The sequence below is a fragment of the Pseudochaenichthys georgianus genome, chromosome 15, assembly GCF_902827115.2.
Source record: "Pseudochaenichthys georgianus chromosome 15, fPseGeo1.2, whole genome shotgun sequence".
NCBI lineage: Eukaryota > Metazoa > Chordata > Actinopteri > Perciformes > Channichthyidae > Pseudochaenichthys > Pseudochaenichthys georgianus.
Window position 1 is genome coordinate 28,354,034 of NC_047517.1, and position 144,179 is coordinate 28,498,212.

Sequence of the window (144,179 nt, forward strand, 5' to 3'; positions counted from 1 at the left end):
TGAAAAGAGCTTGTGCCTGTACAGTCCTTGCAGTATCAACACTAATTCGGCTGACTTTTATATTTGATCCAATTGGAAGACAGGCTGTATTTACACCACACAGCTGATAGAAAGGGACATCTAGTGGTTAAAGCACGTTATTGCATTTTATTATTTTATTATTTTTCACAAAAATGAAACCATCAATAGCAAAAACAGAATTAACTGTCATTAGTAAACCACTCAAATAAAAAGATCATAAGTGGTTTTATTTTACATATATTTTAAGGATAATAATAGCAATGTAATTATGTGTCTATGACACTTATAACACTGATTTGAAAAACATACAGAAACAATTAATTCACTGCCCTTAATAAAGTATTTAAATATACATTTCAGGTGTTCTGTTTTGTTAAGTAATGGATATTGAATATGGAATAAAGGTTTTGACAAGACCTGGTGTAACAATAATCAAAAAGGACATTAAAAGAGCTCCAGATGTTAATTATCTGTTTTTGCAAAAATAAAGTACACAAAGTTGATTCTAGACTCTTTAAACACTGAGGTGATTGAGCTTAATGTACACAACCGGCCCAGCTACCCGGGATATTAAGTGACCATTTCCCCGGCAGGATTAAGCTGATTTGGAAATCTACTCTGTGGAAGTATGCCTTGTTTTTAACTCTTTCATTTTATATTGAGTTGGTGAATGAGGCTGGCAACTAACATGTTATGTTGTTTCCTTTTCAAAAGGACCAGGCCAGCCACTGTCCTATAGTTTTCCTTGTGTATTTTCTTGTTCATTTTCTTCATGTGCAGTGTATGGCAGTATAATCATTTTATTATTTGTGTCGTAGGTTGCGCTCCTCTGCGGCGTAGGCCTGGGCCCGGGTGGAACGCTGCCTGCCACAGACAGTGGCAGAACTTCAGTGTTAGTATTATTAGATCTCAGTGCTGCGTTTGACACTGTTGACCACAGCATATTACTGGACCGACTGGAAAACTGGGTGGGACTTTCGGAAACAGTTCTAAATTGGTTTAAATCCTACTTAAAGGACAGAAACAACTTTGTTTCTATCGGTAAATACACATCTGAGTTGACAAATATGACATGTGGGGTTCCTCAAGGTTCCATCTTGGGGCCTCTTCTCTTTAACATCTACATGCTACCACTGGCTCAGATAATGAAGAACAACAAAATAAGTTACCATAGCTATGCAGATGACACACACATTTACGTAACAATTTCACCAGGAGACTATGCTCCAATTCAAACACTGAGTAAGTGCATTGAACAAATCAATGACTGGATGTGTCAGAACTTTCTCCAATTAAACAAAGATAAAACTGAGGTAATGGTTTTTGGAGCCAAGGCAGAACGTTTAAAAGTTAGCGCTGAGCTTCAGTGTGCAATGTTCAAACCAACAGATAAAGCCAGAAATCTAGGTGTAGTCATGGACTCTGACCTGAGTTTCAACAGTCACATTAAAACAGTTACTAAATCAGCCTACTATCACCTAAAGAACATATCTAGGATTAAAAGACTAATGTCACAGCAGGATTTGGAAAAACTTGTCCATGCCTTTATCTTCAGTAGACTCGACTACTGCAATGGTGTCTTCACAGGTCTCACTAAAAAATCTATTAGAAAGCTGCAGCTGATTCAGAACGCCGCTGCTCGAGTCCTCACTAACACTAAGAAAGTGGATCACATCACTCCTGTTCTGAAGTCTTTACACTGGCTTCCTGTGTGTCAAAGAATAGATTTCAAAATACTGCTGCTGGTTTATAAAGCACTGAATGGTTTAGGCCCAAAATACATTACTGACCTCCTGCTAAACTATGAACCATCCAGATCTCTCAGGTCTTCAGGGACTGGTCAGCTTTCTGTCCCCAGAGTCAGAACTAAACATGGTAAAGCAGCGTTCAGTTATTATGCTCCAAATATCTGGAACAAACTCCCAGAAACCTGCAGGTCCGCTGCAACTCTTACTACTTTTAAATCCAGGCTGAAGACTTTTCTTTTTGTCGCTGTTTTTTTTTGAACTATTCATATCTTAAACTGCACTGTAACTTTTATCCATGTACTTTTTCTTGTAATGTTTAATTGAACTATTTATATTTTAGACTGCACTGTAACTTTTATCCATGTATTTTTTTCTTAATGTTTATTTGATTAGCTTTTCTTTTTTAATGCTTAATGTCTTTCATTTTTATTTTATTTTGTAAAGCACTTTGAATTGCCTTGCGTTGAAAAGTGCTCTATAAATAAACTTGCCTTGCCTTGCCTTCAGTTTAGGGACTGCACGGCGTGACACTTTCTTTTCTGTATGCTAAATATCTCACTGTTATTATTTTATAGAGATTGTGGTTTAAATATTGCATGCTTATGTTGTTTTGGTGTGTGGCTTTTCTTGTTTTTGTCCCTCACGATTAGCAGGCACTGCAACCCAGCGGACCGGGCCTGCCCAACTGAGGAGGGTAACTTATATATGTATTGAATTATATTTGTCATTTTTATACTTTACATGAATCGATATTTTAAACGGTTTCCAAACACTTGTTAAATAAAGCTGTGTTATGTTTTTGGAATTCATGCCTCTGTTACAATTGAACCGATTAAGGGAAGCTTTAAAATCGTCAGTGACTAGCTTTACATATGGCAACCTCAGTCACGGTTACCACATTTTGGCGTTGTCGGCAGGATTTACTTAAAAGAGGCATGAATTCCTGTATTTTTGGTTTCTTTGGTTTGTTTTGTTTATTGAAATAGCGACAGTGGCTGGCGCTGGACAACGGGACGAAGGCCCTCGGACGTGGATGAGCCTGTAATGGAAACCAAAGGCCATTGACAACAAATGTGACCCTATTGCTGTTTAACTGTATTGCATATATCTCAAACACTTGTTTCTCTTTTTTTTTGCAAAGTGATTTACCAACCTACAAAAATGAGTGTTGATCAAGAGGTGGGGGAACTGTTTGCTCTGCGTGAAGAGGTACAGAGACTGCGTGTGGCTAATGAGCATCTACTCCAAGAAAGAGGTGCCAGTTCAGATGCAGCTCCTACCAGTGCAAATACAGGTGGCTTACCTCCGAGCAGTAATGTAGCATCACCCAACTTGTCTACACCCCAAGTTGAGCGTTTTGTGTACATACAAAGAGAGAGAAAATGTCCCTACTTTTCAGGCTCCAGCTCTAAGCTTGACATGTCCATATATGATTGGATAGAACAGTTGCAGTCATGTTTGAGAGACAGGCACATGACTGCTAGAGAGAAGGCCCTCTTTCTTTATGATCATTTGGAGGGGGAAGCAAAAACTGAAATCAGATTTCGTACTTTGGTGGAGAGGGAAAATCCTGATACAATTTTAGTCATTCTGAAAGAGCTGTATGGTTCCTCCTCCTTTGTAAGCCTGCAAAAACAGTTTTTTGATCGAAAACAAAGAGAGGGCGAGTCTTTAAAGGAATTCTCCCATTCTTTGTGGGAAATGATTGAGACTATCAAACGTGCATATCCAAATAGGTTGATGGATCCAGATATTCTCGCTAGGGACCAGTTTGTGGAGTATGTGCGGGATATGGCCGTGAGTTAAAGAGTCTCATAAGGCAACGTCCGGCAATTTCTTTTTTATCACTGCGTCAGGAGGGAATCAGGTGGGCTGAAGAGGGTGAGAGGCCTGCAGGACATGCTCGAGCTGGGCTACATCAATGTGGGGCAGATGTAAATTTAGGTGGAGCTTGCCATGCTGTTGGGGCTGGACCAGATCTAGTTTCTTTGCAAGAACTATTTAAGAAACAGCAGTTGCAAATTGAAAGCATTATAAAAGGTCTGTCTAAGATGGAAACTGTACTTGACCAATCTGTTTCTCGTGTCAATAAGCCCAACTACCAGTTTACTGCAGATGGCCAACCCATTTGCCTCCGCTGTCGGAAGCCTGGGCATGTCCTCCGCCAGTGTCGCCAGGGTCAGAGGCCACAAGCATCCAGCGTACCCAGTGACCGGCCAGAATGCAACCCGGCTCCAGCTGCTGTAATATCGTCAGGTATGGGTTTTGCAGAAGAATCAATTGCTAATGATCACATTGTTTATGATGGTGATCCTAAGCAGGCCCCTCCCCTTGCAAACAACCTGAGACCCCTCATAGGTAAATGTCCTGTGGTAGAGGTACAGATGGGTGGTGTAAAGGTAAAGTGTTTGCTGGACACAGGTTCCATGGTCACAACCATAACAGAGTCACTCTTTAAAAAGGTGTTTCAACACTGGGATGCCCCTAAACTTAAAACATGCGGGTGGTTAGCTTTGAAGGCTGCCAACGGCCTAGAGATTCCCTATGTTGGATATCTTGAGTTGGATATCCAGGTGTTGGGTAATAAGATTCCAAGTCGTGGGGTCTTGGTGTTAAAAGACACTGCTTCTGCCTTACAGCAACACAATGTGCCAGGGCTTTTGGGGATGAATGTAATCACAGAATGCTACAGAGAGCTATTTGCCCAACAAGGGTATGCATTGTTTTCCTCTTTGTCTGCCTCTTTGTCTGCCATCCAGGCAGAGACAGGCTGGGGGCCAGCTCTCCGCTACTGTCACAGACTCGAGGCCTGCCCACTAGTTCCGGGGGGTAGTGTTCGTGTCCTCAGCAGGACTGGGGAGTTTATACCAGCTGGATCAGTAAGGTTTGTGCAGGTGACCTGCCCAAAAATTCCATACACTCCGCCCACCACCATGCTTTTAGAGCCTGGGGGCTCAGATCTTGCTCCAGGCCTGCTTTTGTCCCCTTCCCTAGTGACAGTCGAAAACGGTGTTGCTTTTGTGCCGGTGGTTAATGTGGGAGCCACCGGAGCTACAGTCCACTTTAAACAGGTGTTGGGTACATTGCATTTTGTTGAGGGGATTGAGGGGTCAGAACTGAGTTTTGAGGAGGAACATGTGGAGGGTGAAGTGGAGGAAGTCGTGACGGTAGTCAGCGCACAGGTTGTTGCAGAGGCCCCAGTTACCATTTCTGAAACTATTTCAGCCTTGCGTTGGCCAGGGCTTTCACCCGCAGAAGAAATACAGGCAAGGGAGCTGATAGGGAAGTATAGTCAAGTCTTCGCTAAACATGAGGGAGACCTAGGGTGTACTGATGAGATTGTACATGAGATTCCACTTCTTGATGAGGTCCCTGTCCGCCAAAGATATAGACGAATTCCCCCTACGCAGTGGCAGGCAGTTAAGGATCACATTAAGCAGCTGCTTGATAGTAAAGTCATCCGGGAGAGCAGCAGTCCTTATGCTTCCCCCATTGTGTTGGTGCGCAAGAAGACTGGAGAGATTAGGATGTGTGTGGATTACCGGCAACTCAATGCTAAAACTCGGAAAGATGCCTACCCACTACCCCGCACCGAGGAAACTCTGGATGCTCTTGCTGGCGCTCAATGGTTCTCCACATTAGATCTGGCAAGCGGCTACAATCAGGTCCCTGTCGCTGAGAAGGATAAAGCCAAGACGGCCTTTTGTACGCCTTTTGGACTGTTTGAGTTTGAGAGAATGCCTTTTGGCTTGTGTAATGCTCCTGGGACTTTTCAGAGACTTATGGAAAGAATATTTGGTGACCATAGCCTTCAGTCAGTCCTTCTCTATCTGGATGATATCATTGTTTTCTCTACCTCCATAGAACAGCATCTGCAGCGGTTGGAGATGGTCCTCAGCAGATTCCAAATGAAAGGCCTGAAGGCCAAAATGAGCAAATGCCACTTCTTTCAGAAAGAGGTGCAGTACCTTGGACACCGGGTGTCCAGTGAAGGAGTGGCAACTGATCCAGACAAGATTTCTGCCGTGGAGAACTGGAGGGTACCCCGAGATGTGACTGAAGTAAGATCTTTCCTTGGGTTTTGCAGCTATTACCGTTGCTTTGTAAAGGGGTTTGCACAATTGGCTGCACCCCTACATCAACTGGTGGCAAATGTCATCAAAGTAGCCAAAGAAAGCAGAAAAAGGCCAGCAGCTGTACTGCCTACCATGTGGACGGAGGAATGCAATCACAGTTTCAGTGAATTGAAGAGGATGTTTACTAGTACACCCATCTTAGCCTTTGCCGACTTCACAAAACCTTTTGTCCTTGAGGTGGATGCTAGTCATCAGGGACTAGGAGCTGTACTGTCACAAGACCACCAGGGCAAATTAAGACCAGTGGCCTATGCAAGTCGTTCACTGAGGGGTTCAGAGCGCAACATGGAGAACTATAGCTCTATGAAACTAGAGTTCCTGGCACTGAAGTGGGCAATATCAGAGAGATTCAGGGAATATTTGTTGGGCAGTAAGTGCACAGTGTACACTGATAACAATCCCCTAAGCCATTTTCAGAACATTAAGCTGGGGGCCACTGAGCAAAGATGGGCAGCTCAATTAGCAGCTTTTGACTTCACTGTGCATTACAAATCTGGAAGAAACAATGGAAATGCTGACTCTCTCTCTCGCCAGTACAGTGACCAGGATGTGCCTCAAGAGCAGCCGAACCAACATGCCAACACCTCCTCAAATATTTCGCCTGACGTCGAGAAACCGGTGGTAGTGGCACAGCAGCAAATCGGAGTCTTCCCAAGCAGATCACCAGACGATCTGGCTACACTGCAAGGTGCTGACCTCACCATTGAAGTCTTTCTTTCATTCTGGAAAAGAGGAAAACCAGCAAATAAGGAAGAGAGGTTACTACTCTCAAAGGATGTCAAGCGTCTTGTCCAGCAATGGGATCGCATCCTGGAAAAAGAGGGTGTACTGTATAGGCAGGTCACAGCCCCTCATGGGGAAGTCTATGCACAACTGCTTCTGCCCATGTGCCTGCACGAAGAACTTTTAAATAACCTCCACGACAAACATGGACACCAGGGGGTGCGACGGACCACTGACCTGGCCAGGCAGCGATATTACTGGCCTGGTATGGGGGCTGATATAGAGAACCACTGTCGGAGTTGCCAACGCTGTCTATTGTCGAAAGCTGTCCAGCCTGGGGTGAAGACCTACCAGGGTACTCTGTTGGCCACCCAACCAATGGAGATACTGGCCATAGATTTCACCTTGCTGGAGCCTGCAACTGACGGTAAAGAGAATGTGCTTGTCATGACCGACGTGTTCTCGAAATACACGCAGGCGGTGCCAACTAAGGACCAGACTGCTCTTACGGTAGCGAAAGTCCTAGTCGACAGCTGGTTCAACCGGTTCGGTGTACCAAAGAGAATACGCTCTGATCAGGGGAGAAACTTTGAGAGTGCCCTCATCTGGCATGTTTGCCAGTTATATGGGATTGTGAAGTCCAGGACTGCGGCCATACCATCCACAGGGAAATGGCCAATGTGAGAGATTTAACCGGACACTTCACGACCTGCTCCGATCTTTTCCCCCGGAGAAGAAGCGTGTATGGCCAAAGTACATCTCCCAGCTAGTGTGGGCATACAACACCTCGGCACATCGCTCGACTGGGAATACCCCTTATAGCTTAATGTTTGGTGTTCCACCACGGGTCCCTGCAGATTTTCTCTTGGGAGAAGGTACCCCAGAAGACACAACCAGTTCCTGGGATGAGTGGGTCCAGCAGCATCGGGAACGGCTACAAGTAGCAAGAGACTTGACACGAAAGAACCTACAACAGGCAGCAGACTACCGACAGCAACATCACAACCAGCAGGCACGCGATGCAGGTTTTACAGAAGGACAGCTGGTCTACTTGAAGGATCATCAATGTAAAGGTCGTCGCAAGATCCAGGATGTCTGCTCACCAGTTCTTTATCTGGTGGTTAGAGTGCCCACTGAGTCTGGTGGGCCGTACACCATTACCAGAGCTGATGGCACTGCTGATGTTCGGCGGGTGCATAGGGCCGAGATGAGGGCAGCGCATCTTGAAATTCTACCATCTGCACCAATGACACCTAACCCATGTCTGTCGTCCAGCAACCAAGACATCCCTGCCAGTGACTCCGGCAGTAGTGAAGATGAAGAGATCCTGGGTTGGAGAAGTAAAAGAAGACTCCCTCAAAGCCCTGATTCAACTCCACAGGATGTCCCACAGCCCTTCCCCAACAGAACATCCAGCAACCCAGGTGCAGTCAATGGCGATTCAATCATACTCCCTGGTAGGCAGGAGGCACTACCATCCCAAAGAGAGGCATCAGCTCCCAGAAGAACAACCCGGTCTACTGCTGGAAGAAACCTAAACCCACATAACCTTCCAAGGTCCACAGTGACTAGCAACAACGCAATGGGTGTGGTAAGGGCGGCTGCTCCCCGGGTGCCTGAAATGGTTAATGCCCACTTGTTTAGACCCTGGTTGTGAGTAACTTGTCGTCGGGGCGACGACACTTTTTGATGGGGTGAATGTGGGAATCTGACGTCATTGTCACCTGACGGTGTCACCTGATGCGGTCACATGACCGGTGACCAGGTAAACAGGAAGCCATAAAAAGTTTGCCGTCAGTTCAAAAAAAAGTCTCTCTTGGCTGCTTGTCACTGGTCTTCTCCCTCTCACAAAGGTAGGAATAACAGTTTTAAGGTGGTTTTATGGTCTTTTAAATTAACTTATGCAAGTGGCTCATTTAGTTTGGTTTTATTAGGGCGAGTGCAAGACGAGAGTTTACCATTGACGGAGGGCAACTCTCACGACAGGCACAAGACCGGGTCTGTTATGAGTAATTTGCTTTTAAATGGTGTTTTTAAACCGACGTTTTTAATTGTGTTTTAAGCAACTTATTTATGTGTTTTACAGAGCTTAATGTACACAACCGGCCCAGCTACCCGGGATATTAAGTGACCATTTCCCCGGGAGGATTAAGCTGAGTTGGAAATCTACTCTGTGGAAGTATGCCTTGTTTTTAACTCTTTCATTTTATATTGAGTTGGTGAATGAGGCTGGCAACTAACATGTTATGTTGTTTCCTTTTCAAAAGGACCAGGCAAGCCACTGTCCTATAGTGTTCCTTGTGTATTTTCTTGTTCATTTTCTTCATGTGCAGTGTATGGCAGTATAATCATTTTATTATTTGTGTTGTAGGTTGCGCTCCTCTGCGGCGTAGGCCTGGGCCCGGGTGGAACGCTGCCTGCCTTCAGTTTAGGGACTGCACGGCGTGACACTTTCTTTTCTGTATGCTAAATATCTCACTGTTATTATTTTATAGAGATTGTGGTTTAAATATTGCATGCTTATGTTGTTTTGGTGTGTGGCTTTTCTTGTTTTTGTCCCTCACGATTAGCAGGCACTGCAACCCAGCGGACCGGGCCTGCCCAACTGAGGAGGGTAACTTATATATGTATTGAATTATATTTGTCATTTTTATACTTTACATGAATCGATATTTTAAACGGTTTCCAAACACTTGTTAAATAAAGCTGTGTTATGTTTTTGGAATTCATGCCTCTGTCACAATTGAACCGATTAAGGGAAGCTTTAAAATCAATCCACGACTTACATTTAGGGTCCACGGGTTCCTCCTGCCCCTTAGCAGGAGGTGGCGTTGTCAGTGACTAGCTTTACATATGGCAACCTCAGTCACGGTTACCACAATCCACTTCACGTTTTCTGTTTTGGCGGCAGTTCTCCCTGTTTGTCTAGAAGTCTTCTCATCAGGGCTATAGATAGAGAACTACGGCAGATATGTAATATTTAATGCAGCCGAACCGTGTATTACAATGCCGTTATGTGATGACTTTCAAAGAGAAAAGCAAGCACACTCTGTCTCACAGACCCCACGCAGCAACCAGGAAACAACACCAGTAATCCAGCTCACACTGTCTGCTCCTCGAGCCGAGCAGCGAGCCCCGCAACATCCCGCCAACACGGTACCCAGACCCCACGCAGCATTCTCATCAGTTTGTCATTACTGGTGTCATTTTCTGGTTGCTAACACCATTGTAACACATAATCACTGATGTTCACCACCGTTACAGCTGAACATCAGCGAGACACAGAGGAACTCAGCCTGAGCACACAGACACACACTCACAGCCACGGAGCCGCGGATGAGAAAAGATAAGGCTGAGTGAGAGTATGTGTGTTACGCCACTATGCCCGTTACGTTACTTTACTGAGGAAGACGTTCTGGGGCAGCATAGACATGTATTTTCTGTGTTAGAGTTTTACTCGCTACAGGGTGTACTTTGAGGGTTTGTGACTCTGCAGACCGTTTACATGCAGAAAAAGCTACATAACACACAAGGGGACGGGTAATAACCGGGAAAGGATGACATGGGACCTTTGAGTGGAGGAAGCTCCTTAGAGTCAATGATCTGGCCATCAACTGTAGTTCAAATTATATTTGCTCTGAAACTCCACATGACATAAAAACCTGGCAACGGCAAACGGGGTTGTCATACTCGGTGGAAAGGCAGTCTTAACTATAAACTCAGATCTATAAGACCCCAGTTCAACATGAAAGAAAACACCCCAACTTTAAACAATGTCCGTTTAACTATTTTTTCCTTGGTACCCCGCCATTCCTCTCTGGTGCGTAACGCAGCCACTTCTGCACTCCAACCCTGAATGTCAATTCCGTCAGCCTGCGGTCAAATTGACGAGCAGCAGCTGAAAAAAAGAAGTTACATTTTTTGTTTGTTTATTGAAATAATAATAAGAAAGCTGCAATGGATGCGTTCCAGTGTGTACTGTTTAGTGTACTAGGTTTTCAGGCAGCCTTAATTGAGCAATTCACCCATCAACCGCATCTTCATATAATTGATTCACACTATTACTCATTTCTGTCTACTCGCTCTGTGTCTCAGAGGACGGTAGTGGACAGTTCAGAAACGTGCCCATCAGTGACATCATCAATGGTCATTTCCAATTTCCATTAGCTAGGAATAATGTCACTGGTAGGCAGGTTTCTGAACTGTCCACAGCCCACCTTTGAGATGCAGAGCGAGTAGACATAAATGCTGCCATCCTATTATGAGCATTAATGAGGACCACTTAGGGGTGGGCGATATTGAAAAATATATTATCACGATATTTTTCAAGCAGTATCACGATAGACTATATCACGATATTTTTTCATGTCGGTTATTATGGTTATTTTTCAAGTTACTTAACAGTACAAGCACCTACAAGGTAACAGAAACTAAAACAAAAAGGAGTAACAGACCAAAATAGCATTTCAAGCTGGTTTTATTTCTGAAATGAATCCCTGAATGAACTTCTTATTATGGGATATACGAAAACGTCTTTTAAAACTACAACTCCCAGTAGAGACGTGCCATAGATAGAGAACATGTTGCGAAACACAATAGAGAACCGCAGTGACGCGTCCTAAAACCCGGATGTAAACTCCTTCCGGTTCCTTCGTCAAAAACGCAATGCAATTTCTCCATAGGATTTTGGAAAATAGCTCGAAATAAGGTCTGTGGTTGACACACATTTAAGAGAGGGATCACGTTTTGTTCAGCCGGATAATCTCCACATGTCTCCCCTACTTTTATAATTTTTGAATCATAAATCTAGTCGCCAAAAGCGAAATGCTAACGTTATGCTATAAACGAACTACAAGCCAGTACAGCAGCAGGGTCGCACGACTTCAACATCACGCCAACTTAAGATCGTTTCAACTGACTTGCACTGAAACTGCACTTTGAACACTTTAAATATATTAACATTTTAAACTGTATACCCCGTTTATCTAGGCCCTTTTTGTTTTGTTTTATGTATACCACGTTTATCTAGGCCCTTTTTGTTTTGTTTTATGTATGTCACACTGTGGGAAACGATATTTCTGGATGTATAACACATGTAGAATTTTTTTACAATAAAGCTGACTTTGACTTCCGCGTGCTTGCATATTTTAACAAAGCTTTTCATTTTAGCCACACTGAATTTAACTAGAAGTCATGGCTGTGTCAATTACCAGTCTGATATCGTTTTACAAAGATGACAAGAAGATTGGAGAGAGAGGAGAGAACCACTACAAGTCAGGACACGTAAAACAGTGCAGCCTAGATGAAGGTGTGCTTACCGGTGTTGTCAGGGCTAGCATGATGAGGGACAAGGTTTATAGAGTGTCGATGAGTAGTTATAGCAAGAGTTAATTTATTCACATTAATTCCCATCAACAAATCCATTTTATGTGTCACATGAAATCTTTATTAGGCAAGGCAAGTTTATTTATATAGCACTTTTCAACACAAGGCAATTCAAAGTGCTTTACAAAAAATGAAAGACATTAAGAAATGGCATTTAAAATTAGTCATTAAAAAGAAAAGCTAATAAAATAAACATTAAAAGAAAAAATACATGGATAAAAGTTACAGTGCAGTTTAAGATATGAATAGTTCAATTAAAAGCAGTGGCAAAAAGAAAAGTCTTCAGTCTGGATTTAAAAGTAGTCAGAGTTGCAGTAGACCTGCAGGTTTCTGGGAGTTTGTTCCAGATATTTGGAGCATAATAACTGAATGCTGCTTTTCCATGTTTAGTTCTGACTCTGGGGACAGAAAGCTGACCAGTCCCTGAAGACCTGAGAGATCTGGATGGTTCATAATTAAGCAGGAGGTCAGAAATGTATTTTGGGCCTAAACCATTCAAAGCTTTATAAACCAGCAGCAGTATTTTGAAATCTATTCTTTGACACACAGGAAGCCAGTGTAAAGACTTCAGAACTGGAGTGATGTGATCCACTTTCTTAGTGTTAGTGAGGACTCAAGCAGCGGCGTTCTGAATCAGCTGCAGCTTCCTAATAGATTTTTTAGTGAGGCCTGTGAAGACACCATTGCCGTAGTCGAGTCTACTGATGATGAAAGCATGGACAAGTTTTTCCAAATCCTGCTGTGACAGTCTTTTAATCCTAGATATGTTCTTTAGGTGATAGTAGGCTGATGTAGTAACTGTTTTAATGTGACTGTTGAAACTCAGGTCAGAGTCCATGACTACACCTAGATTTCTGGCTTTATCTGTTGGTTTGAACATTGCACACTGAAGCTCAGCACTAACTTTTATACGTTCTGACTTGGCTCCAAAAACCATTACCTCAGTTTTATCTTTGTTTAAGAGAAAGTTCTGACACATCCAGTCATTGATTTGTTCAATGCACTTACTCAGTGTTTGAATTGGAGCATAGTCTCCTGGTGAAATGGTTATGTAAATGTGTGTCATATGCATAGCTATGGTAACTTATTTTGTTGTTCTTCATTATCTGAGCCAGTGGTAGCATGTAGATGTTAAAGAGAAGAGGCCCCAAGATTACAAATATTACACACCAGAAAACACAGAAATATCCATGAAATAAACATACAGTAGGCTATAAACAATTAAAGGGATAATTAGGAAGGCATTACAAATGTAAATATATTTTAAATAATAAAACAATCCCACCACCACAGGTATCTACAGGAGAAGAGGGAATTCTCTCCACAAAATCTGAATGCCCATGTGGAGAATGGAAATACAGTCATGCGGCTGCATTAGCCATCTTTGCCATCCACAATTTCAGCTGCACTGACACCCCCTGTCAGTGGAAGAAGCCAAAGGCAGCTAAACGTACGCATTCAGTGGAGGAGCTATTTCCTCCAACCAATAACTCATTCAACCCGCTGACAAGAGAGCCCACCTCCGAAGATCGTGACTGGCTGAGGGACAGACTCGGGGGCAGGTTCTCAGGAATGTCTTGGCTTCTCTCCCCCGAGCCAGAAGAGGAACACTACAGCTTGGAAACACTTACTGTTCCTGAAATTCTCAAATCTGTTGGGCATCAGGGACCTGAGGCAATTGTGGAAAGCATGGCATAGTCTGAGGAGCAACAGAGGGAAATTCAGGTGGCTACCACTGGTCAGCGAACCAACCCAAACTGGCATTTGTTCAGGAAAAGAAGGTTGACTGCCAGCAACTTTGGAGCTGTCCTGAGGTCAAAGCGTGTGACTGCTTCCCTTAGTGCCAGGGTGCTAGGGCAACAACAGGCCCTTGATGGTGTTTTGTCTGTACAGTGCGGGACTATGAATGAATGTGAGGGCGTCGGTCGGGGCATTCACCACTGCAACCCAGATGCAGGTCCATGAGTCAGGTTTGTGGCTCTCCCAATCAGGAGTGTTGGGGGCATCTCCAGATGGTCTGGTAGGGTCTCCCGCTGTGCTGGAGGTAAAGTGTCCCTACGGAGCCAGGGAAATGACAATTAGTGAAGCATTGCAAATCAAGGGCTTCTGTGTCAGTAAGGAGGGAGAAACATTCAGCCTGCATGAGGAGCATCCTTACTGGCACCAAGTGCAAGGTCAGCTTCACCTCACTGCAAGAAAGAAGAAGAAATTAAGAAATTGTGAATCGTTTTTAATTTACATTTACTCACCTTTGCAATGTTGTGGTTGTTAGAGTGTTAGGCTTCCTGTCAGCTCGTCTGTTGGGAAGATATGAACTATTAGTTTCATGGAAGTCACACCGTCACATATAAGAGCATTAAGACATACAGTACATAGGCTAAAACAAAACATCTAAAGATATAACCTTGCACTTTGTCTTGTGAACATTTTCACTATTTTGACATTTTTATAGATGAAAATTGAACTAAAGAAATAAAGGTAGATTAATCCATATTGAAAATAGGTGTCAGCTGCTACACTAATTATAATAGTTATATTTCTTAATTAATTAAGATAAGATATTACTGTATTGATCCCAATTTGGGAAATGTTTGTGTTGCAGCAGCATAACAAGAAAAACAAAATATAAGTTATTATATATACAAAAGTATGTGAGGAATGGAATATTAAATTGAATATAAATGTAAAATGTACATGTGATTTTACGTCCAAGAGAAGCTATGGAGCAGAATTCTCTGCCAGCCAGAGGTGATTTGTTATTAGTTCAATATGTCAAACTGATTTCCCTGACTACAATCTTTCACATGGTGAAACGTTATGCTGCTTGTACTAATTAGACTTATCATATAAGCCACACAGGTTTTAATAGGATTTATTCATTATCTTTACTTATGTTGCGGTCTTTTCAGAAGCGCCATCTCTAAAACAGCGATACACTCCCCATCATTTACATTTCACCGTGAGATGGACACAAATGTAACGTCAGCTTACCTCATGGCACGAATCCAGACTCTCCTTTGGAAAACATTGGCCGGGAAACGATAGAACGAGCACGTTTCATGCAAAGACCTGTGGCTGCAACCCGGAGCAAAGCAACAAACCATTGCGTAGCTAACTAGTAGCGCTAGCTTTAGCTAACGAAACGAACTGCCGAGTAAAATTGGAAAACACTGGTAATTAATTATTCTATCATTTGTAAAACTATGGTGTTAAAAACGACAATTTCAAAAATACAGATTCTAATGGTCAGATATAGATATACAGATACTAAAGATAGGCAGGTATGCCTACTTGCTTTCAAGCAGAACACAGGGGAAAACAAATTTAGCGGGAGTGTTTACGTGTGTAGGCGTAATGACGTACAACGGCCTCGACAATTTCTGTAGTCCTATTCAGCCACTCGGTAACAACCATCGTTTTTCAGACACGTAAACTCTTCAAAAATCACCAGTGGGGTCACTGCTGATGTATCTACTGTCGTAGAACAAAACGTGATTTATCTCTTAAATTTGTGTCAACCACAGACCTTATTTCGAGCTATTTTCCAAAACCCTATGGAGAAAATGCATTGCTTTTTTGACGAAGGAACCGGAAGTGCTAAAAATGCTAACTTACTTCCGGGTTTTACGACGCGTCACTGCGGTTCTCTATAGCCAGCATGTGTAGTTCTGGGGACGGGTGGGGGAGGGGGGGACGCGGTGGACCCATTCAAATCCAGTTTTGGACAGTCTGCCGTGGTTCCATCCATGGGCGTCGCAGCCATTATATGAGGGTGGGACAAGTCCCCCCCACTTTTTCAAATAATTAGTTTAGACGCCCCCCCTTTTACCATGTGGAAAGTCCGTGAATTGGGCTGCAGTCGGATAGTTTAAAAATCAGCTCCTAAATTCTAACCCTATCGTCTATTCCTTGACCTCTGAGTGAAACGTCACAGGGTTAAGGGATAGTGGATAGGAGAATTCAAAAGGACTTAGGAGAAGAGACTGCGGTACTTTAGAGAATCCGAATGCACTTTCACTATCCGACGTGTTTATGATGCGCCAGCGGACGTCATTGTGTGCGTCTGCTGCTGTGGGGAAACTATGGAAACTACAGTTTTCTATACAGCGGACTACAACATGGATGTTTAATAAGAACGAGGGACTACTGTAAACTCATCTAGAGACTCTGCACCGTGCTCTGATGCTGCTGCTTTGCTTTATGAACGTAGACAACAGAGAAACATATTCTTCATGACCAAAGTTGGAATTGAAATAAAAAAGGAAAGTGAAACTTATGCTCGTCACCCTCTCCCTCTGGTCCACATGAATACAAATGATCCCAATACGACGTATGATTGTACTATGAACTAAAGATCTAAAAATCAATACAGATGTATTTATTATAAACGTTAGTCCTTAACATAGATCACTGTGTATATCACCATTCAAGCATCTTTTAAAAGTTGAACAAACCCCACACAGCTCAGTAAAGACTGAAATGTTGACTTTATTTGATAATTTCAGTGAAAACTAACGTTCATATTTCTCTTTTTGAGTATAATACTGATGAACGTTCAGAACAAAGCACTTTGGCAACTTACCACCTATGTTTTAAAATGCTTAATAAGCACCGTAACTTTCATGATATCATTTCTCCGTCATAATCGGTTGTTTCCGTGAACGGCCGACTGTTGAGTGACGGCAAATGCTGCGGCTGCAAGGCATTGTGGGGCAGCATTTTCGCTTCTCCTGTCGGTTAGGGAGGTCCAGTGGTTCCTAGGCTAAAGGAGGTTATAAAGGAAGTTTGAAACCTCCTTTCCTATCATTCTCATCATTCTAGAGAATTCGAACGGCACTTATCATGGCTGCCACTGAGGGACTTCTGGGTCATTTCACTCCTTTAGGAAGGTTCCTACGCTAAATGGACTATTCGACTTCAGCCAAGGTCTATCCACTCGCCGCACTCTGGAGAGCACTGTGTCAGTGCTTCACTATCAAATCCATTCCACTTGCTTATTGAGAGAATGCCCAAATCAATGAAACTCCGTTCCATGTTTTCACTGCTACTTTGTACCAAGGCAGATTCTCACATAGCGCGCGCATGTTCAAGGACTGTTGTCATAGTTGGACAGCTCAGACATGTTGTATGAAGCGATGCCGGTAGCGGAGGTAAGGCACACACACCAAATGTTCAGGAAATGGTTAATACAGCGAAAATCAAAGCTGACGATCTCTTGGTTTGATATGTGTTCTCCCCCAGACAACATGGACATAAGAACATTTTTGTCAAAGAAGAGGAAAGTAAATCATCAGCTGGTAGCCGTTAATCAGTTAACAGTGATGGCGGCGGAGGAGTTTCGTCTTTATGTCATGATAGAGAGATACAAATACTGAATAGTTTAGATGAGAAAAGGGATAGAAATGCCAGCTAGTATTTATCATGTAAACAGGGAACATGAATAACCCGATCTCTCTGTGCTCATGTAAACACCATGCATGGGTCCATGTAGAGACGCAGTCAGTGTGCTTTACTGGAGCCTCAGTTCGATAAGAGATTATTTTCTGAGTTCTTTAACTGTACTCTCTCTCAAAATGGTAATGTGCATTATGTTTTAATTATACTTCTTATCATTCAGAAGCTTTTTGTGTGTGTTTATGTTTTACTGAGTGCTTATAGGCAATTTCCATCCCAGTATTCAGTTAACTATTTATTTTCTGTGCACATTACATAGACTAGCTAAAATTCTACCTACTGCTTGGGACTTTGAGTCTTCAACATGTCCAATGTCACAGACTGGGACTTACTTTAGAGTCAGTTGTATTTACATTCAGTATGACTTGTTATGATTCAATGTGAAAGAGTAATACTGCTCAATAAATAATGATCACTTCACCACCTCTCTTGACATCTAGGCGCTTGAGAGTGAGTCAGAGGCAGAACACAGGGACAGTGGAGAGATGTCCATTGCTGAGGTGAGTGATGAAAGGGAAATAACAGTTTAGAGTAAATTGTGATGTGGACTCTCATCCCAGAATGTTAAGGAAATCAGTGGGGATATTGAACAGGAAACATTTCAGTCAAGGGGCATCATATGACCAATATAGACAGAAGAGCAACATTTATTTGAACATTTAAGTCAATGATACCATTCCTAGGTGAACTTAACATCTGTATGGAGTCAGATCAGTCTCAATTTTAATAAATGCTCACAGAAGGATTCACAAATGTATTTTGCGATTTATATATAAATGACTCTCCACAACAATATCTCTCAATGCACAATATTGTTATTGTTGTATATAAATGTACAACAAATGGGCATTTAAACTGCTTTTTATTAATTCAAATACGGCTCTGAATTAATAATCAAATATGTTTCCTTTCTTTACTACTGGATGAAATTACAAAATGTACCCATCATTTTCCTCATGCTAGTATAGCCACATAAAAGTATCAAACCACCTGTTAAAATGCACCAGAATACAGGAAATCTTTTTTTTTTCGTGGGGGACGACCCACACACCCCCCGTTAAAAATGGCCCCCCCACATTCAGGATGCTTCCCACGCCCATGGTTCCATCCCATTTCAAGTGCTGTTCGAGGCTCGGTGTAACCCTCAGAGCACACTCTCCAATCACAGAGCTTGGGGGTTTGTCAAACAGAGCACATGTGGTGTAGTCCAAACGATAGCTGGGGATTCTGGGTAGTGTAGGACTGTAGTGTGTTCTGCCATCCTTTAATCCGAAAAAATATTTGTTTCTCCGAATCGAAGGGGAAAAATACAAAAGCATTGCACACAATTTAAACCAATCAATGTTGTGTAATTAACAAGGATAATCTGGTGTTTTTTAGTCGATGAGTAGTGCAGATATCACTGTAAAATTAATCGACAGTAAGGGGAATACTTACTTCCGGGTGTACAATTATCCGTTATCCAATGGGAATGGACGCTCACATTGCCTTTAAAGGTGGGGTAGGTAAGTTTGAGAAACCGGCTCGAGATCGCTAGAATTTGGAAATACACAACCGGAGAAAATCTGCCACTTCCTTATAGAGCCCCTCCTCCAACACACACGAACGCGCACATGACCAATGAGGGCACGAGATAAATTTGTGCCCCGATGGAAGGCTGACAGGCAGGTAGGCCATCCAATCCGTTTAGCCGGCCCGGCCAAACGGATTGGTTGCACTTTTTACGGCTTCTACAGATGAAATTTTGTTATGGATTTTTTGTCAAAGCACTTAAGATATTCATTGCTATCGGGATGTTAAGAGCATTCCATGGAATATAACAAAAAGTGTATCTCGAGCCGGTTTCTGAAACTTACCTACCCCACCTTTAAGGGCAGCCTACACAAACGAATGCCGTGCTTCCATGAGCGTCAAATCCCGCCGCAGATGGGAATACATTGCAATCAGTTGAAAGCTATTTGCGTCCCTTTATGAAGCTGAAGGAGCCTAGGAGCGTCACAACTGCACGCCACGGGGACCCTGACCAAACGTCGCTCCTGGACGATTATGGAGTGAGAGTGTGTTGGCTAACCCTAACCCTAGCCGGACAGGGGATCGTGTCCGTCTCTGTGGCTTCAGGCTTGATCGCCATTCAAATGACAATATTTTTTTTATCACGATAGATACGATATCTCTGAAAAAGCATATCGTGGAGACCTAATATCGTCACGACGATATATATCGTCATATCGCCCACCCCTAGGACCACTTATATGAAGATAAGGATAAGAATGGATGCATTTTGCATCCATTCTTATCAAGAAAATTTAAAAAGAAATTTAAAAGTCTTATGAATTAAATTCAATATTTGCCAAATCTGTTGTAAAGTAGTAAACCAAGTATTTTGAGGTGCAGGCTCACCAAACATGCAGTCCTTTATCAGCGTGTCCTTGAAGGCCCTCTTCTCTCCCTTTCCCACCCAGTTGAAGATGCAGGCTAGACTGTTTGTCATGGCAGCGGATAGCATTCGCCGGATCATATTTTCCGAGTTGGTCCCTCCGACTAATGCCAGGCGGGTAATCTTAACAGACGAGAGAAAATGGTTAGTGTGCTACAGTGTACTATGTAAAGTAAGCGCAGCAGGGTGTGCTCTGTCAGCTACAGCCCAGATTTCTCCTCGGTCACAACCGGGTTAAAGGAGAATGTGGGGCAGCAGCTGCTGACCAGAAAAGCCGGTCAGGGGCAGTAGGGTGGAATGTTGTTGTTGGACAAAAGTGCGCGTATACATCGGGGCTCCACCCACTGTACCCATAGAGTCCAGTAGAGGGCGGAGCCTGTGAGAGATATAACGTTGGGTTACGTATTGTAACCCTTGTCATATTAGCACAGGCGGAGCCCTCTACTCAGGGCACTGTCTGTCCTATTCCGCTCGCTGAAGAGAGGTGTAGGATGATAGTCAGGAGGCGAGGCCTCCTTTTATACAGTGTGATGCGCGCGCATTCAGGTAGGCCCGCCCAAGGCCGGCTACGTCTATAGAAGTCTCAGTGGGAGAATGCTCGCAGGGTAAGGTAGTACCCATAGAGTCCAGTAGAGGGCTCCGCCTGTGCTAATATGACAAGGGTTACAATACGTAACCCAACGTTTCATACACCATGTGATGGCACTTATTACTCATCCTCACAATGCCCTTTTCTGTTCATATCCGTAGTCTGGATGATCTATCTGTGTGGCTTACAAGTGAAATTGCATGTGTGCAGTATGACACAAGGCATGCTTTTTCACCATTGCTGTGACAGAATTCTTTTATTTTTATCTTTTTTTGAAGCTGTCTATGCACGATTCCTCATTAACTGCTCTCTCAATACTGTTAAAATGATATGTTCTGTTTGTGCTCAATATCTTGTGAGCATGGTCCTGAACCAAATTAGATGAATTAGAAAAAATCAATTACTTACCAATTCCAGTAATAACACCGTGAACTAACAGATTATTAAAACAGTGAATTGTGAAACAAAATCATGATGCAGCACCAAAGTGAATTGAATTAATATTGCCTGTTTGTGCTTGCCTGTGTTTTGAGGAAAACTGCAGAATTAACTTTTTTAGTGATTACCCAAGAAAATTATGTCTGTTTTAAATAATCTAGTAAATTCCATGTAAACTATGATCTGCCAGGAAGGAGAACACAACCAGGAATAATAAGCCCCCTCATTTGCAGAAATAATTAGATTTTGCAAAAATAATCAGTCATGCTAATCTCCACGGGAGCAAACATAATTAAATTTGCCAGTCTCAAATTTGGAAATGCCTCTCTAAGAACTCAGCGACAATATTGTGTTTAACTTGTCAATAGTCAGTCGTTGTAAGTCACTTGGGGAATAGTTAATTAAAATAAGCCCTTAGACACTTAGTAATAGGTTTTCCTTGGTTAATTCTATGCTCCTCAGGGCAGGTTGCAAACACTCACTAAACCTGCAAGTGTTCATTGTGGTTGGCACACAGGACAGGAGCATAAGACAATGCAACAGAAAGTATATGTGTAATGTAGTATATTATTGACTACAGCACATATATATATGTTTGTAATTAAAGGTCAAATGTTTGCACCTTATGCAGTTTAATAGTTATATTTGTGTGGCCTTTATAACAACTTTATAACAACAACTGAGAGAGACTGGGAGTAATGAGCAATGACTGCCATCTACAGACAGCTGTGTGCAACTACTAAGAACTAAGGTTCAACCAACATGTGAAATGAGCTGACACGTTCTCTTTGGGCTGTAAACATATAAAACAGCTTATATGAAACTTGCTAATCATGTTGTTGAGGTTGTTCAGAGAGCGTGTCCGGGCATGCGCGCTCTTCAGGGTGGCACACTCTCTTTCTGCGTGCTCTGCGAGCCAATCACATTTCAGATAAACACAATATTGCGTCATTGTTATTGTGGTGGTTGGTGCTCCAGCTGCTTGCTTAGGCATTTCGCCATCATTTCGATTACACGTACATGCATTTAAAACGAACGGCTGGACCTTCAAGATCACACCAGTAAAATGTCGCAGCAAAAGGAGATTTCATCGGACGACAGTTTGCAAGGTAACTAATAACGGACGAAACATCTTGTAGCTAACCAGTGGTTATGCTAGCTGAACGTAGGGAATCACAGCGTTATATTACTATACTTAGCCCGGAGGTAAACACTCGATGTATCTGGATAACTTGCTATGTTAAAGCTCAACGCTACCTATGTTTTTTCGAGACGTGGAGAGCCCTACAAAGATTATAAACCCAGCGGCATAGTCAGTAAATAAGGTTTAACTGTATTGTTGTACCATCAAAATGACCTCAAGGAAGATTACAGGGTGCCTCTGTTTATTTTTCTAATTTAGCCCAGCCTGTGTGTTAGTCCCAGGCCCAGCCTATATAGAATCAGAAAACCTTTATCCACCCGACAAAGGGGACATTTACTTTGTGACAGCAGAGTAAAGGGCCAAAAATGGCTAAATATTAATAAAGAAAGCATAAAATACTATAGATACAAATAGAAATACGACAAATTACAATTTAATTTAGAATAATACACATCCAGGGGGACAAAACAACGTATAGACCAATGATGCCATTATGGATACCCTTCAAATGTAATGTGTTAAAACTATGTTTTTGGTTTAAGGTTCCTGGGTTGAGCTGAATTTCAGTGGCAATGGCTCTCAAAACACTAGTCATCATGGAAGCCAGGAACAAATCCCCATGTCCTTCCAGGAGTGTGACATGGAGAAAATGCTGGTAGATGCACAGCACGAGTCAGGCAAAAACAGCTCCAGAGGAAGTTCTCAGTGCAACAGGTTTGTAATGGGGGAAGGGAAGCACAGTTGTTTTACTTGTATGTTGTGTAATACTGATCATCTATGTGTCACACTTAACTGACCTTTTTGTGTTGTCTTCTTCACACTAGCCCTCTTAGAGCCCAGACCCCTCTTCTTCTGTGTAGAGGATCAGAGACAAACAGCTCACAGGTACCATTTTACTCAACATTTCATATGGTGTTTTACAGCATAATGTTGCTTTATTTAATATCAGTTATGGCCGAGTTGTTGCTTGATTTTCCACATTTACTGTTTTCAGTCAGATGAAGACTTTCAGGAAAGAAGATGGGAAGTGGAGAACATTATGAAGAAAAACGCTGACTGGATCTGGGACTGGTCCAGTCGACCTGAGAACAATCCACCAAAGTAAGTGCTCATGTGGTAACTCTTAGTATGATTATTTTATAACAAAAATGTGCTGTTAGGTATTTATAGATGCAAATCATTGATGACTATTAAACCGTCTGAATACAATTATGATCTAATCACCACATATGAGAAAATGGCAGTGATAACAATAATGGAACATGGTTAGCGAACAAATATAAAGCTCTAAAATCTCTTACACATATTAGTCTATGTATATATATATATATATATATCTATCTGAGACTGTGATTTCTTACTGTATTGTTTGTGTAAGTACAGGTGTTGATGTGATAATAAACTGGCACTCATTGATTTCTATGTATTCATAACAGTGAAACATTGATGTGCTTCTCTGTAGGGAGTTCCTGCTGAAGTACCCTAACCGCACGACCTCTCTCAGCATCAGGAACACCAGCGTCATGAAGAAGGGAGGTGTTCTCTCTGCTGACTTTCTGAAGCTTTTCCTTCCTTCATTAATCATTTCTCACATACTGGCTGTTGGCCTAGGGTAAGCCTCATAATTACATCTCTAGCTATGGCAATATTACAGTAACTCAGAACAACTAAAAACATTGCAGAACATTGCAAAAGGATTTATAAAAAAATGTTTAAAGCCCAGATTTGTATCACATTCAATTGATGTACTCGCCTATAAATAATCAAATAATTTGACATGATTTATTTGGTATTTTTCATATAATAATACATGAACATATAGACTAGTTTTCCATTTTGTTTTGAAACATCACTGATGCAAACAGACCTTTAACTGCACCCACACACCATGAATAATTTAGTGGTTCTCGAGTGTTAGTCTCTGCATTAAATGGCCTGACAATTACTTCAGAGTGATGGATTCCAGTGTAGTGTTTACATGTTTTTTTGCAGGACAACTGTTGTACCTCTAAACATATGTAGGATAGAAGATAACAGTATTGCAGTAACACAAAAAGCAGTTCCAAAACTCAAATACTCTGTAGAAAGTGGCAGCCCTATATTTTTTTCTCATGTTCAGTGTATCATATTTAGTGGGCAAACGGTAAAAATAACTCATAGTAGTGTACTATTTATACCTTTGTCATGTGCATTGTCAGAAGGTTATGTTAAGTTCCAGTAGTAATCAATGGTAAATATGTATGTTTATTAATTACTTAAGACAAACGTAACATGGAACAGATATTTTTGTATTGATAGTATTATTCTGATAAAGTAGAGCCTTCAAATGTGAACATCAGTGTTTCCCCTCTGTTTTTTTTTGGTATATTTTGTTCTCGGTACCATCTTTTTTGACATGTTTGTCTCTCTTCTTTTAGGATATACATTGGGAAGCGCCTTACCTCCCACAACACCTACTAAGTAGGACGGTGGTCTGTTGCGACACCATGTCACCTTGATGTGACCACCTCGGCATGCCTTAAAATGGGACCTTTTGACGATCAATGGGGGGTGGCCATGTGACACGGTCAAATTTCATTGAGGGCCCCTCTTAGCTCACACCTGTATTAGAGTTAAGGATCTGTCATTGCTGTCTCATGGTGTTTACTCCTGAACACAACAGTGACCTTTCCTCTGCTCTTTGCTGTAGTCCTAATTCTGGCCTGGACATGGCCGTTTTGCTGCTTCCTGCTCCTTAAATCTGCACGTTAGGGAACTATATATTGTACACCATTCCTTTTTCATTTTGCAATGAGATATCACTTTGATTTGAAAGGATACACTGAGTTTTGAAGATCAGCTTTGGAGAAAGGAAATTGTTTTGACATGTAACTTTTATTTGTTTTCTTATGGATCATAAGCCTCGTATTAACGTGACTGCATCTATTATTGCTTGCTCAATTATTTGCAATTGTGATAAGTATTAAAGAGGACTGTTATGGTCCATGATATTGATCATACTACACAATAAAAGTTGGAAATACACATATGGCCCTGATGGATTCTTAACCAGTATTCAAAAACATGGATTTATTAAGGAAAGGACCACATGCAGATGAACACAATTAAAATTTTATTGAACTTTGGTCAAAATAATAAACAAGTGAATACATTGCCACCATGTTAGGAATCAATGGACAAAGACAATGCATTAATATGTGTTGTTTTAATGTCATCAGTATATGTTTTGTGTAGTCAACCTTCATTTCTGCATTCACAACTACGGAGATAAGATCCACATTTGCAATACGGTTTAAGTTTGGGTGACATCCCTAATAAATGAGTAAGGGCACATGTACGAGGCCTGTCTGAATTTCTTACTTATTACATGATTAGGAGGCACTCTTATTACATAAACTGTAGGGTGTGCAATTTCCTCCTGTGTTTTCATAGACAGCCACATAGCAGCAGTATATGAGGACATAACTCTATAAAATAGGATTTACAAATAATGCACATGAGGTTTGTAAAACGTTTGGGGACATAACTTGTACAGTAGCTGTCACTGATAGAAGTAGGTATTAAGGCTGATTCCCTTTGTCCTGGGCCCCATCTTGTGCCATGTAGTTTCCAGCCTACACCCTAAACATGGTCAAAAACAAGAAATTAATCTCTTGACACCAACACATTATCAGTTGTCTCCCACAGTGGTTCTGAAACTGGTAGCCCCAAATGGTATTTCCATAACAAGTTTGCTTGATCTGCTCAAAGACAGTGGTGTGACTGGACATTTTCCACCTCTCTACAACATAAAAACATGCAAAGCAATAAACATGTTTTAATACATACTTCTAAATTTAAAAACACATCTGTAGTTTTAGTTTCTTTTTATTATGTGGATGACAAGGTGTACTTGAGTAGATACAGTCAGTGAAATTATGTCACCGTATTTACTGGGTAAAGTAAGAGGAAGGGGAAAGAAAAGAAACAAGTCCACTTTCCAAATTCATGGCCTCTTCCACCTGTAGTTTGGCCTGAATACATGGCCAATGGGGGGAATGTTACAGTTAGGCTTATTGGCCATTAATCCGTGCTTCAGAAAGCCCAAAATCTTTGAGATGATGTTACAACTTTGACAAGACGTCATTTTAAGGGCTTCCAAGAGTTCTGTCGTTAAATCATGAAATGAAGGCTTAAAATGTCAACACAAACACCAACGTTCAAGAGTTTGACCTGACCTCTAGGGAGTGCCATTCCGTCAATTAGACCCGAATTGGGTTTTCTGGGTCAGGTGGCATGTCGATTGCCCTGGTGCCAAAGGCAAAAACAACCTAAGCTCAGACTCAAAATAAAACAGGCCTATGGATCAACCTCCTGTGGCAAAAAAAGTAGACGCGTGCTTTCGAATTCTTCACCAGGAGAACAACGAGGCTGTTTCTTCTTATACAGATAGACAAGTAGTAGGCTTAACTACACAGGTACGGTAAAAGCCCTATCCTCTGGAGCCCCAAATCTTCTAGTTGATTTTGTCCTGGAAAATGTACAAGTTGTTGGTGGCTGCCACAGCTATCACGTTATCTTTGGGGTGCCAGGCAGTGTGGAGGATCTTCTTGTTGAAGTCCAGGCTGTCCACGCTGATCTCATCCTTCTTCCTCTTGCCACCAGTGGACACTTTGCGCGGTTTGAGTGTAGCCCGTGGTTTGCTGCTCTCCCGGGACGCCTCCAGTGTGATGTCCCGCCTGGTGTTGCGGTCAAACATTCGGAAGAAGTTGTTGTAGGAGCCGGTCATGATGGCACTGGTGAAGAGAGAAAATAAACAGTTGTCAAACATGAGAAAAACAAATACAAAGTCAAATAAGTTAGTAATATAGTAAAACCTATTATTTAGAAACACAATAAACAACTAAAAAGCAAAAGGCGTACAAGCGTTTGGACACATACCTGTCACTGCCATTCCAGCAGCACTCAAACTTGTCAAAGATACAGTCGTTTTCATACAAGGAGCAGAGCTTACTGCGAAGGTATTCATGGACCTGAAACAAAACGCAGAACTTTAAGCAAAAATATTCACTTGAGCCGTTGATATAGTTGAAGTGTAAATCGACTCAAGCAATACTTGGTCTTGAAAAAAAAATGGTAGAAAAAGTGTAAAGTAGCAGGGGAGAGGTACAGCACCACATGCTTGATGTTATATCACTTTGGGAAAGTCCTGACTTAATTGCCATGATCACAAAAATAGAACGTAGTGCTTTTCAGTCTATGTAAGAAATAGCAATTTATACAGTCCCTCAGAGATCATTTTTTAGGCACTGCACTGCTTATTATTGTTCTCACACACATGGTTACATGTTGTATTTGAAGTCACTAGAGAAGTATGTTTAAGCACCTGATACGTCTCCACTGGCCTGTTCTCCATGTTGAGGTCCCACACTTTGACGGAGAGGTAGTCACGTGTCATCATATAGCGTCCGCTGTGACTGAACTTCACGTCCGAGATGGAGGAGATGATCTCAGAAAAAAAGGATCGGCTGCTCGGATCCTCTGGCTCCTCAAAAACTAAAACAAAGATGGAAAAATCCCTGATTCTTAGTCCTAAATGTATACGCATTTTGTCTTTTTAATAATAGGTAACAGATATCAACACAATCTAGGCATGAAAAAGAAAACTACTAAAAATGAATATCTATCACAACCATATTAGTTTAGATAAATGTTTGACATCCAGTATTTTCTTCAAAAAAATACTGGATGTCAAACAATGGCAATATTACAGTAACAAATCTATCAAAAGTATTTATTAATGAATTGTTCTATTCAACACCTATCGATTGACTACACATTGCAGCATACAGTTGAAATACTTACACTTTGAGTGCCTGTCGCAGAGTGCGGCTGCTCGCATGTCACAAAGGCGGATGGTGCCTTTGCTACTGCTGTACACAAATACATTGCATTGGTGTGGATGGCACTCAGCAGCTGTGATTACTTCTGTCAGTTCCTCCATGTTGGCGGGCTTGATGTCTACAATATCTGGGAACACACTGTTAAGGAACAAGCAGTCTTATGTTTCATCATGATACAATGCAGAGACTATAAGCCACATATCGGACTACCTATGTTGCAAATGTATTATCTTTTCAATTTACACACGGCATCTATTGCACGTCTGTCCGTCCTGGGAGAGGGATCCCTCCTCTGTTGCTCTCCCTGAGGTTTCTCCCATTTTTCCCTTTAAACTGGGTTTTCTTCGGAAGTGTTTCCTTGTACGATGTGAGGGTCTAAGGACAGAGGGTGTCGTATTGTCATACTGATATTCTGTACTCACTGTGAAGACCACTGAGACAAATGTAACATTTGTGATATTGGGCTATATAAATAAACATTGATTGATTGATTGATATCGAATAGATGTATTTCTGATGACGAAAAAGGATACTAAAACTTCTGTCTGTGATTTCCATGTGCCATAGATTTATTCTTAGGTCATCTGCGGAGAGGTACGTTTCATGATCACTATTTACAGAAATGGAATTAATGTGATAGGTGTGTGCATTTGCAAAGATCCTCCGTGGGCTTGCTTCTACCATGAGATCCATTGGCATCAGTACTGGTACCTGAAACAAACAACATGCATCTTTAGACAATATATAGAAAAACCTGTTCAAAAATTAGACAGGTCTGTCGAATGATTAAACATACCCGTAAAGAGGTGATTCTAAAGGGGTCTCTAAGTCGTCCATCTTCATCTTTCAGGTTGTAACCTTCTGCTCTTTTATCTCTTTCACTTATTTTCCACAATTTGATAGTTTTATCTGACAAAAATAGATAAGAAGAGGACACAACAATTACCTGACAGGGATCAAGTTGCATCTTAGTTTCAAAAACTAACATTTCCAAATTATCAAAATAGATGGAAAACAAACTCTTACCATTTGTCGAAAGTAGAAAGTGAGCAGCATTTTGTTGGGGTAGCCATCTTATTTTATTAATTTTTTCCTCGATTTCTAAACTTTTCAAATAGTCAAATTCTGGCTCGTGACTCTGAAAAGTGCTATAGACGTTGTACTCCCCGCGCAAGTGTGGACGATTCTTTGACTGAAAACAAACACAAGTCATGTGGTTTAAACATTATTATTGCAGACAGTCAGGATATAACTTCAGACAAAATGCTGTTGATGAACACACTCACTCCATGTGAGCCTTACCTCTTGTTCATGTTGGAATATCACTACTCTTCCTCCTTTATCTCCAGTTGCAAGTAATTCTCCAGAATAGTTGAACTCAACTGTTGAGATTATGTCAGCTGAAAATGCACAGAAATCAGAGTGAGTCACTCTATAGCTCAGTTTTTACCATCATATTTCTGATGACAACAAGAATCATGCTACTGTGTTAGGCTACAGACTAGAGGCAATTCACTGGAATAAAGCATCACAGGCACACGGAGTCAAATTGAACAACATGTACACCAATTGAAGTATGAATGAATGAAAACAAGCATGATGTCACTAGACAATTTATGGACGCAGCCCATTGACGTCATGGACACGGTCGCTCCCCTTTAATAGCTTAGCCACCACCTAGCATACAGCTAGCGACACACAGTAATGCACAGGAAAGGGCGTTTGTGCAACTGATCCACCAACAGCATCGCAGCACCCACAATGGCCGTCCAATATTAAAACATGTGTAAACATCCAGCTATCGTGCATCTCATGTGAAGCCCACAGAGCATCCTCATCATCAGACCATCAAGCTAGCTTCCCATCGTTTTAGCCGAGCTAACGTTAGCTACATACCTTCCGCAACATCTTCATCTATCGCTCCTTTCACTTGAGAGAAACACCACTGAAAATCATTTCCTCCTGCAACTCCTGTAGAAAATAACAAAGCGTTAGTTTGTGTGTGACTCGGGTTTGGTCTGACAATAAAATGACCTGACAGTGACACAGTTTGACAACTAGCAACTTAGCTTGCCAGCGCTAACATTGGCTAGCTAACTTGCAGATTCAGGCCATCACACACACCAAGTGAGGTGGGTCCTTTGCCTCCCTTCAAAAGTAGCTTACCCGCCATTGCTTCATGTAGCAGCTCTTGCTGTACACGGCTTGCGAAACTTAATCAACCAATGAGGCTTGCTCGGAGAAATAGATAGCATCCACAATCAGTGTGAAGACTCGGGTCCAGATCTGTCAAGACCACGGAAATTATCCGAGATTTTTTTCTTCCAAAATGGCGCACAGTACATGGAGAAATGACGTCATGCACACATGCCACATCCTGGCTCTATCCATCCTCCTGAGCATCATATTGTTAAATGTGCATCCAGCATGGCTTTTCTATGCATTTAACTTTATGTGTTTACATTATATATCAATACCTGCCTATGCAGCCTGTTAAATCCAATTCAGATTATGATAGGTTGGTCAGATTGCATTCACACCGAGATGTTGAAGCCAACAAAACCAAATAAACAAAAAATAGCCTGCATAAACAGCATTAAAATGTTCTTATCTTTAAGTCTTTGGCCATCTACGTTTCATAAATGTACAGAATGTAAGTAATTGCTTAAGTCCTGGCAGGGATATAAGTAGGCCCAGGGCACACAACTCACACAAATATTAACAATTTATACTATCTATGATGACACTTTTTGTTGTTGTTGCTTGGTTGTTGTTAATGTTAGATAATCAATGGTCCTTCCTAACTCAAAATGATGTGACACCTTACAAGTACACCCGTTTGTATTCTATGGTCAGTGGGTGACATCTAGTGGTGAAATTATGAAAATCCAGTTTATATATGTTGGGTATATTCCACTTCTATAGGTATTACACTGAATGCAAACACATCCATTCTCTATTTCACAGACAACAACCTATGTTGTATTATCTATTCATCTATCTATCCATCCAACTATCTTTTCATATTCTGCTCAACCCACTGCTCAGATTCCGTAAAAAATATGCAATTTATATCTATATTATTTCTCTATTTCTGTGAGAACATTATGCTCAAATCGAAAAAAATATGTTGTAGCTTCGGTAGTTGTTTTTAGTTCAATGATTATTTTTCTTTAAACAGCATTCTCTTAAGGGTTTGTCAAGAATTGGGAGGAGGAGGATAGCCCATAGGGGAAAAAAGTCACATTCAGAAAAATACAAAAATTGTAAGTGCTGATGAAGTGTGAGAATATATCTGGGCCACATTTCTGTGGATAAAACAGAATACTTTTGTACTTTTCTGTTAACCAGTCTATATAAATACACTATTCAAATATAAACTATATTCAGCTGAAATAAGGAAGGGAATAAGAAAAAAACATCTCCTGTTTGCAGTTGCCAGTTTATTCTTGTATCCAAAAATAGCATAGTGGCCCAAAAGGCATCATTAACAAATGGTGCTCATTTTTAACCAAATATTACTGGTCCCTCGTGTAATTGAAGCTAGTTAATCACCTGTCCTCGTTTTAAGCCACTGTGATTATAGGCTTTGGATACACACAGTTGGTTTTGCCTCCATAGTGGTTTTAAACTTTTTGTTTGCTGCATCTGCAGATTGTCCTGGAGGTGCCAAGTGAACAAATAGAGATGCACCCAGAAAGACCTGGACCAAATCTCACCAAAACCTTCTCCCCAGCATCTCCCGAGCTGCACATTCCTCTCATCACTCACATAGTCCCATGGGGAGCAGCAGAACAGAGGCCTGGAGGTTAGGAAGACTATATCAATATCTATATATAAAGGTGGGCCAACTTGTACCTGCTGTATACATACAAGCTGGATGGTCTTTGGCTATTCATAGAAAACATTGTGACATTAAAAATGCTCACATATTTGAACTAGTGTAACAATTGTACATTATACATGTGTTCCCCAAAATGCTTGTCAAACTGCTGCAAAGTGTCTTTAAACATATACCCCATGTAAGCTTTAACACTTATAGAGTTTATAATCCAATTAGTAGTTTATAGATGTAGGGATTTGACCTTTACATTAAAAACAGATCCATCACCACTGTTGTAACACCATCGTTATTTTAAGAACCGCTTAAGTCTTTAAAACATCCTTGACTTCAACACAAGGAGCCCTGTATAATTCCACACTGCACCTAATGGGTTTGCAGTGGCTTTTACCTCCATCTGATGAGGCTGTGCAGATGTTACTTGTTGGATACAGTAAAAACAAACACTTGATTTGACATCATTATGAAGTGTGGTTAATATTCTATACGTAAGGACAGAATAAGGGATGCTTAATATAGCTCAGAAATAATTGAAACAAGTTGTTTTGAATTCTACAATGGTCTTTACTATGTATACAACTAATTAATTACAGTGTAAAAAATAGCTGCCTTGAGTAACAGCACACTATTAAAAACATAACAAACCGTTTGTATTCACCCTCGCAGTGTGAAGGAGAAACATTTGATCTGCGCCTAATTTGTGATTTAACAACCCGTACAGCTTAATTGTTGTGTACATTTGATGTTTCACATTTTTACAAGTTCATTGTTGTGGCTGTGTGACTGTATGTGTGTGTATGAGTGTGTTTCCTGCCTTGCCGTAGCTTCATCAGGTATAAGGAGAGGTGTTGACTTTATTCCGAGCCTCCAGTAACACCACTGACTCTGATAGTTCCCCATCCCGGTGGGAATTCATTATAAGACAGCTAGAGGCTGCTTGTGGATGGTTACTGTGCTGCCCGTATGTTAACTTGTCGCTATCGCGCAAGGCAAACATGTGGTGCAGCTGCTTTCTCTGGCTGTGGGCAACCTGGAGAGATTGATTGGTGAGCCTTCTGTTTTATCCAGGATCAGGGCCACATTCAGTAGACATGGTGCCTCCGGAGAAGCAGCCATTTTCCACAGAAAATATGGCTCATTACCAGCACAGACAAAATGAAGGTATATTGACTTTTTAACATCTTACAACATACCTATTTCTGAGCCGTTTAACAACAAGCATTTGTCTTCTGGAAATGTTTACTTTGTTTTATTCCCATGTAACTGAATGCGAAAACAGTCATGATTTTAACATGAGCTCATCGTGTCTCTTTTGACCAAATCAAACACGGCTACTGTCCTCATCTATTTCTGTTTCAATTTACACTCAAAGGCATGTGTGTAAATACCCTCACACATGCACCCGACACACATAAACACACCCTTCCCCCCACATTTGGTCCATCAGACAGTTTTGAACACAAACCATTGGCCAGTGGATGTGTCTGCTCTGCTCAGGGGCATAAGCTCTGTCCAGACCCTCAGTCTTAACTCTCTCTCTCTCTCACTCACACACACACACACACACACACACACACACACACACACACACACACACACACACACACACACACACACACACACACACACACACACACACACACACACACACACACACACGCACGCACGCACGCACGCACGCACACACACACACACACACACACACACACTCACACTCAAACACACAAACAGCAAAGACAAACACAATCAATTATTCAACACTCTTGTTTTGGCTCATGTGTTTTTTCTTATTATTTCTGTTCTGTTGTTTCTATAGCATCCTCTGGCAACCTAACAGCCAGGAGGCCCTATGAGTGAGATACGACGCCTGATGACTTGAGGTCTGTGTATGTCTTTGTAATTTAGATTGCAGAGTATAATTTGCATGCACAACCTTCAACATTGTCTCATTGTCTGAAGAAAATTATCCTTGCGGCTTTCCACAACTGAGGGTAGTCAGAGACCTGGCTTGGAAGGCAAACCTTTGTCTCCGAGTTTATTTCCCCCAAGAGTGGACATCTTCAGTGTGGTCATTCAGTGTAGTTAAACCTCACATTGATGCACACAAGCAATCATTGTAAATACTGCACTATCCTTTACTGTGTGCTATTTCTCTATCACTTGAACCTCTTTTGTAAGGCTCTATGCCTATATATGTTAGATATAGTTTATGTGCATGCAGGGTCTGTCATTGTTCAGTGTGCAAATGTGAGCACTAGATGGCACTATGGCACTTATTATTCAATGTCAATAGATAATTTCCATTTTGGAGGGTAAGTGTGTGCTGCTGAGTGATGATCACAAACTGCTTGTTTTCCCTGAGCTGATGTTGATATTATCATAAAGCACTCAGTGGCCACTGACATTTATTAATGAACAGTTTTGACCTTTTAATAACAAAGCAATTGTTTGGATTTTATTGCAGAAGTTTCCAGTGAAATATATATCAAGAATACTGAATTAGAGTGTAGAACACTGACGTTTTCAGTTTATCTGGAAGTCTAACTTGACATATTCAGAGATATATATATATATTTTTTAAAGGCTCAAGTGAACATCAAACAAAATACTCTCCCAAATCAATGAAAACAGAGAAGAATCACATTGAGGGGTTATATTAGATGTGAATCCTTGCAGCGATGATGTCCTTGTAAAAGATCATATTGTAAATAAGATGGGTTAAATTGCACTTGTAGCTTCCCTTCAAACAGTCAGGCTATTCTCTCGGGGGGGACAAGAGAGTGCTGCACACTCTTCCTCTAATAACGCAAGACAATGAGATCCCGGCTCATAACATAGGCCTCCACTATATAGAACAAGTATTGGGGGCTTAGCAGCTAATAAAGTGGCAAGTCTTCAAATCCATGTCAGAAGAGGAGAGTGCCACAGGGACCTTTCATAACACGTGTATGTGCAGGTTCAACTGCGGTGTAAAGGTTACGCATCCACATTGCACTGATCTAACCTGATGAGTTGCCTTAAGCCCCACACATTTCAAGGCTGTGTTTCTTATTTAAAGAAGTGGAACTGAATAATTCCCTCACCTTCTACAACAAGACAGGAGTGTGGAATGAATGTTTGACACGCAATACAAAATCTTCTGTGTGTCCTCTACTCAATTAAGTGCACATGAAGCGGTGACAATATTTAATTCCTATGTTGTTTCATATCTGATAAGCTTGTTTTACCACATATTTTGTATGTAGGGTAATTTAATTTCCCCAAATAAGCAAAAATTATAATTCACATCAATTTTGTTAATTGAATCATGCTGCCCTTTGAGTTCACCAAACACAGCCTCAGTAATTAGCCTTGATTGCCTGGTCTGCGTTTCATAAATGGTCTCTCCCGCTTTCTCTCTAGTGAACCTGTCCTTCATTGGAGCACAGACACTCCTCCAGCATTTCCACCCACTTTGTTTGTGAGTCTTTGATCCACAGTATTCCAGTTAAAGTTACACCCATGTGCTGCAAGTTGAAACTTTCAGCATTGTTGCTCAGGGGAACCTTATACCCGTGGCGCCTTCTGCTTTTGTCCTTCCCTTTAGCAACAGAACTCTCCTATGGTCCCGGACAAAAGACTACTCACGACACCATTTTATGATCTCTGTGATGATACCGTTTCCTTCTCCTGCTCGCATGTTACCTTCCTCTGCTCATCTAAGCCAACATGATAATGTATTAAAAAAAACATCATTAGGCGGTTTACCCTTGAGACAATTGTTGATTTGGAGAAAAAGATGATGACAAAGAAAATCCTTTATGCTTAAGATGTTTTTATTTTTTTACTGCCATCAAGAAAACTAATTTAAATCAGTACCTTTTTTATATGCTGCACAATAACATAACAATATAAGAACAGATGCTACCAAGTTGATAATTGAATAATAAAAAACAAAACTCTAATTTGTGTTTTTTGTTTTTCAATTAAATTGATGTGCACTATCAGCCGGACTGCCCTCATAATGCTCATTGTGTTCAGTGGATGAATGTGTTTGTGTGCACTTATTCATAACTCGCATTTAAATGAGCATGTATGGTAGTATGTACTAGAATTACACATGCATGTTAAGCCTAATTGAAGCAACAATTATAACCATTTTCTACAACAACATTATAATCTGGTGTGGAGAACACTTAAAGACAACAACAACAACGACAACACATAGAGTGTATTAAAGTAGAGTGTAAAGTGCTGCAATGTCTTGCCTCTCCAGTCTGTCTAATCACTATGTGAGTGAAACATTCATGGTACACTAGATCAGTTCAATATTTAATTTCTCAACAAAGACTACATGATGGAACAGATGCTCAAACTTTGTATGTTTCTCAGGAGAGCAAAACTCACTTTCGCTGAAGCTATTGAGCACAGAGATTGTGATTGTGTACAAGCTTTGTGTTGACTTCTCCGGGCTCTTCACCTATGCACTAAACGTACAGTCATGGATAAAAAGATGTTCAAACATGGTAAGCGTGCATAGTGAGTCAGTTCTCAAACCACGGACTGAATACATCAATTGTTTACATCCAGGGGCACTGAAAACTCATGTGTGGAACCGCATTAGTGATGCACCAAGGCTGGCCTTTGCCTCCATGTCACATTTCAAGTGAAAATTTGACTTGGCATGTTTACATAGGATTTCTTCATCTCCCTTTTAAACCCCTATGGGCAAACTGAAGGTGAGGGGAACTAAGATTATTATCCCCCGTTTCTCTGAGGAGCTTTTCTTTATGCACACCCTCGCAGATGTCGACATTTGGTTAGGCGGTGTACATAGAAGCCCCAGATTATCTAGCGCTTCAGGAAGTCTGTTTAGCTAAAGTTAGGAGTGGTTACTTTCCTGCACCTTCCTAATTTACCCTTGTGCTTTGTAACCTAGTCATACATCTGTGGTAAAGAGAGAGAAAATGATTAGTGATTGAATATTGCTGTCTATTAAAAAACCATAGGTGTACTTGTAATGATGTTCATATCAATAGGCTCCACTTGTGCAGACCTAGTCGCAGAAAGCGTAGCAGATGGTGTACTATATGTCATAATGCTATCAAATCCAACAGGAATTGACAATTGAAATCCCACCCTGGAGTTTGCCTCTTTTAGCTTTGGCATAATCTTCTCAGGATTTCAATTGCAAAGTCAAAGAGAATAGTCTAGCACACGGGGACTAGTTATCTGGGGCAAATGCGGTCTAAGGTTGACAATGCAAAGGCTATGTTTATGTGCATCACACTTACTATACTGAATGTTTCCCAGAGTGCAAGAACATCCTCCCCTGAATTCTATTCCTCTTCCCACGTCCCAGTGCTGCCGTGGAAAGTAGGCCAAGTGAGCACCAGGGCGTTGCTTTTTTAAGATGATCAGTTTGTCAGTGTGTTTTGTGCTCAGGACGGCTATTCATGTGGCTTGACTCTGTAGAACAAAGACCAGCATTATACAATTTGCAGCACTTCTAATAGCAAGGAAAAGGGAGAGGTTGGAAAATAGGGACAGGACAAGTGTGGATGAAACAAAGGCAGAAACTGGCTTGTACTCTAATTCATTTACTTCCTCTTTTCCACCTCTTTGTTGCAGCAAAAAGGTCCCTTGCCAGTAACACTCCTCTGCAGGATCTACTGTACTCTAGCTGGCATGGATTATTTTTAGCTATTGCTGTGCAGCTTTCACCTTGACTCTCACCATCTTGACATCATAATTAACATTTCTGTTAATAGTAACACAGTCCAATATTAATAGAGATATCTGACAAAAGTCAAAACTCAGATGTACAGTGATAATGAATTGCATCACTCATATTAAAGAGACCTTGCCAATCACATTTGTTTTATCACCTTAAGGATGGCAATTCCTTTAGGAGTAAATTAGAGGCACTGATGCAACATGTAGAAAAGATACATTTTGACATGAGTGACTTGAGAATTATGGGACTCCTGCAGGTGGGGCAGTATCACTGGAAGTTGGCAGTAGCTCCATCATAGGGGTCAACAGGCAAATTAAGTTCTCTTGAGTATTGAGGGAAAGGCTGTTGCCTGTGTGGTCATGCACATGGGCTCTAAAAAAAAAAAACAAGAAAAAAAAACAAGGTTAAAGCTGATGCCTCCCGTTTTGGAGGCCACATTGCCCGATGCAATATGTGCACATCATACTTACTGATGAGAATTGTAAATGACCTTAAAGTCACATTTTTGCAACCGTTTTTCTGAGTGCACTCCATTTGGTATTAGAGCGCTTATATTAAAAGTTAATATGTTCCGATTTAGGGCTGAATAATCACATTTACCTCACTTCCATCAATGCCACTGAGAAATGTGAGGCAGCGTGATAAGTTTTTTTTTTTTTAAATAAAGAATTTTAGACAGGCCTATAAAAGCTGTGATGGACACAATCAAGACGTGGCTGCATAAGAGCGAAGGTATGCTGGATATTTGGTCATGTGTATTTTGGTCTAAATTTCCAGGGGATATTTTAGATGTTAATAGCCCTGAAGTGGTCTCGGTTTCTTATTTAATTTCTCTCGCCTTCTTTAAATGTAATTCGCCCACAGACTGCGCCGCGAGGCTCTAAACCGCGCTGAAACTCTCTCATCATTTCCACAGCAGAATGGAAATGCAAATTGTTCGCACGGGCAATGCCCTTGACAGAACTCACCACTGCACACAATTAACATGAACACTCTGACAGAAGTTAGTGACGAAATGTGAGGTCACACCAGATAATGTGCTTGTGTTTATTTGAAAAGTCCTACGTTGTCAAAAAGAAACACACGTGGAATGTAAAGCCAACTCTAAATAATATTTATAATAATAATTAGCGTTTAAAAAATGTCAATGTATCTTAACGTGACAATTCAAATGTTAGACATGTAAACAATAATGCGCTGTCTTCTTCTTAGTCTTTAGCTGTATACATACGCTTTTTATTTTATTTAAATCGTCAGTCTTGTGTTTTTTATTTATTTATAATTAACTCGGTTAAGTATTTTTTTTTTTATATATATAGTTTGTCCTTCCCATAAACAACAATATTTTGGCCGCTACTGGGGCCGGGGAGGGGGTGTTAGATAAACCTATGTTGAGATTTAGCTATCTTGTCACTGAGGAACACAGCTGCCTCATATCGACACAATGATCTCAAGTGTAACCAACGAGGGGCGCTGTCCGTCTATCAGCTATTACTGCCTGACACGAACAGCCTACATGATTGATCTCATCACTCTTGGCCATTTGTGTTTTACCCCTATAATTAAAAAATAACGTTCAAACTGTATTTTAATTTGATATTTGAATATGTCATATCAAGTGTCGCGCGTCCGTTTATTAGGCCTATAACGTTAATAGCTTCTGGAAACAAAGTTTGTAAGGTGTCTGTCATTGTAATGAGGTATTAAGCATTTTATTAATTTAAATTGAAAAAGATCTCATATATATAAATATTGTCTGTTTTCCACCACTTTTGAGAAAAAATCTCAAATCACAGATATAAAAGTTGACCCTTTAAAATAGCTACAAGTGATATGATTATTTAAACAAAGACAGTACACCTCATAAAAGAACATTTGAGATTTTCTTTGCGCGGCATGTAACATATGGCTACACCTAAATAAACACATCAATTATTTAATATAACTTAAAGTTTAACTAAACAACATAGTATTCGTCTAAACAATGGAATAATATTGAGTTGCTGTAAACAATAAGTGGGCTGACTGCCTATTTGTTCCATATGGAGTTTGGAGTGATGCGTAACTGTAGGCGTATTTGATTAATATTTAATCGGAATAAGATCACTTTAAAACAACCTCTGTGATAAAGCCGTGAGCGAACTTGCTTGGTGCGTGCTAATAAGATTTCTTTCTTCCTCCTTTTTTGCCCATCATTTCATTAGGAAACAATGCAGGTGAGCGTGATGAAAGTGTTGTCCCAATAAAGTGCATGAATGGACAGCTGGGCAGCGGCCGGCTGATTGACTTTGCCTTGACATCTGGGAGGCCCGCTGGCCCCTGGCACGCGTATCGGCTGATGTCGCCATTTACATGCAAATTTAAGGAGATCATGAGGGCCTCGCCCCGTAAATTCACACAAAAAAGAAGACGTCACCCTCAATACGGAGGAAGCTCGTCCCGGCGAGACGGGAGGTCTTTGGAGTCACCGTGTACATTTTTATTGGGAGCCACGCGTCCCGGGGACTTAGGTTTTATATCAATGGTCCAGCCCAAATCTTTTGGGGTTCATCTATTGTGCCCACTGAATAGAAGAAAGAGATAACAGCCCCCCGTGTCATCAAGCGGTCATTTTAAACGAGCATTCAGCCTGGTTCAATGCGGCCAAGATGCAGAGATGAGGCAAACAGTTTGTACTTGTTTCCCTGCTCCTCACCCCCCACTTACCTCAGGAGTGCAGTTAGGAAGCAAGCTTTTTTTTTGTTGTGAAAAATTAGAAAATGTGACTATGATCCTCTAATTCCACGCCTGTGCAAAGTTGTCATGCATGCAGCCACTAAAATAAACGGGGATCAACATTTTCTTTTATTTTGATGCTAACATTTCACCTAATGATGGAGAGCGCATTTTCCACGGTGTAAGCCCACCACGCAGATGATCCCACAGAATGAGCTGAGACGGATTCAGGCTCCGCGCCTCAGTGTGTGGAGCAGCTGACTCCCTCTCTCCACGTCCAGATGGCTCCTGCACACAGATTTGCATTCATTTTCCTCTAATATCTTCTGAAATAGCGGGGCAGCTGCATTTGTTGTCAAATACGGTTTAAAACTCCCTTTCAGGACAGCATCGTTACCTACGTGACGGGTGTGGAGATCCATTTTCTTTCTCCAGTCAACAGTATCAGATCTAAGAGGATTTGTCTCAAAGTCTCCTAATTTGATAATCAGATTTAAATCGCCTTGGTGCGTGTAATCAGGGGTTAAATTATAATAAGCGACTTGAAAATGTGCAGCAAAAAAAGGCAGAGTGAGTTGTGTGCTAAAAAGAAATGTGCAATCTCGGTAGAACAGACAAAAATAGTTACAACATGCGTCTCGGTTTGTTTAATGTAGAACAAAAACTTGTTTTTTAAAAGGGCCCCATTGATTTTTTTTTTACCCCCACAAATTAAATCTTGGATTTTTCTTAAATAATAAAAATAGTATAACATCCACACCCTCATTTTGTGACTGGGCAATTTGGCAATAGATTGTGTAGAGGTGAAAGCAACAGCTTATAATTCACTTATCTTTGGCAGCAGCTATTAACCCTCAGCACCAGCTAGATAGATTGCTCAGGATATAGCACACATCTCTCTTCCTCGCACCCTCCCCTCTCTCCCTCCATCCTCTCCTCCTTTTCACCACTAATGAACCGAATTGCTTGCTTGCCCCTCTCGGACAGAGTCGGACATGTATGGCAGTTGGCTCTTTAAAAATGATTAAGATGTTTCTGATTATTACTGATTTTTCAAGACGTGCATGAAATAAAGAAGACACAGAACCATGGATTTCCTGAACTTTGTTTAATGTCATGAGACACTGTGGCTCTGATTTTTATCCCATAAAAAGTAATCTTCTGTAAATGGCACAGCGGTGGGATTGATTTGTTTTCACATTAATAATATGGATACTAAGGAACTGGGTTTCAAACTTTGTTCATATGTTATTCTTAACGCCATAAATTAAATAAATCCACTGCTCTGCCATGCAAAACAATTAAAAGTAAATCATCTGTTGTTAATCATTTTCAATGAAAAGTAAATGTAAATTAATAAATAAATGTATAATCATGTCTGATTCTGTGAAATCAGTGTTCAATTAATTACATTGTAATTACAGTAAAATAACCCGCAGCATGGAGTTAAACATGCACAATAGAAATATATCAGTTATGAAGAAACATGATCTGCTGTTATTGAAATATGATTTATGGCCTGTATTCACGTATCTATTGAGATGCTTTCGATGCATTAGTGAACAAACAATCTCATCAAGTCAATTTGTAATAATCACAAATTTAATCGAATAAATATGTCAAAGACTATTAATTCTAATAATAAAACTAATCACGGAAATTGCAATCATCAGGCCAGCTAGAAATAATAAGCAAGGAATTCCGAGTTATTATCATGTATTATTATTTATATTTTTTCTCATTATGTGTGATGGTTACACCCGGTCGAATTTTCCATATCATTAAAAAAATCAAACTCACCACATATAGGGCCTAAGCAAGAGGAAAAGTGGAGCGAATGAGTGTTCTCGGGCTGCAGCACTATTGGGCTGCACCGTACAGAGGAGCGCCACTGCTTAACAGGAAGCGTCAGAGCTCCATATTTGGGCAAAGCTCCGCCTCTTCAGCGTCATATTCTGACAGCGCCTCTCCCGTGGGTTTAGAGTTTTGGCTCCCGGGAAAGATTTCAGTCCTCGGGGAAAGAGGGCTTAGTTTTGCATGTTCCCATCCATCCTGCACGACGCGAAAGGGCCCCTTATCCACCTCTCCTGTGTACAAGGAACACCTCCACTGGTGATCAGCCTTTGCCTGTGTTTGTCTTGTGGAGAAGCAGCAGCACCTTTTCAGGAGTGGGTTTTTTATTCAACAAGAAGTCCTGAAGGTTTTGGATGCGGTGCTTCAGGGATGTGGGCACTTTGAGAGCAGCATCACCCACAAACATACAACAACTGCCATCGATTTTTCTGTGAATAGCACAAAAAAAAGAAAAAGAAAAAGCATAGAGGAACAATAGCAAAAAAAAAAAATCTTGTCTGTTGAACAATTCACTTTTGCAGTCTGTGGATACCGCTCTAACTAAGTACAGCACTTTGAGAATTGTTCACATCGGACGGACTGAAGAGGGAGGCAAGACCTGTGGACCGGGTTTTCCCTCGCAAGTGTGAATCGGCTCTCGCTACTTATCCTGTGAAAAAAACCAACCCTAAAGGATAACACGCTTGGAGGTTTATTTCCCTTATTTCGCAGGAGGCTCTTTTTCACGCAAATTGTCCTAAATGTTTGGAATTCAGGAAACTATACCGCGGGGTGGGACGACGATGAAGGAGGAACCGCTCGGACTGAACTCGGTCCGCTCCTGGATGCACACAGCTGGGGTGGTGGATGCAAACACAGCCGCCCAAAGGTACGCATGCCAAAAGCATCTGATTTTTCTCACGCATTCCCTCCTCATCATATCGACCCCTCAATCCCCTGAATACTCTGTATCAATTACGGTCTCCCAATAAATGCCCCCCCTTCGGCTTTCCCTTCTTTCATTACATCAGATTACCCATTATTGTGACAAATCAAGAAATCTCCCCCGTACTCAAGCGTGCTTCTGCATCTCCAATGTTTCCATCAGCTTCTCCATCATCTAGTATCCCCGGTGTCCGGTGCTTAACCGACATGGTCTCTTGTTTTCTCCCCGCAGCGGTGTCGGCTTGGCACGGGCACATTATGAAAAGCAGCCCCCTTCCAACCTCAGAAAATCCAATTTTTTCCATTTCGTCCTGGCTCTGTATGACAGGCAGGGTCAGCCCGTGGAGATCGAAAGGACAGCTTTTGTGGACTTTGTGGAGAAAGATAAAGTAAGCGTTGTATTTGAGAAAAAATAACCTGCACCCCTGTACATAATCAGCACATGTATCGAAATTATGTTCCCTGGAATGGCAATGGGTTACCAAGGGGAAGTCACATGTCGTATTGATTTTTTAAAAACTCAATTTTTTGATGACAGAGAGTCGTTTTAAAAACTAAACCTGTTTCTCTTCTTCTTGCACAGAAAGTATATGCATTTTTGTCAACACAGAGACATGTGGTGGTGATGGGCATGTTCTGTTGATTTTTACAAACTGTTGTCTTCTGCAGGAACCAACCAGTGAAAAAACTAACAATGGGATACATTACAAACTACAGTTATTATACAGCAATGGTGAGTGAAACTGTCTTTATTATTTTGCAAACACTTGCAGATATATCAGACATGAGTTTGTCCTTCAGTATAAAACCACATACAAAAATATTGGTAATAATCATAGTAGTAATTATAAATATTACAATATTAATAATAAAAGCAGTATTTATAAATGTACTAACTATCTGAACAGTTGATGTTTTTTACGAGATGTTCTTTAACTTTTTTGGGAGAGCTTTCTATTTTTTGTGTTTAAATGCATTGCAATTTTTCAAAACTCACAAGTGGCCTTCTTTTTTGTCTCCCCAGGCGTCAGAGTAGAACAGGATCTTTACATACGGTTAATCGATTCCATGACGAAGCAGGTAAGCTGCTGTTACACTTGTTTCTATACGCATACAGTGCAAAACCTGCTCACATGCTTAGTTCAGTTGTGCAAAACCTTAACATGCCGTGCAAATCTCGTCACCCCTGAGATGCATGCACCACACTGTTTCCAAAAAAATTAATAAAATAAATAAATCTGCATGCAAATTGGAAGTTGTGGCACAAAATAAAATAAAATTACCGGTGTAACAAGAACAGACAGCTTTCATTTGAACTGTTTAGGTTTGGCCATATCATATTGCAAGACTCCAAAGTCAATTGAACTCTGCCTGAGTTAGGCTTCTTTGTGGCTCACATTAAACATTTAACCACTACGTCTGCTCCATATGATCTGATTTGACTTTTCGTGAAAAGAGTCAAAGGTGACGCTCTTTACATATATATATATTAAAAAAAGTGTCAAGTATTATAATTATAAATATACATATTTTTGCAGAGGTGCATTTCACTTATCTTCCTCGCAAACATTTCTGACCCAGAGCCCAACGCGCATAATGAAATAATAACGTCTTAAAGCACATGAAGCCAACGCAAAGATTTGTAAAGTGAAATATAATTTGGGGAATAAAATCAGACATCCTTATTTTACCTCTCCACCTGGTGTTTTCTTATTAAATGGAGGGTTTAGGTAGAGCCTTCTGAATAGAGCCGTGAAGCCTGTGCCACTGCATGGTCACAGTCTACATTCCTGTGCGAATGATCCGAGTCAATGACGCAGAACAAGCAATTTATGGATTTCTGTTTCTACAGCTGCAAACACCGCCATAAATCAAACCAATATAGATAATCGCCCGGTTCCTAGAATAAAAAAAAGACAAGGAAAAAGAACACATCAGGTCAAGTAGAACAGCGTTTAAAAGCGGGATAGTGATGCGACCTGGTTCAGATATGTCACTTTTTCCAAAGTCAATCTCCCATATTATATCTCATATGCCCTCTCGCGTTGCAGAAAAAAAATCCTTAAAAATATAAATTGCTTAAAAAAATTAAATAAATGTAAGGCTGTATTTTTACGTGTAGCCTATTTATAATATTTTTTTAAAAAAAACGTATTTTGTCAATAATGTGGTGCTTTGCCTGCGTTTGCACTTGGTGCCGGTTCAATACGAGGGAGTGAAGTGTCTATCCTTAGAAATGGAAGAAGGAGGGAGGGATCGAGGGAGGGAGAGAAAAGCGGCAGAACTGATAGCTCCACGCCATCTGTTTCAGCCAATGCTCAAAAATTACTCAACCGTACCGCCAGACACCGCTTTTTATCCACAGAAAGATCATTGTTAGCGGCTCAAAATAAACAACAGATTGCCCATTAACACTTTCCCCCAAATATCCCCAGATTATAAGCATATTGATGACACTTCTATTGGATCTCTCCTTATGAAAATCTCTCTGTTTCTCTGTCTGCCTCTCTGAGCCACAGGATATTATCGAGATTAATAAAAAAATACAATTGAATGTTATTATTATCATCTTATTCATTAGCATTAATTTTGTTATAGCTGCCATTACAAAAATGGTGTTGTTATTTGTATTATTAGTCATAGTTATTTTTGTAATTGTTTAATTTGGTTGATGTCATTGATGTTTTTATGAAATAATATAATTTATACCACTGATTTTGCTGTGATTATCTTAACTCAATTTGAATTAGCCTTTGCACTCTTCTAATATATGCTGCTGTCCTTAGATCATGTGTATTCATGCCCTGATTTATGTTATGAAGTGAAAAAATATCAAACATGTTAGTGTAATTATTTGTGTGAATTAATGTGTGTTTAAGAAGTGTCTTTGTTTTCACTTTATTTCCATCTCATTTCCTTTCAAAGGCCATAATTTATGAGGGTCAAGACAAGAATCCAGAAATGTGCAGAGTTCTTCTTACCCATGAAATTATGTGCAGGTAAGCATTATTTTTTCTTCTTGTCCATTTTGCAGATCCATGCAAAAAGTAATTCCCTCCCCTTCAATACGTTTTGACACTCATGATGTGATGTAGCAATCCAGACTGTCCTGTGGTCCTCCAGCAACCATGAGAGAGCTGCTGTCATTTCTAACTTTGATATGATGTGATTCAACTTTGATATGAATATGAATATGACAGGGTAAATAACTGTCTTTTTCAGTGACTTGCAATTGAGTGTATGATAAACAGTCAGACACAGGGCATGAGTTATGCTTTTACATTTTTATCTTTAATTTTCTTTTCTAAGACGTAATTTAAGCCTGTGTTTTCTGTTAAGTTATGCAGAGGCGTTACATGCCATGTGTAATTTCTTTCCTTCATTTTAGCACAGAGTCAGTTCTCGGTTGATCCCACCTGTCAACAATGATCAGCGAGCCTTTTAGCGTCATTTAACCACGTAAATCTCAACCTCTCATATTGCGCTGCTATTCAGCGGTGTCATTGATACTAAAAGGAAAAACGCCTTTTGTTGTTATTGTTGAGCTCAGCATGAGCTTTGTGAACATTGAATTCGGATACTGTCGGTTAACCTCTCCTTTGTTGCACCGGTGCATTGTTCAAGTTACTGCTTGAGAGCAAGTGCAGCATGAGAGCTGAGAATGATTTGTCTTTTTCCATGCATAAACTCATCACTCACGCTCAATTTATACATGCATCCATCACTTATTTGTGACACGTTGAATATGCTCGTGCTCTAGAGGTAATATTTTTTTGTCAAGAGGAAGTGCGTTTTGCTGCTGAATAAAAAACTACTTTAACTGCTGCCTATTATCAGATAAGAAGATATACATAATAAGAACTAGTATAATAAGAATACTATTTTCATGTCTTAACTTATTATATCTTATTTGTTAGGCATGTCATACATATAGTTTTTAAATTATTTTCTTGCTGTAATACACTGCGGCACCTTAGCTATAAAACACATCTTTATTACTGCTGCTAGAAAGTCATGTAAATCAGACATATTTAAATAATGTGTGGCTGACTGACAGTAGCTTTGCACAAAATCTTTGTTTTTCCTTCAGCACCATATGGAATAAATCAATCTTATTCACATATGTTTATATGTTTTCATTTCAAATGGAAGCTAGGATGATGTATTTGTTTATTTTTGCAGTTTTGATTCAAGTCCCAATCAAAGTAGTAAAAGTCAGCTAGCTATAGGCTTAGGGTGGAGATGGCTGAAACATGTGGTGGAAGATAGATTAGTGCTTTTGAGGCCATAATTGATAAATGCCCTGCAGAAATATTGGTTGAGGGTGGCACCTTGCATCTCCCTCAGAAATAGCAGCTTGGCAATTAGAGGTAAACAAAAGCTGAAGCTGTGAAAAGTGACTCCCCTGCCTCCTGGCCCAATCCCCACTCCCCTCCCCTCCAACACTAAGCCAAACAACACAACATGTTGTTTTCACCATTTTTATCAGCCATCAGCATCAATGGAATGGATAGATTGAGTGAAGGAAATCTCATGGCAATTTCCCCCCCCACTATCAAAACTACTCCTAGGCACTTAATACATGTATGTGATTTTCTGTGCATTATTTATTTATTTTTATTTATTTAGAAAAGTATTGCTTGTTCTCTAACACCCTGTCTGTGTTCCTCTAGCCGATGCTGTGACAAGAAAAGCTGCGGAAACAGGAACGAGACTCCATCAGACCCTGTGATCATTGACAGGTAGGCAGTGTGCAGCTTCTTCTTCTTCTTCTACTGTGTTTGTGACCGGGGACTGAGTAAGTGAATGGGTGAGTGTCTGAGTGACTAAATGGATGAGTGACTGAGTGGATGAGCAGGCACATGGATGAACAAATGACTTCCCTCCCGGTGTGCCAGACGGCCCCGTTGGGCTGACTTGCATCTTATAGCCTCAGTGTGGGAACCGTGGGTGATTCTGTGTGAGTGTCTGAGGGGCGTCTTTCCCAGGTACCTGTGCACCGAGGGGCGGTCACCACCTGGATAGGGTTTGTTCAATCACAGGTGGTTCAATCACTAGAGGATCATGCTGGGAATACACCTAATTAGCTTATAGGCAACTTCACATTTATCTGGCTGGCTTCCCTTCTTTGTTTACGACAGTGATGCTTACAGTGTCAATAGTTGTTTTTCATTGACTGTTTCCTTCGCTCAAGTTAGCTGAGAGCTAGATGCCATTACATTTTCGTTTTAGAAGTGATAAACATTTTATGTCTACTGTCTCGTCCGCCACATTTATAGCACCTTCATCACCTTCTAAAGAGGGGGAATAAACGCTCTTCTTTCAAGCATTGACATTTTTCCCACACTGTGAAACTATACGTCCTGGTCAGAGTGCATATGTTTAGGCAGTTTAGTGGATGTGTGTGCGTGGTGGATAGGGTGAGGTAGGGCGGTGTAGTTCGAGCGTCGATCTCAATGTAACTCTCGCCACGTAGCAGGGAGAGACAGCAATGCTAATGTTTGACTAGCCGGAATCACTGTTTGCTTAGTGGAGAATGCCTGGTATCTGACAGAGGGGACAACTCTCTTATTAGTAATCAAATAGGGCTGAGCAGTTGTTGCTGCCACTCCACTCCAGCGGCTTCTCATGCATCAGGAAGTAGGAGCTGGCTGCCCTGGGAGCCTGGATGGATTACCAGAGCTACTGCTGTCTGAACTCAAACTCACACAGACACACGTAGATATACACACACAAACACACAAGCATGCACATCCTCGTAGGCATGCATGGTGCTTGTATGTTTATGCTCGAGAGTCACAGTGCATACAAAAAAAAGTAGAGGTGTTTAGGACTATGTCAGAAGAGCACTTTTTTAGCTGTATCAGATACCAGACAGACTGCTTAATGTGTTAGTCAAGTGCATCTGTTAGTGAATGGATAGTGCTAACATTAACATATAACTTGAGACGTCTACTTTGCTTAATTTCCGTCGCTTTCATGTTTGCTTTGTGTCGCTCTGCTGCCTTTTAGTGCTTAGAGTTTCGCACACCATTGTTCTTCAATCTGCAGGACAAAACATGTAACATAAGTACAATAAGCAAAATGAATGCATGGAGAATTAAAGTCAAGAAAGAGGGGTGGGAAAAAAAAGAACAGGGAAAAAAGAAGCGGATGGATATTGTAAGCTCAACTGGCTCTGGGAGGGCTCGGATTTTCATTGTGACGAGTCTGAATAGGAGTAGAGTATCCCTTTCCTTGCACAATGAGCGGCTCTGTTGAAACACAAAAGCATATGTTCCTCATTAGACCCTCCCATTGTCTCCATGTCGTAACTATGAGCCTGTCAGCTCACCCCAACAGACCCACACAGGTTCCCAGTGACTCGCAGAGTGGGGTGCCTGTGAAAGGTTGCAGGGTTTAGCGTGAGTTACGGATATGGCCAGAACACTCTCACTACGCACGATTATTTACCGCAATTGCTTGACTTTTCACGATGTGCATATGGACAAGCTTTTAGTTAAAGCTTCCATGTTTTACAGGCATTTCTTTTACATCTGTCATTTTCTCATGCACATCATTACAGGCACCTGTGTTGCGGCCGCTGCTGGCAGAAACTGATTATTTCCAATTGAGTAGAACATAGTTGAGTGACATAAACCAAGTTTTGATTGTTGAATCAGGCATGTCTCATCCGTCTACAATGACAGTATGAAAACCAGCTAGCACTGCCACATTTCCGAGAGAAACAGTAGCATGGCCGAACCTTAAGAAACAGATTTGGAGTGAATCATTGATGGCGTTCATTCCCTGTAACATTTTCCCAGATGGTAAGAGGGGAAAGCGCACACAGCTAGCTGGCATCTAGCAAGACATTAACTGGCGTTCCCATGGATCTGGCATATCCAACGGAGTTTGGGAAACTTATCATTCCAAATGTGTCCTATTTTCCTGCGGTCAAGCCAGACATCTGTTTACCCTATTTTCTCTCAGAGTTTTGATACAGATTTTTGAAGAGGAAGGGTTCTCTTAACAAAAAGTTGGCCCAACAGCTGTCACAAAGTTGCAGCACTGCTTGGTCTTTAAATATTTCAGCACTTACATTTGATGCCCTTGCATTATTCATAATTATTTTTTGGATGAAGAAAGGCCTGTTTTTGTTGCATTTGGGTGAGTTTTTATGTGTTGTGATTCAAATTTCAACATCGTTTGGGAAAGTCAGTACATATTTTAGTCTATAAAAAAAGCCTATTGTGTTTCAACAGTGGCCGCATACTTTTCCCATACAGTTGGAGCTTACATTAAACACAAAAAATACGGTACATTTATCTAGTGACTAATTGTAGCACTTATGCCATGACCGCATGGCTTTGCAGTTCAGTATAATCATCTCTCCTTTTTATAAATCCAGCAGTGCTACACATGTCACATTTATAAGTTAATGATGCCTTAAAGTAAGTGGGGGTGTAGGTTTATTCAGTCAGTAATTTGAGTCTTTAGAATTATAGTGATGAGGTACCCAATATCTGATTAGATGGTTTTCCCATTTACAGTGCATGTAGTGTATAGCCAAACATAACTCAATTTGCGATGACGCTCCTGGTCTGGAATCTGTCTTCACTCTCTTGCATATTGACTTTGTCTTCTCTTGTGTGAAAGATTAGATACATTGTTCAGGCTTACACATGGATTTTGTAATAATACAGCACATGTTGTTGAAAGAGGAGAGAAAATGACTCATTCTGCATGTCAGGGTTCAAAGGTCACTTTTTACTCTGAGAAGCCGGGGCAATTTATGCAAGTGGAATGGAGACGAACGGAGAGAGAATGTGATATCAATGTGTACTCTACCCATATATGAATTTTGGATTTAATTCATGTTCATACAGTTTAACATTTTGTGTCAATTTACGCTGCCATTCACCAACCGATTCTGGACCAGAACTAAACATGTCAGCTCCATTTATTCCAGCGGCTACGGCACTCCCTTTCACTTCCTGTCACAAAGGTCAAAGAGCACTGACCTTTGGAGAGCAGCCCAGCCACTGAATAATTCATGACATTGACTTGTTTTTTCCCTTATTTTTCCCCTTGTCTCTTTTTTTGGTCAGCACACATGGTTGTGCTGTGGGAGGCTTTTATTCATTTAGCTCATTTATAAAGGCCTCACCGCACCTGTTCGTGTGTTAATGTGATTACATTTTGGCCTAATGTACATTTTGCTTAGCTTTCCGTTATGTCCCTCATTAGTGAGCCTGTATTTTCTAAATGACTTTGCGTTATCGTTCATTTGTGGAACACCTACGAGGTCATTTCCCAGAGTGCACTTGACTTGTTGTCAAGTTGTTTACCAGAAACAAAAGACCGCAGCCTTAGAACGTCTCGCATGTGGTTCCCTCGGCCTTCTAAGAAACAAATCGGGAAATGTGTGTGCTCCCATCTGGTTTTTGCAAAACCGTGATTACCTCCGAAAGCTGAACAAATGCCAGTATTTATAAGGTCAGCCCTTTATGTGGAAATGTGATGTAAATGAGAATCAGCGAAAGGGGACATTAAACAAAATTAAATTCATTGTCTCCTTTAATGTCATTTACATTTTTGGCTAAGCCCTGGACTGTCAAAGAGGATTTCTAAAACCATTTTAATTGCACATCAGCATTGGAAAGGAGGGCGTGTTTTCACCGAGCGGCTGTCTTGATAACCTGCAAAGAGAAGTCTGTTCATGAACTAAATGCCTTGTTTTCTCTGCATCTGTGGAGGGGCAATTAAGACGGTATTCAGTAGGTAGTGTTAATCTAGCATTGTGCTCCCACCATCCATAATGAAAATGATGCAGCGGGTAGGGTCACTGTTGTTGTGATAGAGCGTTGATTGCTGCAGGTGTTCCTTCTGGGTTTTATACATTTTACCATTGAGCCGTGGGAGCCGCAATGCAATGTTTTTTTAGGCTTCACAGTGAGTCATTTAAAGCTGTTAACGTGTGTAGGAAATGCTCTCTTTCTATGTTTACACACACATGCAAACACCTGCACACAGCTTTTTTACACGGCTTAACAATATATCCATCCCAGCATTTTATTTATGGCTGTGTTTGGTGTAATTCATGTGACAGATGTGAGTTTTTGACACCCATTGAGAAATTGGAGAATAAACTGGCCAGCCCTGCCTAAATCGACGTGATGTTTGAGTGAAGCCTGTCTCCTCCCGAGCCAGAGTAGGAAGAGCAGGAAGTGTTGAGAGCAAAAGCTGTACTTGGCAGCTCTCCTTTGGCTTGCACTTGCTGAGAAATGAAACCCAGACCCTCTCTGCTGCACCAGAGCCAGAATGTCCTTCCCATTGCTCCAACATCCAGGATTGGGTAATACTGTTCACTAAGCAAAACATTACCTCAAATTATTCTCGCCCTGTTTTCTATTCCCTCCTCCCTCATGTCGGTTTTATCGCAGTTTGTAAATGTCAAGACACGTACAAAGACGCACAGTATAAATGATATTTTCCAAATTATGCTCACATGTTTGGGTTCACATGAGTGGCGGCTGAACGTAACGTGGTGCCTGACGCTCCCGAGGGACACCCACCTCACTAGGGTAGGATTCCCCAGTGGCATCAGCTAATGGCAAGACTTGACAACAGCAGAGAAGCCGGGGGTGTTGTGTTTTACTAGCGCTGAGCAGGGGTGATGACTTTAACATGTGTGCTCAGAAAGACTGAGATGTTTGTGTGGCGTGTGTGTGTGTGCACGTGCGTTTCATGTGTGTCCCTGCGCATGCATATGTTCGCATGCATGTGTGCGTAATCGCGCACTTGTGTGTGTGTGTGCGCGTTCTGCTAAAGAGAGAGGTGTGCACTAAGAAAGAGTGGTGCGGGCCAACAGAGCGACGGATTCGGCTCCAGCTTGACGGCAGTGAAAGACGAAACATGGTTCCACATGTGTTGAGAAAGAGCAGTCCATCTGTCCATGGAGACAGCCCCTCCCCCCTTCACCACCCCCTTCTCTTTCCTCTCTCCTTCTCCTCTTCTCCTTCTCTTGCTCTTCTCTTCCCCCACTCTTTACTCCCCTGGTTCACTGCTGACAGAAACAAGGCCAGAGCCGGGGTGATGGGATGAATGCTGGGCCAAGAGCAACACTCACTGGATGTTGTATACACACACATGCACACACACACATGCACATGTTGAAAAGATATAGGAAAATGTTATCACATTTTTTTTAGTCCATATGTTGTTAAAGTTTACTATCTTCAGTTGCATTCACTGACTTATTTTAGCGCGGCGTTAATGTGATTTAAATCCGGCTGTGGAGCAATGAAAGTGATTTATTTTGATATTATGAAAGAAAACAATCTATTAAGATTTATTCACTTCTCCCCGACACACTGCTGCATTTCCACCATGGTGAAAATGTTACATTATTGAAATTAAATCTGAAGTAAATAAAACATGCCACTCTTTTTAAAATATTTAGCAGCTCTCTTTTATAATTAAATGTTGTGGCTGTTTTGAACACGTTGTTTGGTTTCTTAAAGCATTAATGACACAAAGGCTTTGTCGAACAGCTCCTGATTCTGTGAATCACATTTAGGTCACTCAGACCAGTGTTATTTCAGCCATTTTTTTGCTTTTGAAAAAAGGTCTCTTTTCTTTCTCTTGGCATGTTCTCACTCCCATGCAATCCTTATTAGGTTTCCCCTAATTGTCAAACAAACTGTTGGGTCAACCTCAGTCGTATCGGGCCGTAAAACAGCACATTAGGCCCTGGTGAGGGATATATGTGGTATTTCATCGGAGACGGAGTAATGCTGGGGTTTTATGGTTAAGTACCAGTTCACGCCCACGCCATTTGTTTCGCATTAGAGTGGAGGTTTTGTAAATCAGATCAATATGTGCGCTGAGATGTGATTCCTTGTCGGGATCTCCCGAGTCGTTCTTTCCTCAAGTATTTTTCTTAGGGGACTGGTTGTCGATGCACACTCCTCCGCTCCCCCTCCCCTCCCATTCTTCCCTTTTTCCCTACCTCTGTCAGTCCCCTCCCTCCATCGCCACCTCAATCTATTTCCATTTTCTGAATGTAGCAATTTGTAGTGTGACACAGACAAGATTAGGATGGGAAGCAGTCTGAAGATTTCATCGGACATGGTCCTGCTCCCGCTGGTGTGAGGTCACAGGACAAAGATGGGGGAATTCAGGGATAGGGTCATCAGTTACCTCGGGGAAACGAGCTGGTCTGCTGGCTGCTCTGTTGGCCCCAGGGGTGCCTGGGATGTATCGGAGGAGAAGCCCCTGAGAAAGAGCCCTGAACCAGTGTCATTTATTAAAAGTGACAAGTTATTTCTAACTATAGCTCTGTTTTTATTGTTTTACAATGCTGCCATTTGGAACAGTGCCCCTCTCTACAGGAATCACAAACAAGTGATGAATGAACGGGGTGACCTGCTTTTTAAACATATACACACATGCTCCTTGCACTTTGGCCACACATGTGCGCTGTTCAAATTATGTTATGTGTTTTTTTGCGGTGCTCGAATAAAAGAAATGTGCGGCTTTAATAAAGATCGACTGCATGATAAGTGTAATGAAAATATTTCAACATGCACTGGTTTTCTCCAGGACTTTTGTTCAGTAAATTAATAACAGCTTACAGTATGAATCTCAAGCTGACCTCGACATAATCAGTACCAGAAGTTCCACAGAACATGACCACACTGTGTTGTGTGTGTGTGTGAGTGTGTGTGCACAGAGTAGAGCTTCAGCTTCTATTTTAGAGGTTAACTCTGGTGCACTTCTTTTTGGTGCGTTTCCTTATTTAAAAAAACACAACATTCTCGCTAATGATGGAGTATTTATTCCATGTTTGACCAGTTCTCCTTATTTAGGATCACTGAGGTACTCTGCTCCCCCTTTTTTTTTTACTGCCTGCCCCAACTGCGTTAATGATATATGACAGAAATTTCCTTGAGCTGGTTCAGTGGCAAGAAAGGTCCTGGCTAGTCTATATCAATCCATCTGACTTATGTTCCCATGTCTTGAATTACCGCTTGATGGAAACCTGCTGCGGGCTTCTCTTGCCAATTGAAATCAGATCTCCTCCACAGCCTGGTGTGATATTGATCCATATTCAACACCCAGGCAGCCGATCGATCAGTATTGATTTACAATAAAAAACACTCCTCTGCTTGTTCAGCACTGCGATCGATACTTTAAAGCAAAGGGGGGAAAACATATTTTAAAAGAAAATAAATGGGATTGTGCTTTTTACCATGCGGTGACCAGCTGGAATATATAAAAATGTTAGGAGATGTTTTATTTTCATTAGAGGAGTTTGAATTGAAGTGACCAAACCTTGACCACATCGGCAACCAGTAACCACGTCTGCAGTGAACAACGATCCTGTCCCGCCATGTGAGACAAACCAATAAAAATGGTTTAACGGGATGACACTTCTATAAGGACTCATTTATTGAAGGAGGTGTGTCTGTTTCTGAATTAGTTGCACATCTGCACTGCAATGGGGAGTGCTAAACCTGTCATATCAAATCTATCAGAAAATTGAAACATAATGCTAAAAGTGGTGGATCAAGCCCAAGCACTTTAGCTTGATTTTGGTGTGTTAACAGGATGACATGATTTCCTGTGGTTTTGATATTAATTTGTCTCGGTATTTGTCCCGCACACACACACACATGCCGGGCCTCTGCCTCCCACGCGGCCATCATTAGGGCCCGGTACAAACTGGAACAGACGTAGGCGACCCAGTCAGCTCTAGTCCAGATCCACTTTCCTCCCTGTCACATCTTAGTCCTAATCTCTCGGACTTCCTCCCCTCTGCCAAATAACCGTTCCCATCCAGCAGGTCCCAGCATTGGCCCAGGCTGCCAACATCTGAAAGTTATTATCCCCAATCTCTGACATCCAGGAGTTTACAGTTATATAATGATGGGGAAAACCACATGTCCCCAGAGGCAGAGAACATTTTTGAGATGCCTCCCCATCTGTTTTGGGGGAGCTGCCCATTTCGGGGCCAAACTCAGAATGTCAGGCAGGTTTTTTTTCGGTAATTTTTATTTTCTACCACTGGAACAGGCCAGTCTGGGAATCATTATATGGAGTGATAAAGCAAATCCAATTGGGTCAGGTTCCCCACCACACAGCGCTGGTGGCACCAGCCCTCCCTGCCTCACTGCTCGTCCCTGACTGTGTAAGTGGTGGTTGTTTGTTTGTCCTAGAGAGCCTGGGCTGGGGGACTAATGCAAGCCCGGGGGCCAGCCAGGTCGGAGGCGACGGTAAACCCGAGCCGCCTGGTGCAGCAGTGCTCCCTCGCTGCTGGCTCGGCCTTGTTTGGACTGCAGCTCCGGTTTGCTTTCTTAGAGGGAAGCTGAGCCTCCGTAATCATTGAGCCTTTCGCTCGGGTGGGGAACGCAGCCGAGACCAGAGGGAGTGATGACATAGGTCCGCTGAGGCCTGGCCCGGTCCACCCCTGCTGCTCTTAGCATATTTATTTTCTCTTCTCATTGTAAGGTTTAAATCACACCATATTATGTTCGGACCTTATGCACGTGCATAGGCACTCCGATGTGATGAGGTGCACGGCGTACAGCTGTAGGCTTTGTTTTTACTAATAACGCCGGGGATTAGTGACTCGCTGACCTCAGTGTAATCTTTATTAGTCTGTAAACTATATACTCTAGTTATGAAGCCGCTCTACCTGAAGTGAGAGCGGTGACACAGAGTGAGACATGCAGTGCGGGACAAGGGGGAAACTAACCAAATGACATGCTATTATTCAATCAGTGTGTACCCGATTATGTTATGAGTTGATGAATCTATGTTTCTGCTAAAGTGTTGCAAAATCTTACAGATTTGGATAATTTAAGGCCAACCATCTTGCCCCCCTGGGCACTCCTCACAAATGTTTTATTCAACATCACCACTCTGTTCTGTTTTGTTCCGTTATTGAAATGGGTTGTCGATTCGAATAGAGTCAACCTGGTGGGCCAATCTCATTGTAGCCAGTGGAGAGTGAAAGCCATCTCAGCAGCATAGCCTCACCAGAACACACACAGAGATTGGACGAGGGGGGCAGTGAGAGCGAGAGTGCCTTCTCCAGATGGAGATCCCAGATATGGGGGAAAATGTCCGGGCCATTTTCCAGGGTTTCCATAATGGGAATCTACCCCGTGCTTGCTTATTAAGTTGTGCACACAAGGAGGAGTGAAGAGAGAGATGGAGAGCAGAGGAGATAAGGGCAGGCGAGGCGAGAGACGGACAACCTGTACGCCGTCACCTCTCTGTTGTAAGTGTCAAGCAGACCCTGTCGGTCATGTGGATAGATGATTGTCAAAGCGCCACGTTGATATAAGGGCTTTCTTTTTTTATTTGAGCCGCAGAGGCGCATGATAAGATTTGTTTTTGTTTTTTGTTGGAGAGGGAGAAAGTATGGCGTTCAGGTCAGGAAGGTCGACTCTGGGGGTCACGGGGTCACAGCCTTTTCGGTACCTGAGTAACCTCACACGGCTAAGCCATTTCTCAGGCTCCCTGAAATGATGGTGGGGTGTGGAGAGGAGGGGGTTGGTTGACGGGGGTGGGCAGGAGAGTGATCTATCAGCGGCAGCGGCAGACATGCAGACAGAATGGCAGCTACTGCAGCTAAACAGAGTGAGACAGATAGGCAGAAGTCTCTCATACGTAACACCAGGAGCTTTAAGACGACAGCGCTGAGTGTTATGGATGCTTGACATTGACCCCTTATACAGACATAGAGTATTTATCAAGGTTGTAGTAGAATAGTGTATTTGTTTGTAAATAATTTAGTTCACTATAGGTGAGATGTTACTTTCCTCGCTTGCCATTTTCGTGAAATAAGAACAATGTGTTATTATTCTGCCTTTTGCTCGACTTGTTAGATGTTTGCGACAAGACTTGGAATTAAGGTGATCATATTTTGAAAACTGTCAGTTCTATCAATTCAAATCTACTTTAAAAAGCGGAGAGGAAAAAAGCTCTGAAGCTTACATTTGTCTCGAAGAGAAATATTTGTGTACAGATAGGCCTGTCATTCTGTGAAACAACATTCATGATTCTTTTATTGGTGCTCAGCCATCACCCCCTCTCTTCCTCTGTGGAAAAAAGGGTTAGTCTACAAAGTGGCTTTTTGCCGTTTGAGAGAAGTAAACTTCATCAGGTCGACGGTGAGGTGTGCTTCACATGTCACTCAGTCGAGCTCCCTCCTAATGAAATGCTGCATACAGATTTCTGCCTGCGGGCTCCGGGGGATAAGACCGTGGTAACAGAATGAAACAAACCCCTTCCCATTCCCTTCACTCTCACACACACAAACACGCACGAAAACATACACAGACAAACACACATTCATCCAGCAGCACGCACACACACATTTGCTGGAGAGCATCCATGTGAGGAGATCCAAATCTGCAATTTATTCAAATATTGATATTTCTACTTGTCAGGAGAAAGGTGCCTTGAAATTTCCTCTGAGTACTCCTGTCAAAAAAATAGCAGGAAATATGTCAGATAATTCATAAATGGAGTTCAGCGCTGCAAAGTCATTTGGGAACAGCAAAAAAAATATATGCTTGTCAATGAAGAATAGGAGCAATATTACAGAGCCTGCTGCTCATTCTTCCATCATGTCAAGCAAACAGCTTTTGCAGGCACATAAGTGTATGTATCAGTCTGTGTGTATATTTGTGTATGTGCGTGTATATTTGTATATGTCCCCGTGTATGTACATGTGTATGTATATGTATGCATGTGAATGTGTGTGTGCTTTGGCTATGTTGTGACTCCTACTTAGATGTGTTTGTTATCTTTCTCCATCAAGACACCCCATTTCCCATCTCGAGGCAGCCAATGGGAATGTGTCTTTTTTTGCAAAGGTCCGTAACCGGACGCTGGCCTCCATGTGGTTTGAATTAGGGCCCCTGAAACTGTGAAGGACGCCTCGAATGACGTGAGGCACTTGCAGACCAAATTCCATTCTGCTCAATGGTGGAGAAAAGAGCTCTCCGGAATCCTCAGAGATTTTTTGGCCCAGGCCCGCAAGCGATTAAAACAGGGCGGAAACCAATAACTCAATGAATCATGGGGCAATGTCCCATGAAATCTCTCACTGCTCTGTCACACCCTCATTCAAACCCAAATCAACTCAAACTCTGCTGATTAGTCTTTTTTCCAAAGTGAAAAAACGAAGAAAAAACCGGACAAAAGTCTTGTTCTTTCCTCCCTTTTTATTGAACATAACTTTCAACACTCTGAGGAAATAGGCCCTCTCTCCCCTGCTTCCTCCCGGTCTCAGTTACCTCCATTTTGACAAAGTGTGAGCTTCCCGATGATGCATCGCTTGACCATGTTGTGCCAAGGCAAGACAGAATAGGACTCCACATATCTCCTGCGGTCATGTGATGCCATAGTTCATAGCAGTTGATGAGATGCAGTTTGGCACAGCTTGGGACCCATCTGGGAGATGCAGATACGCAGACAGGAGAAGTATTTTACAGCAATGCATCTGCGCGCTTGAAGAGCTATTTAGCATATGCTGCTATACGAGAGAATTTGCTTTGCTCTTGCCAGCTGCAGATTAGTCTTAATTTCTCCAAAATCCGACAGAACAGCTGATGCATAGTCGTAGTTGGCTAGCATCGTGCAAATTAATGTTTTATGTTAATGCAGTATGTTATTTCATATTTTACTGAATTACTTCTGCATTACTTTGAAATATTCTGTTAAAATAACACAAGAAAAACAAACTCTGTTTCCAGTTGTTTTGTATCAACAATGTCAAGCAGTGCAGTAATGCTGCTGCCAGCACTGGCCGGTTTGTTTCTGTTAGCTCTAGCAGAAGTCAAAGCCCATGCTGCTGCTCTAACTCAAGTGGCTGATATGTTAGGCCATCTAGGGCATGGCAGGCGGTTGACAGTCCATGCAGCCTGTCTACCCACAGGACATCTCCACACAGTGTGTCCACAGTGGGGCCAGTGCTGTCATCTGGGCCCACTATGGACCACTGCTCTGCTGACAGTGAGAGGGTAAACGTTTACCACCTCAATCCCCCATTAACTCGGTGAAGGCACTTCGATCCTCTGTGAAAATAATGATATTGATTGGAGCTTGGCTCTACAAACGAAATGGTTGCAACTAAAAGAGGGATGGGCCCCTGCATTAGAATATGGGATTTTCGAGGATAAAAGAGTGTTTGGATCTTGTTATATTTTTCCTCTCCTCCATCTCCCTCTAGCTTTCCCCCACCTCCTTGTCTCCTCTCGTTCTGCATTTGGATGTGTGCGTATGTAGTGTGAGAGCCTGCGTGTCTCCTAAGATTACCCTCCGCTATCCCCGCAATCAAACAACAAATGACAACATCATTGCTCAGGCCTTTCAAAATACGACACAAAAAGTGTGTTGTAGCTACATTAACTTGCAACAACCCCCTAATAGACCCTTGTGGGTTTTGTATCACTCCCCCTCTCTCTCCTCTCTTCTCTCTGCAAGGCTGTCACATATCCACCCCCCTCACAGTGCGAGCCTCCGAGCCTCGGTGGAGATCAGGAGCTCCCTGTCGGAGGTGCTTTGTCACGTAGCCCAGGGAGCGTGGAACTCACCCAGAGCTGTTGAACAAACACAAGCACAGGGGCTGTCAATAGCAGCTCCGCAAACTAATTGCCTGTCAAATGAACCACCCTCGTTAAGCTGCCCTCACACACACACAGTCGTGCGTGCACTGTGACATTCATACGCTCACACACACACAGGCACACACACCCACACACGAAGCCGATTTGATTCAAAGAGTAGTGATACCTTGTTAGAAGAAAAGACACACGAGTGGCACTTCTCTGTTCGCCACCTTGTTTCTGCAATCGTTATCGGCGTGTGTCGCGCAGTCACCGTGAGATTCCCATTTTGTTACATTATGAGGGGCAACATAGCATTCTATGGTATATCTGATGTAATCCAAACACATCCCACACACCCTACAGTGTATCAGCTGGCGTAATATTTCAGTTTTTAAAAACACTCATTAGATGGTAGCAGAGCTCCATAAGCCAAATGTTATTGTTTTTGTGTTTGTTTTGCTTTTTTTCCCTGTAATCATTAGGCGGTAGCAGTGGAGTGCCCAGCGCCTTGTCTGGGTGCCTGTAACAGTGCTGTCGGATTGACACAGCTGGGGAGAGCAGCTTGAGGCTGCACGCTCAGGAATACACAGGGGTGTTCAAAGCCCCTCTCTGAATCCTGATCAGAGCGCTGCCCCGGCCAACTGATGGCCTATTAAATATACATGCGCAGAGGTCAGAGCTGGAGGTCCCGGCTTCCTCCCAGCCATGTGCACTTAAGCGGAAGGGCTGGGCAACAATAAAACCTCCTCTCGCTCCAGCGAGCTCTCCCCTGACACCCTCACCTCCAGTGTGTACGTCAAGTACAGTGCTCACCTAGCGCTATATTACAACTGCCTTTGTGAAAAGGCCAAATGATGCATTTTTTACATGGTTATTATATATTTATATTCAATAACACCAAGGACCACTCTTGCGTCTGTCTGTCTCCCGTTTTTTTTCTATTGTCACTGATAAATAGCCTTGCTCGATACACGGGTACACAGAGTTTGAAGTGAGTTCACATCCCTCGCCTTTGTAGTTTGCCTGAGATTGAGACAAGAAGGTAGAGGGAAGAGCCCCATAATGGCCAGTCATGATTAACATATTCAGAGTGACACTCTCTCTGTGTTCCTTCGTTAAGCCCGGTCTGTCTGACTAATGAAGTGGAGCGGCAGTTTATCAATTAACCCAGCACTGAGCCATTTGTGCTGGGGATAACACTCGCACTGGGTGTCACGGTGATCCAGTTTGGTGGCCTTTAACCTCTGCAAGTGTCCAACAAGGCAAGACTGTGTGACAATGACAGCAAGACACACAAGTCCACCAGTGGAAATCCGCTAAACAGGATTTGCGCCTGCTGCTCGCCGGCGAAATGCTGAGAAAAGGGTTTCGATTGATTGGGTAATAGGATCATGAAAAAAGAATCTCTACAAACTAACATTGGGGGTTTTCAGCATTCTCAGACTTGGCATAGATCATAGCAAACAACTTAGTGCTGTCTCTATTAAAACAAGCCCTCCTCTGCCATTATCTTTCCCCCCACTGCTCCTTCCTCCATTTCACATTGTTTGTGTTCATTAAGACATGGGCGACCTGCCTTATCCACACATCAGACCTAGCTCTCAAGAGTAATTGCGATGGTCTCGCAGAGGATAATGTGGTTTAAACTCAGTATAGCCTGTCTATTAGGAGAGACATGATGGCAACCACAAATAATAAAGAACTATTTATTCCTCTCTCTGTGACGCTAACTAGGTAACACATCAAGCCAGCCCCACTAAGGGTCTCTCTTACTGTCAGATATGGCACCCTTCATCCATTCCCAATGGCCCTTGCCTCGACATCTCTTCTCTTCATTTTCCACATGAGCTTGGTCATAAATGCACACACACCTCATATATATTTGATGGTTAATATTTATCCTCGCTAGGGAAGTGCACTTTACATGTGGTAACATACGATTACCTGCAATTCTTATAGCAAAGAAACAAAATCGATATGGATATATAATTCATGACGGAGGGGCTATCAGTTTTTATGGCTCTCTATCCAGGCTCATTAAAGTTTTATCGTAATTGACTGCAAGCAAGAGTTTTTAAGGCATGTTTCTCCCTCACTTTCTACCTTAAATAATTAAGTAAAGTTTAATTGGTTGTGTTTTGAAGCACCTAGTGGATGATAGGAGTCTCCCACATTCAAAACCATGAATTATAGAGCGATATGTTATGCATTAACCTGTCAGTTTGTCATTTGTGAAGGCAGAAAAGTATGGTCCCATCCCCCAAATCACAGCCTGAAATCGAATAAATGGCCGGGCCCTTCAGAAAATTCCTTTTCATGTCTTTCATTGCTGTGTTAATGTAGTGACATGACGCTGTCACTCAGATTGCTCCCATCCACCGCCAGCCCCGAATCGACTCCGCTGATTGGTGGTCAACTTGTTCTCTTGAAGGGAGATTGACAGACGGAAAATTGCACTCTCAGATTTCACCCTTCATTCGTTGCAGTTGTTCTTCCACTCGTCAACTCTCCGCCATGCCTGAGACAGACAGAGGCTTTATCCATTAGCTGTTGGCTTGGCGGGTGGGTGGGCAGATTGAGGCAGGATGGAGGAGGAGATGGGGGTGGGAAGACAATCCTACATTTGAGCACTCTGAGGGAAAATCAATCATGTCATCATAAGTGAGAAGTATGGATGAATTTCATCAGCTGGTTCCTGTCCCGTTCACGCCGCTGGCTTCCTGACTGGCCTGTCCCTCTGATTGGCATCCTCAATGACCCTTAAATCCGAAAAGAGAGGAGATTTTGAAAACACTATAATAAGAGAAATCGGACAGTAGTTTCAGGGTCCCATTTCCCACTTTTCCTGCTGCTGCACTGTGGGAAACCTCAAGTGGGTTTTCTTGACAAAGTGGTAATAGATTTACAATATGATGTTGTGCCAAACCAGCATTAGGCAGTTTTGTAAGAAAATGTTTCTCAACAATTTTCCGTCTACAGCAGATATGATGAAGTGTTATAAAGGGCAGCAGCACTCTGCCACTGAACTTTTTTTAAAAATATAATTTCCCCTATCATCTCACAAGGTCACCGATGAGCACTAAAAGCATCAGAGGTATAGGGTGTGAAGCAATCAAAAATGGATGAAAGTGAAGACATGGAAATCACAGATGAGAAATTGACAGCCGTTTACAGCCTTGTTGTTGATGTGAGTGACAGAGCGAGGGAGAAAGTGAGAGGGAATGAGTGAGGAGAGTGAAAAAGGCAGAGTTAAAGTGGTGATAAATTTAATGGAAAAATCAAATACAAAACAAATTCATTCCTCTAAACTTGATGCTTCAGTCGTTCTTTTCTTGGCCTGTGCTAAGCCTTAGAATAAACTGTCACTCCTTATCGATCGCATCTGAATTGTTACCGAGATTTCTGAAAAGTAGTCTTGACACACACCCGGCGAATAGTAATCTTATGAGATGAGAACATCCAGACTGAACAGCTAACACCCCTGACTTAAAATAAAAGAGGCTTTTCTTTCCTCCCTTTTTCAAATCCAAGTTAATACACTGTGGTGAATTACAAATTCAGTGATAAATATGTTGCTGTGAAAGATGTGCCCTTGTTGGATTTTATTGTTTTTGCTGGTAACTGTGGATGAAGGGGAGGTGGAGTTGAGGGGGGGGGGGGGGGGGTGGGGGCAGCTTAGTATTTTGTCATGGGGAATGTTTATAAACAGCAGCTGAGCATGAAATGTTTGTACACGATTTGTATGCCATTTGTGATGGAGATGACATGATCGAAAAATCAATTCACTTCACGTTTGATTTCCAGCGTGCGGTTAAATGAGTGCTGTCGACAGCACCGACTGAAATTCATGTATCATGGTATGGTTCATTATATTCCGATGGTGTATTAATTATGGCTATAGATAGAGAGCTCTGCTGTGAGCGGTAGCCTAGCTGCTGTGTGCCAGGGGGAGCTAGCCTGAGGAGGAAAGCTCTTCTTGTATCCACTCATCCCTCAGCTGACAGGCTTGCTCCAGGAGAAAAGGATTTCTCCGGATTGAGTGCCATTTTCTCTTCTTTAACAAGGAAATTAGTGTGTAAAGGAGATCTGTCAGGATAAAGTGCAGCTTGACTGCTGCTGCCCTCCCCTCCTCTCTGTCTTTCTTTCCCGCCCTTCCCTCCTTTCCTCATCCTGTAACTCGCTCTCCTCCTCTCTTGCTTTCCTCTCCCTTTCCTTCCCTTCTCCCCCACTCAATGGCTCCCTCAGGGGATCTTCTTTGAGCATTAGCAGAACACATCCAATGTCCCAGCTACATGATTTCATGATATGATTTGTACCGGGGATTTGCAATAATCCGCAAATAAAGTTGAAAGTGAATGACTCTCAATAAGAGACGCAGACAAGCAAGACCAAACCTTTTAAGATTTTCTTTATCTTTAATGGCATGAAAAATGAATTTGTTTTGCATTAGATCACAACAATTTAGCAATGGCCTGAGTATGTTGTTTTGTCTTTGGCTTTTATGATCATGATTAATTCCTGCACAGGAACCTCGCTGATATACATAATGCATCATTTGCTCATTTAAATGTTCAGTTCCTCTGCAGTTGCAGAGAGCTCGGTAGCTCATTACACATTACCCATGTGTGCCTGGGCTTTGGAGCCAGATATTCACTTGTAGTCAAATATACAGTATCAGCTGCTTTAGCAGGATATCACAAATTGACAATGGAATTAAACTCAGGTGTCATCTCCACCACTCCACCTTCATCCACCTCATGTTAGTTAGTCCCTTTATTTTGCTCCACCATTAGTGAGAACTAACTTTTCACCTCAACGAGACAGACAGGGATGAGACCTGCTGGCACATTTTAATAAGTCTGCTTCAAAGGTGTTGGGTGAGGATAGAAAATCAAAACATCCCAGGTTAATTTGAGATGTACTCTGCATCTGTGATGGGAAACAGCCTCACAGGTAAGTAAGGGAGACAATTAGGGAATATCCGTAAGTGCAGGAGCTGCATACTAAAAAACGCAAATCACTATTTCCCCATCTGGCCCCTACTGTGCCGAGAACTGCAGCTGAGGTCCGATTTCACCCGTCAATCACGGCCGCTTCGCTGTGGGGTGTGTGTCCTGGTGAGAGAGCCTACCCCCAAGTCATTAGCACACACAGTCAAACTGTACTGAGAACTGCCCTGCACCGCTCCGCTCTGCACCACGGTTTAAATATCCCCAGCCTGTGACAGGATCAGTTTAGCGATCTGTAGGATTGATCTCCTCTTTAAAGTTTTGCCTGAGGCGACTCTAATTGGGAACGAGGCTGCCTCCCACTCCCCTCACTCCCTTAACTGTCAGTCTTGGCTTTGTTTACTGAGGACATGCCCGAACCTATTTACTCAATAATGAGGAGACGTGGTGGGGATGCTGCTGATCACATTGAGGCCCCCAGCGGGACTTCTGCATGCTGGGAAGGGCGGGAACATCATTTTAGACTTTTTAAGATAGTGAAAGTTAGCCTACGCCGTTGATATGATGTAGAACAGTGAATATTTGTCCTCCTTATTTTCTCATATGGATCTCCTTTATTTGCAGAACACTTGTCAACCTTTGGGAATTCTTTGTTTTTTCCCTGTCATATCATTAGCTAAAATAGAACAGCGTTTAAAAGACAAAGCACACAAGTCGTACCATTTTTCGCTTGTAAAACACCCTCCATATGCTTTAAGCCATCTATAAAGAATGAAAGCAGACTGAGAGCCCACTCCAAACATTGAGGTATCGCCAGTGTCTTGCTGTGGAGTGGACTATTCATGACTGGAGGGCTTTGGCCTATTGGGCCATTTCCTTTTTCTCTCATAGTGCATTCCTCAGATTCTCACTCTCATTTAGGTTGTTTTCATTTGCACGGACCGACAAAGCCTTTGGTGTGGATAGCAAGGCTATAGAGTCCATTGATGCCCATTGGGATTATGAATGATGAAGTGGAGAAGCGGCCGCTATCAGAGGGACACAACACTGCTCTTAATAGAAAAGCATTTAGAAAGGCAGCAGGGAGGAGGTGTTGGTGCTGGGGGCTTTCTGACACTCGACTGATAAGAGGCAGCTCTTCAGAGGTGGTAGTGTGTACAATGAAACACGCTGATGGGGATACAATGACACACATGTTGCGTCTGACAGGCGGTGATTTAGACGTGGGGTAGAAGAAAAAAAAAAAACCTGGACCACACAACAGAGAGTTTCATGACGCTATATTCTCGCTACAGAATTGTCTTGTAAAGCAGCCTGTGCATGTTTCTACTTATTGGTCTGATTTGCGGGAAAATGCATTGTCATTACTCATATCCGGCCGTGACAGATTGGAGAGGAGCCGGGAAAGGGAGAGAGAGGAGTTGGTAGTGTAGTGGCACGGGAGTGAAAGAGAGATATGCAGAACGGGAGAGCTGTCAGTTTGAGGAATGAGCCTGATAAGAGGAAGGGACTCGGCAGATGGGCAGAGGAAACCGGCAGCACACTTCTCAATTAAACATGTAAATACCAAAAGCAGGCAGCGACGGAGATGAGAAAGTTAAATAAACACAGCACCGTGCTGTGATTACAAGCTCAAAACACCACCACCTTTGCCACTTTTTTTTTCTTTTAGTTCCTGCTACTCCACGGAAGTCTTTAATCCAGCTAAACTTCTGCTTCAACACATTATATATTACCTTGTTCTTGTTCTTGTTTTCGTCATCTCCTGTGGCTAAATTGATTCATGCAGAGTCAGATTCTTTGGGAAGTTGCACGCCCACCAGGAATTCTTGATATAGATCTAATTGAGCTATTCATCCATTCACTTTGTCCTTTGTTAGAATCTCTCTATTGTAATATTTGTTATAATAATTGTTGTCCATCATTTTTACATACGTGCCCCCCCAACGTGCACCCTGCTGTGAACTACAGGGAGTATCTTAAATACTTCTGTAGGCAGTGTCCCTGACATTAATAACAATGAGCTTGGCATAACCACAGTACATTCTTAGGGAAGATTCACAGTTTGACATTCAGCCCAGATGCTATCGTGGAGCCTCAGTGTTTAAAACCGCAGAGAAGACAGACATCTGTCACTTGTTACCTTTGAAGTGAATAAGAGAGGGACGCAGAAAAACACAGTGGACAAAAGGCCATTCTGACCACAGACCCTCAGTGTTTACAAACGGAAAGGGAGAGTGACAGGAGAAACTCAAGATGAATGGATCACTGCTGTTGATCTCTCCTTCTCATTCCATGTGCTAAGTTATTCCGTGGCTGCTACCCCAGTGGGGGGTGGAGGGAAACAGGAAGTTGAGAGAGGCAGGCAGAACGCCTCAAGGACTCTGGAGGAGCAGAGCACCGCAGCCTGCATGGGAAAAAAAAACGTACTGTACACTTCTCTAACCTGAGGTATCAAACATTACAAATGTGAACAAAATCCACATTTTAATGAGCAGATGATGCTATATTAAGGCAATATTTGCAATAGTGTTGATTTGCCATGTTGAAATAACAGGATCTGTTGCGTTAGCTGTTATTTTCTGTAGAGTGTGGATTTAAGAATAAGTGTATTTTGATATAATTATTAGAACAATGGCCGCATTCATTTGTCGTCTGTCATGTCTCCTCAGACCTGTTTCTATTTCAGGTTGCACGTCAAGTGAGAGCAGCTATATCTGGCTGGCAATTAAGCTGGTCCTGCCTCCCCTTGATGCTTGATTAGTCCGATTGATGGAGGAGGCCATATGTGGCGGTGTCAAAACTTGGCAGCCAGGCTCCATCCTCTCAAATGAGAGGCAGGCAATAAAGAGGCAGGCTGCCCAGAGTGGGTGCACGTATGTGAGGCCTGCAGCGCCATGATTCGGGCCCCCTGATATGTAGAATTTTCTCTGGGGGTCTTTCGGGGCACTGACCACTCCAGCCAAGTTCTGGTCGGGGCAGAGGTGGCCACCGGCTAGGGGTGTCACTGTACCGAGCCCTCTGGGGCACAAGCTCCAGGCAAAGCGTGGGGGAGTGTGTGGTGGTGGAAGGGGGGGGGGGGGGGGGCAGTGGTAGATGGGGGGGTTGGGAGGTTTAGAAAGCTGAAAGATATGGCCCCCTTCCCAATCTCGCTCGGAGACAACAAAAAGGGAATGCTTGAGAAGGGGAAGCAGCGGGAGGAGAGCACAAAGACAAAGGCGCGGGCAAGGTCAGTCTAGCTAATGGGCCTGAGCCGTAGGCTGCCTGGGGCTAGGCACACTTCTGTTCCCTCTCACACACTGGGCCTTCAAAGACCCTTCAGTCCACCCCTCTCCTCTCTTCCTCCATCTCTTCCACACCTCTTTTACTCTTTCCCCCACTTCCACTGGTGACACTTCCTCCCTTCAAAAGACTCTGCACAGGTGCCTTAAAGAAACCTTTTCTACAAAACACCTCCAAAATACTCACTTCTGAACATCAACAATTGTGATGAATGATCCAAACAGAAACTATTTCCACTCTTCCAAAAAGAGAGATATTTGGATGGAGAATTCTTCAGCTGTATTTGCTGTCAATCAACCGTCATTAGGTCCAAGGTGGGTTCCCTGGAAGTGCTAAGAGGAACTGTTGGAAATGAGGAGGAGGTGGGGTGTTGTTGTCAGGTTGGCTGGCTAGCGTTGCTTGGCTCCACTCGAGGGCTCCTTTAATGTGCAGCGGAGTAGAATAAGTGAGTGGCTGTGGGCACCAGCTGAGCTCACTCTCGTCTTCGCCTGGTAGCTGAGGGGTGAGCCGCTGCCACCTGACACTGGGCACACGGCTCAGGGCTCCTCTTGGCAACGTGGCACAGCACACATGTCCCCTCATTTGGATGGAGATTCAGACACAACACACAAAAGCTTTACCCCCCGGTCCTCCTCCTCCCCCTCCTCCTCCCTCACTCACTCACTCTTTTTCCCCTCCTGTTTTTTTTCTCTCCTTCCTTTAGTTTTTGACGGGATCATAATAATCTGGGTATCTTCTTGATCATGCCCCATGTTTTTTTCTTCTCCGTTCTCCCTCATCTTCTTGGAGACGAGTTTGAAATTGCCTGCGTCAGGACTTTGCTAATTAAAGTCATACTTTCAAAAATGCCATAATAACTGTTAATTAGCTTGATGCTATTTTCAGCATAATTTGCTAATTAGTGGAAAACCTGTACAGCGTTTCTCTCTAATTACAGTATGGCTCCGCACGGCGCATCTGTGCCTTGACTCCAAATGATACCATTACAAAGTCCCGTATTACGCATTCTCTCAAAACAGTTAATTGCCTCCACAGATAGTGAGATACTTCAGTCAGCTGATTTTTATGGTAATAAATGGACAGGCACAGACACAAACCTCCCTGGTTCATATTTATGAAATATGAAAAAGGAAAACAAGCTCCTTATGAGATGCATGGGGTTAGTGTTGGAATAAAATCTGTCTGGCTCTGTGATGATTTTGTGTGCTCATGCGTTGAGTTGCCGATACTTTTAATGAAGTTTGATTTATTCTATGTTATAACCTTTGAGCGAGTTAGTAATTACGTTGTAATTAAAGCGAAAGATGTAGACAGAAACGACATCAACCTTATAAAATGTAAAGGCAAAGATCTGACAGAGTGTGCTTTCAGAGGTGGCTGTCATGTAAATACAACTAGCAACATAATGTGGCCATGCCATTGCTTATTACTGAGACGGTAACTACCTTGTCGCCCCAACAGAATTTTTTGTAGTGTAGCAAGGGGAGAGAATTATGGACATGACCACAGGTTGACCCTAATACATGTGTATACTAGACACAAATTATGACTCATTAAGTGTGGTGAGGAGCGTGATTGGCATGACCTGTGACCTCAGAACGTCAGCTGTGCCCATCCTCCGCTTTGCCCCGCTTTTGACAGCCACCAGTCTGACAGGGCTAGCATCGGCGCCGGCTAATTAATGCACCACTTCAGAGACCCTTTCATTTATGGCTTCTGAAAGGCATTATTAAATTAATTAAACCACCAAGAGTTAGTCATTATGAAATCAGGAGGTTTACATGGATGACAGCGTTTATGAATTAAACATCCCCAAAGTTCCTCGCAGGAGATACCCCGAGCTGCATGTGGGTACCTAGCGCGACAGATGTTTGCCCCCCCCTTCCTCAAGCTAACCTGTATTGCAAGCGATTTAGGTCTCATTTGGGGGTTTGAAAATTGAAAGCTGGAGAGAAAGAGGTTCAGGGTAGCTAATGAGCAGAGAAAGAGAGGGGAAAAGGAGGTCACTAGCTCTGTTCATCTGTAGACAGTACAGATGGTTCTGTTTTATACAATACAACAATGGCGTGCATCAATTTGTTGATCGCTAATAGATAGCTACTCTCTGATGAATTGCAGACTGGGATCAGTTGTCTGTGGGTTTTAGCTGAGAACTCTACATTTATAGCCTGGAAACATTTACAAAAGCTGTGTGCTGTTTTTAACTCATCATGTGATGTGAAAACTACAAATGGTTCACAAGATAAATCCCATAAACTTGGGCTTAGCTGGAGAGCAGAGGGCAGAGATGAGTAGCTCACTCAGGAGCCTTGACGATAGACTCCTTTTCATCTGCGGACTGAGATTCACAGATTATCTCAAGAGGCTCTCTATCTCTGTCCTCGTCTCTATTTATCTTTTTCTGTTTCTCCACCCTCCCTCTCGCGCCCCTCGATTCAGGAAGTTTGCCAGCTACTGTCTTTGTTTACAATGCCAAGGGAAAATGTCAGAGCCGTTGAGAAAAATATCCTTAGAATCTTTTTTTTCATCTTCTTAATCTAACAGTTTACTGAACTTGATAAGTGTCCTATCAACATGCTAATCAAATTACTTCGGAACCAAAATTGACAGTTTTCATTAATTATACAAGATTATTCTAATTGCAATTCAAATTTATTCATTCTGAACAGAAGGTATTCAGTAATATTTTACAAAATTTGCATATTAAATGGAGGGAGTTGTGCATTATGCATGGTAATGTATGCAGGGTTTCTTATTTTTAACTTCACGGCCATATGTGGTGTCGTTGTAGGAGCAGGTGAAAAGTCTAAGTGTGTTTAATTTGCTTGACAAACATTCGGCTGGAGCTTGTCAAGGGGAGTATTGTGAATGCCAATCTTTATTCCCTCTTTATTGATTACCCCAAACTCTAAACATCTGGAGGTAAATGGCACTGAGAGAGATGAACTGAATCATGGGATTAGTACCTTCAATGACTGAATCACTATCAATTACTTCAATAGCATAATTCAAGTGTACCGCATAAAAGCTACAGTACGTTGGTTTGAGCCAGGATTAATATTGCAATTTACCGTAACAATGGAAGCATGGGAATGATATGGATGGCGTCCAACTTTTTCACATTGATGTCATAAAGCTAATGCCGTTATCTAAATACGAATATATTTAATTCCTAATTTAGGCTTTGTTTGTAAAATGAAAAGGCTGAACGCATTAGGCACATGTTTTAAAAGGTAATGGATTCTGTGAGTAGAACAACCTTATTTATTCACTGAGACGCAAAACCCCCAATTTGCTCTTTGTTTTTATTTCCTAGAGCGGGCAGTGAAGTGCAAACAGCTTACTGGGAAGCTGTTTACTACTGTATATGACAAAGGGCGTGCGTGCATGCGTGTGCGTGTATGTATGTGTGTCTGTGCGTGTCTGTTTACGGGGAAGGGGGCGTCTCTTCCAGCTCCACAGGCAAGGTCTTGTGTTGTAATGTAAGCGTAATAATTATCAAACAGCATCGGGGGCTCTGGGTACGGGCTTTAACAGGGGGAGAGCATGTTTGATATGTAGAATCAGCCCATAGTGCATCCATAGAGGGTGACTAAATCGCACGGTTCATGGATCACATTAGTATTGCTCTGCATCTACCCTCGCACTATAGGTGATTTCCATTTAGACACACATTTCCACATGAAGATAAATATGACTTGAATCGTAATTTCCCTGAAGTAAATATAATACAAATACAACATAATACAGTGTCAGACCAGGCAGGCTAATAGATTACTAGCGTGTTTTCCATTTGTATGGTAAGTGGTGAACCTAGGTGGTGGTCTGGCGAGTAACAAATTGAATGTTTAATCCATCTCAGTGCAGATTGAGGGTATCAGAAAGATCGGTAGTCGTACGAGTTCTCTTGTGACTGCTAGTGTATTAGATATTTTTACTCTTCAGGGGTTTGGGGAATGTTGTTGGATTAACAAGAGGTGCAAAGTGGTAGATAAATGCAATTTCTTATCTTTTTCTGAAGTCGTCTGTTATTTTTCAAATAGGTATTTGGATTTGACATGCAGTGTTTCCAGTCATTCAGTGCTGTAATCTCTGATGTCGGATTAAAATAACATTATCTCAGTTTTAGTTCGATATTTTATTACTTTTAATCACAGAACTTTATATTGTGTTTTAAATACTTATATTGAATTATTAACCCCTCTCACCAGCTACATATGTTTAAATTATTACACTTGCTTCATTATATCCTCTCATTCTTTAAAGGCCCTTCCCCATATGTTAAAGAGACCATTGTGGGGAAACCGTGACAAATATGCAAAAGATATGCTTCCTTAATGTTACCAAACATTCTCTAAATACATATTTAATTCTTTTATAAATGTTTGCTTTGGCATTTTGGAGAAGCAAGATTAGCGTCAACTGCACAGCATCTCGTATAAAGTGTGACAAATTGATATTTTTATATAGCTTAATCTGTTTACTATGATGTTTATGCGAGGAATTATTACAGACTAATTAAAGAAATCACTTTGATATAATTAGTCAGATTTCAGGAAGCTCATTAGTAGTAATTTGCATGAAAAATAAGCCCTGTAGTGGTGCTTAGACCTAGCTATTCGATCTGTGTGTTATCTGGTTACACATCAACCCCCATTGTTTGTTGTTTGAGGCTGTCTGAAGTGGTCCACAATATTTTCAGTCATTGCCCCAAGAAGCTAGTGGGGTATCTTTTAACAAATTCCTTCCCTAAAGCAAGTCAACCTGTATGTGGAAGCAGACACATGCCTCTGTGTACATAAAGCAGGAGGAGTGCGCGGCAAAACACTATTTATCTGTCAAGTTCCTGACAAAGAACTGAGCTCAGCTGACAAGTAAGGGTTTCCCTCAGCAGAGCAGGGGGGCTTTATTCACCATACTTACATGCCCAGTCTATGCCCAGAGACTCATGTTATTTGCAAATCATATTCTTTGAAAACTCACAAACGGGGCGAGACATGCCATGCTACGGGTTTGTCAGCTGCCTTCACAACAGCTAGCTGTATCGCTAACAGTGTGCGGTTCGGTAAGGAAGCAGCTTTCTCTTAGCATTTGCCTCGCTGTCACTTTTTCCAACACATGCGATCTGTGTCTTCATGCTTGGGGTCTCTCCTCCCTCAGAGGGTTGCCATCTTCCCTTTGGACTGACAAATAAAACGCCCACACTCCCGCTGAAATAAAAAGAGGAAGAAAAAAGAAAAACCCACCCGTGGTATTACATCATTCTCTGCTGAAGCAATTCCTTCCAGAAATTGATGTAGCCTACATATATTTTATTCACATAACAAGATAAAAGTAATGGTTATGATTTAAAATAGAAACGCTTTTTTTTCTTTCAGGATAGGCCTACCTCTGTCTTAGGCAGAGGGGTTTATAATGCAGGTACAAAAAACAGGACCTGTTTATTCTCCATACCCTTTTCCCACCATGGACGAAATCCTTCCCTAAACATCCGGACAGAGAAGCACTTGTGTGTCGCTGATGTCACAGACCTACCTGGCCTCCCTCTCACAAAAGCTAAGGTATCATTAGCTAGGCCCACACAATGGCCATTCAACCAAGCCACTGCGCTCCTCAGGACTTGGGAACAATGTTATTTTTTGTCTCAGAATTATAAAGACAGAGTTTTTGCAGGAAACCTGACAGACAAAACCCTTTAGAGGTAAATGCTCCAGGCGGCTTTTGGGTTTAATCTTTTCCCATTAGCATTTTGCCCCCCCCTCCCCTCCCTTTTGCTCACACACAAAGACCATATTTACAGGGTCAAAAGTAAAGGCTCGGTGTCTCTGGAGACTTCTTTTTGTGTAGATCTTTTCTATATATTGACAACACTCGCATTTATTTTTTCATTTTCTGCTAATGTATTTCAAACGGGCTACTGAATAGGGTACTGAAACCTTTAACAGGTATATTGGTTTGTGGCGGTAAATACATTTGTATACAATAGAAGAACAATTTGACACGCTTTTTCACCCTGAAACAAATATTATGAGAAGTCACACATTCAAGCATATTAAACATTATTAACCCACAATGCAGGGGTTTATATAATAAAATAGTTATATTGTCAACAATACAACACAGCTAAGGGTTCATATGTGCTACCTTTGTGTGTGTGTGTGTGTGTGTGTGTGTGTGTGTGTGTGTGTGTGTGTGTGTGTGTGTGTGTGTGTGTGTGTGTGTGTGTGTGTGTTTGGGTGAATGTGTGCTTACGTGTGTCCGTGTGCACACATTCACTTATGCTTGTGTGTGTGTGTGTGTGTGTGTGTGTGTGTGTGTGTGTGTGTGTGTGTGTGTGTGTGTGTGTGTGTGTGTGTATGTGTGTGTATGTGTGTGTGACTCCATGTGTGTGATTCATTCCAGGGCAGTTTTAGTCCTTATAAAATATTCATTTTGGTTGTGCAGGGCCCTGTAATTGCCATCTCTCACCCTGAATTATTTATACCTCGCACAGACTGACAAAGCTTTGCCATACGGCCCCAGATGAATCAGAAAGCAGCCATCTCTGCTGCCAACAGCACTGGGCTTTCACACAAATATGGCAGCCACGTCTCTCTGCCTGGCCTCTCTTAATTTGACATTTTCTTTTTCCCCCTGCCTTTGTCCTAGGTGCACAGAAAGGTTACCTGTTAGCTTTAAGCAACGACCCGCTCTCTGTCTTTCTGTCTCTATCCCCCCCTGCCTACATGACAGTCCACAGTGGGTGTTTTTTTTTTTTTGTCCTTCTGAGAATGTGTTAATGTGGCTGCGATGTGAGAGTGGCTGCCTCATGTTTTATGATGACTGACCAGTCCTGACAGCCACTTCAGATGTATGTATTATACATTAGTAATAATATGATGTAGAAATACACTCGGATACATTTGAGCATGCATGGACACACAGAAAAACCACTGGCTCACGACCTATAATTCACACACACACAAATACACATGCAAATAAGCCCCCACAGCCATGCTGGATCCAGCATGGCTGTGGGTAAACGGTCAAAGCCCCCCTGCTGGCTCTGCCTGTAGAGCTGCGTTCCTCTGCCCGGCTCTGATCGTTCCAAGGTGCCACAGGAGAGAGACGCTGTATGGCTCTCATTGTAGACTGGCTCTGGGGCCTTCCAGAACCCCACGTCCAACACCCTAAATACTACTATTCACCCCCGCCAGTTCCAACATATGCTTATCTTCCATCTTACTAGTGCAGGGAGGTGCTGACTGGTATTTCCTTAGGCCCCGAGCTCCGATGCTGACCAGTAATCAAAGCACGGTATTTCTCCCTCCTTCGCAAAAATAACCTGGAGACACCTCTCTGCAGTCCAGCTGTTGAGCAGAGTAAATATTCCAGAGAGCTGCATTGTTTATGTAGGTAATTCTTTTTCATTATTTCAGCAACCTCACGGCCGACTTCGCTGAGACTGTCATAGCCATTATCAGTAATCATCATCACGCCGGTTTGTGGTTGCTGGTGATGATTCACCAATATTTATGAAGCCCAGTTTGGATGTAGATGATGTTGGCTCTACAGCGGCAACCAGTGCTTGATTTATTTTTACAACAAGGCCACGCAAGACAAAACAACGCAGAATTATTTATGTTTTGTGTCTTATTATATTGTGTTCAAAGTCGTGGTAGAGAAAAGGCGTATTCAGAGTAAAACAAAGAGCAGCGTGCAACAGTACACAGCCTCAGCAGTATCTTGATGTGAGGGGATGGGAGAGGCAGAGAGAAAGCTCGGGGCTAAACATGCAGTATTTGGCGGGCTGGAGCTAAAAGCTGCATAAAGTACACAGCCTTAGTCCACTGCTAGCAAGTGATGGATAGTTAGCAGGAGCTCCGAGTGTTCGTCTAATCTGTTACAGTAAACCTGTGCCAAAGCCTGAAGGGAATCAGTGGGGGCTTGCTAGGAGTGGGTTTGACGCAAAACCATTTGTGAAGACGAGCTATTCTCTTAAGTAAGAAACTAACAGTGTCCGGAGAGAGAGAGAGAGCCAGAGAGCAAGCGAGATAGGAGGTGAGGAAAATGAGTGAGAGTACGAGACAGAGAGAAGGAGGAAGAGATACCATAATGAGTCCTGTAGCCATGGACTAAATGAAGAGGGATTGACAGAGTGACGGATCCTCAAGTGAAATAATGTCAATGCCACTCTGCCCATTAGAGAAATGGGGGGATGGTGGAGGAGAGGGTAAAGATGGATGAATGGAGGGACACAGCTACATGTTAGGGTGCAGAGGAAGCACATACATTATGTGTCACCCCCACCAACACACAAACACACCACCAACAAAGATATGAAATATGAAACAACAAAATGAACTGACAATAGCAGCGGAAGAAAATAAAGGAATGAAAACTAAAAAAGGCCTTGGAAATACCCAATAAATTCTCCGAGACATGTACTTGGGATATTTGATGTCGAACAATAATAATCACAGTGACATCTGCTTGCTGCTCTCAGAGGACATGGGCCGAGCCCGTGAGTGGAAGGGTTAATCTCCCAAACCCAATAAGGCTGGATAGTGAGGCACTTGTTCCCTGATAAAGAAGTGATAGGATCTGTGGGTCTGGTCCCTCGGCGCTTGTACAGGGGTAGAGCAAATATTGTTAATGTGCTGTGGTTTACTTCAGCTAAGGCGAGAAAAACAGCTCTGCTTGACGAGAGAAGACAGCGGCGAACCAGAATACGACATAAATGTCCACGCAGCTCCACTAGGGCCTCTCAGGGACTTAACTGGCATATATATCCAAGACTCCTCAGTTGCATAAATAAGTGCTCGGTAAGATTAAGATCTATAAGTGTCTCTATTTCTCGTTTTACCTGCTCCGCCTTGTCACAACAGGGATCTGAATGCAGTTCAGTGGAGTGCCTAATAACTGGAGCAGTAGGTAGGAGAGGCAGGAGGCTTGACATTAAGACCCCGGCGTTTTGGAAATCCGATACGCTATTGACCCGTGTACTACTATCTCAGCGTAGAGATCTGGTGTCAGCAGATTGTACTCTGACTCTTACAAATACTGTGGCCATCTGTCAGTGTATTGTATAACGACCTAAACAAATAAGGGGAAGCTCTTTTGTACAATAAGGTTCAAACTGAAATATATAGCGTTGTTTCTGTTATCTAAGAAACAAGGAGTGAAAAGACTTCAAAAACAAAAAAAAATCTGATTTGCATTTTTTTATACGAGTCATTAACAATAACACAAATCTGAAAATGAATGGATAAAAGAGTGAAATTGACAGGAGAGCTGGCCTCCACTGCCGGTGGAGCCTCCTTAATAATACAGCATTATCCTTATTTGCCCTCTTCACTCAAATCAAAGGGATGGACATTAATGCATGAGTGACATCAACCCTGCAATTAAGTTGGCCATTTAAATGAGAGAAGGCCTTCTTCACCCTGCCTGTTTGTTTTTTTCCTCTCTCTCTCTTCTTTTTTTCTTCCTGTTCCCCCTCTGTTTGATGATGCGAGAGGGTGAGCTAGAATTAGGGCGATGGGTCTTCCTTTGAGTGTCAGCCTAAAATGATCAGAGTAAAGATAAGAGGGTCTAGCAGCCCTCAAATCAGTCAAAGTGCCAAAGTCGGCCTTTTTCTCCTCAATTACCGGGTCTGTGAAGCCAGGGAGTGGAAGGCACCGAGCCTGCTGCATTACTAAAGAGACAATCTATTTCCCCTTTGACCAGAGGGAGAGAAATCATTATGGCATGATTAGTAGCTTCGGCAGCGGGCGAGCATGGAGGTACTACGGGAGAATCGTATTAATTGCCTTATACCAAGGCATGAGCAGGATTGTTTTAACGTTGATTTCTGGACCTGTATGACGAGCTGTCGGAGATAAAAGCTGATGTCAGGTCTTAGTTATACTGGCAGACTGGAGGCATGCAGACGGAGAGGCTTGATGTCAAAATGAGCTTCCGTGGCTGCCCTGGAAGTCTTTCTCTATATGCCTGTCGATGTCTTCCTCTTTGTCTTTCTTCACACTTCATAGTTTTCCTTTACGCCTCCCACTATCCCTCCCTCTACTCCCCCCTTCCCTCAGATGGACTACACCCCACCCCTACCCACACTCCCTTCCTCTCTCTCCTCCAACTGATAGCTGCCTTGGCCGATTATTTCATCCAGTGAGGTCCACTGAGAGCCTCCTCTCCCGGCTTTGGAAGAGCTTTAATTAGCCATGTTAATATCCCCTTCATTGGCCTTAATATCACTCAACACCTTCCTCCATCTCAGCGGCCACCAGGGTCCCCCTGTCCTGTCAGAACAGCTGATTATTGAGAAGGATAGCTTTAATCAAACCTAATTGCAGTTCATTCTTTCTCTCTATCCCCCTTTGCCCTCCATTGCCAACATCTAATGGCAGCGACGACTTGATATCCCATTAAAAAACAATTAAACAACCTCCTTTTGTCTCTGTGCGTGCCAAAACACCAGCACAAACTTCTGTAGATATTTAAGAAGTAAAAGAGAGAGAGAGAGGGGCCTTGTCTTAATTGCTCTCCTTCTCACCAAGGACCAATTTGCACTGTGCTCATGGAGAATCTTAACCAACTCAAATGTAATGGATGCTATAGCGCTGCCACGGCTGTGGACTATGAAAATTAAGCTTATCTTTTTAGAAGAGAAATTGTGCTTAATTGCCTTCATAACAGTAAACATAAAGGAGCCTCTTTATGATAGCGTGGGCACTCCATTTCTTGTGTTTATTGGTTCTTAACTTTTGGTTTTGCTGTAGTAGGAAGAGTATGTAAAAGCATTAAAGTATCCAAGAAAGGAAACAACTCTGGAAGTAATGTTTTTCTTTTATGAAGTCAATGCATTGCCTCTGTAATGTATTCTTTCTCTTGCTCCACATTACATTCACCAACGGGTTATGCAAGCCCATGCACATGCTCTCACACACACATACGTATGTAGATGTGCACGCAGATACACACACACACACTCACACTGGCCTTACCCAATCTGTATGAGAGGCGACAGACAAATAAAAGTCGTATTTCAGGTCTGCTTTCCGCAGATGTCTGCTGCTCTACATTATGACTCTTTGGGGAAATAAAAACAGGGTCAGGGAATTAGAGTACATAATGGTCATTTTGATGATCAGCCAACAGATGCAACCCAAAAAACACAGTGAACACAATCAAGCGAAATGCACTAATGACAAGTCAGGTTTTTTATGGGCTCGCCACACACCGACAGGCAATCAGCATTCTGGCATGGGTTAAAACGTCTTTTATTGATGTTCAAGCCAAAGCTCCTTGGATGTGGAGTGAAAATATTTTCTCACCTTTCCTTTCCCTCCTGGGTCCTCAGTTAAGCACAAGGTATAGGAGTCTATCGAAGAACGCTTCTAAATGACCAGTGCATGTGTTAATGTGGCCAGGGTTAGAAGGGTCATTTCAGACTCTGATTTATGGCCTGGCCAGGATCCCACTGGGTGAAGGAGTAGTCTTAAGTGTTGTGAAAGCGTCCTCTCAGGCCACACAAGCCACTGTATTTAGCGGAATGAAATGGCCATGCAATCTATGGTGCAATCTATGGTAATCCAATGAGCCACTGTGATTCTGTGAGCCAAAGTTGTGTTACAATAGAAACCACAGTATTGCAAATAGTAACGCTCGTGCAATGTGATGAAAAATAAATATCTCAGCACGGTATTTTTTTAATGAATAGCAGAAAGCGAAGGCACAATCAGTCATGATTCTTTAGGGAGAATTTAGAAAAACAAGTCAATTACATTGTTTATTCTGTGTGGTTGTGTAAGAGTTGACACAATAGACTAAATCCGAGACAATATATCTTATTTGCCATGTTGTTAATTTTCCTCTTTTTAACTGTTTTATGTCTTGGCGCCACATTTGATAAACAGCTCTTATCGTGCGGCTTTATCAATACATTTTGCGAGACCTGAGAGAAGGACAGGAAGGCAGATTACAAACTAACCAAGCCCAGATCTCACTCAGACGTGACATTTGTTCGGAGACGATTAGCCAGGTTGTAATTTGTGGCATAATTGCCTCACCCACCCACAAGTGCATGGGTGTGTGTATGCGTTGTATGTCTGTGTGTGTGCGGCATACGGTGGTCCCAAGAGTGTCCGCCTAATTGCCTGACAGGACTATAAGTTTTGTGGCGCGCTCCCACCTTGTTAGGTCCTTTATCCCTGATGCTCTTCAAACAAGACCTGGTCACAGGTGGGCCTCATTTGCTTCCCTATTGAACAGGAGTACTTTAATTGCACAGGGGGTGTCCTGGGATTAAAGAGGTGGGTGGAATATCAAGTGACTTTCTGTATGTTAGTGGCAGATGGGTGTTGAGAAAGACCCATGAACTCAGGTGAGGGGATGAGACGACAAAGAGACTGATGCGCTTGATTGTTTGGCGGAAGTAAATAAATCGGCGACTTCCTAAACTGAAATAATCCAATATCACGTTGTCTGTGGGAGTGTTTGATAATTCTCACGATAATGTTCCATAACTTGGTCTTTTAAAATGTGTAATTAATCGGGTTTCCTTTTGTTTTGTGCTTTCTTTCAGATTCTTCCTCAAGTTCTTCCTCAAGTGCAATCAGAACTGTCTGAAGAATGCAGGGAATCCGAGAGACATGCGCAGATTCCAGGTGACTGAAGTCTCACACAAATTCCCCTCTGTGACAAATGCACAGCTACACTAAGTCACATCGACACACATATGAATTCAATTCTATTATTGGCACTGAAGGAGGCAAAACCCAGGGAAAGAGAGAGTGAGGGATTTTGTATCCTGTGCGCTCTGGACAGAATATTTATTAGGGAATACCATCTGACACAAATAAGGATATAGGATTTAAGAGTGCCATCAATTGTGTTCCTGACAGCTTTCTGAGCCTCAGCGCAGAGGGGAGGACGATCCAACCACATGTAACAACAGTGTTAACTCAGGATCTGTCTGGCAGCGGAAACGCATACCTTCTTATACACACATATGCACAAGCACGCAGACGCACACACATATGGATGGATGCCCATACAAGCTGGAGTGCATATATTTACTTTCACTACATCCCTCTCTCATTCTTACCCACATATGCATACACTTAAACTCACACATATGCAGTGCACTGTAAAGCCAATGAAAACCATCTTAAGCCATCTGAAAACCATCATTATTGTGGGCTGATAAAATGGTGCGATTTACACTAAAAGGACATCACCGTTGAGCACTTTTACAGCTTCTTTAACTCTCTCGCTTCTAATGCGGCAAGGAGTTGATCCTTGAAATTATCGACCCCCCCCCCCCCCCCCCCGCCTGCTGATCCATGTATCCAACCATCCATCCATTTTACCGAGACACTTTCACCACGAGCAGCCCTCTAGGTCAAGGTGAGAGAGTTTAGTGTGATTTGTCCTATCAGGATAGCGACAAACTACAAGAGGGCGTCCGTCAGACACAGCTCTGTTCTGTGATAGACACACCAGCCAGCATCCTCCAGGAGGAAGCCTGGACATGAAACAGAAAAGACAGGATGTCCCCTCCTGATGTCACCATCAGACCTCCCCTGCCTCCTCAATTCTCCCCTAAGGCTGAATGTGGACTGATGCATGACAGCCACTGGGCTTCACCTCTCGCTTCTGTGTGTCAAAAGGAATTTAAGAACAAAATGTTTTTAGTTTTTTTAACTTAAACATTTACATTAAGACTAAAACATCAGGATTTAGGTTTTTCTTTTTTTGCTGATGTTCAGCCCTTTGTCTTCCATCCAACAGTTAGTATACCATTTCCTCCCCAAATAGATTTCCCAGATGCTCCAGCATAGGTGTTTCTGTAGCCAAAGTTGTGTATTCTGCATGCCTTCCTCTCCACTTATTACCCCCAAAAACCAGCTGGAGGCCAGAGAGGGCCCAATCCATCATCCTCAGCTTGGCCCAGCTCTGAACCTGCTCACAAGAATGGAGCTCTTTCACTTCCCCTTCTCTCCCCCCCTCCCCCTTACACCCCCACCTTTCCCAAACCAACCAAAAAAAAAAGCGCCCCCCTAAATTCCACTGCTACACCGAGGTCACTTACCGGCGAAGCAAACCTGAGAGGGGCTCTCTGTTTCCGGCTCAGAAACACTTTGGCCATTCACATGCGACTCACTGTTTGGAGATGTGGTAGCCAAAAAACAACAACAAAAATAAGCATTATGAAATATGGAGTGTGGCTTGGAATCTGATCCTAGTAAAATGTTTGCAGAGTAATGGGATGGAGCATGGTTCAGTTGCTAATGACTCCAGTAATATTTTAAAAGGGAGGCCTTCCATCCTCAAATAGATGGACAAGCTGATCAATAATTCTGAGCTTCTGCTATGATGTCAGCAAACGGAAATGGTAGTTTAGTGATTGAAAAGTCAATTAGCTGCACACAAATGCAGACACTAAAAAGCAAAAACAAAATGGCTGAGAAGCCGGGTTACTGTAATGCGATATCTCTAAAGAGAACAACCACTCATGAGGTTTGACAATAGTAATCAATAGCACACGAGCATGTACCTGGACACAGCAGAGTTTCTAAAGCATTCATGTCTCCCCTGTACCCCAGAGAACTAGTGAGGCTGTCATTATAACCATATTTCTCAGCTTTTCTTTTTTTCCCTACAATGTATTAAATTGCATGTTTCACCTTCACTTCTGTTGCAGGTTGTCGTATCGACGACCGTCAATGTGGACGGCCATGTCCTGGCTGTCTCCGACAACATGTTCGTACACAACAACTCCAAGCACGGGCGAAGGGCTCGCAGACTCGACCCTTCAGAAGGTACGTGTCCTTATCTGGAGAATGGTAGGCACATTTTTACATCTTATAATTTGCTACGCTCCATTTTCCTTTTTTAGTGTCTTTTAAACTTTTTTTTACAAATCACACACACATAGTTGCTATTAGTTCCTTTGAATCATTAGTTCCTCCATCGCTTTCATTTCACTTTTAAAGTTTCTTTGTGCCTACCTATTGCTTTCTTTACTAGAAACAGTATGCACTACTATGTGCATTTGTTTTGTCGATATCACTATTGATGAGGGTAATACTCAGGCTCATTCACGATTTTAAAATGTTTTACTACTTCCAGTCTCCTAATGCACCTACATGTGTCCTAAAAGCCCATGTGAAACATGATCAAATTGCTTAAGAATTTGGCTGTGAGGTCAATTTCCTGTCATTGGGTTCTGCAGATTTAGCTGTGAGTGAGCTGAAACAGGGGGAGGAAGGAGAACGAGTGAAAGGAGGGGGGAGTGGGTTGATGGTGTGTGTGGATGGTGTGTGTGTGTGTGTCTGCATGTGTGTGTGTGTGTGTGTGTGTGTGTGTGTGTGTGTGTGTGTGGAGGGGGGGGGCGGCTATGAGAAAAACAGAACTTACTGTTTTTCTTCCAACTGATTCCATATGATAGACTGATTGCCTGCTCAGCCAAAAGGGAAAAAAGAAGGACCACCAAACCATGGGAAATCCAAAAAGTAAAATGCACTAAACGTAACCTTATGACCCTCATGGCCTCCACTCGCAGATGGGAGCACACGCAGCTGAAAGATCGAAAGAAAAAAGAAACTGACTTGGGCCAATTGTGCAAATTGCTTATCTTCAGATTTCAAGAGCCAATTATGGCTGGGCAAACAGTTTATATACACCACTGACTAAAACAAGCTTCTCTACACATTAATGGGCATTAATGGCTCTATCACCAAAAGCAAATGTAATGTTTAATACAACAACGACTAATAAAAAAAAAAACTAGACAATTAATATATCTCGGTGCTCTCCGGTCCTAGTGGGGGATATAGCTAATCTATTTGTTTTTGTCTTTATTAATGACTCCTCTACTGGAGAACAAAATCAAATAATTAAAGTCCTGCCCGGAGCACCAAAGTCATTATGTTCGCTGACGTTCTGTTTGTGTGTTTCACGTTTATGACACGATAGGTGTGGATCGCCTAGCAACCAGTTTCTTAATGAGGGGAGCAATTAAAGAGGTTGAGCCCTCGCCTCCATGTTCCCCCTCTCCCATGGGACCCCGTGTGTTTTGTGTGTCTCTATATGTGTGTGTGAGTGTGTGCGCTTGTGTTCTTTACAGGTTACCCCAACCCATCCCTTTCTTCCTCTCTTCACCACACTCTTCAAAGCAGCAGAGTGACGCCCCGTAAAGCAAGAAAAGACGCTATTGTCAACCGCCCAGTTGAACATGTCTTTGTCTAATAACTTTAATACACCTTCCCTCTGCTTAACCACATGTGACCTCACAAGTTTAGATCTTCTTCTTCTTTTTTCTTCCCTCTCAGACTCAGCACCATAGCAAACTAATTTAACATGCATCAACACTGATTGCCGGCTTTGTTTGAGTCACCTTTAACAAACAGAGACGTGAGAAAAGGAGACTTGGCCATAAAATGTAATTCGAGTCATGTCTTCCATAGTGCTCTGACAACTATCAGGCAGACAGACAGCGTGCTTTAAATTAGCAACACATTCTTCCTCCAGAGTTCAATGGGCGAGAAGCCTCAGAAATGTGGCTGACTGACTGTGTGTGGCTGAAACAGAGAGGCATCCTCACTCTCAGCTCACACTGCACTTGCACTGACTTGCTCACATTGATCAAGAGGTGCTGCCCCCTATTGGCCCACACACGGGATAGCCTGTGTGTGACAGACTGAATCTCACCATGTGACATTTTGGTTCACTTGTGTGTACTGTCACACAACAAGGATATTATGCATTCAGACACGAATGTGCTTTGTGGCTGCCTGTCACTCACACATGTATAGATTCAGGCTCAAAGGTGCATAAACATGCTCACAAATAGCCGGGTCTTTCACACACAGCGTCACCCCCCACACATGCAGACACACACGAACAGCACAGCACCGACGCACACAGACGCTTTCTCTCACTCACACTCACACATACACACACACACACGTTCCTCAGCTCAGTTCCACCATTATAGAGCCCCAGACAATATAGGAGACTCAGCACAGAGCCTGCAGCGCCTGCCTCATTTGCATGCCAAGTGGCTGTAATGCTGTTAGGGTTTATGCAATAAAGACAAGTGAATCCAGACTGCTGGGCCTAAGAGGAAGAAAGAGAGGGAAAAAAGAAGGAAGGGGGAAAAGGGATAGAAGGAAAGGAGAAAGAGAAGGAGAGAGAATGAGAGAGAGAGGTTAAGAGTGAGTGAGAGGCAGAGGGAGAGAGAGACACAGAGAGAGAGAGAGTCAAAGGGAACAGATGGCCCAGGGAGAGGTAAAAGGTATAATCCCATCAGCTGCACTATCAACCGACCATCTGGACATCCCACAGCACAATTACAACACATTTCAGCAGGCAGAACAAAGGACGGCTTCGCGGGGCCACATCAGACCTGTTTGAGTGTCACAATACTAGAGCTGAGACCTCCTCCGCTCAGATCTCAGATCAGTTTTGACGTCCTCTACGGCTAGCCCTAACCACCGAGGAGAAAGATTAGGGAGGATCACAGATCGGCTGCCCGAGGTCATTACACAGAAAAGTGGATCTTGAAGTAAATTCAAGCACACAGACCAAATTGATAGGGTAACAACTCAGCAGACCAGAATAAACAAAAACAAGCTATGACATATGAGATTGAATTTCCACTACTGTAGCGCAAAGTTTGCAAAGACTTAGTGACGCAACGGCAAGCCGGCTCTTTGCATCCTCATCCGTCCACTCCTCATGATGCCTATCATCTGCTGAGGGGGCATTGTGCGTGTCTGTCATCAGATCGCCTGCACTGACTGTGTAATCCACTTCGCCACGGTCCCCATTCAGCACATGCTCCCCTCTATGTCTGTGCATTGAGACATATGCAAATTTTGAGGCAGAAGGGTGGACGGCTTAGGGCCTCAGTCGCTGCCTCTCCATGGGTCCTTCTGTGTGTGGGTGGGGGCACTGGGATTTCCGAGATGGTGCGCCTGTGTTTGTGTGTGTGCGTGTGTGCATGATTGTGTATGCCTGTCGTAGGTTTCAGGCTCCAGCTGCCCCCCAACAGTCGCCGTCACCATCAGGCACTTTTTCTTTCCTCCTCCTCCTTCCTGCCCCCCCTCTCTCTCATCCCCAAAGTCAATTTGTTTACAGTAATTTTGAAGGGTGAATTATTTGCTGTAATCGTCCGCACTGATGAAGGTCAGGCCCTTAGAGGGGGCCCAGCATGCCCATAGAGGGTTGGTCCTCTTTCAGACGCTCCGCTTCGCAATTAAGGAAAGCAAATGTCACTCCTCCAGGCCTCACAAATGAAAATCTGTACGAGGTGATTAGCATGAAGTCAACAGCGCCTGTTAAAGTCAGATTCCCTGTAGTACCAATGTGTGTGTGTGCACTTTATGGGCAGTGAGAGAGAGCAAACATGACCTGAACAGACCCAACAGCAAGGCAAACAAAGGGAGATGTCTTGTCGGAGGTGATCCATACAACAATGGCCGACTGTGATTTACTTACTGGATAGAAAGGATAATAGAGGTTTAGAAGTGAGCTTGTAAAGAAAGAGAGAACTTGCTGAAATAGTTACTCACATTTTGACGAGTAGAAAAAAACATTCACAATTCATAGTGTATTAAAAGATATTGATGGAAATAGATTAAATGTGATATTGCTATTTTATGGCTAGCTGTCATGCTATTTCTGTTGTAAACACGGTGTTGTGCTGAACACCATATTAAGGTAATGCATCAAATGACAGTGAATGCGAGGCACCAGATCACTCAAATTAGATTATAATAACAACCCGGACTGTTGATGAATGGCAGCGCTACGTAGCAGAAGTCATGCCAGATGAAAAGCATTGTAATAAACAATATGAAATGGATTGAATCGATCACAAAAAGAAAGAAAAAAAAACACAATCTGAATAATTCACGAGTGCATTTCACGTTATGAAACCTGAAGCTACACTCAGTGTGCCTTCACTGTACTGCATATGCAGACAAAGGTAATGAAATAACATGAACCAGCAAAGCTTTAGCTTGTCATTTCCACTATAACAGCCCGTATTCTTGACTCATTTAACATCTGTTCAACTTTGAAATGTTACTGTACATGCGGGTGCATGCTTAATCAATTCTGATGGCTACATTTGCCCTGACACATAATTTGCTCCATCAAATCATTTTCCTGGCGAGCCCGGCATTTAGCCTTTGTGAAGTGGACCATTTGAAGGGTCTGCTTAACTACACCACTCCAGCGCGCTGATAAATGGTTTTGATTCTCATGCCTTAAAGGACAAATCCATCATTTCTTTTCCAGCGGCAATTTCCATGATACGTCTTTGTGAGAGAGACATGGAGGTGATGGCGTAATGTGTCTGTACAGAAAGAATCTCAGGTGCTGAATTGGCTCTTTCTCTTTTGTCTTGGATAAGCAGCCACCCCGTGCATCAAAGCTATCAGCCCGAGTGAAGGATGGACCACTGGAGGAGCCACTGTCATCATCATAGGGGACAACTTCTTTGATGGCCTACAAGTCGTGTTTGGCACCATGCTCGTATGGAGCGAGGTATGATGGAGATTTTGTTATAGATTTGATTTAAATTCAATCATAGTTAGAAATGAACTACTTTTATTTCACTTGTTCACCCTGTATTGTAACAGCACTCTGTGGTTTGGGCTCATTATTTATTTGTCTGTTTCCTGTGTAATACAGCTGATAACTCCCCACGCCATCCGTGTCCAGACTCCACCTCGGCACATCCCTGGTGTCGTGGAAGTCACGCTGTCCTACAAGTCCAAGCAGTTCTGCAAAGGTGCCCCTGGGAGATTTGTCTATACTGGTAAGTCAAAAAACCTTACACTAGCTCTTTTCTACAGAATTCTCTTGTACCCCCCCCCCCCCCCCCCCCCCCCCCCTCTCCATCTGTCTGGATCTGGATGGAGCCCTCAGCCCCGAGTCCTAATAATGAACTAACCAGGGCCCCGCTTGCTGAATGTTAAAAGTGTGAGATCTGCACTGCTAGGGAAAAGGTGTTTCGTGGAGGGGCTCCTACAAGTGCAACTCGATCCCCCTCTGACCTGCCATCATACGAGGGCGCTGCCAAGCTCTGTTAGACTCAAGCTGTCAGGATATCTCATTCTGCCAATTCTCTTTATCTGCCTGTACTGAGACAGATAATGCTTTCTGCTAATTGGTTGATTTTGTAAAGCAAAATATGGTTTCATTTTTTTATGAATCAGATTAGAAAAGCAATATCCACGTTAAGTGCACGAGTGTGCCTGAAAGTTATTCTCATGTGTGTTGAATATGAATTCATGGGAGAGAAGGAGACGAGAGAGTGTGTGAGGCGGAAAGGGTGTGTATGTCACACTATAAGTAAGGGATCTGATTATCTTGGCTAACAGAAGGAAGTGGTGGTCTTATCTGTCATCATTGGCGAGGAGACAGAGGTTGCGGGGGTCGGAGCCTGTCTGACCTGGAAGCCTCTGTCTGTTCTAACTCTGATGGGCAGAATGAAACAGGGGGAACAGCGTCAAAGCACTCTCACTTCCCCCAGGCCTCCAGCACAGCCCTGGCCTTGAGCGCAGCAGAATTGCAAAGTGTGGGACTGGACCCGCAGCCCCCCCACACCCTCCCCATCGGAAACCCCCATCCAGACCCCTCCATCCTGGGGCAGCTGTTTCTCATCAAGTCCCCCCTCTCTCGCTCCCCAAAAACCACCTCTACCACCCCCAGCCATCCGTCCCCTTCTCCTCCAACCGTGCAGTCTGGCCTAGCTCTCCTGCATTTAACCTCCCTAGCAGGAGCGGAGCAGAGGCCAACAAGGCACCAGGATAATGAAACAGGAGTGTAGTGTGGCTGCGTAAGTGTGTGTGTGTCTGTTTGCGGGAGCGCGTGAGAGCGAACGAGAGGAAAAAAAAGTGTGTGCGTGAGTGCGTGTGTACATGTGTTACTGCACAGCCCTGAGAAGGTGTATAAGTTAAGACATTAATGGCTTCTATAGCACCCTGGTGAAAGTGCCAGGTCCCTTAAGAACAGACCCCATTAGTCACAGAGGCTAAGCGGATTGGGATGATTACCATCAGGTTTTACTGGGGAAACGTGTCCCCTTCTCTCTATCTTTGTTGATTTTTCAACCCCCCCCCGCCCCATCCCATTCTTCCTCTCTGTCTTCCCTGGGTTCCTACTCACTTCCAGTTAGTATAAAGATACAATTACCCCTGGAGGCAATGGTGGTACAATTGATTAGTGCGCTGAATTAAAAGAGAAAGTCACGAATAGACAGGTCCGGCTCCTCTGCTCTGCTATTCCCTGTGAGGCTCGCCCTGATTGGACAAAGGTTGACGCTTGAGAGAAAGAGACCGTTAAAGAGAGCCGAATGCATAACGCTACAATTAGGTACCACTGATTCCATATGTGCTGTGATTGCTAGGTGAGAGGATGTTAGCTACTTCTGTCTGACATTAAGATGTGAATGGGCTGATGCATTGAGCACAAGAGAGTACATCATGTATTAAAGAGGGAAACCTTTCAAATCATAGCGTTTCTTTTCTTGAGATGGCACTTGAAAAGAAATTGCCACTACATGAGCGAGTAGGTTTGAAATGATCCGGAGTTACAATAGCAAATTACCTGGGCCTTAAAGGGCATGTAGGGCTCCAGTGCCGCCTGAAAGGCACAGTGTCATATTGGAGAGAAACATGTGCATATCAAAGGTCTAGTTATCAAAGCGAATGGCTGCAAGCGTGACTTAAGAGCACCGCTTGAGAGGAGTGCCTTTTTAGACCTTGCTTTTCATGTTGACTCTTCTTGCACCACCACCCTAATTGTGAAGATTTAACTCACTCAATTTAAGAAATTATCACACATTACCAAGAGTCAACACAGAGGAGACTGCAGCCAATTCGAAACAGCAAAGGGACACGTCCTCACTCGGGCTAGTGCCCTGGAACGGCTCCAACACTCACAATCCATTCTCAGAAAGAGAGCACCCTGTAATGTATGTCAAATAATCCTGTTGGCATTGACTATTGAACGTTTGACACACTAATGAGACAAATAGACATACTATATAAAACTTTAGCAGGCTGTAGTTTACTGACTGCTTCAAGGAGCCTATATTTGCACTTTAATTGGCACCCTTTTAGAGAAAAGACATGTTGGCTTTTTATTTTATTGTCTAATACCTTTTTTCCCTTCTAACAAAATGTTGTCCCTTGGAGCTTGCTAGCGTGTCCTCTGTCTAATCCATGTATTGGTTATCCATTGGTCCAGCTGCCAGCAAGGTTGTAGGAAATCAAAAGGAGAAACTCCTGGCTGTTCCCGAGGTCAATACTTTATTATACTTTACACTTTATTAAGCACTGCAAACAGTATTTGCTGGTTTGATCAGATCATTTCTTAAACAAAACGTCTCAATTTTCCGCCTCATTTGCGGCATGCTAACCTTTTTGACTGCGTACTTAAAGTGCTGTATGAAGGAGTAAATCATAAATAAAAACTTTGAGCGTACAATTCATCCAATTTAAGCTCCTAATTGCATCAGAGCTTTTGGTTTTCTATCTTGGACAAATTTCCACGAGAGCGTCCCTCCAGGGGCGACCATGCAGGCCCTTGGTAATATGGTTCTGCAAGCAGTCCTAACACACTCAGCCTCTATTTATCCTAATCAGTGACATCCACATAACCACGATTGCTTAAAATGAACCCCTTCTGCGCCCCAGAAAACGCCCATTTACAGAGACCCCATTTGTCATGGGTAAATTGAGGGTCAGTAAACTTCGCCTGTATCCTCCAGTGGGGATCCAGGACATGCATCATAACGTTAGGAGAGAATGATTGGCGAAGGCGAGCTGTCACACATTTGTCAGGGGGAAGGGAACATTATTTGCTAATTTCCCAAGCTGGGCACTGACAGGGTGCTTCGTCTTCAGACCTTTGGTGACCAGCATGGCTTCGCAGCTATTAGTACAAGTCAAGTGTTTTTTTTCTTCTTTTTTTTTTTCCCTCACTGTAAAGCGGCAGTAATAAGAGCCACTCGTTCGACCTCACAAGAGCGGAGCACACTGGGTGAAGGATTTTGGATGGAGTAGATGCCCCATACAGTGAGCTGCTCTTGCCAGGCTGTAGTTGAGGCCAGACAGCCTTGAGGGCTGATGGATCACAAACTTTCCTCGTCAAGGTGACGCTATCGACTCCACTGCACCAAAATCTGACAAAATGGGTATGAGGCAGTCATTCATCAACATAAGGACAAAGAGGTCATGTGTGCTTCACTCAATACTGGTGGAGATCAAGAAATGTCAACCTTGTAAGGGGTGGAAAAGGAAGATGTTCATTAGTCTTAAGGTTTATTTTTAGTTAAGCCTCAACAATTTATTTATTTAAAAAAAAAAAATGCATTTCCATGTCTTCCCAAACTGAATAGGAAGACTTAACTCAGCAGATCCGACATATAAATAGTGATTTTCAGTTCTTCAAACCAAAATCAAACTCACTTCCTTTTCCACTCTTAGCAAATTGTTATGTAGTCTTGGACCCTCCTCTTCCCTAAAAAAGAATGAAATAAACAAACACAGACGCCTTTATCGCAGCACATCAGATAGGCCCTGTGCTGTTGGGCCTGTGACTCGGGCCTATCCTTACGTCTCCTCTCCACCCTGCCGTCACTTTGAAGTCCCAGACTCAGAAGCTGATCAGATGGAGAGCTTCCTTTTCATTTCCTGTCCTGCAGGGTTGGGTTTGGTACCCGGTTGGTTACTGGTCAGTGATGGGGTGTGGCCTACAGTAAAGATATGCTATAATCAAAGGCATTCAAAGAGGTTTGTAAACAAGTTTAGAGGAGGACTCACAAACACACACGAAATGCTCCATATGAGCGTTGTACATTTACAATTCCTGAGACGTTTTTTTAATCTTATTTATTCCGTTTTTTTAATTCACCCTGCAGAATGAACTGCTGTGAGTGAGGATAACATGTATAAATGTCATCGCCACAGTCAAGTTGCTTGTAACCAGTTGGCACAATAGATTTAGCATGTGTCAAAGCATGTTATCCACTAGCCATGTCCCCATACCTGCCTGTCTCATTACAACTGTGGTATTTAGCACCAGCTCCACAGGAGTGGAGCAGACACTCGTTGCCAAGTTAGATGGGCCCGGTTTGAAGGCCTTGTGAGTTTGTGTGGAGCGCGACAAGGTTCCACGGAGGAAGGTCCTTGTGTCCAATTAGAGGGCTGACGTGACACGTGCTCGCACTCCCCCACTGTCAGGCAGCTTGTCAGGTAGGCTTTGAGAAGCACACTGTGGCATTATTCCACAGCGTGTTATCAGCAAGTGACCTGTGAAATCCAGCTCCGGGAAATTGATTGAAATAAGTACTTGCAGTTGAGCATGTATTTTCCCCCATTACACCTCTCTGTGAAACATATTGTGGGTATCTTTCAAGAGAAAAATGAAAGTATGGCTGTGTTTTTTCCCCGCTCCAAGTAAGGATGGTATTCATTGATTTAATTTTAATTGGACCCACTTTTTGTCCCACAGTATCGTTAGAGGTCTGTTTTCTAATGGCTCTTACGATGGATTGTCCTCAGTAAGTCACAGCATCAGTCCTCTGCCATAGGAAAGATAGACAGAGGAAACAGGGAGGGAGGGTTCTTGATAGACGAGGATCTCTCCCCTCCTCCTTCCTCCACCCCCTCTTCTGGCCCCATTTTCAGTATGATCCACACCCAACGGGCTTTAAAAGAACTCCACACACCCCCTCCTCCTCTGCCGCATTTTGATTGAAATTCATCGGCAAGTTTATTGAGAAATGAATGAGGGAGGCAGCACGGTATTGACTTTGAGAGGAAAACACAACTCATCTTGAATGAGGGGGAAAACGCGGCCGTAATTTAGCCGTCATCGATCTGTGCCCCGTCCATGTATTGATCTTCATTTTACAATATTAATTTGCGCTTGCAATCAGCTGTGAAGGGAACCCATTTGATTTCTGTTGGCCGGTAATGTGTGAAAGTCCGCCGGCGTCCTTAGAGAAGTGGCACACATACTTTAGATGTCATCTAAGAGGATTGAACAGGTGTCTTTGGCCCTTTCTAATAATACAGCCGATATGAAGGGAGTCTGAAATTATGGATGTGCAATCTGTAACATTGCTCCCTTTTAACCGTGTTAATTACATTTTATCTGTTGCAGGAGCAATATCTGCTGGAGACTGTACCTGTCTAGATTTTTTTCATCTGTATTGGCTCAAAGTTCATGAAATTTCAATGAACATTGATCTGTCTCCATTGATTTATCCTAACTGCAGATCTTTGAAATTTTAATTTCCTGTTCATCTTGAGACTGCTGGAGATGGAATCACTCAGTGGTAACAGGCTGCAGTGGATGGAGATGATATGGTCAGTGGTAAAGCAGATGAGGTTTGCTTTGCGTGGGTTTGCTGTGGAAATTCCAATTTGGCGTGGTTTGTTTTTTCACTTTTAAAGATGGACTCTACATCTGCATGCATGTCTTCTATTTTCTCAACACTGGAACATATCTACTGTGAAGCAGCAGCATGACTTCTGCCTTCTTTGTGTGCACACTATTCAAATTGAACTCCTGCCAGTATCAACGAGAAGAGTTTTCACTCTCTAAATATCTCCAGAAGACTAGAAGCGAAACAAGGTCATTATGTGTGTTGAGGCCGTTCTGATCTGCATCCATCGAACAGACCGCAGGTGCCTAGCAGGCTTCAGTTTGACAAGTCACAAATGCAATAACACTTGAATGAACTTCTGCCTGCGCTGTTTATCTGTCTCCCCCTTTCCAACTCCCACTCCACCTCTAATTTGTGTTAAGGGGAAAGAAAAAAATAACTGCTCAATGGTGTAGGAGGAGTGGAGATAAGCTCGAAGCAGTTAAGTATAATTAGCGAAAGTAATAGCTGGCAAATGGCAACAAGGCTAGGTTTTTATCTCCTGGAAAGATAGAGTTATCGTAATAAGCTGTAATGGCTGGCAGGAATGCTAGTACTCTGTGCAAGCTTCCATTCAGCCTCATAGACTTAACAAGGAACAATTTCCCTTAAATTTACTGCTTTGCTCAAACATTTCCCCATGTTTATACCCCGATACTGTAAGTCAATACATGTGTTCAATCCACTTCCATATAGACCCAGGGCACACAGTAGTATTGCCATGTAAGCACTTCTGGCTGCCAACGTCGGCCATGTTACACTGTTCCTGTGGAGCGGTTACTCATGTCCTATTTCTAGAGAACATGGAGAAGGAGCAGCAGACCACACTCTGATGCCGCCATGTACACGCCAGCCACTCTACATTTTAAGTGAAGTGGCTAGCAGGGGCAGCTAAGGAGCTCTCAGGGAAAATGTGTTTTAGTAGCATGATGGAACGGAAAGACTAAAGCGTCAGATCAAAATAAGATTGGGAAGTGCACATTCCAGGCGGAAGAATTTCACTGAAACCCTGCCATGAACCCGCGTACGCATGCGTGATATTGAAAATTGGAATGGATATGGTCACAGCTGCACACCGAGTCATGCATTCCTTTTCTTCATATTCTGAAACATGATCATTTACTCTCTAGAGTGAGACATTTACTGAAATATTCATACAAACATATTCTAAACCTGCGTGAGGAAGGAGCAAGTTTCCTTTTTTTTATGGAAATGAGTTGCCATATTCCTTTACAATATCTCTTTTAGTTACCAGTCGTTCAATTTAAAACGTATTTGCTGTCTTATTGCTTTTGTTAAATTGTAATCATTTCTGAACTAAAACCATGGAAACAGATCTATGAACAAATATAGGTCTGCATAAGCAGCGCAGGCAGGGAACAAGATATACGCGTTGTAATTGAACAAAGCATGCAACCTGTCTAAATCTGCAAAGAAAATGAGAGAAAATGAAAATTCTATTAGTCTATAATGTTCCCTCGGCCCCCCTTCCCATGTGCTCTTCATCTCTCCTGCAAAGTATTCAAATGCAAGCCCTGCCTTAGCTCCCCGTGTCTCTTTTTCTCTAATTATCCATGAGGTCAGTAAGCAAAATGGGGAAGAAGCCAGGAGATCAATACAAATTATCCCTGAGCAAACCAGTGCTGACAGTTTGAATTGCAGCATATGTTTACCCAAAATCAGGCAATTTATCTTAATATCAGGCGAGTAATGCAGCAGGGGTGAGAGTTCACACAATCTCTCCACCTCATAATTACCCGCCTCTAAAACAGGAAAGTGGTATTGATTGGCCGCGAGCCGGGAAGCGGGCGTGACTGGAACGTGCCGGCGACCCCCCCTCTACACCAACCCTTATCATACCCCGCCTTAGCTCCCCCCCACCTTCATCGGTCCCTCCTCCCCTTCGGCTAGACTCCCCACCCAGGGCAGGATTTATGGGATGTGTGTGGAGGGTTTCATGTTTCCTTGCAGCGACTGAGACCCCTAGCAGAAGGGGTAAGAGGGACACACACACACACACACACACACACACACACACACACACACACACACACACACACACACACACACACACACACACACACACACACACACACACACACACACACACACACACACACACACACACACACACACACACACACACACACACACACACACACACACACACACACACACACACACACACACACACACACCCCACCCTTCGTTCACCATATTGTGCTGGAAGGACAGCGAGGGCCAAACTAATTCCGGCATGCAAGGGCATCTCGGAGCAGCTAGATTTGCCGCTTATATCTTTAGAAGAGAGTAAAGTTTACGACAGAGTGTGAAGCCGGAACATAATGATGTGCCAAGGATTAAAAAAAAAATACATAGGGTGAAGAGGGGACAGCTAAAGCGTGGGGGGGAAGGGGGGGTGGCTACTGTCAATGTGTGTGGTGTAAGAAAAAGTAGGAAGAGCAGCCCCAATGACTCTTGTGAAAGCTCAGCAGATGAAAGAAAATCTTTGCCTGGAAGAAAAAATGTGCGGAGCGATGCGATGAATACACACATAACACATTTATTGTCCAGATTGAATATAAGTGCTCAGTATATATCATCAGCAGCTCTTACAGGATTATTGACATTGTCTGTGTCTGTCTGCACCAGTGTACATGGTATGACTACAGAACTGTCAACTCATCAACTGACAGCACCGTTTAGCGCTAATGCAAGTCTCCATCAGCTGTCAAAAGCATTTGCATGAAATCAATAGCAGATGGCGGTCTGTGTCACCAATTTCATTACGCCGGGGTTGTTACAAAGATCATCTCCATGATAGATGAGATGGCGACATGTCGACATGTGGAGATCATGCCTGACGTTCGGACTGCGACTGCAGAACATCGAGCCATGTTTTAAATGTAAATGTGGATGTACATTCCTCCATATGTAGGCATGTAGTACTGTGTATAAACCGTAACAAACTCGGATTCAGTCTAAACTACAGGATAGGAAAGGATACTATACCCTCCACACATCATCATTCTCAGGTCCGCTTGTACAGTGGGGGCATCATTATCATTGGAAAGGCACATCAAACAGAACACCTCTCCTAACCTAGGGCTCGTCCTGTACTGTACGTCTCTCCGGCTGTGTTCCCAGCATGCCTGGCGGGTTGTGTAGGCCCCAGCTGAGGCAGAGGACAGGAGAGCGTGATGTATCACCCTGAGAGAGCCCACTGACAGCCTCTGATGATGGATGGCCTGATTATGGAGTGCTTTTTACACATACACAATTTACATCACACTGAGCAGCGGGGTCTGGCAGGGCTGCCGTGCACATTCACTCTCAGCCGGGCATGTGCATTCTCTCACACACACACACACACACACACACACACACACACACACACACACACACACACACACACACACACACACACACACACACACACACACACACACACACACACACACACACACACACACACACACACACACACACACACACACACACACACACACACACACACACACACACACACACACACACACACTATGCATGCTCCGGTGTGTGTACACATGTATGGGTCTGCCGGAGTGCATAGATAAGAAAGGGGGTGGAAATAACAAAAGAAAGGGGCAAATTCCTTGCTACAGCCTTGTCATGTACGATCAATAAGGCAGATCAATCCTTTATTAAGGAGAAGATGGCGGTCCCCCCACATTGCGAAGCGGACCTTTGTCGTTCCGGGACACATGATGATGACATGTCAAATCAGATTTCCAGCAGTGTATGTTGTGGCGGCGTGGGGTTTATTCAGGTGTGCACGTCAAATAGGGCCGTGCACCACTGTATCTGCAAGCGAGATCCTTTCTATCGATTAGCACCTCACATTGTCCATGCTTGAACACATAATTGCTCCATTTGATCACGGTCGAGCTGGCAATTACTGTATTCAGGTTTTGGCAGAAGTGGTGCATGTGTTTGTACATGACTGTATGTATGCGTGAGTGGGTGCAGTGTGTGTGTGAGCATGCTTGCATGTGTATTTAGATGAGAGGGAACAAAAGAAAAAGTGAGACACATGAATGTTCATTTTCCAGCCATGACTCCCCGGCTCGTGCTTCAGTGGCCCTGCCTGTGTGTGTGTGTGTGTGTGTGTGTGTGTGTGTGTGTGTGTGTGTGTGTGTGTGTGTGTGTGTGTGTGTGTGTGTGTGTGTGTGTGTGTGTGTGTGTGTGTGTGCGTGGGGGCGTTCGTTTGCTTTCACATTCTCTGGTGTTCAGCAGGTTCAGCGAGCTGTGCGGTGTTAATGCTGAAATTACATGCTGAGTAATGAGTGATGGGCCAAATTACAGGCTGAACAATGAATAGAGGCAGGCAGCTCTTATTAGTCTCCATAGAAAGCCATTGATTTATGAAGCGCCTTGCTTGGCGGAGTTACTCTCCTGAAAATGATATCTACATTGAGAACTGATGTTCTCTATTAAGTCGTTCCTTCCCCCTTGTACACTGCTCTCCTCCTTTCCTCCCCTCCTTCTCTCCTCTGCCCTCCCTCCCAGGTCCTCCTATGAGTGTGCACATGATTGTTTAGAATCAGGCGGAGCTGTAAGGAAGCCTTCAATTACCCATTAGGACTGTCAGACATAAAACGCCCTGCTCTCACCAAAGTCTGGGTTATGATTCATTTACTTTGTGCCTCTGATTCATCGCCTAATATGCCTCATGCCCCAGATTACTATTTGAGGGGTGGGAGAGATTAATGGCTCCATGGGATCTCCCGCCGTATTTCACGGGCCCAGTGTTGCAGTACAGTTGGTGCAGAAGGGTGAAATGACAGCAACTTACACTAGATCAATGTGTGGACAGCCTTTCACAGATTATTAAAGCTCGGTTAGATTAAAAGACCCCCGCTATGTAGTTTGCTGTAGTCAATATTCTCAAGCAGATAAAAAAGATGGGAGGGTCCCTCTGAAGGATTCTCAGACTGATGTAGGTCATCACTGCTGTTAATGGAATAACACTCAGTGACATGAGTGTCAGTTTCCATCACTTGCCCCCCTGATGTTTCATAAAACATCTCCTCACCCCTGAGGTCTCTTTGAAATTAGGCATTCTGAAATGACTTTTGCTCTGTAAACTCTAACGGATTCTCAATTAGTTTCTTCCTGGGTCAAAATTGAATCTGAAATGGTTCTAATTGTTCATCTCCCTTTTTTTTATTTTTTTTACTTTCAGCCCTGAATGAGCCAACCATCGACTATGGGTTCCAGAGGCTGCAGAAGGTTATTCCCAGACACCCCGGCGATCCTGAGAGGTTACCAAAGGTGAGTCCAGTGTCCCTGCAGCAGAGAAACACAGAACAGCAAGCAGACAGAAACAGAGCTTAGTTATAAACGCCTTAACATTCTGAAAATAAACAAAACATCATTACCATCAAGCCAAAGCACTGTGACCCCAAAACCGTAGCAGCTTTGCTCCAAATATGTGGCTTACCCACTAACCAGCATGGTAATGGTATTGGTTTTGTGTGTGGAGAGAGGCGTAAACTCTCTGTGTGGCAAAGTAGCTCAATCAGGCGTTTTCCTCTCCAGTAGTCTGTGGAGATGGTAATCTGGTCAGAAACGACGTCTGCACCCTCATTACCCCACTCATGTTTTCCTTTCATTTTCTGCAGCTCGATTTGGTTTAATCTTTTGTTTACAGAACCCTGTGCCGTAAACCCCCTCGTCTTACTGCAGCTAATAGACAAAGACTGCATGTTATTATGCTTTGGCTTTCTTATTGTTTTCTTTTGAACCTGGGTGATGGAGTTGAAAGCCACATCAGTTTTAGACGCACCGGCGTGGCACACAAATAGGCTGCCATGTTGAAAGACCTGAGCATGAACACGAAGGTGCACGTTTTATTTGTGTTGTGATTACCCTCCCCTTCAGAAACTCTTTGATTCTTTTCATTCCCTTGGATTCTTTTACTCTCTCCATTTCCTATTGATAAAATCTCTCTGTGTGTTTTCACTAATTGCCACCCTGCCAGTAATCATTTCTGTGACTGACGTTCCAGATGTGTCAAGTGTAATAATATAACTGATTACTACGTTCAAAACCCCTTGGCATGTGGTGAAGTGGGGGCCACCTCAGAGTTTTAATAATACTGTTAAACCTTTAAAGACCTTATCTATTAAATCCCAGCATGCAACACAGCAATATCATTAACGTCCAACGGACAATTTAATAAAGAACAGACTGTGTGGTAGCTATAGACGTTTGACCAAGGCAATGTGGAGAAATGGAACATCACAGCTAGTTCCTGCTTCAGTATATGAAGTGTTTCAATTAGACTCAGTCCCTGTGGAGACAGGAAACAACACCTAGACATGAAATGTTACTCTAATTTCAACTGTAAACGTAGACCAAAAGGTAAAGTACACTTACCTTTAATATCCACATGGCTTTCTCTATCTCCGCAGGCATCGCTGGTCTACACAATTTTATAAAGTCTTTGTGCAATCTCCAGAACAAAGAGAGCACCGATGTTAAACACAGCTTTATTACGGAGAAACCTTACGTCTTGCCCTGAATACAAAGCGCTGTTGGTAGTGAGACAGATTTTGACACTGAACCCAAGATTAGTTTCCTGGGCGTGCATACACTTAATATAGCACGCTCTCCCAGCCTTTGCATGAAACAATCACAGAGTGAGATGAAACCCTGCACTTCCAATAAACAACATAAATATTTGATTTGCTCTCTAATGGACCCAAATATGGGGTTCAGGGGGCATGTAAATGATCCCACCAAGTGATTCGTCATTGTTAAGCTTGCCATCTGAGGGTCAGCTCACGGGGTCAAAAGCACATTCCCAATAAAAGCGGGCTGACGCGGGCATGTACATTTGGAATGAGAACAGAAACGGCATATAGAAACAGCCATTACAGGGTGCAGGTGAGGTAGGGAGACTCTATAAAAAGAAGATAAAGCTGGAGGACGCGCGGTGTGCATTAGCAGAAAGGCAAATCGACACCAAGTCCACTCACCGCCTCCACCCCCCCTCCCATGACTTCACCCTCCAGTTGATAATATTACTGCGCTATATTGATTTCCACCAGCCTTCTCCCTGGGACCAGTAAGACACGTGGTAATTGTAAGGAGACAGAAAGCCAATATGGGAGTGCTCATGGATAGCAAGGGATGCACGCTAATATTGTTGCTACACAGAGAAAAAGGGGGGAAGCTGCCTCTGATTGAAGTTTACCTCGTAATTCTAAGACAACATCGTAGATGACAGTCTGACCCTGTGGGAGGAGTGGAGATATAAAAATTCAATGCAAAGTCCAGAGTGAATATGAAAGTAATAAGTGTGAGCAGTCAAGTGATGAGAAAGGAGATTGGTTTGCGGGCATCGCGTTAAGTGAACAGAGACTTTGGAATTCACCCTCCTTTTTAAGATCTTGTTATAAAACAATTTTCTATTCATAATATAAAAAAGACAATTTATAATACCATTTTGTGCCCTCTGGCAGTAATGGACAAATAGACTGGATATCACATTATATCACACTCAATTTCTCTCTTCTGTAACAAATTAGATTCATTATGAAATTAAAAGTGGAAACTCAATATTGTTTTATTATTAAGCTGATTGCTTTGGATTCCTTTCTTTCCTCCCAAAATGAGCATAAGCCCATTCTTTTCCAATTCTTTGTGTAATCCACAAGGAGAAAATATTACAAATGTGTTCATGTCAAGCAATTACCCATGTATTTAAATGAATCTCTCTTCCTGTGCTCTTTGAAGTACCTTCATCTAATGGCCCTATGCTTCTAAATGCATTCATTACCTCAGGCTAGAGCTAACAGAGTAATTGCCTTACAGTTTTATAATGGCATTAGCACTCCAAGCTACATAACCTAGGCCCTCTTTTATTAACTGTGATAATATAAATACAACATCCATGTTAATCTAGTGCTTGAAGAATCACAAACGAGTCCTTTTAGACCCCTTCTCCTCGTTGTTAGATATTCTTTATAACACATCATTTGTTATGGCTTCCTCTCATTTTTTTCTTGGCAATACAAAAAAAAAAAGCAGCCTTTAAATCTGAGGTGATCTGTCATCTGAGCAGCTCCATTTAAACAGTTGTTGAACACGGGACCTTTATGCTAAGCAAGGCAAACAATAGCAGAAATCTGTCACGCATTTGTCACAGAACAACAGAAATCATTTGCGGCCTTTAATTGTTTCAATTTAACATGGCGTGTTCTGATATGTCTCCATGACAAGAAAGCCAATTACACTTATGCTGGAGTAGTATTGAGATTTACATGGAAATGCCCTCAGAACACTATTCCGTGTTAATCGTATTCACAGCGTGAGCTGATATGCATGAAAGCGTCTCGTCAGAAGAAAACAAACTTCTTCCTTGATTGGGTGCAGCACTTCTCATCATCCTCGGATATGACTAGGTTGCACTTAAGCATAGCCTTGCGAGTCAGCTTGGTTAGTTAAGACACCACGCGGTAAACGACAGATTAAGGATGAGAGGCAATATCCTTTTCTCTCCTCCTTTTTCCAAGCTGTCCTTATGTCACTGCTGCAAAGTACCATATGGACAAGGAGGGAGAGGACGTTTTACAGAGAATGAAACATGGCTTGCGAACGCGACAGTCTTAATTGCTTTAATTGTTGTTTAAAATTGAGAGCCATGTAGGAGATCTTGAAATATGATAGAATAGATTATTGGTAATTATTAACTGCAGACAAAAAGAAAGAAAACCACTTTATCTTACTCAGCAAGAGAGAGAGAAATCTGTTCTGCCTGATGAGAACACATCAAGACAGCTGGTCCTCTCATTTAGTCTACCTGCCTCACGACAACCATAATTCTTTATTTGTATGCAAACTAGATGCATGCAACGTTGAGCATACACACCAATTTCAGAGGTAAATGCCCATTCTAAGAGCCACCCATCCGGTAACTTGGGGTGGATTAAGCGATATGTTTCTATAAGAGAGCATGGCATACGCTGGAAGTGGCTTCTACAGTGATTCATCTTGATAAATCAAGGGCTGTGGTAGATATGCTCCTCAGGATGAAAGGGCCCATACACACACTCCGTAAACACTACATACGCTGTGCCTTGGAAATGCAGGCCAAGTCTTGGAGGCCGCTGTTTGAAGGCGCGAAGGCTGTGTTTACATTCATTTACGGCAGCTGCCGTCTTAATCCCACACTGCTATTGCCAAGTGATGGAACACTTCAGACAAATTACCGAGGCCCGCAAAAGAAAACACAGCGAATGTGGGAAGAAAACAAGCGCCATCTGAGATGTTTCTGGTGACAGATTTGCATTGCTTTTAACCAGAGTTCTAACAGCACAGTCTACAAATGTCTGCTCTACAGCAGGTGACAACAAGCAAGCATTTTAAAAACACACGCAACAGTCATGTCTGCAATTTGCCTTTGTCAGATTAGATGCACTCTAAAAGGAGATGAGCGTTTTCATAGAGCATATTGCCTTCTGTATTATAGAAAACAAAGAGAGCAGCCTGGTTGCTTGAGAGGGATTTAATTGTAAGTGGTGAATTCAAAGAGCAGATAAAGACACACAAACGGGCCAAACCCCACCTAGCTGGAAGCCCCAAACAGAGTGGGGGGAACGGATCCGGGGCCAACTCATTTTCAGTGTTAAGAGCCAAAGCAACACAGCTAATCCGCATTGTCAAGCGGGGGCAAGCATGCAGACATGGATAAGACCACATCCTGAGCATCCGTGTCCCCAAGGCACAAGCACCCAGCTCTTGCTGGATGGGAAGTCATTTGTGAAGTCCTTTGCAACAGCCAGTCAAAGAGGTTAATTGAAAAATTCCTTAATGTCATTACAACAGAACTAGATTAACCCAGAGCTAATTCACTTTATTGTTCTGAAGAGAGGGGACTCGGCGCTGAACTCCAGAGCAAACGCGAGGCCCAGAATCAGGGGTGAGGTGTTGTTTTTAAAGGACCATGCCAGTTTAATTAAGATAGGGAACATTATTCACTGCTCTGCATGGATGGAAGGAGCAAAGTGGTAGCGCTGTGTAAAAACCGAACCGGTGCCTGTTAAATCAGGGTGGCTTTTATTTAGCCGCTTGAATATGTAAAAATGTTTAAAGCTCTCCACGACCCAGCTGTGTAATGTTGTTTTTTGATATTGTTTGTTAGCGTGCGGACCACAGGAGGTTTTTAACATAATCAATTTGGGTCTTAACATTTACGCTTCTTGTTTTGCTCATCAGGAGGTGCTGCTGAAGAGGGCGGCTGATCTCGTGGAGGCTCTGTATGGAATGCCCCATAACAATCAGGTCAGTATCCACACACCGCTTACACCTCTGCTATATAAGGAACCATTGAAAATGTACTGATAGTATATCCAAAGGGTATTCTCATCACTATATCTGGAACGTTGTAGGCTACATGCGTTGTGTGTTAACCATATAGCGATGAACCTTGCATCAAAGCTATAAAAACAACATAAATAACGAAACCGCTGCTTTCTCTACGCTTTCCAGGAGATCATTCTGAAGAGGGCAGCTGACATCGCCGAGGCCCTGTACAGCGTTCCCCGCAACCACAACCAGATCCCCTCTCTCGCTAACACAGCCTCCCACGGCATGATGGGAGTCAACTCCTTCAGCAGCCAGCTAGCAGTCAATGTGTCTGAGTCACAAGGAAACGACCAAGGTATTACGGATGTGGCATCACAAATCTGAGGTTTTCAAAAGTGGGGTCCTTAGGGGGATTACAGGGGTTTTGCTGCGAAATTAGAAAATTAACATTTTTTTTTTCACTCGTTTAAATGAGAAGAATTGATGGAAATTATGTTTTAAAACACTGGGTTCACTCACCTTAATATAGGCAGTTAAAGGGTCCAATTAAGTGCCACATTTCTTATTAAACTGGCATCTGCAGCATGTGCCGATATAAAAACGCTTGATTGCAGCAGTCAATTCCCATGATCATTTACCGTAATAAGTGAACTTTTCTCTGCTGCATTGTAGGAATGGAATGAATGAATTTTTCTTTTCTATCTCCCACCCATGCTTCTGCAGTGGGCTACAGCAGGAACACCAGCAGCGTGTCTCCCCGGGGCTACATCTCCAGCAGCACCCCCCAGCAGTCGGGCTACAACTCCGTCAGCAACAGCATGAATGGCTACGGCAATGCCGGTATGAACCTGGGAGTGCCAAGCTCCCCCGGGTTCCTCAACGGATCCTCTGCCAACTCCCCATATGGAAGTGAGTAGCTTGCCACTATCGCACGCTGTAGTAGCACTAAGCTGCTGCTGATTTAATTCCAGCTCCCACATTCGTTTTCACTTCGATGAATCACTCGTGACAGGGTTATAACATTATTGATGGTGATAATATATTACTGTTCATTCACGGGGGCTTGTTTAGTTTTAGTACTTCGCAGAACACACATGTAGCCGAGGGTAGCAGGACTATTCCCCTTTTCATTTCTCCGTGTGCCACCTGTATTTGTTCAACCGGACGAGATGTTGATGGTAGGGGTCTGTGAGTACTGATCGTGTATCCCCCCGGCAGTAATACTATCCTAGCCTTACCTTAACTGCCCTCTCCCTCCTCGGCACTACTCACAGCACGTTCTCACCCCTCCTTCCTTCCTTCCTTTTCCCTCCCTATCGTCTCTGCAGTTAAACAAAAGAGCGCCTTCGCCCCTGTGGTCCGACCCCAGGCCTCCCCACCCCCCTCCTGCACCAGCGCCAACGGCAACGGACTGCAAGGTGAGCCCCCCTCACCCCCTCATCCCTTCCCTACGGACTACTGGTCAGATACCGCTGCTCAGGCCTCTGTCCGGTTCGGTGAGGGATTAATCATTACAAATATATGCATTTTGACAGGCCAATTTACACCTTTCAGTTCACACTCACACACATGCCTATACACACACACAGACACACACACACACACACGACTGGAAGCCGCCGTCTGTGCAACGCAAACAAACCTCCTTGTTGCCCCTTCTTACAAATGATCCCCTCCGATGTCGCAGGAAAAGACCTTCCCCGAATTGTTTTAGTAATTATGTTTATTAGGTTTTGTGCATGTGTCATGACCAACATGATTACTTTGAAAACAAGCTTAGCCGTAGTGTGTGCCCCAAGATTAATAACATTGGGCTTAATGAAGTGGGAAATTAAAGTTCATCTTGCTACACGTTCATACTTATTAATACATGTTGTGCAGAAATTAATGAGCAATGCCTTGCCATCATCTGCGCTGGCAAACTTAAAAGCATTTCAACCATGACTCTACAAATATACTCAGAGCAATATAATAATACATCATCCCAGCACTTCACTAGTCGCCTAATTGTTAAAACGGGTGAAAGTACTGAATATATAAACTCTCCGGGTGAGGTACAGTTGCTAATGATATCCTAAGCAGATGGTCTTGGTAGAATAACGGAAGCTACCTTTGATCTAGCGTAATCTCTCTTAGATAATGACGCGGAGGCACGACTCGGGGAATGTGGAAATGTAGGACTAATGTGCTGTTCAGTGCCGAGGAGTGAAGGATAAAGAGAGGAGGGGAGGATAGGAAGCGATAGAAGCAATCTGAGGGGAGTCTGAGGAGTGTCTAGTACTGTAGCGCTGTGGCATTGTGGGAAGTGACCGTGTTGTTGCTCTGCCGTCACCACGGCCGCGTCTCCTGGGAGTCTGGGCCACTGTTTGCCATTACCCCAACGCCAGGAGAAATATCACACATAGCAGGACTGGCATGCTGGGGGCTGAAATGTCAGAGCAGGAGGGAGCTTTTCAAAGTCTCCGCGTTAGGAGGACGTGCAGCAGCAGGCTGGCGGACACGGCAAACACTCACAGGCACATACGCAAACAGGCACATTTAGGCATACATTCACACACTTATGCAGTCAGATGGCTCATGCATACACACACGCACACACATTGATACATACACAGAATTACAAATTGTTCAAAAATATTTTTTTTAGCCATAACTGTTTTTAAGGCAAATCAACTAACCTTTTTTCTTCTTCTCTTTTTCCAGCCATGTCCGGACTGGTTGTCCCTCCAATGTAAATGCACTTTCATCATCTCAAGCACCAGTCTACACATTACCACTTCACAGGAGCACACAGCATAATCGCTGGTGTAATGTATAGTCAAACGCTTGTTTTTGTTTTTAAAGATGAAGGGAAACAAATTAAAAGAAAGAAAACGATTTTCTTTTCTTTTAAATGACTTTCGCAATCTGCAGAAAAAAAAGGATTTCAAGAGGAACACTTTTTTTTTTTTCTGTGGGACTCTTTTTTGTGTATATCCTTCCCCCAATTGTATCACCCTTGAAGAGGACGCGGGATGACGAAGGGTTTATTTTGTATACCTGTCGGGTTGTGCTTCGGCCATGGACATGTCAAATCAACCACACATTCAATACTGGAAGGGACTCTGTGGACTCACCATCTGGTTGTAAAGTAAAAACACTGATGTACAGTACATTTGCCAATGAACTTCAAGACATTGCTTTTCTGTTTCAACTCTCTTTTAATAGATTCACAACAGTTGTGTGTCTTTATAATGTGACTTTTTGTATTTTTATGTGTGAGAAAAATACACAGGGGCCAAGTCAGTTTGAATTTCAACTGGAAAATATATGAGATATATAATGTAGAAAAATTGATCATAAAAGTACAACGAGTAACCGGGGAGGGGCTGGGTGGGTAAGGTTCTATCACGTGTCATTCCTGCATTTTAACTTAAATTTTGTAATTTATTGTAGCTAGAAATCACCCTCAAAAGTAAAAAAAAAAAATCCTCTTTGATTCAAGAAGCACACTGACGTGTACAAAACACTGCTCTGTTGATGAATATGATGTACTTCCATGTCTAGAGCTTCCTTTTAAGCAAGTGTGTTTTGCCATGTTTTTCAACTTTTTTGCTAGCACTGTATATTAATGCATTCCTAGGCTACTGTGAAGTCTGTTTCTTGTTGATGAGGAGCAGTCTCCCCCTTCTAGCTCCAATTCCCTTATGTGTTTTATATGTGGTTAACAATTGTAGACTATTGTGATATTGCCAAACTTGTGCTAAATATTTATACATCTGTCTTTTTCATGTTCTTTTAGATCAACAAAAAAACATTTAAAAAAACAAAAAATCCATTGAGAATGTAGGAGTATAGTAGTTCATCGTCATATTTCTGTTCCAACACACACTTGCGCTCACTGAGGGAATTTTGTAACATATCAACTATAAATAATGTATTTATCTCTGAAATTTTGTATATTGCTTTTCATTATGTATGTATTAATCGTCATGCCCTTAATATAGTGATGCAGCACAGATAATTCAGCCAAGAACTGTTGCCTTCATTTGTTTTCTTTTTGTATTTGATGAAATGCAATGTGCATATATTTCACGTGTATCCTCAAAACATTTGTGTTACTCCGTCAAGACTCTCTGTCCATTTTTTTTAAAGGGGAAGTCAAACTTCATCGTTTATTTTTATATTGATTTTAAATTATCTATACAGACCATTTTGGAGAAAACTTTGTTGGTTGTATTGTCAAATAAATTGTTTGTGACCCATATGATAGTTGTTAAGATCCAATAGAGACTAATGTGCATGAGGGGCAACCTTGGAGATAAAAAAAACACTCCATTTGTGGTTGTATTTTTTTCTGTTTTGTAGAATGTATAGAAGTCATTTTTACTCACCACTTATGACTCTGCCACATAGCTTACATGTGTTTACAGGGAAGAAAATAAAAAAATGTCAACATTTGGAATGGAAACAGAAATGAATAAGTGATGTTTTATTAAAATTTTCAGTAAAAACACAATAGCTCCTCAACTGTGGACTTCTTCAGTTTAAAGTACAGTTTGGCTGGCAGACAAACTGACAATCAGAACAAAGAAAAAAAGACAGTAGAAACTTCTGAAGACAAGCCTGTGATTCGTCTGTAAGTTGTAGTGTTTAGACTTTGCCATAGAGATAACTGTAACCTGTGGAAAAGTGTAACATCCATAAAAGATGAAATCTGCTCTTTACTCACATTTTTTCCGCAAAGCACTCTGACATTGTGACATATTCCTCCTGGTCTCTGTATCAGCATTTCCTGCATCTGTGGTGCTTCAAAGGTTCATTGTAGTCATTCATAAACAGTGCAAGCTTTTTATTCAAAGCACCCCAAATGGGGCTCATTCAAATCCCTCATTTCATTGCATTAAGCCACCTAGTTAATAAAGAATCAATACATTGAAAGAGCAAGGTTATCCTTTGTCTATAAGGGCTGGTATCGTTTTGAACCTCTTATAGTTTGAGCGCTGAAAGGGGGGGCAAAGTGAAATCTATACTCATCAAGTGGGTCAAACAGAAGGATAGAAGTGTTTGAGGGAAGAATGGTGTTCTCCTTAAAAACAACTGCGCATCTTATCTGGCATCCTGAGTGGTCGCGGAGAGCAGGTCACAAAATGTCAATTTCTCATCAAGGCAACATTGTCCGAGACCACCTCTGCCTTTAATGCACAATTAACCGACGGCAAACCTGAGTGGCAATCAGCATATCACAGCTTATTATGTCAGCCAGCATGCACGGATCTCACGGCGCCGGCAGATAGTCCAGGAGCTGCTGATAGCGCAAAGGACAGATGCACTCAAAAGAGCCATTTAATTCTCAGCTGCGATCGCCTTGTGCTTCAAATCATTCCCTCGATAATCCAATGTGTCTGATAACAATTGCCACACATCTGCTTCCTGACATTGCATTATCTGTTTCAGATACAGAGGGTTGGATCTATCGCCTTGCTCAATGACAAAACGCTGCACAAACTGTACTTTTATTTAGTCCTGAATGTCCACTACATGAAACCAAGGAAACAGTCTTTCATCGAGAAAACAATAACCGTGAGCAAGAACGGGAAAAAATGAGAGGGAAAAAAAAGATCTGGGGGTAAAAGACAATCAAAAAAAGACACGTTTGCGCAGTTGTTGGCAGTTTTAAGAGCTCTGAAGCCTGGCAGGCAGGCTGGAGGTGCAGTATATTGTCTCAGCAGGTTTCCCTGTACCCAACGACCGGCCACTAGCTCTGCCACACCACTCAATCATTGTGAGAGCCTCTTTATTGGAGAACTCTAATGGCCACCCTCCACCATGATCTTAATGTGTGCATTAAATATTTATAAATCCTGGGTCAATAATGCCCCATAACCAGAGCCTGACAGACCCCCACCGTACCATGTGGCTGCCTCCCTCTCAAACACAGGCTGAGGTCAAGGGGTCGCGCAATCAAAAGAGAGCGAGGCTCGCCACATCCATATGTTGCCACTCTTATCAAGACTTTCTTCAGTACTGGTTATCTGTCAAAGGAAAGAAATATTGAAAGCAATATCGATCTTAACTAGCCTTGTGTTGCCGAGGGCCACGCTTCAAACATCTGCTCGTGCATTGTTATATTTCAAAAACACCTCCTCTCAATAATATAAGCCTGAGCGGTAATATTGAACATCTCTGTCTGACGCTGAGTGCCTGACTAATAAGCGCGTTATTAACAAGCGTCACTGGAGATTCTTAAAAGTTGATATGCAGGCTGAACATTTCTTAATTAGCGGCGGGTTAATTGTGCGGCCTGGCGTCTCCACGGGTGACTCGGTGGCTTTACGTGACCACAGCCCGGCTGCTCTCCTGTGCTGTTCAGGTGAAAGATTGCGCTCTGGTGATAGCGCGCACAAAAGAGCGTCCGGACAATGAGCCAGTCAATGGAGAGCTCCAGTTGAAAGAGCCACAATGGCCGTGCATGCTGGGAATTGGGCTGGATGATATAAAGGAATGAAACCTTCATTGAGGCCATGGAGGACAAGCATTCAGAAAAGAGGGTTTTGTTTGCTCTTTATCAATCTGCCGTTTCCCATGAGGAAAAACAATTCAAACTGACCTTAAAAAGAGAATATTACCTTACGCATCCACTGCCTATGTAACTCTTATTGAGGGGGCTTATACATTCACGCTTAATAGATGTCGACGTGATAATACCTTTGTGCCAATTTGTGTACAGTATCAAGTCGGGGCGTCAAATTAAAAGGTGGACGACAGTTTGTCTTCCATGCTCCGTGGGCAGTGCTGAGAAGTACTTTTCAAGGATTTGTTCGCGGACCGACAGGATCTGTGTAACCGCTGAGTGAAGTGCTTTGTGAGGAGAAAAAAGAACTCTCGTGAAGTTTAGACATGAGTAGGACGGTGCTGCTGCGACTCGTAAAAACTTTGAGATGACAATGAATCAAAAAAGGGACTATGACCTTTTTTTGCACAATCCCACATTTGAATTGAAACAGGGAATAGGAGCCTTTTTTTTTTTTTTTTTAAACGGTCCCACATCAGCGCAGCCTCGTGTCTGTGAATCGGTACATCAGAAAAGACACTGCTCCCCTGCAACTGTACACTGGGAGTCAGCTTTGCAAGGAAAACTCTAGATCCTCGTGAAGATTTCCACTTCACTCGCTGCAGTCAAGGAGGATGAGCAAAGTATCCCACTGCTTCAAAATCCATTAAACTTGTATTTGGGTGTCATTTGATACGTCATCAATGTTTCAGTGCATTTCAAACCCACAAAAGCAGGATTTACCCCTGACAGAAATACAGTATTCACTATATTTTCCATTTACGAACTTCACTTAGTCCAAAAATTACGCTGTAAAGATTGCCTGGTCAGGAAGTGTTAGGCTACGGTGATAAAATAATATCACTTGAACTGTATTTCTGCCACAGTCTCCACATAGAGCTCCTTTCATAGTGCCCCTCTGTAGTGCTTTGTCCAGTAGTTCTGGATATGATATCATCTATTAATAATGTATTGGCAATGGATTACATAAAAAGGGAGCAGAAATAACATCCAATATTCATGCCCCCTGAGCTTGACTGTGTCCAATCCGTTTGGCCCATAAAACCTTAGCCCCATTTCCATATCCGCTGTGGGTCACGACAGGTCTGCCGCACAAAGGCTCACAGAGCAGCTCAACTCAGGAAAAGGGCAGTAAAAATAGGGTGGATTTCTGAACCCTTATGAAACAGCCCCCCTTTGGAAAAGAAGTGAAAAAAGCCCTTTTCCGATTTCAGCGCCTGTGAAAAACCTGGTACTGTATTTCCCTCTTTAATTGTGCCACTTGAGAAATTGACGTGCCTCTGAAACATGGCATGAATCTCACAGTTATTGCAGTCCCCTTGGCAGGGAATGTTGATACAACATCTGCATGCTATAGAAAGTAATGGAAGTAGCAGAGGTGGCAGCTGCAACTCTACAGGAAGTGTGCCATTTTCAGGCAGTGCTGCTGTGAGAACCACTAACTGCCAGCCTGGTCTTGCAGGCAGCTCTGATTGCCAGGACACTATGACAAACACGCAGGGGCTGGGAGTGTTGCATCCTGGGGGATGACAGCTTCTGTTTGATTGTCAATAAGGCTCATTAGCAGAAAAAAATGGAGAATGTGAAAAGAGATTAAATGGCTTGAGACAGGGTCCCCTCATGTTTCATTACTGGGAATTTATCAGAGCTTTTATTTCATCAATTCCACGAAGAAAAAAATCACTTAATGCTTCCCGCCCAAAATATAGAAGCTGCATTTATATTCATAAAAATCGATGCATATTAGATATTGTAATGAAACACAAGCAGTTCCATCAGAACAGACCCAACAAGTGCTAATGGTCCCTTTAAACACCGTCCACACCTTACAGAAACCTCTCAGAGCGACTCTCATCTTAAGAACAGTGGCGGATGCTTCCCTCCATCTTAGGGAGGAACGGCCAACAAAGCAGCGTGTAAGGGCCTTTCCCTGAAGAGTCCTTGTCACGCCGCGCCAAACCTCTGTGATTATCGTTGTTTTTGCAGAGAGTGTCCATGCCTGCCAATACCGCTGTTCCATAAATGAATTTGGCCCCTCGTCAACGAATTACCTAACACGCAGAACTGTGTATGTGTCACATCCAATTCCAACTCACCGGCTTTGGTGGTGTGTGTCAGCTGGAGGACTTAATCATCAATCGTCAATCATAATAAGCGAAGCACATTGATAGGGCTCCTTTTTTTTTTTTTTTGAACACAGTTAAATAAAGTGTAAAAGGAGAAGTTAAAACTGACCTTGTTAAATTGGGTCCACAATTTATATTCCTAATTTAGTGTATGGATTAATTAGTCTTGTGTGTGTGTATCGGTTTCCATGTGGCGAAGCTTAGAAGCTATATCCACTTCATCAAATCACTGCTCGCTTTCATAAGGAAACTCTGGAATGATATCTGTCAGTCTAATCTTGATGTTTTTGCTCAGAACGGGCTTTGCATATTTTTAGCAGCATACTTTTAATTAATGCCTAATTGGACGATTTACAGAGAGGACTTTCTCCAACATCAGTTGCTAATCAATAACTCCTATCTCACATCATGCAAAATTAATCACTATGACCTGTTATCAGGCCTTAATGCAACCACACACACACACACACACACACACACACACACACACACACACACACACACACACACACACACACACACACACACACACACACACACACACACACACACACACACACACACACACACACACACACACACACACACACACACACACACACACACACACACACACACACACACGTGTAACACGCTAACTGGCATGGCATGCATTTTGCACGAGGCTGAGGAATCTGGCTCATATTTTCCGTCTCCCTGATCCAATCCACTCCTCTCCCCCGTCATATAGATCGGAGTCTGCGGGGGCCAGAGGCGCTGACAGAGCCCAGATGCTCCCAGTCTGTCTGGGGGACTGGGGAGACTGGTGCCATGGGGTCCTGGAGCCTCTGAAGTGCCGCCCCTCCGTCAACATGACCAAGGCTAGACCTGCACTTTCTCCAGGCTGAGACACTCTCCTTACCACGCTGACAACCACGCTGCGTAGTCACAGATTGATACACGCAGGGATACCCGCTCTCACGTTATGTAGGGTCGTTCATCAGCCGGTCCTAATTAGAGACCCCCAGACCAACACTGGAGTTCATAAGGTTACAATGACACACTGGTACAAGGTTACTAACACACACACACTCGCATGCTGAGACCTCTCTGGGTTCCTTTCACTTTCTCATTTAATCCTGTTCTATCTCATCAACAGTGTCCTTAACTTGCTCATGTCAAGCGGGGGGGGGGTCCTTTGTTCTAAAAGAAACAAAACAAGAAAAGGCACCAATACGAAACCTCCATCCTCCAGCTTTATCTCTCAAAACACAAAGATCATTACGAGAGCATCAAAGTATGCCATGTTTGAAATGATATTTCTCTTTGTAGTTGTGCGTAGCGTGGAGTGTGTTGGTATTAGATGCTGCTGTGGCAGCTGTCGTGGCTGGCTGCGTGGTGCCGCCGTGTAAGGGCCTCCGAGGCCGGGCTGTCCCGGCAGACAGACAGAGGGGGGGGGAAACCTGATAGCGCAGCCAAGCCCCGCTCTAATGTCTGTCTATCCCGCTATCTGTGCCCTGTCTATCTGTCTGACTGACTGTCGGACTCTGCCTATCTGCACGCCGGATACTCCTCTGGCTCCTGAGCAGCAGTGCAATGCTTGCAACTGAGTTAATACGTTCCAAAACTTTTATTTGTTATAAGCATCCAAACTTCTTGAGCAAGATTAAAAGCAGCTATTTATAAATCACTTCTGCACGGTCCCCACTAAGCTTGTGTCTTGTGCCAAGGGTTGCAGGTTGTGATAACATTAGACTCATAAGCCGACATGTATGAGGAGCACGAGATGGAAGCACAGTGTGTGTTTGTTTTTGATGTGGGGGCAGAAAATTGCTCTATAATGAGGAGGGGTGCCAGGATATGAGATGGGAAGTGGGGAGTTGGAGACAGGATATAAGTTATGAGAACTGATCTAATGTGAAATGCAGAGGTTGTTGTTGCTGCGGCTGTACCCTATGAGCTCAAATGTATCGCTACTATCGGCCGTGATTAATAAAGCCTGGCCAGGTCAAAACACTGCACGAAAGCTACGGATGCCACCAACCATATCCTCGCTTTTTCTGGGGCTCAAATGAGTGTGTGTCGTGTGTGCGGGAGAGTGTGTGTGTGTGAGGGGGTTAATAAATGTTGAATCAAACGCCGCACGAGACACTCACACTCCTTAAGGGTTGCCCATTAGCGGTGTGTGGGTGCATGGGGAGTTTATCAGTGTCTGGGTGATTTATGAAGTCAGACTCAATATCATCCACTTCACCCACACACATATGGACATACACATGTGCACACACCAACATGCATGGCCACATGCTCAAACACACACACTCACACGCATGCAGCGCGCGTGCACTCCAGTACCCTCTCTCTCTCTCTGGAATGGAGGCAGATATTAGGCCAAAATTAAAGGTTTCACAGAGATTAACAGTGCGGATGATGAGATCGTCTCAGCCTCTTCTCATCTAATTCCTTTTTTATCTCCGAGCCAGCATGATTCGGAAGTGGAACACAAGGTAAAACATATCACCACAAAATAATACAGACATAATAATACTAATAATAATAATAATAATCATAACACTGCTACTGAGGCTGATACATATTGAAATATCATAATAATGTTAAAATTAAGAAAAAGGTGTGAATTATTTTGAAGAGATTCCTTGGGTAGCTCTGCAATTACACAGCCAATTACTGGCAGCGTGTTTGAAGCTTTGACGCTGGACTTGTTTTTCAACCTCAGCCACAGACCTCTACAGACATCGGTATCTCTGGCTGCTAAATTCACAGCCTTCCATAGAATTTACTTAGCCACGAGAAAAAAAGGAGGGTGCTTACAGTGCACTTCAGAGTGCGCCTGGCTTAAATGGGACCCCTTGTGGCTGTGTCACAGCTCCCTTCGTTAGGGGGCTGACTGTAGCCTGTAGTCACCACAGGCATCATTAGCCCTCTGTGAAACCACAGACTGAGTCTCATTCTTCATCTGCCTGTCTGCTGCCTCCACATCTACGCTGCGATGCTGCTCCAGCGGCAGAGAAAGTGAGTCCCGGAGCACGGAGATGATCGGATATGAAATTCAAAAATGCAGCAAAGTTCAAATGTATTCAGCGAGCGGGCCACTTGAATTGGTTTGCGTAAAGGTTAGAGCCGAGGTTATTTTTGGAGGGCGGATTATTAGGCTACCTGTTCGTAGCAGAAGACGAATAACTATGGGCAAGTAAGGGTCGTTCTGAGGCGGCACTAGACTGTTAGGAGACTCAAGAACTTGGGGGAGAAAAGACTAAACTGTCACCGTTAACACATCATCGCGAGGAAACAAAATAAATAAAAGCGCAGGACACATTCAATTAAAGCAACTTCTATTGCTAAACACACACCACCACTGCTGGCCTCTCCATATGGTCTTTTTAAGAGAGAATAATTCATCCCAAAGGGATTAAACGGGGTTGTGATGAAAATAAAATAACGTATAAACATTTAAGTTACAGATAAAATGTGCAGGATGAATTCAAGGTTGAAATGTTGATTTCTGTTTCCCGTTCTGTACTGCCCTCTAATGGAAAACACTACTCAGAAATAAAAAGAGGAGCTCTGACATCCAGAGCTGCAGCGAGGAGAAAGACATACAGCATAATTAAGTATGAGCTGAACTGAGTGAACACTACATGAAATCGATTTTTAAATTAAATGCAATTAAAATGATGAAAAGGCAGGATTTGTCATTTTGAGACGTATTTATTTACACATGTCTAATGTAACATAAGTGCAGTATATAATACACAAGACGTCTCGGCTCTAGGTGGAGGATAAGGCGAGAGCAAACAATGAGATCTAAATGAAGACAAAACAAATGCTTCACTACAAAGCTTTGTAGCAGAAGAATTCAGAGCCGTTATCACTGGATGTTGAACAAAGCATTCACTTGGCAGGAAATTAAAAAACCAACGAGAGGTACAAAGACTAATTCTGCTTAGGAAAAAAACAAAACAACAACAACAACAATGCATGAGACATATTTTTAAGGGAATAATAATTCTTTAGAAAAACCATTCCAGCACTATCTGGCAAACGCAACGGAGACCCACGGGAGCATATGTTTGTAATTCCTACTGTTCTCTGTTTAAGTTATTTTTGTACGTTCTAATTCTGCAACAACTCTGTATCACATTAACTATGTAGCATCTCTATTCTTAGATAAAAAAGACAGAAGAATAAACTGAATATCTACAAGCAGCAGTTGTTCCACGAATTGTGCCAAGCACGCTAAACTTTATGGCCCTGTTTGTGTTCTTAAAAAAAGAAAAATCCCGGCCTTCTGTTTGTGTGTGTGTGTGTGTGTGTGTGTGTGTGTGTGTGTGTGTGTGTGTGTGTGTGTTACTGAATGAAGGACAGTTGGCCTCTGTCATGCTTTAGCCTTCCCTTCCCTGCCTCTCATGGGTGAGCAGCCATTGTTTGAGATGGTCGCCCTTGCCGCTCATGTACGGCCCGCTCTGTCCACTGCTAGAAATGACTCGGTGGCAGGGGATGAGGAGAGGAACCTGGCAGACAGACGGAGACAGAAAATTCAACTCGGAGGAAATAAACATGTTCTGCGAAAAGTACACATTTTTACACCAGCGGACAACGGAGAGACTTCTAACTTCTTCTCTTACAATAAAAAGTTATTTTCCAAATGCATAAATTCAGGACGGATGAAGGGAAAAGCGTGTTTTAGTATAGGGGATTTATACTTACATATATATATATAAATTTCATGAAGGATCAGAGCCTTTACAACAAAACTATGATGTCTTGTGAAAAAGAAAATAAAAAGAAATACAGACCTGCGCTTTTCTGTTCTCTATCCTGAAGCTGACATGTATTGTCACAGCATCACAACAGTTGGAGGTGTTGGTAGTAGATATGTGTTATGTATGAAAGAACGTCTGATTTAACGCATAAACGGTGCGACTTAAAAGTAACCAACATGCAGAACATATGAATCTGCATTTTGCTTTTTTTTCTTCTTCTTATGTCGGTGCACTGCATGAAAACAAAGTGCCACATGATCCGAAGTGTCTGGGTTTGATCCTGCACAAACCCACATTCAGGGTGATGGCTCAGTCTTTGGGTGTAAATGTTTTTTACTCTTTAATAGTGTAAAGCAAAGAAGCAATCAAAAATTAATGGGCAAAAACACCAGCAGGATGAATATTCAATCGAGAGGGTGTCAACATTAAGATCTGATAACCCTGTGATCATTAAAAAGAGGAAGTCGGTGGAGCGTTTACTCTTGTTGCAGACGACTGCCAGGGGGGTCCCGAGTTCTTTGTAAACTAAATGGCTGGAGAAAGATTAAACAAGCAAGCCTAAAACACTTCGATCATTGTGAATTCAGAACAAGAAGAGTGGCAACGGTTGGCATGAATCACAGCAATTATTCCCTTTAAAATATTCTTAATGTTGCCCCCATTGTCTTATCGTTATAGTAAATACAAAATCCTCCCAACTGCGGCGGCTATGCGACTATATTTCTCCAGTTATCCCGGCTTGATGGCTGCACCTCCAGCCCTTTCTATAAAAGTTGGACATGCAGTGTGTTTCAGTTCAAATCCATCATTAAACCCGCTCCCATATCAACAGCAATAAAACTTTCCGAGCCCCAGATTAACCTTGCAGACAGAGAAATACTGCTCGAGTATTCCGATCAATACTGTTCCCCGGGTTTGGAGGGAGAGCAGGGTACCCTCAAGGCCTGCGGATCTGCCTCCTCACTTGGGGGGAAAAGAGCACTACACCAGGCTTATCAATACTCAAATCCTGGTGAAGAAGAAGTGCCACAGAGAGGCGAGGATCGATCGAGCACACTGAGCTTTTCACAGTTGAAGCCTGAGTGGAGCAGCGCTACTGACAAGTAATTGACACTGACAATCTGACTCTGGATCTGTATCAGGAGCTGAGGGCTCAGGCTCCCAGCCTCCCTGACGAAAGGAAGGAAATGTGTGTAAAACACGAGACCGAGAGCTATTATACAGCCTGCAAAAGCAACGCCATTGGCTGATGTAATATATAAAAGAATATGAAGAAACTAGTGCAAAACACAGTGGTTTGCTTGCATTTAATTGGTGCTTCAAATGACTTTTTTTATATTACAAATGCCTTTCTTCCTGCTTTACTAACAATAACAGTGCCAGGGTAAACACACAGCACTGAGATGAGGCTGCACGCGAGCCTTTTCACTGCACATATGGGGGATAGCATCTCACCGGCTGTATTTCTGCACAAGAAGTGTTCTCTGCCTCACAGAGCACACCGGTGGTGCCCACAGCACTACATGGGCAGAGCTAAACGGGCTTTGATCAAAGGGTTTGATCAAAAGAAGACACACCACTTGCCCTCTAGCCCTCCATTTTGTACACAGTGGATTCATGGGCGAAATGATGCTGGCCAGGTTTCCGACAAGAAACGGAGATTTGCTGCGAACATCTACAGTAAAGACTTGAGAGAACAGGAGCAAAAGGTGTGGGCTTAAAATGGTGCTGTAGGTAGACTTGTAGTTCTCCGTCGCGCTCAAAGGGAGCCGTTTGTTTCGCCATTGCACATGTTCGCACACCTGCAGATTAAACCACACATCCTGCATTGTTAAATGTATTTCAAAAATACCTGTGTAGGCATCTTTTTTAAAGTAATTAGTTGAAAATAGAGCCTCTTTAAGATATTAAAACAGATCAGATGGACTTTTTATTTTATTTTCATTGTGAACTAATGTTTTTGAGCACAAATGTACCCACAAAAATAGATTACATGTATCTATTTAATATTTGGATGCTCGATTTTTATTTACTGATTTAATCATCTACCATAACATCCATTTATTTAACCTTTTTCTAAACTTTAATAAGTAATTAAACCGTAAACTGTTGATGTAAAACCTTTAAATCTATTGGAAATCATTTGTGGAATGTTCACATGATCCAAATTACATTTTTAAGACAATTGAATTGGAGCAATAACTGATACTTATCTTAATTATATATTCATCTGTTGATTATTTTCTCGATTAATCATTAAGTCAAGAGAAGAAATAATAAATATGTTTATCACAGTTTTCAAGGTTCAAGGTCTAATACCAAAAAAGATTGTGTTTACAGTTAAATGAAACAGCAAATTGTCACATTTTAGAAACTTTACCACAAATTGATGTTTTGTTTTTTTAAAGTAAAAGTGAACTGAATGATTATAAGATGATAAAATAGCAGTTTGTCATTTTTCTGTGAATTGATTAATTGTTCAGCTCTATATTTAATACTGTAAGAGATGTTATGGTGTTTGCAGTGCTATCTTCAAATTCCTTATTTACTAATAACTCACTTTCTTCTTTGGTCTAGATGCAAAATTCAGAGTCATTAAAATCTCAAAATCATAAAAAACAAAAAAGGAACTTTCCCTACCTAACTGAATAAAGTAAGTAAGGAATGAAGCCTGTCAATCAAAGTCAGCCACACTCACCGGGTTCCTCCTCATGGCCCCTCCCACCGCCTGGGCGGCTCTGGGGGTTCCCGCCATCTCAGCGAGGCATTTGTACGAGACGGTCTCTCCAAACTTCACATCCCTCAGAAGTACCTGCAGCACGCGGCTGGTGAACGTGCCTTCACCACAAAGCAGAGGACAGGCAGGGGAACAGAGGAAGAGGGTTCCTCATTTAATTATACATCTACATGAGAGGCTGATGACAACAAGACAACACTTCACTACAACGTTGATCTTCACTCCTTTGAAACAAACTGGTGTTTTGTAATTATAATCAAAAGTTTGACATTTTAATCCGCATTATAGTTTTCCATCATGTCCAACCTCCCATGTTAGAGGTCCATCCCCTCTTCCAAGGGGCTTTGTAGGACTCGCTCTCTTCTCTTCACAATACTCATTAAACATCTACATACATAGAAGTCCCTCAATTTGACCTTAGAACTAACATTAACATGCTACACAAGCTGATGTGAGAACATTATTTCTCTGGCAGAAAAATCTAGGTTATGCTTTGAAAGGTCACAGCTAAAATTAAAAAAGTTCGCTCCTTCATTTAAAAGGATTAAGAGAGGCCAAAAAGACTGCAAATCTGCTCCAGATTTTTAATAATAATAATTTGAATGTTGCACACCATTTGTGGCAGTGGGATGACTTTGAGGTTAATCAGACCAATTTGTCCTTTTAATTGCTTTCTATTCAGAGTAGATTCATTATATCATCTTCACTTAAATGGCGGAATTCTTCAAATCATCCACAGCTTAACCGACCACATTAACGGCTTTGATTTCATTAGCACTTTAGCGGTAGCATTATCTTTTTTCCTCTGGATTAGCAGGCAGTGACTGAGAGGCATGTTTGTCTAGTTCAGATTCCTAAAAGAAAAAGGGAAACGCATTTGAAGCATCTCCGAAACCTTGAGACATTGATGCAGCGAACAACACTTTTTTTTGCACAGGGAACAAGATGGGGAACAATAGTCTCGTTATCAAGAGGGGGTGAAAATCTTCTAGTACATACATGTACTCAGTCATGAAAATTCAATTAGTGATCTCCCATTCTCTCTCATTTATATGGTCTAAGAGAGCACATGACAAGTGATCTATGAGAAATCCCTCTAAATTGGCATTGTGTGAAAACATGTCACACCCCTGTCTCTCTTCTACAGAGTGAACATCCTTTGCTCCCCAGGCTCTCTCGCTACCTTATAGTCACTCTCCGCTACACAAAGCCACGCGAACAAGGCAATTTGCCTAAACTGGGGGGAATAAGTGTAAAACCTAAAGGGGATATATTTGATTGATGCGCACCCATGTGAGTTCTTTGTCTTGAACAAGGCCCGTAGGTACTGTTTAATAATTTTTCAGGTAATAATCACGCTGTCAACGAGATGACGGGCTGTTACGCAGACAGACTTAATGTTATGAGGAGATAAGATACAACCCTGACATTTCCTTTATGCATTATTCTCCTTCATAACGCTGGGATTTGGCCTCATGATGTGCGTTGTTAATATTGGTATCTCTTTGTCACCGGTGGGTAGATGACAACTTGTCCAGACTACAGCTTTGACAAATCCCTGTTGATGCGAACGTTATTGACAAACAACCAAAGTCACGCTCACTTTTACCTACAAGGAGACTGAGCAACAAGCTACAGGGCTGTTCACACCTGCTATAAATCCTGAGGAGATGTTTTACCTGGAAGGTTTTACTTCTCCGACAATTCTGGACAAAAACAAGTGTCGGCGCTCTCATCTGCCGGCATAGAGGTTAAAGAACTTTGCCCTCATCAGTGTCAGTGACAGAGACTCCATGCGGGTCACTCGAGGTGACCAGCAATGATTTGGAGAGCAGTCCCCTAGCCCCATACTTCATAAAGGGCCTAATACGCTGTGTCTGGGGGTCAGGACCCTCTTTAGATCGGGTGCAGTGATGTCAATTGTTTAAATAAAAGTTGAGAGGAACCACTTACATGTTTACAGGCATCCCATAATTATGTCACAGGTCATTACCTACCAGGAGGCCAGGTGATATCCACCGCAGAGGCACGGACAGATTGAGCTAGAGTAAAATCGAACAGATCTAGTGATTGTGAAGGTATTGACATAGTATGATTGATTTGCTCATAATGTTGTATATGAGAGCAATTTGGAAGGAGGAGAAATACTATAATAAACTTTAATCCATCAGCCCAGCTAATGATAGGTTTTGGGAGATGCCTTCCAGCTGACAGTCCCCTCAAACATGATTGTGACAATAAAAAGACAAAGGTAGAAATGCAGCTACCTCATTATCCTTTGTGTCTAATGGGAGGGAAGACTTTGACTCCCAGTCAAAGTGTCTCTTGAGTCTGGAGGGATCCGTACTTTTGAAGGCTGACGGGGTGCCCATGATTCTCTGATTATTCGATATTCTGAAAACGTTCATTTCCCTAATTCCTCTCCACATCACAGGGGCGAGTCCTGGTGAGTGTCTCATCTCACCCTGTGCTGTGCACAGGGGGAGGTTCAGCCTCCTGCAGGAACAGTCATTTGGGCTTTGAAGAGCGCCCTTCCCCCCCTTTGCCTGGCCCCCTCCCTGCATATTCCCTGTGCCGCTTACCGAGACTAAGATCCTCTCGTCTGTTACATATGGATGTATAATTAATGAGATAAGAATATGCATCGTTTTGAGAACTCATGATGGTGTCTGTGTTTTTTGGAGGGGGCCATGGCAGTGCACTCACACATGCGCACACACACACACACACACACACACACACACACACACACACACACACACACACACACACACACACACACACACACACACACACACACACACACACACACACACACACACACACACACACACACACACACACACACACACACACACACACACACACACACACACACACACACACACACACACGCTCATTGCGCACGACACACGCACACTCGCCATTCCTCTACCTCCGACGACCAGACTTGACTTGTGTGTGATGTTGCACATGACAATCAGTCAGGCGGCACAGAGAAGTGCTCCTCGCTTCTCCTTTCATGTCACCTCTGTTGCTCAGGTATATGGTGACAGCTAATATGAAAAGTGGCTTGTTTTGTCAGAAATGTGTAAATAAACATGGCAACACTTCAAGTGAAGGTCACAACTCAATATTACATGACAAGTGCTGCGAGAGCGCTGTCGCGTTCAGGTTCTCCCACAAGATAACTGAGCAAACAAAAGTTGCTTGTCACAGATTGTAATGACCTGATTAAACTTGTATTCTTTTCCCAGGCAGGCGGCAGCTTCTTGACTTGATGGAGTATGCATTTGTACAGCACAGAGGCCAAATAATCATACTTAATATTTGTGAATTAACAAGAAGAAAAAAGAAACCTTCTATTTTCCTCCCTCAAAAGACAAATACTCCTGATGCTCACATTTAACATGCTTATACTGGCATGGCCTATGGTTCGGACTACTGAGAGCAATCCAAGCCTAAACCCTGTATTTACTGAGCCCCAAAACAACAGGCGAGGGAGAGAGGTGGAACACAGCGCAATCACCTATTCAGATCAGGTACTAATGAAGAATTCCATCTATCCTGAAATTTAATTAAAACCCCAAAGACTTCAGATGAGATGCGATTTGAAAGAGCCTGGGGCTGGTACACAAGCACTTGGTGGCGAAGGGAATCACACTGAAAGTTGATATCGTAATTGGTCCTGATGTATTTCTGCATTGCCTTTGCGGGAGCGTGGGACTCATAGCTGTATACAGGGTCTCGATGGAGTACCTGCTCATTGAAAACGCCATCACTCAAGCACTGCAGATCTGCATGAAATTAGAGAGCAACTAGGACCTGATTGCAGGGGAAGAGAGGCACAATTGTTAAATGCATATATTAAAGTTTTTTTTTTCCCTGTGTAGGTGTGCTTCTGGGTCTAAATGAGCACTTCTGCAAATGTTTAGGATTAAATGCAATGAGCATCTCAGTGTGACAAAGAAATCGCCGGTAATTGTTTTGAAAATGGCACGAGCAACGATAAGTTTATGATTTGAAAAGTGAGTTGTCAGCCCGCGAGTACGGTTTGTTTCCTGGAAACAAAAGCGCCAGGGATAATTAATTCCACGTTTTTTTCCTGAGCGCCCTCGATCATTCACTCCGCGGTCAGCACCCCCGGTTGAAATGGACACTAATTGTTCATTTTTCGGAGTGGGCTCATTTTACTCGCCCTAGGTGACTGGTCAAGCCAACAATAAGCTCATTCAAACTTTTACCACTATTCACATGTTGTCATTGAAGAAGAAAAAAAAGCTTCCTGTCTGAAAATGTCAAGAGTGGAATTCGATCAGTTTCAAAGAATGTGCCAAGAATCATGGAAAATCTTGCCAAGACTAACACGCGTGGTAAAAGCTGCCACAGATTACTGAACCAAGTTACAGCTCTGTGTTCTGTTCTCTCTCCTTTTACTCACCCACTCACGCGCTTTCCCTCTGCTCTCGCACTCTCCCTCTCTCAGCCATAAAATACTTCATTATAACACAGTGAGCCAGTGAGTGTAAGTGATGTAACTGACAATTAAGAGTGAAAGCCTGATCCCAGTCATGGCTCTGCAAATATTTATCCATGACAGACCTCCTTGCAGGGCGGGGTGGTGAAAGGCGGGGAGGGGGAGACTCCCAGTGGTCCGCGGCTCACTGAAGTACGCCTGAAGCCATTCAACGCCGCGCTGCAACTCGGGGCTCGTTTCTGCCGGGCTGTCGTTGACCACACGGCTCAGGGGGGCCGCGCCGCTCCTGTGAGGGATATAAGGCAGGATGGGGAGTTGAGGTGGGGATCAGAGGAGCAATCATAATACCCAATTCTTGCTTGAATAGTGCTAAAATATGTCACAAGTGTGCAATAACACGCCACGGTTGAAACAGATGCAAGATGGCATCATCTGCCGAGTGAAACTAAAGTTGTTAATCAAGACGTGTTTAAAATCTTAAGTTCCACATTTCAGCTTTTGGGCTTTGACAAATATCAGAGCTGTGAAAAAGGGAAAGAAGCCTGAGAAACTCGAAAGACAGTAATCCAGGCATTTGTTCCAGAAGATAAACAGTGTATTTATATGAAGTGCAGCATGATAGAGTATGAAAGAAAACATTGTCGGGTCATGAGGAACGGCGCTAACAGTTTATTTCAAACAACTTTAAGGAAGCAGAACCAGCTTGTGGAAAGAAAGGGAGTTTTCAAAAGTCTTGCAGCTGCTACGGAACAAAGTTAAGAGCAGCGTTAACAACAGTTTTAACTCTGCTTGGGTCGAGTTTATAGTTCATGACACGAATAAATAGATGTGTTGGCCAGAGTGGTGCTGGCCAGCAAAGCACTACACTTGGACGCGCATCTTAGCATGAGTAGCTGCTTGGAGGAATTTGCCGATGGTTGAGTTGGCATCACTTAACAGCTGCATTTCTCTCCGCTGCTGACCACCCCCCAGGTCAATGCAAGCAGACTGACCCATATTTGACACTTAAAGACCCTACTGGGAAGGTCTTCTCTTAGCATGTGCATTGCTACAAAGTGGACCTCAAGCTGTGCTGTGGATCTAAAGCAGGCCGCCAATTCCATTAACTGGTGTACAGGACTTATAAATAAATAATATCACCATTTAAGTGCCCCTTTTTCAAAATTGGCTTATCCTGTATGGTATTAATAATAGACATTTACTTTGTTAAACACACAGACCGTCTCTCTCCTGCCCGCCGTAGCAACACGGCCCTAAAGTGTTTTTACACTTCTGCAGGTCACAGTTTGAGCATCGTTTTATATTGGACATGTGAAGCTGAGGTTTACTGGAGTGTTATGACTGAGCAGGTCAGTTTTCAGGGAGCCGCTCTCTCTGCTACTTTGTGGCTGTGTGATGAAAGTCTCCCGGGTGCCGTTTAACAGTGGGTGTAAATACAGTAAAAGGTGTAAATACTCTAATTTCTAAATAAACCACACAGCCGTTTATAGTTGAGTGGTGAAAACTCGGAAACCCACCAGCGGGTCCTGGGCTGAGACCCTCTCAAACAATGGCCATGGCTCATGGCAATCTCTGTCGGCATGGGTGAGTGCCCAGCCAGCCCCTACTTGTCATTGTCTCTCCTTGCTATCCCCCCCCCCCTCCCTCCGCTCACCCTCCTCATTTCCCCCTCTCTATTTCTCTATCCTCCCACTCCAGCTCTTTTGGCTCCGCACCACCTACACCCCCCCAACACACCCACCATCCCCCCTCCACTCTTTTCTCTGTGCAAGGATCTTCAGGCCACTGTCCCCCCACCCCCTTCGCCTCCTCCTCCCACCTCCACCGCCTCCTCTACCCCTCCGCAGCCCCTCTTTCTCTCTGAGAGGATGTTCCAGCCGCTGCACACTGACAGCTCGGGGATATTGTGTGTGGAAATGTTCCTGTTGGACCCGCAGGCCCTTACAATCTACCGGACAAAGGCTAGAGCACCTTTGCTTAAGGCTTGGCACCTTTGACCTCCAGCTCACACTTCAGACTTGTCACCGTGGCTAATTTTTCCCTCTCCCCTCAGCCCCTCCGTTATGGATGTGCCGGCTTCAAAGGTGTTTCGAGTGAAACAACATTGACAGTAGTAAAAGTTAATGCAATGCAGTACATGTTATGGCCGGTAAACAACACCAAAATAAATAAATAAAAGTAGAACAACATCAGTGGAGCTGAAGTCTGTCACCTCGAGGTGCAGTGGGGGATTGTTTTTAAAGAGCATGTGGGCAGTGGAGATGTAGCTCCTGCGCTGGCAACATTTCCAGTCGCTTCAGTGAATTACAAATCAAGCAGCATCATATCATGTCCTTCAAATGTTGGATTAGAGGTGTGTGATAAATGTTGGGTTTATCACAAAGAAACTCTCAAAGTAGGAGCAATATTTATATTTATTGGCCCATTTATAAGCAACTGCCATCACTTGTTTGGGAAAAATAACAGAATTATAATTAGTAGTGGTCAAAAATACTATTTATATAACTGTGTTTCATAAATAAATTCAGTATAAATTTGGTTTAAGCTAAATTGTTATTTATTACCTTTTGACTAGCGAAATTCATATATTTTGTCAGTGTCCTTGAGGTGTTTACTATTTCATCACAGGTAAGGAAATAGGAAACTAATTCCAAACCAGCCAGGATCTGCTGCACTAAAAAGAATATTTCCCTTGATAGAAGATTGTGATTTGAGAAAATTTCTAATATTGTGCTCCTGTCACAATCAATTTGCAATTACCATAAATCATTGCAGCGTAAAGTGGGACTCATTTGGAGTTCTACCTATTTTCCAACTCTAATATAAAGAATGAATTGAGCATTTATATAATGTTAGAGGTTATTTCATTCATCCTGGAGGAAACAATCAAAGGAGACAAAGGAACAAAAAAAGAAAAAGAATAGCTGGAATTAGATTTGTCAATTTCCTTTGGCATATTCTGTATCTTTAGTTGCACTAAGACTTCAGTAAGACTTTTTCTATCAGCTGCAGACGCAAGAATGGAACAGGTTAACCACAGGATCTAATTGAAAGGAATCTGGCGAAGGGTGTAATGGTATATTGCACAAAAAGGGGAAAAACTCAGAACTCATGCCTCCATCCTGTGAAGCGTGATGGCGCTCATCCTGACTCGATCGGCTGTCACTTTTGACACAGCCTGCCAGAGTTCTCCTTCACCGATCATGGGTAACATGGCGGGTCAGAGGATGAAATAGAAAAGGCCAAGAGCAGTCCAATATTTCCCTCAGCCTTATAGCCGCAGATACTTAACTCGGAGACGTCAAAGACTCAAGAGAGCATGAAAAAAGCCTAAAATGACTGTCTAAAAAGGGAAGAAAATACAGCATGTCTCTATGAATGTCAAGATCCTGATGGTCCCTGAGCCAAAGGCTGTGATACAATTGTAAGCCACTAGCTCAATGCAGCGCGTTCAACCATTTGAAGATCATTCAGATGCCTATCTAGCCACTGCAGCACTAAAGTGGAGAGCTTTTCCGAGTGGTAAGCTGTAAGGAATGCTTCCTATTTCTGTTTTGGGGCGCATGTTTTGTGCTCCGCTGTTTCAAAATAAAAACAACTCGGCCGGATAAACTGCTCTCCAGATATCCAACAACTCTTATTAGCGAATGTCCGCCAAAGAGGCCGCTACACTCAATCCAATGCGTAAAGGTGGTGGTAAAATACTGCAGAGTAGGCAAAAAAGCACACAACAATTAGGTCTTCTCCCAACTGGCTAGCCACAGGAGTCAGTGAAGGCATGTATTACCAGAGCCCTAACTCTTACTCCATTATGTAGTGTATCCACACCCCGACGCAGCAATGTTTATCTACAACAGACTACTGAGCAGTTTCAAATAATGTTTTTAGCCTCTATTCTCAAGTGCCAGAGCAAGAGATTCCAATTACCCGAATGGTAAGGAGCCAGTGAGGGAGGCATAAAGTACATTAGGGATCCCCTGTAACTGCAGGGACCTTTTAGAGCCTCCACTGAAGAGGGCCGAGAGACTGGAGGGACAGTGACCCTGCATGGATAGCCTCTGTCAAAATTTGACCACGTCAAGCACAAAGGCATTATGGGAATCCAGTGTCACCAAGTCCTAATTACTGTCTGTGTTCAGAGCAAATTACTGCCTTGTTCCTCTGATTAGCGAGGAGGCTAATCTTCACCTGTGTACGCCAGCACTGCTGAGGACCCTTGAGTGTTAGCGCTTCGTCTTCTGTAATTTATTTTTAAATCAGTGCCCGCTCCCAAGAGTTTTGAGTGTTTTGTTGTGAACCGCTTACCATGATCCCCACCACCGCCCCCTCACCCCTAAATCCTTGACTAAATCCTTGTTTGGTGCCGCAGGAAGATAAGCAAGAACAACACTTGGGCATAATTGACTCGTACTCCTCTCCAAGATGTCAGAGCGGAATCATCTCTCTGCATATTGCCTCAGTATGTCACACACTGTACACTTCTGCATGTTGCAGATATAGAATCCAATCAAGTTCTAAAACAAACCAGCTCAACCCTCGCGCCGGGAAAAACTTCCCGGTTGACAGCAGGGAAAAAAAGAAAAAAAAAAAAAAAGTGCAAGGAGCTGCTTTTAGCTGCGTCCCTGCAGTGAAGGGTAACTCTCGCTCGGCTTACGTCCTCCTGGAGGTTCTGTTTTAAAAACACAACATTTGCACATTTTTATCTGAGTGAATGTTATTGTCTCGTCTGCGTGGGGCGGTTTACAGGTAGTGTGTTACACAGGTGTTGGTTTACACAGGAAATGGCACATGCAGCCTGATTGGGATGGTCCCGAGAGACGGAGGCATAAACGTAGAGCACAGATGGGTCCAAGGGCCACTGGGAGCATCACCTTAATGAATACGCAGCTGAGTACTACACTTCATAACATGCAAAACAATATTCTAAGGCCGCAGTAAAAAATAGAACAAAAATCTTCTGAATATCATTACACAATGAATTATTCATACCATTTCTAAAGGGACCACGTCAAAAAGTCTCCCCCCTGCTTTATTGATGATTTCATTCAATATCTCTGCAGATGCTTGTTTATATGACAAAGCATTTTAGTTACCAATGTAAGCAGTTTATTAAGCACACAGATGTGTCAACATATATAGCAAAATAACAATTGAAATTGATTACAATTATGTGTCAGACTAAATATAAAAGAGAGAGAAAAAGAGAGACGGAGAGGAAGCGAGGGGAATTCTAGTGGAAAAAAAATAAGTTGTTGATATGGTTCCCGGTGTGTGAGCACATCATGTAAACAGGCCCCAAACAGGGAACACATTTACCATGCCGCTATTCAGTGTGAACCAGGACATTGATTCACAACACTACACGAGTGTGAGAAAAACGATAAATGCATCACCTCAGATATTTCACACCAGCGTTGGTAGTGTGTAAAAGCTGTTGTGACAGCTTGGGTATTAGGGCTGGATAGATGGAAAATGTCTGGCTGCTTATGAATGCCAATCTGAAAGGGGTGACGGGTTTGACACAAAAACACTCCACCTCAGAACAATTAGGCTGTTCTCAGGCCCCATCCAGTGTTGTCAGTGATAATGGAAAGCTGTGAGGATAACTGGTGATAAATAGACTTTAACACCCTCCTCCTTAAGACCAATGCAGTCCTGCAGTCCTCTCATATGCTTAACTAATCATGAGCATGGCCAGCAAAATTCATACAAAAGACTAATTACTGTTGTACTTCACTTCAGTCTCAAAGGCCTCTTATATAAGGACTTGGGGGTTCTCTTGCCTCTTTTCTCCTCTTGATGGGTATTTTTTTTACAAGTAGGCCTCATGCTAGACAAAAGCGTTTAAAAATTGGTGATTGCTTTCATCCGCTTTAATTACATTCAGAAATGGCATTTCTGCCACATAATACACCTCTATTGTTTCAGAATTATCTGGCTTGGGGAGTAAAATCTACAATATTCGACGATGCTCCCGAGCTAAATCGCCTCTTGAAATTGAAATATGCAGCTGAAATACAAAATAAAAGCCAGCCTTTGCTGCTGATATGTGGAAGCGCCTTGGCTTTCTCCAGAATGCTATTATTATGCATATCCAGGTAGAAAGTTAATTAACCCAAAGCTTAAGCTAATTATGGTAGCAGAATGCTATCAACCAAACGCTTTCAGTCAGACAGCTGTCCAGAATTTCATTTGCTAATCATTTGTCTTTTGCCTGAGCATATGGTACATTTCCCCACTATCACAGCAACAACAAACAGATGAAAATCATTAACTAAAAACAATGTGCAATTTGAAAAATTAGACACGGATTTATAAGGCTTTGTGTCAAAGAAAAAAAGGCGGATTTATGGCCTGGGAAATATAATGATAATTTTTGGATTTAGCCACTTAGGATTTTAGGCAGACCATGTGACTCAAGTGTGCTGGGAATTCAGATGCACAAATATATTGTTTATATCTATATGCAAATGAGACTGAGAAAGAGAATGTTTATCCGTGTAAAATTAATTACAATTTTCAATAGGAGCATATGCAAAGAGCTTGTTCTTAACAATTTTTAGCTTCTAGCACATTTTGTGCCTGTTTTTAACAACACAATATTTTTATGTTGTTAAAAGTAGAAATCCCTCAGCGCTGAATTAAATCAATTATTTTCAAAGAAATGCTTCATGCATTTTTTTTTTCCTTTCTTTTCATAAAAACACATCATAGTGGCTGTTAAAGGGTGATTGATATCAGCATTGCCTCGCGACATTATCAGGCAATAAAGGCTACTCAGGTTCTAATGCAACATGTCATACACAGGCTCCTGTAGTACATTTCTATTGAGGACCTCACAAGCTAAATTGCTTTTTTCCTGCTCCCCCACATCTCAGCCAGCTTGACAGACAAATTGATCAAAGCATTGTAAAATAATATGCTCACAAAATGTCTCGGGGCAGGAGTCCAGCCCTTTTTTCATTTTTCTCCCTAATAAAAAAAGTACTCTATGATTTCCTCTGTATTATGTGTCTGTGCTCTGTGTGAAAGAGGCGAGAAGCATCATATTTCAGATAATAGTAATCTCCTGTAAACAAAATGCGTATCATTTTTCTGTGAACGCCGAGGCCATGCTAAAAACTAAAGAGGGGAAAAAGCTGGTTAACAGGGAGGCTGGTGCGTAGGGCCCCAACAGGGGTTGTTGAGATGTAATGAATTTGTTCATCTGATGGTGCCTTCAGGGCTGTCGTTAGACTGGCAGAGGAGGCTGATTTTAGGAAATGTTCCTAAGATCAGTTAGGAAGCAAAAGGGGCTTGAGACGTTTCTATTAGAAAGAGCTGACGGTCATGGTGTGTAAGCAATACTTCAAGGGCGTTTATGTAGCTATAATGGCATTTATCAATAACTATCTATCAATGCCAGGAATGCTATTGTTGCTGCGCCGGCTGTTCAACACCAAGCAATAGTGAATGCTTAAAAAAAAACATAGAAAGCAAACACAGTCGTATAAGCCAGCAAAGCTTTGAATTGCACACAAATATACTACTGTAGGTCTTACTTTACGTTATGCATAGATGTTATCTATTTCCCTTATCCAAAATATGCGCTTAGAGATCATTTATCACACTGACTTCCTAAGCCGGCACCACACCACATCCAAAGCTGGAAAGAGCCTTGTTTAGTATGTCATAAATAAATCAATGGAAATGGCTGATTTGAACTATTACTGCTACAGGCAGGCTTTTGTGAGATCTACATGTAAAGCCGCTTGCAAAGATAAGCCTATATTTTGTCACTTTATCTCGCCTCCCTTAATGCCTGTTTCCATTGTGTTACTCCATATATCTGAGGTGGCTCTAGTTCCCCTGTCCTATGACAATAACATCGCATTCAACTGGTCGTGATAAAATCTAAACATTTTGTTTAATGATTTCTCGCTCACACCTTTGAGAACATACAGACAGCGATGTGATCGGAGCATCACTTATGACCGACATTGCAAATGATATTAAACTGAGAAATGATCTAGTGATGCGAATCATTACATTCATTTGCATATTCCTACTGAACCTGAACACACAAATTAAACCCTGTTCACAAGGAGATGGAGAAAGGTGCTTGCGCATGGTTACAGGACATCTTCCTTAATCAAAATTCCATATTATTAATTTTCTTCCTTCAACTCATTAACAACAAGTGGAATGTTTTTACTGCTTGATGAATTTGGGGAAATAGCAGACAGTCGGGAAGGAAACACATGTTGAGGTATAATATACTAGGTCATTAATGGGTTTCCATAAATTACAATTTCAACATACATTTTCAAAAGGATAACTTCCTATCTGGGCGAATTGGAAAATGGTTTAATTTCCCAAACCATTCAAGTTTGTCAAATGCGAATCTGTGGTACATGGATATTTAATTTCAATCTAATCAAAACTAATCTGAGATGTAGGATGCGGACCTGTAAAAATAAGGAATGAGTACTTATTAACGCCGGGTTTAATCAGATTCAGTCGCTTCAGTAAGGCTGTCAAGACCCTAACAATTTTGAGGAATGGGTATGGCATGAAATGCAATCACATATTACATTTCTGAGTGTCGGTCTACAGCCAGAACTACTGCATACAACTTGAGGGGAACATAAATAAACAGGAACGAACAGTCCCTGCTCCCCATGGCCTGTGCTGACCCTACAGACATCCGCTCTAATCAACTCCCTTGAGGGTAATAAACAAGTTATTTTTCTGAAATTTCAAATATACTGCAGGAAGAATCACAACCACATGCCATCAGAAATCTAATTTCAAGCCCTACTGTATTCTAGTGCCCCTCATATTTCTAGTGCCTGCTCATATTTGCCCAACTTTCTCCGGGATATTTCTTGTGGGATCTACAAAATGCCCTGCTTCCAATGAGGAATGGTAGCACTCCATCACACGAGTGGATTCTGTCCGCTTGTAAATTTCACACCTTTGTTTATCACGTCACCAGCCCGGCTGTTGTACAGTACCTTTCAGCAGGTGCGACATCCATTAGGATCTGGATGGTGTGCACACCATTCTCACATCCTCTGACTTGGATCGTCCCCAGGGGGCTCAGCAATGAGATGGTCTTCTGAGTGCACTGGCTCTCCCTCTGCTTCTTCATCTCGCTGCCCTGCTAAGGAAGCACAAATTACACTGCGTTCATTGACATATTCATGTGGCAACTATCACAATTTCCCACATACATTTGCATTGAATGATCTATTGAAAACCTAGCGGGCCACCAACGGATGATGACTTACATATTTGAACACCTAGCCTCCAAACAATGTCATGATGTGACTTGATCCCTACATTACTATCCAATATTTCTTTTGTGCATGGAAAAGAATACGCCTATCTAACCAATAAATCGCCCATTTTTTCCCCTCTTTCTGTTCTATATATCACATAAATGAGAAAAACAATGCAGTCTGTTCCCTTGTCTGGTGGGGGATTCCCAAGATAGCTCGACATTATTTTCAATCCGTCATTTTTGGTTGATGGTCGGGATGTTTTTCTAGCATTAAATTTGTTCCTTAGGGTGCAACTCCGATGGGATTCTGGTTTCCAGCCCTTAACAACAGCAAAAACGTGCAGCTTTTCTGACGACTGAGATGGATACTGGCAATAACCAGACAGCAGTTCTTTTTTTATTTTTACTTTGAGGGAAGGAGAGATGATTGACTATGTTATATGTGAGTTTTTGAGAGATGGGGGTTATAATAAATAAAGGTCACATTGATTGCAAGAGTTTCAACCAAGGAAACCTTTCCTTCCTGGAACCCTGATGTGAAAAGTATCTAAAGGGTACAAATACAATATGTCTTACTCCCTCGCTTTTTTATTTTTTATTAGTACATGTAATTCACATTCATATATTTCAAGTCACACGTTTGTTGTGTGCAGTACTGCAAAGAATGATTATTTGAGTAATAGATTGTACTACTGAGATATAGTTAAAATTGTTTCGAATTTCCAGAAATTGTGAAAAATGTCTTGTACATTTTTAACAAAGTGCTATTTTGTATTCTTTGCTCCGACCAACACTCTAAAACTTAAACACATATAGTTTGCAGGGCATTTAAAAAGGAGACAAGTAGAAATCCTCAAATGTGAGGCTGTAACCTGAAAATAATTGTATTTTGAAAATGTGCGTTACACTTCTGTTACTTACTAGATGCAAGCATACATTATCAGGCAATACAATAAAACAACTGGAGCTCAAACAAATAACCAATTCATTGCAACCAGTAATTCATTATTTTAATTCTCCTTTTACTTTTTTATTCTAGGAAAACATCTCAACATTTCCTAATTCAAACTTCTCCAATGTGAGGAAGGTCTGCTTTCCTTTGTCTTACTGTATGTGGTAGTAAAGTGAATTGTGTGGGGTTTGAGCTGTGTCAGACAAATACATTTAACAATTTAAATGTGGCCCCTTGAGCCTTAGGACATTTTAATAATGATAAACTATTTTCATACATTGTTGATATACCAATTAATAATACATTTTTTTAAAATGTGTTGCAGGACTTAGACAACTAACATCTGAAAAATACTCCAGTGCAGCATAGAGCTTGTACTTTTAATTTCAAGAATAGATTTTTTTTTCATTTAACAAAGGTTATGTGATAAGAAGTAGTCATGCATTTACAGTATTTCATTTAGACTTTCAGTTGCACCCCCTATTTTCACACGCACACACACGCACACACACACACACACACACACACACACACACACACACACACACACACACACACACACACACACACACACACACACACACACACACACACACACACACACACACACACACACACACACACACACACACACACACACACACACACACACACACACACACACACACACACACACACACACACACACACACACACACACACACACACACACACACACACACACACACACACACACACACACACACACCACATCTGTCATGGTATGCGATCACAAATGCGTCTGCTTCAACTTTCTTGTTTCTACTCTTGCAGCTCTCACTGTATTCATCGGGGGTTTGCCTGAACTGACAATAAAGGCGAGAATTTTCTGAGCCAAACAATGGTACAGTGCACTTTGGATAAGCGCTGAACACACTGCCTGCCATTTAGCAAGCTGGTAATAGACTCATAGATAGAATAATGGACTTTGGCAATAATGGCCTTAGCTAATAGTCTACACTGATTAAAAATAATGCTATCATGTTTGTTTTGCACCGTTTTTGGTGCACAACACTAGTCTAAGTGACTACTTGAATGTTCGGATGTTTACACAGCTCTTCACGGTGAGGAACAACAAACAATAAGCAGCTTGTGTTGTTAAAAATCACTGGCAGCATCCGGGTGCTCGTCAATCATTTGACTCGTTTCTCATTACACTAGTTCCTGGTCAAACCTGCGTGATTAATTGAGTAGAAAGCGCGTGGTGACTGTGTAAATCCCGCATATCTCCATATAGTGTTATTTATATTGAGTACATTTATGCCAAAATCTACACGGAGATCGCCGCAAATCTTTAAGTGTGCAAGTATTATCAAACTACAAGAAACACACCTTTTTAAGTAAGTGTGCATTTAAAATGTTATAAATAAAAGCAGAGGTTCGTGACTTAATGCCGACACGAACTAACGTTCAGTAGTTTGAAACTACACGCGTATACATTTAAACCGCATTGTATGTCAGGCTTTGTTAAGTAACTTTAACTTTGTAAATTAGCCCTGTATCTTACAATGAAGCCTTTTCGTCCGTACGGTGTTTGAACGATGTCCGCTTCTCCTCTCTGCAGAACCAACATGACAGAGAGTCTCTTCCTGTTTTTCCAGACTGCGTGGTCGAACCGGCCAATCACAGGAGGCAAAAGTCACATCTCGCTCTGTGATAGGCCGATATAAAGTCCTCGGGACAGACACGGAAGGCTTGTCTAATGGGTCTCAAGTTGGGATTTGGGGTCCTTCAGGGGGTCCCTAGTAAACTGAAGACTAGTAATGGTAGTGATTTAGATATTGGATTTGCTTGATATTTTTACAGCAGGAAAAAATATGATAATGCATATTTTGAGCATTAATTCCAAACACTGTTATCTTTCCACTTAGGCCCTATAGCTGAGACATTTCTGTGTCTCCAGTGACAGTCAGGTCTTCAGGGTCCCAGACATGATGTTTGTGGATAAAAAACACCTATGTGCTGCCAACAACCAATAACATATTATGTATTACCAACTAATAAAGTCAGCATGATAGTATGAACAACACATGGGTGCAGTGCACAATCCTTTTTATTAGAGTTTAGGCAGTTTAAAGGAGAGGTATAGTTGCCTTTTGTTGCCTGGAGCAGTCATAGATTTAACTGAAGCATATCTTTCAGTCATTATGACCAAGTGTGTGGTATCAGTCATGTATTGTTTAAAAGTGTCTGTTGTCCTCTGCAGCTTTATTTGTTATTTCTGTGATGCCTTCAGCTCTCTGTGCATGCCTCCGTTTGGAAGTGTAGGCCGGTGTGGGCCACAGCCCACACCCCATCTCAGCAGTGAGGGTGGGAGCGGGGGAGAAAACGCCACCCCTGCAGAGACCATTTTGAAATCTGTGAGGATTTCCGTGCCATCTGGACCCGCTGCCAGTCTGCCCCAGATAGTAAGGGTTGGCAACGGTACCCGACGGTGCAATATGGCTCTCTCTTTAATGAACTACTAACTGTCCCCCGTTTTAATTGATGTGACATTTGAGCCATTTATCTCTGACATTTCAATGAAGGATGATTCTCAGCCTTGCCATTTACTTTTTTGTGCTATTTTCTAAGAGTCATTTGCATTTTTCTGCTCTAAACCTGCTTTTTGTCTCTCATTAGCTAATTAGAGAGCAACATGCACAATTAATAAAAATGAACATAACCTAGTTTGATATAGGCTTGATGAAGGATAATCAGAAAATCACTGTTTTCTTAATATTGATCAAAAATGATGTGAAGGGCTACCTGTGGTAAAAAGGTGACTTCGATAAAGCCTTGTAACCTTTACCCACATACCAACATGTAGCCTACAGTGTTGGACAACTTATGTTCCCAGCATGGGGAGAATCAAGCTCAATTAATCAGCATATGATTGCAGTAAGCAGCCCCCTCTGCTGGATCTTCTGAGCCATACTGTTTGAAATCATTTTTAATGCTGCATTCAGTGGCCAGACAATTATCATATGTGGCAGGCGGGGTGGATGCTTTTTGCGTTTGCTTTATTTCATTTAGAGAAAAAAAAATTCTCAAATGTGCAAATTTCAAATTATTTAAATACATGTTTTGCTTTTTGTCATTCTATATTTATGGTATATTCATTTTAATTACTGCTGGCACATCAAAGCTGTTTTTTATATTTTGTTTGTACAGTCATGTATATTTATTCTGATAAGTGCAAATTATTTATTTTGAAAACAGGAAATACTTTAGCCATGGTTTGTTGAAATAAACAGCCTGAAGTGCGTGTGTGAGTGACATTAAAGTATGGTATACGAACGGTTCCAGCCTCAATTGTTTTCCATAATGACACATATTTTCAATCTTTTTAAGATATCCTTTAAAAACACGGCTGCACTGATGACGACTGTTCCTTTGATTGTGAGCAGCATCATTGCCAAGGGGTGGTGCCCTGTCTGTGTTGGCAGCCGGGCTGATATCTTTTGTTTGAGACTCAAAGAGCTCTTTTTCCTGTTCAGCTTCCCTCACTATTTTTGTTTGTGTGAGGTGTTGATGGACTTATATGTTGCACAGTTTCCTTTTAGTGTACAGCACCAGATGTTTGTGAGAATAACAACCCTAACCTTTTTTGTCATAATGACAGAAATTGTTTATTAGCAGTTTTGTCCATCCGGCAATGTATGATTGTCATAGCTCACTCCACTCCACTACTGCCTGTGTGTGTCTTGCTCTCTTTTCCTGTGTTCGCAATCTCACTCTCGTGTTGGCGTGGGAGGAGTTGAAGTCATTTATGATATCAGATATTCTCTAGGAGAGCAGGAAAGTCCTGACAGACTGAACAACCACCATCCTCTCAGAGTGCTGTGTGTGAGTGTGCATTTTAATCAGGAGAAATGGCTCTGTGGGCCTCACATTGCACATCGAGGAGGTCTGGGTGTTCTCATTGTGTATACCCAGTGTACAGTAGATGTTATGTCTGTTCCTCTAAATCAAACCACGGAGAAGGGAGGGAAAAGGCAAACTGTTATTCTGTTCTTTTTACTTTTTACTTTGACACTTTGTTATTCCACCCCTCTCAAAAGAATTAGCCTGATCATCGTATAAGCAATGCCGCAATCACAGAGACGTGACCAAATGTCTCTGTACCCTCTAGTGCCCACTTATTTAGTGTGCCTGTGTGCCTCCGTCCCTCCATCTCTGATATGATGTGGCTTCTCTATTTTACTGTTGACACAGTACTATGAATGTCTGAGCACTTTGCAAATGAAGAGGCTTGAACTCCTGACAGGCAGTGTCGCCGGCACCATGACACACTGGCCCGCACATGCTGTGCGGCATAATGATGACATTAGGATCCAGTGATAATATCAGGACGCACTTCAGATAAATGACTGATAAACCAGGGGTTGTGCCTCTCGTATTACACGCTTGACAGAGCAGCTAATCAGTGTCCAAGTGACTGCTATTACATAAATCATGAGCTCGACTTTGATGCATATTCCATCAGTGTTCCCTATTCATCACGTCATCTGGGGGAGACTCTCTGGATGACTGGCTGCCGGGCCAACACACATTTTAAGAGCACATTATGTTTTCATTAGAATTTGATATGATCCATTCCAGTGTTGATTTGATTTTACGTGCTCGGGTCATTTGATAGGAAACTACCAAGGAGAGGGAGTGTATTGTTACACTCTGCAAGCTGTTTAGGGTGTCATTTTACTCTCGCTGGCCACATTTACAGTCAAGATGCTTGTTGATAAACAGAGATGTTTTGTTCATTCATAATCAGATTTAATTGAAATTGTCAAAAACATCTTTATATTTTATTTATTTACACTTAATTCACATTCTTGGATAATTCACAGATTCATGGTAAAATACAGATTTCAGTATTAAAAAACTGAGAATTGCATTTTTGTTTTGATTTTGCAATCAAATCAGACACGTTCAGAGATGAAGTTGGAATGGAGGTGTGGGGTGTTGAAGTGAGTCACCATGTATGTTTTATTCTGCAGTATTGGGGTCAGAGGATGTGAAGGTGGGGGTGTTAATTTAATCCCCATTCTTACCCAGAGCATGGCCACACTCTCTAAGGAGCTTTATCTCTGACAACTGTGTCAAATTAGAGAGGCCACGAGCCCCTCATAAAGAATATGTCTGTCAGAGTACATTGTTCCTGGCCTCTGAAATATACGGCCGAGAGAGACAAAAATAGAAGATAACACCGAAGTCCCACAGTTGGACTTGAACATGATGAAATAATTTTCTAGCCATGTGATCCTGTCAGTGAGACAAACCGCTAATAAAACTGACGTCCACATATTATTCTGTACCTCTGGTGCTTTGCTATTCATAGATTTCAATAAGCATTGTTGTATTCACAAAGCCTACCTGTTCCGGCATTATCCCGGATGTTTGTGTGGTCTAATTGTTTTTTATCTTTTATGCTAATAAAACGCTTGAACAGAGTTATTTAGAAAACTTTATTGGACGTTAATTCATTGTAATTCGGCCTTGCTGCGTGTAATTGATGGGAGTGTTACATTCCATTAGGCATGGTACATAACTCTAGGTCAGTCCAGTCTGATAAGTGCCCATCATTTATCTCCCTGGTATCATCGCTGTCCCACAGTCAAACATGTAAAACAACTCTTAATGTTCTCCCCAGTCCCCTATGGGTGTTTCTCCCTGTTATCATCATTGCCTCTATTCTTGAGGGACTTCCTCTGGAGACAACATTTTCATAGACCTTTGACCTAAACCATATTTTCCATTTGAATGGTCTAGCTAGTGAATATTTACAAGCATGTTTAATGTATAATAGATCTCATCTGCGAGTATCAGGACTCATTTTCTGCTCAGTCAGGTTCTGGTGGTAGCCTTGGCCCCTTGCTTAAGGTAATATTGACCCCTCTTAAAAACAAAATGACCTGGGCCTCATTTAGGCCAAGTAGTATGCATACATATTGTACAAGTCCTTAGGGCATACATGTTTATAACAAGGAAAGCTTGCGGTCTCGAATGTAAACATCTTAGCACTGTAATATTATTGTATCAGTAAAGTCCCAGAAGGTGGTAGATTTAATAATGTGGGTGGATTATATAAGAGAGAGAAATAAAGCAGTAATTTGAAATTGTTTGGGGACCTTTTGTGTCAATGGTTATGGAGGCTAAGGGACAATTTCATTCCCTCAGGCCACTGTTAAAAAGGCAATGACTTTTCTTGTACATGCACAGCATTTTGGAATCTACATGCGTTACTAGCACCACAGGCCTTTATCATGTGATTAGTAATACATAATACATTTGATTCTATTATCATGCATGGAGAAAAAAAAAATGAATGAAGATGGTGAAAGGAAGAACACGTTGATGATGAATAACGTCTGCAGAGAAGTGCTTGAATATACATTTAATAGTGAAACAGATCTCGGTTTGCTGCTCATACAACCACAGGGTTTTTAATCTCTTTCTTGCCGATGAAAGTCCCAGTAATTGCTATATTTCCCTTTTTGTTTCAAGGACCTTTGATGATCCCTTGGCTTGCATCAGAGGGCAAAGTCATTAGTGGAGAAATGAGCTCAAGTGAAGAGAAAGAGATTGCGGGGCTCCCAGCATGATTGGAAACTTTGCCTCACATTGCATCCTAATTTGAATTCAATTTTCAATGTATGTGATAGATAAAGACAATTAGAAAATATGTACTTAGAAAAACTGGTGACATAAACCCCCGCTATTAAGCATGTATAAGTACTATATAAACATGTAATACATATAGTGCAGTTCAAAGCAGATGTATGGACATTTTTTAAATGTTTATTTATTAAATGCAGTATTTGTCAGCAATTATAGCTTTCTCTTTGAAGACATAATTTATATTATTAGAATTGTGTTTTACTATGTCGTTATTCACTATCAGTTTGCACAACAGCATACACTTATGGGTGCCCACAAATATATAAATAAACATTTATATCTATTTATATATTATTACTTTACAATATGTTTTAAACCCGTTAATAAATGTGTATATACAAACTACAAATGCAGTCTTATAACACTTATAACTTACAACATCTACAGTATATGTCCGCCTGTGGGCATCTGTAATTGGATGCTGTTGTTAAATTGTGATACACTTTTGTAAAATATATAAAAAATGTCCTTATAGAGGAAGCCGTAAATGTTTAAAAATGTTATAAATTACTAAACATTTGAAATGTCCTCATATGGGGTTTCAAATTCATTGTCGTGTGTTTTTAAACAACCCACTTCATTTTATATACTGCTTATAAATAGTAAATAGTGAAATGTTTCTGGGCAAAAAAAAATGTATTTCTCTTTGGAAACAATAAATGTTTGATTGCAGAACCGCGGGATGACATTCTTTCCTACATTTTTTATTCAAAGGTACACTAACCTTTAATTATTCATATTATATTTTATATTTGACATCCTTTAAAAGACATCCATATGACGTGGTAAATACATACAGAGGAGTTACATTTCACAGTAGCTGAACAGGCAATATGTTCTCCGTTATAATGCTGCAATCATCATCAAGTTGTTGCGGGAGGGGGGAGGGGGTGCAGGGACATGTGAAATATGAAATACTGTCAATCAAACTGCGGTATACAACACACTGTTGCGGTTGGGTGACAGTGGTTCTTTCATGTAAATCACAGACATTAGAAATAAAAGACAGGCCTGTTGACTTGTTTCATGCTGGGAATCGGTGGCCCAGCATGTGTTGCTCTGTCTGTGCTTCACTCTCCTGTGGAACCGCTGTCCCATGGGTCCTAGCACTGCTCCCTGGGGTGCACTGCATATAATTACCCACAATCCACCCTGAAACAGCTCTCATTTACAGTAATCAACAGTCTGCACTTCAAAGGATTCATGTGGCATCAGACACCAAGAGCCAGTGTGTGTAATTACAAATTGTTATTATTGCCTCACAGTTACTCCTCTATGCTAAAGCAGATGACTGTGGTAACGAAGGAGACTGTAAGATTCCCGCATGTTATTATTATTATCATTTGTTTGGCCCATTAAGGGTTGATGAGGGCAAAGATGATATCTTATATGCTGTTAACAACTTCAAAAGCAGCCATAGTTCAATATAAGGTCTGAACAACAGCAGCAAAATCATCAGATGTCTAATATTATACAGGAGGGTGTGTGGAAAAACGGGGGGTGTATGCTTCATCAAGGGCTTACATTTACATGACTAACGAATTCAGACTGCAAGTAAGAAATGCAAGATCATTTGATCATTTGGCAGACATGATGGTGGTCTGTGTGATAATGGTCATTATCATAAACCGGAGCCATCATTAGGCTTGATTTCCGATAATGGTCAGCGTGGAAACCATTTTATACAAAGAAAAGCCTCTCCCCATTAAAGACATATTAAGTGAATTAACTCACATCATGAGTAGGGAATCACTGTGTGGTATTGCCTGGAACATAATGTGCTTATAATGTGAAGTGATTTCTCCTGACTGGAGACAACTCAGCCAGTTTACATTCATAATAATTAGTTTTAACCCTGGAGCATCAGCCACTTCACTACAGACAACAATATTTAATCTTTTAGTTCCCATATTCATTTATCAGAATTACATATATTATAAAACCTTAAATATGTGTGCTGAATTATTTGTGAAAT

The 144,179-nt window shown here is 42.4% G+C and overlaps 4 protein-coding genes and 1 long non-coding RNA gene across 11 annotated transcripts; 3 read left to right on the forward strand and 2 right to left on the reverse strand.

Moving 5' to 3' along the window:
* The first annotated feature begins 2,279 nt into the window (after positions 1 to 2,279).
* Positions 2,280 to 9,353, forward strand: LOC117459523 (uncharacterized). Of its 2 annotated transcripts, XR_004553536.2 has the most exons (3): positions 2,280 to 4,025; positions 8,715 to 8,807; positions 9,000 to 9,353. It is a non-coding gene; the product is annotated as an uncharacterized lncRNA (long non-coding RNA). The 2 variants fall into 2 exon arrangements; XR_011644488.1 differs by having other exon boundaries at positions 8,715 to 9,353.
* Positions 9,354 to 21,870: 12,517 nt separating this feature from the next.
* bnip4 (BCL2 interacting protein 4) lies at positions 21,871 to 25,099 on the forward strand. Its single transcript, XM_034100321.2, has 6 exons — positions 21,871 to 22,040; positions 22,618 to 22,789; positions 22,900 to 22,960; positions 23,070 to 23,176; positions 23,538 to 23,687; positions 24,493 to 25,099. The coding sequence occupies exons 1-6, from the start codon at positions 21,998 to 22,000 to the stop codon at positions 24,533 to 24,535; spliced, it is 576 nt and encodes a 191-aa protein (XP_033956212.1). The 5' UTR covers positions 21,871 to 21,997; the 3' UTR covers positions 24,536 to 25,099.
* An 825-nt stretch (positions 25,100 to 25,924) lies between these two features.
* On the reverse strand, positions 25,925 to 30,310 carry LOC117459509 (serine/threonine-protein phosphatase 2A 55 kDa regulatory subunit B delta isoform). Its single transcript, XM_034100320.2, has 10 exons — positions 30,124 to 30,310; positions 29,854 to 29,928; positions 29,260 to 29,357; positions 28,984 to 29,149; positions 28,754 to 28,866; positions 28,491 to 28,668; positions 27,920 to 28,084; positions 27,441 to 27,610; positions 26,996 to 27,087; positions 25,925 to 26,850 (listed from the first exon to the last, which is right to left on the reverse strand). Exons 1-10 carry the CDS (start codon positions 30,128 to 30,130, stop codon positions 26,571 to 26,573), a joined length of 1,344 nt encoding a protein of 447 aa, XP_033956211.1. The 5' UTR covers positions 30,131 to 30,310; the 3' UTR covers positions 25,925 to 26,570.
* Positions 30,311 to 42,229: 11,919 nt separating this feature from the next.
* Positions 42,230 to 109,330, forward strand: LOC117460144 (transcription factor COE3). 5 transcript variants are annotated; one of them, XM_034101397.2, is made up of 16 exons: positions 42,230 to 42,951; positions 43,240 to 43,396; positions 43,677 to 43,740; positions 44,032 to 44,087; positions 45,933 to 46,006; positions 47,681 to 47,749; positions 81,410 to 81,491; positions 83,531 to 83,648; positions 88,253 to 88,383; positions 88,531 to 88,657; positions 99,504 to 99,592; positions 104,543 to 104,608; positions 104,816 to 104,987; positions 105,356 to 105,541; positions 105,961 to 106,128; positions 107,336 to 109,330. In XM_034101397.2, the coding sequence occupies exons 1-16, from the start codon at positions 42,824 to 42,826 to the stop codon at positions 107,365 to 107,367; spliced, it is 1,719 nt and encodes a 572-aa protein (XP_033957288.1). In that variant the 5' UTR covers positions 42,230 to 42,823; the 3' UTR covers positions 107,368 to 109,330. The 5 variants fall into 5 exon arrangements, with proteins under 5 accessions (XP_033957288.1, XP_033957287.1, XP_033957289.1 ...); XM_034101396.2 differs by having other exon boundaries at positions 42,231 to 42,951; positions 88,250 to 88,383; XM_034101398.2 differs by having other exon boundaries at positions 42,231 to 42,951; positions 88,250 to 88,383; positions 105,961 to 106,050.
* Positions 109,331 to 117,664: 8,334 nt separating this feature from the next.
* mgmt (O-6-methylguanine-DNA methyltransferase) lies at positions 117,665 to 137,148 on the reverse strand. 2 transcript variants are annotated; one of them, XM_034101096.2, is made up of 5 exons: positions 137,052 to 137,148; positions 134,285 to 134,430; positions 125,414 to 125,574; positions 120,773 to 120,912; positions 117,665 to 117,822 (listed from the first exon to the last, which is right to left on the reverse strand). In XM_034101096.2, exons 1-5 carry the CDS (start codon positions 137,115 to 137,117, stop codon positions 117,694 to 117,696), a joined length of 642 nt encoding a protein of 213 aa, XP_033956987.1. In that variant the 5' UTR covers positions 137,118 to 137,148; the 3' UTR covers positions 117,665 to 117,693. The 2 variants fall into 2 exon arrangements, with proteins under 2 accessions (XP_033956987.1, XP_033956985.1); XM_034101094.2 differs by having other exon boundaries at positions 134,285 to 134,433.
* Positions 137,149 to 144,179: the final 7,031 nt, after the last annotated feature.

Bases quoted from the DNA above. Each gene is read 5' to 3' on its own strand.
- bnip4 (XM_034100321.2), top strand. From the start codon at position 21,998: ATGTCGCAGCAAAAGGAGATTTCATCGGACGACAGTTTGCAAG. The intron at 22,041-22,617 runs GTAACTAATAAC...TTTTGGTTTAAG, and splicing joins ATCGGACGACAGTTTGCAAG to GTTCCTGGGTTGAGCTGAAT. The intron at 22,790-22,899 runs GTTTGTAATGGG...TCTTCACACTAG, and splicing joins GGAAGTTCTCAGTGCAACAG to CCCTCTTAGAGCCCAGACCC.
- LOC117460144 (XM_034101396.2), top strand. From the start codon at position 42,824: ATGTTTGGAATTCAGGAAACTATACCGCGGGGTGGGACGACGATGAAG. The intron at 81,492-83,530 runs GTGACTGAAGTC...CTTCTGTTGCAG, and splicing joins GAGACATGCGCAGATTCCAG to GTTGTCGTATCGACGACCGT. The intron at 99,593-104,542 runs GTGAGTCCAGTG...TTTGCTCATCAG, and splicing joins ATCCTGAGAGGTTACCAAAG to GAGGTGCTGCTGAAGAGGGC.
- LOC117459509 (XM_034100320.2), bottom strand. The intron at 28,867-28,983 runs GTAAGAGTTTGT...TATTTTTGTCAG, and splicing joins CTTTCTACTTTCGACAAATG to ATAAAACTATCAAATTGTGG. The intron at 27,088-27,440 runs GTGCTTAAACAT...GTTTTGTTTCAG, and splicing joins GGCCAGTGGAGACGTATCAG to GTCCATGAATACCTTCGCAG.
- mgmt (XM_034101094.2), bottom strand. From the start codon at position 137,117: ATGTTGGTTCTGCAGAGAGGAGAAGCGGACATCGTTCAAACACCGTAC. The intron at 120,913-125,413 runs GTCTGTCATGGA...TTTGTGGTGAAG, and splicing joins CCACCCCGCCCTGCAAGGAG to GCACGTTCACCAGCCGCGTG. The intron at 117,823-120,772 runs GTGAGTGTGGCT...TCTGTCTGCCAG, and splicing joins GGGCCATGAGGAGGAACCCG to GTTCCTCTCCTCATCCCCTG.